The 108,782-nt window shown below is 38.2% G+C and overlaps 4 protein-coding genes across 4 annotated transcripts; 2 read left to right on the forward strand and 2 right to left on the reverse strand.

Annotated features, from left to right (window-relative positions):
- Positions 1-34,564: 34,564 nt before the first annotated feature.
- LOC140240214 (PRA1 family protein 2-like) lies at positions 34,565-44,800 on the reverse strand. The gene is made up of 3 exons (XM_072320010.1): positions 44,599-44,800; positions 38,021-38,238; positions 34,565-35,411 (listed from the first exon to the last, which is right to left on the reverse strand). Exons 1-3 carry the CDS (start codon positions 44,775-44,777, stop codon positions 35,272-35,274), a joined length of 537 nt encoding a protein of 178 aa, XP_072176111.1. The 5' UTR covers positions 44,778-44,800; the 3' UTR covers positions 34,565-35,271.
- A 137-nt stretch (positions 44,801-44,937) lies between these two features.
- Positions 44,938-65,138, forward strand: LOC140240224 (NEDD8-activating enzyme E1 catalytic subunit-like). The gene is made up of 15 exons (XM_072320020.1): positions 44,938-45,074; positions 46,391-46,505; positions 47,290-47,370; positions 47,874-47,956; positions 48,521-48,601; positions 48,785-48,828; positions 50,028-50,092; positions 51,554-51,712; positions 53,095-53,197; positions 55,073-55,186; positions 58,091-58,181; positions 58,704-58,785; positions 59,805-59,905; positions 62,555-62,673; positions 63,936-65,138. The coding sequence occupies exons 1-15, from the start codon at positions 45,061-45,063 to the stop codon at positions 64,025-64,027; spliced, it is 1,344 nt and encodes a 447-aa protein (XP_072176121.1). The 5' UTR covers positions 44,938-45,060; the 3' UTR covers positions 64,028-65,138.
- Positions 65,139-72,908: 7,770 nt separating this feature from the next.
- On the reverse strand, positions 72,909-79,200 carry LOC140240235 (pre-rRNA-processing protein TSR2 homolog). Its single transcript, XM_072320028.1, has 6 exons — positions 79,114-79,200; positions 76,492-76,582; positions 75,838-75,929; positions 75,250-75,384; positions 74,416-74,584; positions 72,909-73,249 (listed from the first exon to the last, which is right to left on the reverse strand). The coding sequence occupies exons 1-6, from the start codon at positions 79,198-79,200 to the stop codon at positions 73,185-73,187; spliced, it is 639 nt and encodes a 212-aa protein (XP_072176129.1). The 3' UTR covers positions 72,909-73,184.
- An 80-nt stretch (positions 79,201-79,280) lies between these two features.
- On the forward strand, positions 79,281-94,006 carry LOC140240246 (uncharacterized). Its single transcript, XM_072320038.1, has 9 exons — positions 79,281-79,326; positions 82,103-82,679; positions 83,367-83,606; positions 86,422-88,070; positions 88,685-88,773; positions 89,826-90,429; positions 91,217-91,501; positions 92,705-92,808; positions 93,824-94,006. Exons 2-9 carry the CDS (start codon positions 82,517-82,519, stop codon positions 93,924-93,926), a joined length of 3,237 nt encoding a protein of 1,078 aa, XP_072176139.1. The 5' UTR covers positions 79,281-79,326; positions 82,103-82,516; the 3' UTR covers positions 93,927-94,006.
- The last annotated feature ends 14,776 nt before the right edge of the window (positions 94,007-108,782 follow it).

The following is a 108,782-nucleotide window of genomic DNA, read 5'->3' on the forward strand; positions in this document are numbered from 1 at the left end:
TTGCCTCCTATGTCTTGCCAACATCCATTTCGACAGTGATTGAGGCCGCTCGTTCTCCTTAGTATACACGGACGGTGCTGTCCCGAAGCACGTTAACTCTGAATTCGAGAAATTGAAATGTATGCTCTCAACACAGCCCGAGGGAAATATTCCAAGGGTTTTGGACTGGCATACGAGAGTTTGGTCTTTTCTTGATGTCATTTTTCTGAGGCAAGGCTTTGTTAATGGTACAAATTACATCCGCAGGGAGAACGAACGTGCCTAAACACTGCGTTTATATTACAAACATAAGCATGAAAGTGAGTTGTCCACATTGTGACACTATCAATTTCAAACTGCCGATGTCTGCTTAAAGGGGTTGGTGTGTGTGTATTTACGCATTTACGCATAATGAATATGCGCTAACACGACAACCTATTAATGAAGATAAAAATGATCAAAAAACAAAACAAAACACACACACACACAACTCAGATCTATAAGCTGAGACGAGTTTCTTGAGAGTTTGTGTGTGTGTGTGTGTTTGTTTGTTTGTGAGTCTAACGTTCGAATTCTTATTTCCATGTAATGTTTGGTGTTAGCTGCTAGTAGCCAAGAAGTGTCAATACACTTTAGCACCACCTGCTGTACAATCAAATCACACCAAGTCTTATACAAGGAACTTGGAGAATTTCCTTTCCTCCAACAATTCTTGATGGATGTTCTTTGGAATGCATCAGCGACCCCTCCTGTTGATCCTAAAGAATCAAGTTCGACGCAAATGTCATTCAGGCGCGTGAGACCGAGGAACCGAGAGGAAGAAAGAGGAGGGAATGGGAGATGGGGAGAGGGAGGGGGGAGACGGACAGAGAAATGAGACGGAGTAAGAATCTTTCCGGGGGCGACTCGGCTCATTTGCGACGAGGTGATACACTCCGCTGACTCCCACAGGAGCGAGAGGCGAGAAGCGAGCAAGAGGCGGTGTATCGCCAGGCGTAGTATAGGCCGTCGCGGCGGATTGTTACCTTGGCAGGGAACGTGGTGGTATCGGCACGGCAGGCGGCCTGCCTAGCCCCCGCTAGTGAGAGGGGCGACATTTTTTGGCAACAGCGCGGCAGCCCTGCAGATGTTATGATACGCGGCAAGAAAGCCATCACTTTTGTGATGAACTTCTCATCTACTGCTAATGACAACGTGTAAAGGGCGAAGCAGGGCGAAGGAGGAGGAGGAGGAGAGGGAGGAGAAAAAGTGATCAAGGCAATAAAGCCTCCACTCACCATGATTGTACATACACTCACTTCAGGCGAAAAGAAATACGGAGAGAGAGTCTTCAAAAATGATCTAACGCAGTAATTGAATCAAGAAATGTCTGACAGACGTTCGATATGCATGCTTAGCACAGAATAAATATTTTCACTCCATCTTTTGGGGAAAGTACCCCTCGATTTTAGCAAACTCAGTGAAGCATATATACATGTATATACACCCTTCTCTTTTTTATCGCCATCTACCCGTAAGAATGTAGTACATCCTCATGTGGAATTTCTGCATTCTTTCCCTGCATGTCAAAGAAATCAAGACAAGTCGTGGCTTCTTCCTATAATGGACATTAATATCCGGCTACTACGGCTGAAGAACTATCACAGTTGATTACCCGCACATTCAAAACACACGCATCAATGAACGATACTCAAAATACACTAATGCATACACACATTCACATACTCACATACATTACTTATATAATATATCCATCAAATGATTTTGTAGCAATTTTCATAACACGTATGTTTAGTTATGTAAACACAAAAACATTTGCTCTGGTTAAATAATATACATTGCACGTATATCAGCTTACTTTATTTCTCCTTGTTTTCCCTTGTTTGTTCACAAAATTCGGCCTATATACTAGGGCCTACTATAATTTCATAGTACGTGTTAGAATTGATTAAAAAATCAATTCGCGATTCTAGAATCCATAGTTTCCGAATATTCACTCAAACAGAACTTCCAATGTTTTATGGTATGCTAAAAAGAGTTAGGTTTGAAATTTGTGTGAACTAAAAATACAAACAAACAAATAAACAAACAACTTAACTGCAGATATGTCGAGGCAGTCACCTCGAAATAAGAAACTCAGACACGTTTTTGTATCGTGAACTTTTGGGCATGAAAACAAAAAAGGGGGTTTCGGTATGTGTTTCCAACAATGATACCATAGTTACAGATGTTCCAGGAAACCAGGGCCCCGTTTCATAAACGATGTTAGGATGGCAACTCTTGCTGGAATGACAACTTCCAATAGCAACAGCCAATCAGGAAGCTGGATTCTTGTCGTTACTATGACAATTGCCATTCCAGCAAGAGTTACTATCATATCAACTTTTTATAAAATGGGGACCTGATGATTGTACACCAAACAAGGAAACTCCCAAACTCAAGTATCATCTCATCCTTTAATTCTGTGTCGACTCTATGACATGTAACACACATGGAGACACCTGCCTTTGTGTTATGCATTTTCTTCAAACTGTGATTCTGTCTCCTATCTATCTAATCTATTATCTTAGCCGGATATTGTGTGTCACTTTACTTTAAAATTCAAATTCCAATTTAATATGTTATATCAGATGTTTGTTTTTGTTTTTTCATTGAGAAATATGAAAATGAATTGAAATTGAAACTGAAATTGAATGCACACACACTTGTTTTCCGGGCTTAAAAATGAATGTAAATAATATCGCATTGTAAATGGAAATTAAAATAAAAACACAACTTAGCGTATTGCATATTTTATACCAGCTCAAGTCAATTCAAAATCTAATTGTATCAAACAAATAAATTGTTTACAAATTTGTCACAAAATAATTTGACTTCAAATTCATTGGTCTTTGATAGAGATTTTTAAGTTTATTTCGATCAGTTACACGTGCCGTGACTCCTAAAACTTCCCCTTTTCTGGGAATCCAAAAGTGGCCAGTTCATACCATTTAAGTTAAATAGAATAAAAAATGATATCAAGCTAACTTCTTTTGTTCGCTTTGTGAATAGATAACAAAAATTTCTGAATCCACATTCAAATTTGATCCAGTTATTTCTGTTCTTCCCTTATACAACTTACTTGTGTCTGTTATAACATGCGTTAGCCATTAAATACGTTGTTTAAATTCGTTTGTAATGCTAAGCCTGATGTTTCTGCACGCATGTTTGAGCTTTGTTTCTTTCGTTTCGTTTTGTTTTGTTTTTTGCAAAAGCCAAATTTGTGGGTTCGTCACTTTTACACTTTCATAATAGAAATGTTCCACATTGGATAAAATGCTTTGAATGGGATTCACTGCAATGAAAACATTGTTTCTCACGAATCATGAGAAATTATGAATTCGTCACATTTCACATTTGTAATAGACATGTTTTAGATCGATACATTGTTTTAAATGGTATTCACTCCAGTGAAAACATTGTTTCTCACGATACAGGGCAAATTTCTTTCGTTCTTGGCAGACCTTGAGATATATTTCCAGATACGATTATTTACTCACGATCACCGATGTTAAATCTGAAATTGATTTTTAAAAAGAGCTTCAGTCGTGTTCTCGCGGACAGAAATTAATCAGCGTGTGATTTTAAATAGACGGTTTATCTTCACTCATTTTCATCCACGGTTAGCGTCTTGTTCCCACTATAGGAAAAAAGAAAGCAGTGCCACGGTGCCATGATTCGTCCATTGACGGTTTCTCAACCCTTTGAAAGGAAAAATCAATGTTGGCTACAGAAGGGCCGATTAGTCGGAGATAAGATTATTCCTCCGCTCAAGGCTATAAGAAGATGGCTAATATGCGGTCGAGCCGTTATACAGTCATGATGTTTGACAAAAATAGTTGTTACGTACTATTGATTGTTTTCTGCGGTACATCAAACATTTCCAATGAGAATAGCAAACACACGAAAATGGAGGTTAAAAACCCGTGATGTTTCATTTGTCATATTTCCCGTGTTACGCAGCATAAAAAGTGAGCAGCATGGATCAATTTAATATCGCTAATATACAAAGAGGAGATTTGAAAGTAGAAATGACATATGATTTTTTATGATAGCTAACTTTTTTACGACAAAGGTCGGCATGGTGTTAAGTACACAAACACACACATATTCCCACCAACAACCACCAAGTTCCTGTAGGCAGTGTTTTAGGGAAACAAAAGTATAGAAACAGCTTTCGAAATCAACACGTTCCTATACCCATGCACATAAATCGTGTTTGGACACATTAAAAGCGAATCCCTGAAAAGTTCACTGCGCGTAATAGAATTACTATTCGGATGTCAAAATGAATATGGGATGGTTTTTTTCACTTATTTTTTTTTTTTATTCAGAAAGACAAAGTAGTATAATGTACACTTTTGTGGTTTGTACCTTGCTTTTTTTTTATCAAGCTTACAGTGTGTTTTACGCAATACGTGAAATCAAGACTGTCAAAAATGTACAGTGACGTCATAAAATGATAATTTCTAATTGAAAGTAGAAATGTCGTGAAGTAATTAATGATTTTTCTGCAAAGGTTTGGGCAACAAATTCTTACTGTGAAACAAGGAACTCTAGAGCACATAGGCCTACAACGTAGACATGCATGGATACGATTCAATTAGAAGTCGATTAAACTTTATCTAAAAATTCACAAAATTTGGAAACTTTCAAAATGCTGACTTACCTTCAAAAAGTGTTACCACGTTGAGATGTCTGATGTAATGTCTCCCGACAGGTAAGTAATTGCTTGTCCGTCTTGTTAAATTCAAGTCAAACACAATCTAAGTTTGTTTGTTTGTTTGTTTTCTAGAAAGGAAAATTAAAATTTGATGAATTGGCAAACTGCGGTGAATTATTGCGATTTCAGAGGATTCAAGTCGCTACAAGACAACTGTGATAAAAAATATTTGATATCTGTCGAATGAAACTGTAACGAATCTCAGATGAAGTGTGCCGATTGTGCCAAACTGATAAGAAAGACTGACCGCCTGGAATGAAGCTGTAGCGATGGTTACCGTAAACTAAGTGCCGTACAGATTTCCCCACGCTGCTTACGGAGTGTGCTGAGACTGGGCTTGGGGTAAGCAAAGTTGGGGGAGGGGCTCCTCAATTGATGCGGACGCTGTTAACCAAGAGGAACAATAAAGAGAGGGTGGGGGAGGGGAGTTGGCTAATCTTCTTTCGTGAAAACCATGTTCGACTGTAGACGATTGTCATCTGCCTGAATAAAACAGCCTCGACAAATTACCTGCTGCGTTTATTTAGATGATCTTAAAATCTTGTAAATCACCGGGTTCCATGCGATTCTAACGATGTTTGGATACGATTTTAATGGCTACAATAGCAATGCCTGAACAGCGAAGAGGGATTGACGCTCTCACGCAGCGTGTGTGAAATTTGTGTCGCTTCAGCTACGCGGGCTTTGGCATCGTCCGCACGCGGACGTCTGCTCTCCGGTTTGACGTGATAAGGGGAGTGGACGGGCGACTGCCTAAGCGACGAGGATTGCAATGATGAGGACGTATTGGACCCGCCGCTGTGCCTTTATCATGCAGTTATCCTCAGATCGGTGAATCGTTCCACTTAAGAAACCATAAGCCTCCATCATATATGATTTTTTTTATAAGGGATTTGTTTCCGAATTCGCGATGTCATGTGGTAGCGCCTTTGTAACAGTTGCATCATCGCTCCTAAAAAAAAAAAAAAAAAAAAAAAAAAAGATGTGAAGAGCATACGGGATTTCTTCTCGTATGCCAACTGTACTGTTTAAGAATGAAGAAACGCTCAGAAAGAAATGCAAATAGTAGCCCTTTAAAGATGACATATAGAGATATTACTTATAATTTTCTCATACCGCATAAGGAAAAATTCCTTCGAAACAATCAACACAATCATTCAATCGGCGGTGCCGGCATATTCCGTGCTCCGGCCAAACGAAAGCTATCACAAAGATGTATAAGTTACAGGTAGACCGTGAAGGGCCTAATTCATTCTTTATATGTAACTCAGCGCTCACGTTCTGCTCCAACATCGTACTTTAAATTTTGCAGCAGACTTACACAAAGGGTTAAGTCTCTGCAATCCGCTGACGTTGACGGCACAAAATTTGATTATTTCTCATCAAATGACCGAAACTGAGTTTATCTTTTGAATTATTAATTACATTTTTTACTATGGAAGAAGGAGCAATTATTCTCAAAAGTAACTAAGCTTTTTGCCTGGAGACATGCAAAATTTGTGCAAAATATTTCTTTAAATATAATGTGTTTGATGGCGCCATAGCATACTATCTCTCATGTATCCTTCCATTCTTCAATACCAGATGTCTCAATTTCAGTACCAGATGTTGCTATGATAAGGCCACACAACTGAAGACTATTCATTATTCCTTGTTTGTGTGTTTGTGTAAAGAGCTATCATGTTGAGGAAGCCCTTCGGTCAGCTTGTGGGAAGAGAAAAATGAATTCCCTTTGGACAATGATGAAACACTGCAAAAACATCGGTGTTAGATTTAACACAATCGGTGTTAAATCTAACATCGATCAAGTGTCAATATAGAGGAACACATCCACAGGTATAGAAAGTATGTTGTGACGGTGTTGAAAAGAGTTCACGTGGCACTTCGTGGTGTTAATTTGACAGTGTAGCTGTTGATATTTTTGACACTGGTATAAAATCAACAATGACACTACATGGTGTTGATTTGATATGGCTGGTGTTAACGTCAATGGTATAACACCCGTCCAGCTTCAATAGGAGACCACACCAACTAGTGTTACTGTGGTGTAAATGTGTTTACACCTTTTTTTTCCAAAAATCAAGAACTTTATCGGAAAATTCTTCAACAGTAACTAAGAAATTATTCAGAAAACAATTTTATATTTTGAAATGACACCCAGACGTGTTAATCTAACACCATAAATGAGCAACGGAAATTTAACACGGTGTTTCATATCTAACACCGGACTTTTTGCAGTGAAGAGGTAAGAAAAGATGTGCTACTTTGCTAAGAGAATTGATGTTTCATCATATATTGGACAGGCTCAAGTCGATACTTTTTGAGCATTTGGCAAACAAGGGAGCGCAACATTATCAAGGAATTGATTGAAATACGTTAATAATAGTAGACTACATATTGAACGTTTAATATAATTCTGGTGTAATTAATGCAAGCTGCGATTAGGACAAAGAATAATAGTAATAATTCAACATTTGCAGTAGAATTAAATCTAGTCAAAAGATAAGTTGCATCAGAAATATGCACGACATATCGTCACCCATCACCGTCACCCAGTGAAAGATATCGAGCAATTTGAGGTGTGAAACAAGATTTGACAAAGTTGCTTGAGGATGGAAAAGTCACAAAAGATCCAGAATTATGCAGAGTTATTCTGTAGTGACACCTCTCATGATATAAATGAGTGACGCCTCTTACGACATAAATAAATGAAACAAAACAAAACGAAACGAAATGAAACAAATAAATCTGCCTGGCGGAAAGCAGAAAGATGTCTTGTTCATGGACAGGGGGACGCTTCAAAATAGGATCGTGGTTTGTCAGATATTTAGTGTTCCAGACATGTGCCTAAAGACAATCATACCAAAAATAAAACAACGTCAATAAAGGTTGCAGTCCGTACTGATATCTCTGTATTACCACTTACCAGTTACTACTAAATGTAGGTATTTCAGGAACTACAGCAATATTTTACTTTGTGTTGTTGGTCGTCACATAACTCATATATTTTGTCAGATAAACATATACGGTCATCGACGATCGGCATTGCAGAGTTGTTAAGTGTGAAGGAAATCTCCAAAATTGTTTCACGAAGCAAACTTTCAGTGTTCATCGCCCGAGAGTCTTGTAACTTGAGAATAACAACACCTTCAAGTTAGCATATAATCAAAACGACTATGGGATAAAGACCCTTTAGGCTCAAACCAAGACTTTTCTTTCACGTCCTCCATTCTCTTTTTAACTTTATTTTTTTCTATTTTTCTCATTCTCTATTTTTCTCTCTCTATCTCTCTATTCCCCTCTATACATCTCTCACAAATTTATTCTCTGTCTCTCTCTTTGCCCTTTCCTCTTTGTTTTCTACAGAGTGGACTTTTTATTGGCATTGAGTCTTATCCGAATTGCCATCATTTCAGCCAGCATCCATCAGCACACCATCATAATTCCCACTTAAAGACAACAGAATTGACATCGAAAATCGTTAATTGCAAATCAAGATTTCTAGCCATTGGGCGCCCGTAAAACGAAAGCCAAAACCGTCCTCTTGTGGATGTGATCTAGATCTCTCTATCTGCAATGTCCCCCGTATTAATCACCATCACCTGAGTCCAGAATCTCTCTTTCGCTCCATCATTGCTCTCCATCATCATCTCAAACGTCTCCAGCACTCGTCACGTTGTTTTCGATGCCCCATTTTATTTTTTCCCCCTTATATCGCCACCACTAATGCCCGGACAGTCAATCGCGAACGAAAGAAGAAGTCAAAGACAGGAGAGAAGGAGGAGGGGAAAAAAAATAACAACGTTTCCATTTACTCGAAAGTCACAAACCTCTCGTGATGCGGAGTTTATTTTCTTCCACTGGTCTTGTTTCCTTCTTCCCACCGACTCTGCGGGCTTCTATCGTGGTAGGAAGCCGGGAGAAACCTCATCATGCTGATGCTGCGATGAGATAAGATAAAGGGCTAGGTTGGAGTGAGTGAGTGAGTAAGAGAGAGACTCACACACGAGTCCCACGCACGCCAAAACGCCTCAACCACTTACTGCACTCTAACCGTGGCGTCTTGACGGTGCTGCGGAGAAATGCGTCCCAATTCGAAAAATGTGTCCTTCGTTGCTGAGTCTCGTCAGTGATAACTGGACTATGTTTCAGACAGTTTTAATAGAGGTGTAGTCGATAATTGCGATCGGACGTTAAGAAGACTGTGTTTGGTTTATGAAAATCATTTATAGTCACGTTTCATGACAGATACGAAGTGCTTTTGCGGTTCCTTCATATTTCACATGAATTGAATGCTGCTTATTTACGAATACACAAACACCAAATACTGTTTTTGTTTGTGTATGTGTATGTGTATGTGTATGTGTATGTGTATGTGTATGTGTATGTGTGTACGTGTTTTGAATAATTTGTAAATGCCTTAAATACGCACGTGAATATTTGATTTTAGACAAGGGGTTATCAGTATATAAATCTGATTTAAGTCAAATCGAAACATATTGATTAAAGGTACCAAAATCATTGAAAGTCGATCATCGAGTGAAATATTGCTTTGGTCGTGAACCAAAACCAACTCGCAAGCAGCAAAACGTTTGACGTCTTCGTTTTCAAACCCACTTGAGTTGGAAGTCATTAAAAGACAAACATAGAAGAACTCCAGCGTCTCGTGTTTCTTACTGCATGAGCTTGACTGAAACAAAACGAAACCAGCAAAAACAGCTTCACCCATATAGATTGATGGGAACAATCATGATTCGGTGTAGTGGGACTAATGAAAGAAATAGCAGATATGACAACTTATTGGTATTCGTGTCAAACCGTGGGGGAGATAGAAGGACAGAAATAAAGAGAAAAGGGAGAAGGGGGTGGGGAGGGCGAGGGCGAGAGAGAAGAAAGACGAAGTGAAGACCATCATGGTATGAAGCGCAAACGAGAGTGACAAGAATATTAATAGAGAGTTGCGTGCCTAAGTCAAGGACAGTGTTTACTCTATGTGCAGGCAGCTTGCCATACTTAGAGATAAGCGTTTGAAAACGTCTTCAATTAAGGAAAGCAACAGCGCAAAGAATGTCTCTTTCAAATTAGCTGCCAGATACAAGTGAAGACGGAAAGTCATGATTTATGATTTCAGAGTCAACACAACGCCCCCTTTCGTTATCAAATGCCTAAGTGCGACTATGACAAGTTTGTCAAAAATTTTGTCCGATTCGGGTACATTATTATATTGGTAAATTAGCGTTTTCGTAAGCGTTTGGGACCTGTGAGATGTCGAGGCGATTTGTGTAAATATTGTCCTTGAAATCATTAAGGACCCGTGGCAGGGAGATAGCATCAGAACTCAATTGCGACCGGTGGGTTCTCAATAACTGAATATTAATAATATAGTGGGCCCGGAGTGGTCGCGGCTGCCCGCGGGCTATCATTCAAACGAGGCCAAACATAGCTTTGCTCGTCACCGAACTTTGGGGAGGAAGATTGATCACCAAACTCCTATCAACTTCGCCCGATACAAAATGATATATTTCACCGTGAAGATAAGACAATAGTCGAGGCACAGTCATGCGCAGAAAGGTTTGGGGCAGAAGCTTTTATTTCGTTGGGGGTTCGCAAAAGATAAGATTTGGGAGAATAGTTTAACATCTTCAGCTGATGTTCGCTGTATGGCAGTGCTCTCCGTTGTTCTACAACCTGAGGTGCTGAGCTAAATTTTTCTCGTGCCAGTGCCCCCTGCTAGTTTTGATGTGTCACCGCTAAGATTACGGCTATAATGGCATATCAATAGGTACAAAGAGTGCTACTATTCATCCCTACCCCCCCCCCCCTCTCCTCCTCCTCCTCTCTTTGTCTTCCTTTGTTTTCATGTCTGTCTTCCCTTCTCTCTTTTTAATTCTTGACCTCCATTTCTTCCTTTATTTTCTCTCTCGTTTTTCGATAGTTTATCCCCCTCTCTCTCTCTCTCTCTCTTTCAAACTAATCTCTCCCTCTCTGTTTCTATATATCTTATGCATCAAATTTCATCTTACTTTTTCGATCTGTTATCCAAGGGTGTGTACAGTTCTGGTTGAGGTGAGGATTTAGCTTTTAACGTTTTGCGAGATATTCAGAAACCACTCTATGAGATATCAAAGAGCATGCAATTCTAATGGGTATCAAAAGTTTATTTGATGAAAATCGGTTTTTAAATGGCTGAGATATCCAAAAACAAGGTGAAACAAAGAGATCCTAATAAAAGGCGTGGCCTGTCGCCTTTTATGATTATCACTTTTTTGGATATCTCAGCCATTTGAAAACCAATTTTCATCAAATAAACGTTGAATCCTTCTTAAAAATTACATGCTCTTTCATATTTCATAAGAGGTTTCTCATTATCTCGTTATAAACCTGAATTCCCACCTCAACCAGTACTGTACAGTCCCTTCAACATCGATTATTGTAAATAGTTCTAGGATTGTTTCTGCATGGTTCTATTCATATCGCTACATTCTAAATCATATTTTGAGTTTCTTTTTTTTTTCTTTGGGGGAGGTTATTTGAATTATTGCTTTCTATTTATTTCTTCAATATAATTTAGAAAATGATGATGACTTTTTCTTATTCTGACGGATTATCAGTTTTTTTATTGTTATCATGATAAGCATAATACTAAACATATCATTGTAATGACCATTGTTTTCTTCAGTATCACCATTATTCATTCATTCATTTATTCTGTCATTCGGCAAATTGTAATAAAAAGCACCTACCTAAAAATACACCTACCACGTTAAAGATATGTGGAAAAAAGTAAAAGCAATTGTCATCATATTAACATTTTGTGATCTTACCTTCACATCAGGTGCTTGAAAAATGAATGGTATATGCGGCATAGTCAACGATCAATAGTGGATACAAATTAGGTTAAGACGTATAGCATGTGCCCCGCCAACCTCCTATTCATATGCCTTGTTTTTTTCCCCACCCACAGGTCTGAAAATAACAGAGGAGGTACACAGAGTAATATTGAGGAGCAATTCTGATTTTACCTTCTGTTCCCGATTTGTACATTGCTTTTCACGTCGGTTAGGATAAAACCTCACCTCGTGTTGAACCCCGGTACTAAAACTTATTCCCCAGCAGTGCCTTGATGCTTACTGCCACACCCTGTCCAATTTGTTATTTGACTTTACAAATAATATGTGTTGTTGAAATTCTGTTATTCTCACAGAACATCATATAATACTTTCTGATCCTTTGAAAACGTAAAAGTTTCTGGTGAATTTTCAGCCCTAAAATTGCAGATCAAATAGATTTGAGATGATGTGAATTCGTGTACTCTTACAATGACAGTGTCATTTATGAGATGCAATATGTGTTTTATCAGCCCCATCAGATTGTTGTTGTGCCTTGGGGATATGACGCGGGAAAAGTTATTAACACAATACCGCCAGGTATCGGGTCTCTCTCCATTTCCACTCCAACGCCGGTTTAGTTTCATCACTTTTGTCTGTCATGTGAGCTTTATTCCATAATTTCAAAGTGACATATATGTTATGCAAAGTTTTATGATTTACTACACAATTCCAGACCGATTGTATCATACCGACCTATACGTCGATCTCATCAATACATTCCCTATTCTAATGCTAGTCATTGTGTCGTCGAAAAGGAGGAAATCTACCCCAAAAATAGATTAACTTCAACAGAAAGAGAAAAATATTCCCTACAGAACGATACAAAAATAACAAAAATCGGATAAGAAATAAGAAAGATATGACACTTTTGAAATTTCTCTTCTTTTTTTCGAAAACATTTCTTGACCTGTCCTTATGAATATTCAAATGAGCAAGTTGACGATGTCATGCTTTCACAATTTTTTTATTCATTTCATATATAGCGTCCGTAAACGCACACTGTGCTGGTCATATCCATTCTCGACAAAACGTAGAATAATGAATCTTGAGTAATCCTGTCAAGTGAAAAGCTAGAAATACACTTTTGGATTGCTTAAGACTGTCGGTTCATCAATAGCAACATGTTTCACAGAAGTTGGCCAATGGCTTCCCTGTGCCCTTGATTTAGTTTGAATTGAACTGAGTTATTTGATTTCAACATTTTAAAAAACTGAGACTTTTACACAAACTTTGATACACTGGTTAAATGAAATGAAAATACTCAAATATGCAGAATGGAATAAACACAAAATAAGACAAAAGTATTTCAGACGCATTGTGATTAAGTTTGAATCTTAAACTACAATATAGACTGAATTTGATCATAAGATATTAGGCAGTGATATTAGGTGTGTATGGTTTCATACAATGGTTTAATCTAAATACTGTAAGATATCGCCACAAAGCTATTGCTGGATATCTTCTGAAGATAAGTATCAGACGGGCATTTAAAACAAAACGAATATATAAAACCCCCAGTGAATAAACGGATTAAGAGAAATAACAAGGATGTCTTGACCACATAGGTTTAGTCTGTCGCTTGTCAATATGAGTCTTTATATCATATTTATGTGTAAGATGAGAAACAGCAATATATACATAATTGTGAATTTGTGCTAAATCTCGTGTATGTCTGCCGTCACAACCACTGTGATATTTATCTGAGAACAAGCAAAATGATACTGAAACCAGCGAGAAAGCGAGTGGGGAGATCTTCATCATGCTTATCTAAAAGAGATTAAAAAAAACGTATGAAAAGTTAAGATGATTTAATGATCGATGACGGACAGATACAAAGTATGATAAGAACAAGCCTTGGCGTTGAACTCTATGGAGTAGAAATGTTGCGCAGATCAAAACTCTTCTAGTGATCATTCTCTTATCTTATAGATCATCCGAGTTAACTCAGTTTGTTTTGAGAACCATATATTAATGTAAACTTCCGAGTAGCAGGTTTGGTATCCGATCATTTGTGATACCTCCTCTCTCTCTCTCTCTCTCTCTCTCTCTCTGTTTATCTGTCTGTCTGTTTGCTATCTAGTCCTTGTGTTTGACATCTGCATCAAGAATGAATAATAAAACAAGTTGTGTATGTATTACAAGATACAGTGGTACTTAATGACTTTTTTTTTAAAGAATTCAGTTGAAGCGCTTTTGGTTAATCTTTCTCTATAAAGCATACATAACCCACGTCTTTAGTATTATTTGGCATAACCTCCTTAATAATTATTTGAGAATGTATTACGGCTTCTAGTACTGAAGTATTGAAGAATGACAGTCTAACTGAATTTCAGATATTATATCACTTTATTTATCATCTCTTGAGTTTGCATTATTTTCTCCTATGTCGTGAGGTGGCAATAACAATTGACGAGAATAAAAGTTGCATTACAATTGTGCTCCAAGGAACTCGTAAATCAATCCTGCCTTTCACATGTAATTGTCACAGGGTCTGCAATCCAAAACTATTCATAGCTAAAAGGGAATTCAATTTTGACAGTTTCTGACAAGGAAGAGCTTCATTTACAGCAAATAACTGTCCATCTTGGGCGATTCGACTCCCCGGGGTTCGCAGCGCTGCTCGAGCGTGCTGGAGGCTATGTACTTACAAGCGAAGCGCACCCCGCACGCTCCGGGGCGATTCTCAACGACGGACGGTGATAGTGGTGCGGCTACGTTAATGCACCTCGGTTTGCATGGGGGCTTCTTATCACAGTCTCGCATCGTTGACTCTCCTTTCCGATTGAGGTAATGGAAAGAGAAAAAAAAACCGCAACAACAATAACAACGAGAGAAGGTAACCCGCCCTACGATAACGTTCCTAACCATTATCACTCTGGCGTACCAGAAGAGTGAGCAATTTTCCATCATTTGCACTAGCAGTGAAGGTACAGAATGTTTCAACAATAATGTAGCAAATGCCATTACAGATAACAGTGCATGGTTCTGACTTCGCAAAGGAATGAGACGTACATATACTGACGTATCTGGGTTTTCAAAAGCCTTTGCTATTGTAAATATAAAAGGTACATATATTATTGCATAAATCACATTAGCATGGTATTTGCGGGACCCCTTCAAAATGGCTTTCCAACTATTTAGCTAACCATCTTCAATACACAAGTTTGAGAAATTGTTCTTCATTTCTAACTCCAGTCAATCATAGTGTTTCTCAAGATTCTCTTTTAGGTTCTCTATTATTTGGGATACATATTAAAGATGTAACTAATTCTTCTAAAAATGTTGAATCTATATTACATGCCACTGATACCATGATACCACTTTAATGTACACCCACCCCGAAACTGTTAGTTTAAAGAATTATATTTGTTGGGTTTTAATTAGATAAAGTCAGCACATGTATGGTTCAAAAGTACTAAGTTGATTGTTAATTTTGATACAAACCAACTTTGTAACGTTTCACAACAAACCTAATAAGGTTATTGATTCATTAGAAGATATGAAAATTTCAAACGATTCACACCGTTTAGAAACAATAAGACAGTGTCGATTTTTCTTGGTGTTCATATTAGCAGACAATGGAGCACACGTTATTGACCATGTCATTATCATAGTGAAATCTGCGGGTGTGTCAATATATTTCACAAAGTGAAGAACTATCTACCATTACGTGCAGTTATCATTTTGTACAATTAACATAACGTGTTACTGTTCTGGGATATTGTAGTCAGTCTAAGGTTGATAAATAGTGAAATTGCAAGAAAAAAAAATAAGTAATTGCACTGGTAGTGATCATCATACTCATTCGACCTCTTTATTCAACAAGTTGAATATTCTGTATTTTCATTATCAAATGGGTTGTTTTCTAATTTTTCAGAATCTGTTACCTCAAGATATCTCTCAAATGTGTGACATGAATTCCAGCATCCATCATTATAATAGGCGTAATAGTATATAATATAATTCATAGGTTTTAAGTTGATACAACCTTTGCTCCAAAAAACAAACAAACAATAATCTGTCGATTTCAACCCTCCTGTTGGTTGAAATCCCATACCAAATAATATACAGTCCTTCAAGTATCTAAAGATGTTTAATGAATCTTTTAAAAAAATGTTTCGCTGACAATATTTGAAGATCATTGATTTTTCTTAATGTTATAACATTATTCTTATACTTTAATGTTTTCTTCTTTTTTTCTAGCTTTGCATTGTAAATGACACGTTTGATAAGAGATTTAACTCATTCCGGGAGTACTTAAAAAAGGGGGCAAAATCAAGTTGATTCGCAAGATAGGGTGGAGTCTGTCATAATCATATCATATCATATATTATATCATATTATATATATATATATATATATATATATATATATATATATATATATATATATATATATGTATGGATATTATGAATACATTATGTATGTATATTATTATATATAAGTTATACACATAACTCGTAATTGATATAGAATAATCATTAATACATAAATTGCTATAAAGTATCTGTATTGTGTGCATCATGCTCTGCTGGAGTTCTGTAAAAAAAAGGTAATAATATTACCTTTATAAGTCTATAATCAGTTTTTCAAATTGCTTGTCACCTTAATTCATGCACTCATTGGCTGAAAAGATGAAAGGTCTTGGCCTTAAAGGCATTATTTACCATTTGCAGATGAAACAAAAAAACAGCTTTTGTGCTTTAAAATAGTTATCAAAATGTGCGTTAGGGATAGAAACAACCAATGTAAAATGTTATTCCGTATAATCAATTTAAAGTGTCATTAAGTATACAAAATGTGAACAATAGTTGTAATAAAATTGTTTCTAGAATAATCCGTCTAGAGTTATGGCTTATTCAGACAAATAGTGATATCTCCTCGTAGTTTAGGCTTTATTGCGAAATTTTATATGGCAGGATGTATTGTGATACAACTGACTTACACATATTTATTCATCAAAATGTGACAACTCGAACATTTTTAAAATCACTTCTCGCAATGGTAAACAATACCTTTGAAAAAATTCACTTATCATGTGTGATTTCAAAGGCAATTTACTCATATCAAACACCAATTCACTACTGCGCATTTTTTATGTTTGACAAGGGATTTTCATCTGACTCAAACTACATGTGTATTAACAAATCAACTATAGAGTAACAATTGCTCTACGTTTATTCTTGCCGATTTGATATTCACTTCTAATACCGAAAGGATCACCTACGTTAATGTAACAAAGCTCGGTCTAAGTAATCAATACACTATTGCCTTTTCTTCGTAATAATGTAATACAACAGCCACAAAAAAAAAATAATATATATATATATATATATATATAATTTCACGGAATACAAATGAACTAGATTTGCTGATTTATGCAAAGAATATTTCACTCAAAATTTTGGGACCCTTGAGAGTCAATAAAAACTTGAGAACAAATTTCAACATTTCAAGATATTTCCGTGTGCAAACCCGTAAAATCGATATTCAAGCAATGCTTAAGCTGTAGCCCTTCTGCGTTATTTATTGCATCACTGATATGTTCTTTTGTACATTGTAAAGGCAATGAAGAAACTGTATTGCTGTACATTCTAAAGGTAATGAAGAAACTTACCTTGTTAGCAATTAATGTTTATGTATATCCATTTACATGTATGGTACCATCAATGTATATGATATATGTGTATGTATCTGCATGAGCAATGACATAATGCAGGAACCAATAAAATCAAATCAAATCAAATCAAATCAAATCAAATTTAATCAGGTTGAAGTTCAGAGCTCGAAGTCGATGATATTCATATGTGGTCTCCATAAGCAATTTTTATTGCTATTTATTGCAATTATTACTATAGTTTGGATAATACATCTGCACAACACGGTATTGTTCCGATAAAATAGAAAATTTATACGTCGTACCTATAACTATAAAGTGTTACAGTCTTTAGGAAAGTATGTAAATACCGTTATATTTCTGTAATGCCGGTATCATTAAATGTTTTAGAAAGAGTAGTCCAAAGACAAATCGCTAAATACTTGGCCGAAAATGTAATGATTTTATGTAAACAATCGAGCTTTCGTGAAAACCAATCAACCAGTACTGCTCTGTGGAACAAGTTTGAAAATCTATCAGATAGTATGGATAATGGTCTAATTACATGCCTTGCTTTCTGAAATCTTAAGAAGGCATTTGGTAAGGTAGATCTCGTTATTCTTCTTGAAAAGTTGAAGCATTATGGGTCTGATGAGTGAAGTGTCTTATAGTTCCAAAGCCATTTAATAGACTTCTGGGGTTGTTTAACGAAGAATTTATGTCGAACTTATCAACGTTTAAATCGACTTATAATTATGGTATGCCGTTGGTTTCTCTTTTCAGTCTTATTATACATAATGTTTTCAGTATCCACTGTAGATTGTTATCCAAATTTACAGAAAAATATCTTATATCCCTTACTTTATGTGTTAATTAATACCTTCATGAATAAGTCTCCAGAATGTTCATATGAAAGTTAAAATATTATTGAAGTCATGCACAACCTATCACTTAAGTTGATTTAATTTAAGATCGACTTAAATTCTTTGTGAAACACTCCTAGGTCACTGTGGTAAATAGATGTTGTTAATCCAACAGAAAAAAAAAATAGTTCGACATACCATCAAAGAGGGGTATGCTTGATCCGCTGTATGCTTTTCCTGGTTGTTTATTACTGATATAATGCTCTATACAACACAGTCATCTATCGCTGTACGCTGATGACACGTACTTGCCCTTACTTTTCATCTCGCGATCTTAACGCTATGTTTGTCTCTCTAAATGATGAAGATTAACATTATATTTCCTCATTATAAGCTTATAGATGAATTAATTCTGAATGTGACAAAGTTCGATGATGTGCTTATTGGTTCCAAAAGCAGGTATCCAAGTAAATTATTAATCAACCTGGCAGTAGGAGGGGAAAATTTACACCAAACACTTGTCAAAACGTAAATATCTAAAAGTATTCCTTGATTCTGTTTTTAATTGATTACATCAACAATCACATTCGTCAAGATAAATCTCCTTCGTTAAGTGAATTTGATTTGATTTGATTTGATTAATCTGATTGATTTCTGCATTTTCACAAAGTGAATGATTGAACGTTACAACAAAATCCAGAAGTATTGATAGACTTTACAAAATCAATCCTCTTCTAAATTCAAATCAGTTTTACATTAAAAAATTGCACAAATGTTAAATCACATAATGATTCAATCTCATTTTGACTATTGTTGTTATGTGAGGAGCGGCGCTTTGAAGTCCCATCTGTATGTGATTTTTGATTTACAGAGAAGAGTTTTGATGATTTTATTAAATAGTGATGTATTTACTAGCAGCGATGAATTTTACAATCGATCAGGACACGAATTTGTGCCATGCTGGTGGAAAAAAATGTAATTTTTATGTTCAATGTATTTATCGTATTGCGTCAAAATACCTTTCAACTCAAATACACATACAAAACTCACAACAATCTCTTCGAAAGATATTTTGCCAAAACCACAAGCACGTTTAAATCCCCCCCCCCCCCAGAAAAGCTTTTGACATTCTAATGCAATATTGTTCAATAATCTTCCATTATGACACTCAGTCCATTTGTAAAATCTGTACAGAACATTAGTATAAACAATTTGTTCTGTAGTGCTCTGAATCATGTCACTTCCCATTGTATTATCAATTCAACCATTATAATCGATAAATGTATCTTATACTGGCTTATAACGTCAAGACATTCACTCAATCCATACATGTATTGTGCTTTCTATTTTGTATTGTTTTGTTTATAGTTATATGCGTAATTTGCATTTCTTTTTATATTTCACATTGCACAACATTGTATTTAATACGTCGGTTCAATTGCAAATAATGTTTTTAACTTAAAGAGTATAGTTAACTGATAGGGCCATCGACACTGAGATGGAAATAAATAAATTGAAAAAAATCGGTGGTGATAGTGAGGTCAAACTTTGATTAAACTCTCTTGTTTCATTAGATCGTATCTTACATTTTAAAATTACTGTTATAATCATTTTGAGTTACATTATCACTGATTATAAACTGAATAGCAATTGTTTATCTGTATATGGATGTCAAGGGGATGTCGTGAACTCTTTTTCACTCATGAGACAGATATTGTCATAATATTCTATTAACGGCCAAATAAAGGAGGAGAAATAATAATTGCAACTTCTGTCCAATAGCCAGACGCCTTCTCGACACATCCACCGACTTCAGAGAGCACTCGGATCAATCATGTCAGAAGCGGGATCTTTCTTTTATCTGTAAATATCGACTGATGGTGGTTTTGCTTGCAGTCAACACCCTTGTCTAGACAAATTCTGGTGACAAAGAATGTCGTTACCCTGAAGAAAAAAAAAGACCCCTTTTTCTCAGTGCTTTGCCGCGCGCGGGTGATTTGAACTTGATGGTTCTAGCCACCATCCTTTCAGGCGCCGGAGTGTATATCAAGGAGTAAGCATAGTACCTGCCCGTTGGTTCGTGGCGTCGGGGTGTTGGGAGCACGCGTGTTGTGCTAACAGAGTCCGCTGGGTGTCGGTGGAGATTGGTTCGAGCAGACGACGAGCACATACCCATCCATTACAGGAATAATACACAGTTTTTTTGCCGCGTCAACAGCGATGTTCCCGCTCATCCATCAGATGGCTCAGCCAGCGCGGATTCAATAACGCGCCCGCCACCAACTACCCGCCGGCCTTTCGTTTTCAATGCTGCCCACTGTGTCTGGTTAAACTTGTTGTCCCATTACCAGCCAATACTCACAATTTCCCCAAACGTGTACACACTTTCCGGGGCTTATCAATTCTTTCCATTTCTTATCGTTTTATAATTGCACGACGCTATTTAGAGCCGGTATTCTATTGGTATTTTGCACCCTAATATATATCTCTTCATCGCTGTATACAAAGAGTCGTGATCCGCAGTAGTTGAATAATAAGGCTGCTTGTCCCCCCCCCCCCCCCGGATTAAGGGGGAGGAATACTCTATATTACATTAAATATACCTTGTTTTTTATCTGATTGTTGAGACTCCACATGAGAAGTTGATAACTGTATAGGCCTAGTATTTAGGAAAAAGCCGAGGCTTTTGTGCCACATACATTTAACTTGAACATATATTCTGATAAAAGCTGAATACGAAAGATTTTTTGAAACAACTTGTAATCTCCACGTTGCTATCAGCGCAATGATATTCATCAGATAAATGAAATGAAAACATTTTTGTATCAAGCACTTATTTTCTAAGGGTAGGCCTATAGTCCTTTGACACCTAGATCAAAACTCTCCCGTCCATGGCAAGACTGATTCATTGTATTGCTCTTTTATAATAGGAAAAACAAGTGTTCATGTTTTTGTAATTTCAAATTCTCGCATAACTGTGATATCACGTTAGCTTTGGACAGTACATGTGAGTAAATAGTCATGTGCAAAAACGCGCACAAACTTACACAAAGGCAAACACACATAAATTCACTTGCCACCATAACTAACCTATGCAGACATAATCAAGATATCACTTTCACCATAGCATCATTATCATGGTACCTAAATTGGCTGTAAATTAATTGGGAACGGGATATTAAAAAAAACACACACACACATATAAATCTTGGTTTGGTTTGCAGTTATTTCTGTATTCTTTTCCTGAGTGTTGTATAGTGACTTATGAATACAGCTATACGAAGAGATTTTTAAAAAAGAATAGCGTGGGAACGGTCAATTTCACATTTAGTAGTAATATTATTATTTCTAACATAAGATAAAGAAGGAGGTCGCAGTTTGATTACATGTAAATGAGAGAAAAAAAAAAACACAAGACAACAATACAGGACACCGTTACCATAGACAAGACCGTGACGTGGATGCATGCCAGTCCGAACAAACTACTAGTATACGCAAATATCTTTATATTATTTTATGCAATGTGTATTTTTCCGGTGCCAAAGTGTTAAGTTTTGAAAAGTCTCTCGAACCTATACCTACATCAGCACTGTCTCACGACTTAAGCAAACAAGAACAAAAGCATTGATATTATTCTCATGGAGTAAATTGTCTTGAAAGATACAAAATTCTAATAAAGACGTTCTAATTAAACGAGATATGCATTGTCCCTTATCCCTAGCATTTCTAATTTCCGTAGACAGTGGTAGACATGCCCCTCCCCCCCCCCCAAAAAAAGGAAGTCATTGCTGGTTACAAAAAGTATTATATAATCTACGTTGAGAGTATAGTAATTCATTTTCAAAGAGACATCTATAAGTAACCGCAAAGTGCATTTTAGCTTCACAATTTAAAGGAAATCATTTACAAGAAATTACAGTGCCTCAAGTTATTGTAACTGTAAATTTCCTCTACTTGTTATTTTCGTTATCTCCTTAAATAGCAAGTAGCTGTTTGTCGTGATGTGTAAACTATGTCATTGTACCTTAGGGAAGAGTCACACGTCAAAGATTATTTTAAAGGGAGCGTATAGCTTTGGTTGAGACCTAACTGCAGGTTTCTAATATTTTTTGGTGAGATAATGAGAAACCTCTCATGAAATATGAAAAAGAAAGTAATTCCAAGAGAGATCCACCATTTATTTCATGAAAATAGGTTTTAAAATGGCATAGATATCCAAAAAAGAGCATTCCTAATAAAAAGCGGGATCCACCTTTTATTAGGATCGCTTTGTTTTACTTTGTTTTTGGATGTCTCAGCGATTTCAGAATCGATTTTCATCTAATAAACTTTGAATTCTTCTTAAAGTGGTGTGCTCTGTACCTTTTCTTAAGTGGTTTCTTGGTATCGTACAAAAAGTTAAAAGTCCAATTCTCATCTATACCAATACTATCCCTTCCCTTTAAGAAATTGCTGTTAATTGAAGGTCACAGTGCTCCCATACTATAGTCTTCGCAAGGAAAACATAATTATGAATACACGAAAGAGAATGAATTCATGACAAACCTGTATAAATGTGACATGAAAATGTGTGCATGAATATTTAAATTATATATATATATATATATATATATATATATATATATATATATATATATATATATAAATAACTGTATAATATTGTATATGATTTTCGTAAACACTAAAGGGATGGTATAGTTTTGGTTAAAATGGGAATTCAGGTTTAAAGGGATCATATAGTTATAGTTGAGACCTAATTTCAGGTTTCTAACATTTTTTGGTGAAAAAAATTAGAAACCTCTTATGAAATATGAAAGAGTGTGTAATTCTATGAGGAATTCAACGTTTATTTGATGAAAATTGGTTTTGAAATGGCTGAGATATCCAAAAAAGAGCGATTCTAATAAAGTGTGGGACCCACACTTTATTACGATAGCTTTGTTTTACTTCATTTTTGGATGTTTCAGTCATTCCAAACCCAATTCTTATCAAATAAACTTTGAATTCCTCTTAAAATGGTATGCTATGTACTACATCATAAGTGTTTTCTTGGTATCTCGCAAAAAGTTAAAAGCCCAATTCTCATCTCCACCAATACTGTATCATCCCTTTAACTTTTTGCCCGATAATTAGAAACCACTTATATGAAATATTAAACAGCAAACAATATTCTACGAGGAATTACAGGTCTATTTTATCAAAGTGAAACAAAGCAATCTTAATAAAAGGTGGGTCCCATCTTTTATTAAGACCTCTTTGTTTTTGGATATCTCAGCTATTTCAAACCGATTTTCATCAATTAAACCTTAAATTCCTGTTAGAATTGTATGCTTTTGAATATTTTGTATAAGTTGTTTCTAATTATATCGCAAAAAATTAAAGACATCATGTTTTTTTTTGTGTGTGTGTGCCTAGTGACAGGAGACAAATTTTTATATACATGTATATATTGTCAATGATCTATGTAGGAAAAATCTGCTTGTATAAATATTTTTTATTATTATAGTATATAATATAAATGTGTGTGTGTGAGTGAGTGTGTGTGTGTGTATGTGTATATATGTGTGTGTGTGTGTCTGTGTGTGTGTCTGTGTGTATGCTTGTGTGCATAACGCGCATATTTTGTGATGAGTCCTTGCCCACTTGTCAAAAAGATATGAGACATGAATCATAAAGATGAGAGGGGAGATGAGAAAAGTAGGGAGGGTCGGAGTGTAGCGACTGAAGAGGGAGGGGTAGAGAGGATAAGAAGGCAGAAACGGGGAGAAAATAGAGTCATAAGAGCGGACACTAGCTGCTATCTCCGTTTTCATCAACACTTTCCCCGATACATGTGAGACCACATCTTCGCGCTGCATTTGATATACCGTCAGATAAGAGCAAATTAGCTTGTCGCGAAGCGGCTTAGCTTACCGGGGAGCTAGCCGGAGCGTCGGCTAGGTTCGCCGCGTTAGAACCTAAAAAGACTCTACATGAGATCCAAAGACACTAGGACGCATGTGAGTGTGTCTCTTCGATGCTCTGACATGACATTTCCATCAAATTATGCTTCAATAACCCAATATTCTCGCCAGAAATGGCGTTATTGAATTCAATAATGCCTGATGATTAGCATTTATCTAGGGAATTATTTAGACAATAAAAACTTTGTTACATAGAGGTTTTTTTTTTTTTTCAAAAGCAATCATTCGTGATCTCAGCTGCAAGCATGCATTTGAAATATGATGTTTAATAACACTATCAACAGATTTGCACACTCTTCTGATGTTATCTGTATTAGTAACTGGGATGCCCTCATAATAGTTTCTCGTGAGACAATGAAATTCCATTAACCGCAAATTCAAGACCACTTAAATCGGTGACTGTAGCCAGTGTATGCCTTGGGTGATGTAAGTAGGATGGAGAATGTTTTATCCTGGTGGATAATTATAACGTATGTTGGTTGACTACGAACACAGAATAGAACATACATGTCCCTTCAAAAATGTACCATTTATCAATCGTTATTGATTGTCGTTTGCTGTGCATGTTATAACAAATAAATCAATTTTACGTTTAACGATCAGTTTTCGAGATACACCAGTATGAAGCCAATAGAATTGGGGGAAAGACTAATGAAGAAGCAAATACGGGGCCATGTCTTGATAGTGTATACCATATAGGATTTTTTTTTTAACGGGGAACTTGAGATGCTGAAAAGAAAAAGATTGAGAGAGCGATTTCAGTTGTAAGGATCTGCTGTAATCGCAAAATAAAGGCTGTGTAATTAGCCCTACACTGATATCTGAGAAAATACTCAAAAGAGGCCGACGCCATGGGTACAAATTGTATCGTAATTGTTTCTTAGGCGATCAGTTCAAGGCGCGCGCGTGCTGTGCCCGAAATCTACCGACAAAATCAAACCACCCCGCAGCGAGCCGACCAATTTGCATAGCTTCAAGATACTTTGCAGACGATATATGCAAATTCGACAGGATGATAAGAGCCGTGACTTGAATATCTTTATTTGATTTTTCCTGAGACATGGGAAAAAAAATCTGTATTCAAAAGGAACCGTAACTAAAGAACAGCGTCATTGCAAAAACTATACAGAGGTGAAACAAGAAGATTGAAAGTATTGTGAAAATGTAGGACAAGCAAAATGCGGGGTTCTGATACTTATGATATTTTCAGAGACTTTAACACGGCGTCACATGCGTTCATTAACGTTATTGTCTTCGTCGAGTGACTTTTATATCACCTGCATAAATCTTTGCAAATTTGTGTACAAAGGCTCGAAATGCCACTTTCTCCTTTTCGAGCGGAGGGAAGACTCTTTGTTGTTGGAGAAAATAATAAGTGAGACGAAATTGCCTGGGAGCAGAGTCGTGAAGGACGCGGTTCCTTCCTATAAAATTCAAGTCAGTACTTAATTCCCTGAACTGGACAGACCAATTTTGCCTATACTATTCATGTGTTGGCACCGTTGCAGGGCTCCTGTAATCGTTTAGTTGCGCCCATGTCACGTTATGACACACAATTGATTGACAGTTTTGTAAAATACTAACACTCTTCAATGGTGAATGATCTCAATAGTTATTGTCATTTGGTGCTGATTACAAGTGTTTTTCATAGAAATAAGGTTTATGATAAATGATGTTAGTTACAATGATCATAGATACCATATAGGGACAACTGACAACACCTGCAAAAGGCAAATTGTAACCTTTTTGTTGTAAACCCCTTTACGGAAATGGGCCCCGGTTATTCTCACATCATTGATGTTATTGTCAGTGACGGTTTCCTTTGAGTAAATCCGCAAGGTGATGTTATCGCAACTTAGACATTCATTCTACCTGCTTTACGAAATTGGCCGCAATGTAGATTTCATTTTTTTCTTTTGATGGAATTTAAATGTTTCAATATCTTATTGCATCTTTTATTCCGTTCATTTTCACCATGTGATAAAACACGTCAATCCTTACTACTCTTCGCGACTTCTATCATGTGGACACAGGTGTTGAGTAAGTCAGTTTGTCAGTTTAATAGTCAGGAAGCCGTACAGAAACAGAGCTTATGGCTATTCTCTTCTCGCCACAAGGCGATATACGGTTACTTGAGTTAAGTCATTGCTGCGTCATTGCTGTATTGATCTATAGTTAGATTTGTTAGATTTAAATGCTATCATTTCACTTATTTGTATCCATGAAAATGTTTAGAATTTGATTTGATGCGAAGTTTATATAAACATTATTATATTATACACATTCAACACGATAAAAGCATGTATAAGATACATATCAGGCCTATGCTGATAGGGAGTTCGAACGAATCCCCTCCGCTAGTGAGCAGGGTAACAGGTTTCGCTTGAAAATATAAATACATATATGTCCATGTTTAAAAATAAATCCATCCCCGATGCCTTATACGCAGGGGGCAGTTTGCCTCCCCTTATCCTTTACACTTCTACCCGTATTATAGGGTTTCGAATAATTTCATCAGTAAATGAGCAAATCACATAACAATCGAGAAATTAAATTTGTTTTTTATTTTCATTTTAATCAAAATTGTCAAAATGTTCCATCCGATTGAAGTGAGCGCCAGAAAAATGAATTTTAATTCAAATAATGAAAAAGCTCTCTTTTCGTGGGAGGGAGATATCCACCTCCAACACCCTCCCCTATGATATTGGATTGTCAAATAATTTGATCAATAAAGCACACAGCATTTAAAGAATTAAGTTTATCTTTTGGTGTGTTTTTGTTTTCTATTGCAATACAAATGAATAACCAACGAATCATCTCACCTTCTGATTGAATTTTTCCCAATTTCACCCAAAGTGTGCACAACATTCAGTTCCTTAAAGTTAAATTCTTTAAAAGAAAAAGAAAAAATAAAGAAAGAGTTCCCTCGTCTGCGAGGGGGGAATGGATACCGACCTCCCACACCCTCCCCTCCAAAATTAATCCAAACACAAAATCTAAGTGTTCAATGGATGTGATAACTGTAATCCACCTTCTCGTAATCATTTTTTTTTTTTTTTTTTTTTTAAGCGGAGAGTTGCTGTCAGGAATCTGTTTCTCTTTGTCAATACAGCCCTGATAAAGGTCGATGAAACGGTCGGACCGAAAGCTTAGACAATATGTTTGTTGAAATCTAGCTAAGCATACCGCTCCTCTCTCCTTCTCAGTATGTAGGGCCTATAAGCAAACCAGCGTTTGTACACGATTCATGCCTTTCCTCACACTTCTTAGTATATATATATATATAATATATATATATATATATATATATAGAGAGAGAGAGAGAGAGAGAGAGAGAGAGAATGTGTGTGTGTGTATTTTTTCTCTTCGCACTCTTTCATGTTACGCTCCGAGCTTATTATATATATTATATATTATATCATGCTATATCATATATTTTATAAATAATATTTTATATATTCGTTCAATTCGTTAAAACTACGTCTTTCACGGATTTTTATCTTGTGAACCAATATATATATATATATATATATATATATATATATATATACGATATGTGTGTGTGTGTGTGTATATATATATATATATATATATATATATATATATACGATATGTGTGTGTGTGTGTGTGTGTGTATATATATATATACACCATAGGTGTGATAAGTTGATATTTTCAGGTGCATCTCTTTATTCATTGATTGTCGTCGATCTTATATTCATCATTAATACTACACGATATACCTTTGCGCACATTAATGCATCGAAATTAGATTCCATATAATACTCAACAGCCACGCACTTTTACCAAGCCGTGCACACACATTTGATAATAATCCAGTTATTGGTACCGATAATCACAACATAGATATCATGAAGATTATTTTTGAACACTCTCACGTAATGATACTTGACATAGACACAAATATACACGCTGTTAATCAGTTGATAATGAAGACTTATAATGACCTAGAGTGTTTGATTTATTTTCTGTAGAATAAATTTCATCTTGGTACTGAAAGTCAATTTTTGCTATATTTCCCAGAATTCAGTATACACTGGTATAGCCACCTATTTCTTTAAGGCGCGCGCACACACACCACCACCCGCCACCACCACACTCATGTTGAATAAGTAAGTACTAGTAAATGTAAATGAAAGATTTGCTGCATTACAACGTACTACGCGGCGATGAAAACCTTTCAAGTTGACTATATTTCACGAGGTTCATTTTTGCCCGGTATTGCCTTATCCTTGGCTTAGGGTCAACAATTTAAGAAGTATTTGGCTTCAATCTGTTTTCTCTCTTATTCTGTATCTTATATAGCTCTCTGTTATTCCAATATACAACACCATGAGTAAATCTTAAGGCATGTTATCAGCCGCAGTCACACAATCCAGGTAAAACTAACACGACGGGTCGTCAAGTACAAGGTCATTACAAGTCGTGCGGATGGCCCATAGTGGCCATATCAAGCACCGCTTCTATTTTTTTTTTCAAAGGCCGCAGTCGACTTGAAGGCACTGTTTAAAGGGATGGTATAGTTTTGTTTGAGATGGGAATACATGTTTTAACTTTTTGCGAGATATTCAGAAACCTCTTATATGAAATATAAATGAACATCCAATTCTAAAGAGAAATTAAAAGTTAATTTGATGCAATTTGGTATTGAAACAGTTGAATAAAAAAAAAAACAGGTCCTAATGAAAAAAAAAAATGAGACCAACCTTTTACTAGGACCATTTTTATTCTTGGCTTAGTTTTACTATATATATATATATATATATATATATATATATATATATATATATATATATATACATATATATGTATATATATAAAACCAAGCTATAGTGGCTCATATATATATATATATATATATCAGCCATTTCAAAACTCATTTTCATCAAATGAACTTTTAATTCCTTTTGGAATTGGATGCTCTTTAAATATTTTATATAAGTAGTTTCTAATTATCTTGCAAAAGGTTAAAACTGAATCACCATCTCAATAAAAACTATACATACCATCTCTTTAACCATTTTTTAAAGTTTGAAAAGCTTAGCTGCATGATCTTATGCATCTATATCAGAATACCTGATATTGTGTAAATATATAAAGCAGTAAAAACACTTATACGGTTGACAATAAACGCTGAATCCCCGAAAACAGTTATCTCAGAATAAATAATGTAGTGAACGGATTGTCTGCGTGGTGTAATTAATTTTGTTCATTATAGATCTCTAGATGAGAGCAGCCTATCTCTCAAAACGTTTGTGTGCTGGACGCCTATTCATACACTTGCACAACATTAGTAGGCTAAGATGAACCACAAATATTTTTTTTTTCAAGTAGTGCTCTTGAAATACAGAAAGAGGAAAAAATAAGAAATAATAAAAAATAATTTTCCACATGGCTTTATAAGAGCACCATTTTGGTTCTTTCTCAGTAACTCCAGTTGGTGTGGTCTCCTATTGAAGCTGGACGAGTGTTATACAATTGACATTAACACCAGTAATATCAAATCAACACCATGCGGTATCATTATTGAATTAACACCATCGCAGTGTCAAAAATATCACCAGCTACAGTGTCAAATTAATACCACGAAGTGCCAGGTGAACACTTTTCAACACCATCACAATATACTTTCTACACCTGTGGGTGTAGTCCTCTATTGACGCTTGATCTGTGTTGGGTTTGACACCCATGGTGTCACATCTAACAACGATGTTTTTGAAGTGAAATGAGGGGACATTGTATATTGTGATACGGATGAAAATTGAAATTCATGTTTGAGTGGCGTTGGTGATACAGTAGTTCTAGCGGTAGTACTATCCTACACGCTCCCCCCCCCCCCCCGCCTTCCCTCTCGAGAAAAAAAAAGAATATAGAAAAAAAAAAAAAACCCAAAGAAGTAAGGTGAACAAAAAAGGGGGCTGGCAAGAGCGGATAGAGAGATATGAAATTGATACTATAGATACCGTATGTAAGTTTACTATTTTCGTCCGTAGTCACTTATGGTCAGAAGAGTAATGTTTTCGTACAATTTTACAATTAATCTTCTTTAGACCCTAATCCTCCCACTTTAAAGTCTAAAAACAGATGTTTTCTAACACTGGTAGCTAGTGAAATTGTTTTACGTTATCATAATTGTTTACGCCCTATCCACACGACAAAAAACAATGTCATTCGGGGTTTGGCGGTTTGCAATTACGGCACAAGCAGACACTCGACTGTAATAATTATGATGAGATCCATGTTTATATCGGTATTTTGCAGGATTCCTTGGCAACAACTGTCAAAATTATCTCTACCAACGTCGTTTCGCCCTCTTGATAGTCTAAAAAAGCGCATTTCAAACCACTGCATTACTAGAAAGTGGAGTTTTATGAATACATCTATGACAACCGTTGTGATGAATTATAGTTATTCGCCAAGAATGGAATTACCTATATTGTAATAGAGAATATAAGGTCGCTGAGAAACGGCACAAAGCAAAGGTCAGAATGTACAAAACACTGCCGGAGGATGGCATACATGACTTCACGGAGGGAGTTTCCAGTCGATCCTGATATAATTCCTGTTCACATTACACATATGCATTCGCACTGACACACAAACGCACGAGCCGCACAGCTGGATTAATTTGGGCGTATTTCCTTGCAAAAGAACGCAAAATGTTTTCTTTCTGAGACTTACTGTTGATATGCATGTGGTTAGGCCTAATTATTTCATAAAAATGCACAACATGAAGAGTTTCATCCCAGCGCTAAGCGCCATTTTTAAACATTTTAAAGTAAGTCTACTATCAGATACAGCAAAATAATACCTTGCCAGTGATAACTCTCGTGTAACATGACTATGAATATTCTTGAAGTTATGATTTTAAATATCCCATATTTTCTTATCATTTTCTTTGTTTTTAGCAGATACCTGTCAAACTACACTAGAATGGAGTTAATTTGTTTTGAATTAAACTCTTCATAAATCACGTCTCAGAGCATAGGGCCTACAATGTTATTTCCATCTTGTTAGTTTGATAGGTAATCAATGCACTGGCATCTTGTGAGACATCAGTGTAGTGGGCGCACTACCGAAGAGTTTCCAGCGAAAAACAAGTGCACAAAACCTGTTAAGATATTTCAACTTAGGCTCTCTCGAACCAGGCACAAAAAACATGGTCACGCGCTCTGAACAAGATGCGTCCATTCCGTAAAGATATTATCCAGTATATTTATACCCTGTATCTCCTCGATCCATTTTGTGAAGTTGAGATTGCTGCGAGATGGGTGAACACAAGAGGGCGACATTCCACTCTCTGGAAAGTATCTGGTTGGGACAGCGGGCTAACACGAAGGAGGCTATAAAATATGACCCATATAACTTATACGACAGAGTGATTCAGCCAGGGCACTTCCACCAGTTAATAAACATGTTTATTTCCAATGTATTACTTGCATGTATGTGTACATGTCTGTATAATTTTGTGCATACATATTATACCTGCATGTTTCACTGTGTAGTTTTGCTTCTCTGGGTACATATTATAGAGTACTGTAGTAGTAGTCTCCAATGTACATTATGAATGTGCATGTGTGTATTCCCAGATCTTCCATATACACCACGTACTGTATTGAAGAATATACATGAATAGTTTTTATCATATCCATCATATGATCACGATAATGAAATATTTTCACAAAAAAAAAAATAAATAAAAATCTGTAAATTGGACAATCAAAGAGTAAACAATAGACTACAAAGAGCCACACTTCAACAATACAAGGGCACACATGCAAGTTCTATAGCATTTAATTGTTATTACGCATACAAATTCCTATTAAATGTAACAATATCCGCTATACTCCACTTTTTATCTGTGTACAAGATTATGTAAATGCACCCCATACAAAAAATTCACCACACTGATATCTGGATCAGTAAATACCTTTTGGCTCACTCCTAAAAATAAAAATGAATAAAAAAATAAAAAAATAAAATAGCAATGATCATAAAAATGATACTAGTAATCTGGTTTATGTGACACAATAACATGTAGAGTTTACTTACAACTGTTCCTTAAAATGCATAATCACTTAGTAGACAGTCACACCCAATGCTATTCAAACCTGATGTTATACTATATATTGCAAACTACAGCGTATACATAAAACACAATTAACTGTTTGACATCATACAAAGGTGCACTATTAAAAAGAGTATACGAAAGAGCTGTTAGCTAAAACACTAGTACAAAATTGAAATGCATTTACTGTATAAATATTCCATTCCCTAAAATTTGTCTTTCAGAAAATCCTGGCTTGAGCTTGTACCGGTAACATGATAGCTATAAACAGGTGTTCAGACAGAAGTTCTTGCATGAGTCAGCAGATTAAAGGAACAAAATGGAGCGACTGGATTTTGGGTGAAATAACAATACATGTACATGGGAAAACAGTAGACAAAATACATGTTCATTTTAATTTTCTTTTTTATACTTCTTTTTTTTTTTCAAACTGACAAGATAACTAGTGGGACAGCTGGAAGCTACTACACTATATTTGCAGAAAATGAAAAGTGGAATCATGTGAGAGTGATTTGTTTTGATAGGTCACACTGTAATACCATATTTTTGCAATTTGCAATTTTTTTATCATAATTCATAAAATATGCTGCTACATCCCCCCTTTTTGTGCATACACTTCATATGCAAAATTGCAAGCAAAGATATATAATTCCTACTTCAGCAAACCAATCATCGATTGTACTGCTGCTCAGGGAATTAGAAATATATTGCGAGAAAAAAAATGAAAAACCAAATAATTGTGATCAACATGGTACATAATGTTTACCTTTAACAACAAGAGCCATAAACAATGAATATGTATCATGGGTTGCTCATTGCAGACATGAAATGGAGCTCATATATCAAAATTTTGACGATCAACATCTTACAGCCTTTCTACAAATACGTACAGTAATATACAACTCAGTCAGAAACTGATGATTACACCTTGGCCTTTTTTTTTTCTTTTCTGTTCTTTGTTTGTTGTTTTTGTTTTTATTTTTTGTTCTTTTTTTGATCATACACAGTGAAACCAATTGACACCTGTATTACTTATCATGCATAAGGACCAATATTTCACATACTGAAAACAAACACACTGTACATGTACTTTCAGTGAGCTAATGTAGCTGTATAAGAGAATGGTGTCATTGACAGTAAGTTTGAAATCAAATGCACTAAAGTTCATTTCTGTTTTCTTAAACAGAAAAACAAGAAGAGTTGTGTGGTTTAGAAAAAACAAGAAGTACAATTTTTGATTTGTAGAACGGCTTACTGTTCTTTCACTGTTGTTCATCCACTAGAATGTTGAATACATGGTACAATGCACAATTATGTGGTTCCCCAAGGGGAGATAAACAATTCTGTAGCTTAAGTAAAAACAAAGCTGTGAACACAGTCACTCCATACTGCTCTCCAATACACAAGGATCTACAAGTGTCTCCATTTCACATCAAATTGTTAGAAATGTGCACAGGTGAAAATTATAGGTTGAAATAAACACTGGATAAATGAATTTATTTTGAGTGCAGCATAATGTATCAAAATCTGGCATAGTAAAATCTTCTGATTGTAACTTACATGTGATCAGCTAATTCTTTGGGTTTTTTGAAATTCTTAGATGTCAAGTTCAAGAATGCAAACTTAAGGGAATTCGATAACAAGAACCACAGAACTATTTTTGTCAGAAAAGGATCCTCCACTACTTTTATGTAACAATATTTCAGTCAGTGTGAAATCTGTATCATCATGTCAAACACATCTAGAAACAGAAAGGTCTCAAGACCTGCGCTATGCTACACATTCATTACACCTTTATATACAGCTGATCTTTTATCAGAGGAAAGAAATGAACCAAGTCATGTTTCATGTCATATTATGGTCTGGCAAGTGCTCGGAAGATTTATCTATTTCCCATTACCTAAATGTATGTTTACCTGATAGAAATTTCTGCACATATGTATTTCAACTAGCATTTCTTCATCTATCATCATTAACATTTTATTATGAATGTTCACTTACTAAGCCATCTGAAATCTAATTTAATTGATCATCTTTACATGATATCTAAAAAATACATCAAAAATTAATCTTACACCAATAGCTGATTCAGAAATTTCGCAGATATTACAATTTGTCTCACAGGTAGGGTTGGTCTAAAGAGTTCAAATTTGCATGTATCAGGAGATATTCCTATGGAAACTGGAGGATATTCAGTTTACATATAATGGTAAACACAACATAAAATTGCACAAATTTTTATGTATTCAACTTCAAAGGACAAATGTTGGCAATTTACATTAATATAAAGCATGGAATCAAAATAGGTAAGATAGTACTTGATGATACAAAGATGACACCACACATACCATCAGGATGCTGGCTCAGTGATTATATTTCTAAGATCACTAAAACATATTAATTTGACTGGTATACGTGTAACTACAAACATGCTTACAAACATATGTTTGAATGATTTACCATAAATACCAAGACATATCACCATGTTGTTGTTTTTTAAGAATATCATGATTTCACAACCATTTGTATTATAACATAAATATTCATCTCAAAATGGCAGTTCTATGTTACAATCAAACTCATTTACAGTGAACTGTAATATTACATTAGCTTTTGAGTAGTTTCACGAGATAAAAGAATCAGAAAGTCCAAGGATGGGTTCAGTCCTATGATAGCATCTAGTTATATAAAAACATGTGATGTGTTTGAAAGCATAAATTAATTCCTACACTTACATGACAACATACCAAAGTAATGAAAGCAAATATTTCTAACTTAAGCTGGGTTTTAGTCTTTCTTCTGTTTAAAATGGACACTTTTGGGTTGAGAAGTTATGACATCATCATCTTCTGTGGCTTCTTTGGCAAGCTCAATAACATCTTCGGAATTCCTCGAACTAACAAGTCGCCTATCGGAAGAAAAGAATCTTGAAAAACACCTACCCGGCCAAGTGTGCGCCTGGTTGCACACACTTGGTTTCAGTCCAACAGAGGTTGTCAGACTGTGCCCTTCCCTCTTCACCTGGCCTGGGACGCCATCTGCCCCTCCGAAGCCAGGGCCCACGCTGCCTCCTGCAGCGCCCTCCTTGTTGCCCTGGCAACCAGACAGTCTGACCATGAGACCAGCTAGTCACGACCTCGCCTGCTCCTCCAGTCCGATGTTGAAGAGGATGATGCCCATCGGTGTGCGCTTCAGGCCAAGCGACTCCAGCTTCTTGCTCATCTTGTTCTTCATGTTGCGCATACGCAGTGAGGCGTGGATTACGATCACTGGATAGACATAGGGGGAAAACAGTAAAATGCTGCGTTGCTGTTTTGTTTGTTGCCGTTTCCATAACAAGTTGTTTTTTTTTTTTTTTTTTACAGGGCAGTGTTGTTAGCCCTGTGCCTAACCCCCAAACTGAAGGACAAGTAAAATGCTGTACAGGGTACAAGAATTTGTGCTTACAGCTGTAAGCCTCACTCACAGGGGTTACACAATATATGATACAAGTGATATTACATACTGTCTGCGATTCACAAAAGAAAACTTCCTGTGTAACATTCACATGGATGACTTGAGGTTTTGACAAGCAGTAACCCATATCATATTGGCTAGGAATGTGTGTGGGTGTATGTTTGTGTCAGGTACATATTTTCATGAATGTGGGTGTCAATGTATGCCATTACGTGTCTGGAGTATTTTTTTTTTTTTTTTTAAGGTAGAATGAATTTCTTTTTTTCAGAGTATGCCCCACAGTGGCAACCACTACTGCATTTTTGAGTCTTTGAAATATTTGTTATTACTTCCGCCAAGGGAGGAGGATATGTTTTCTTTACCATTGGTTTGTGTGTTCGTTTGTCCGTGTGCAAAATAACTCAAAAAGTAGTTAGCGGATTGGGAGGAAACTTGCAGGAAAGGTTGACAATGACATAACTACCAAACGATTAACTTCTGGTAGTGATCCGACAATTTCTGGGGAATTTATGAAGGATTTTTTATATTTTGGCAGGTAGGGTCAATGAACTTGGGAGTTCAGGCTGCGCGTATTTGAGGTTTGCATGCGCGCACTAAAGTGCGTGCTCCACTTTCTGCTAGGGCGAGGCACGCCACGCAGCTAAGGATTTATGACGTAACAAAGGCTTCTACAATGTATATTGGGAAATCGGGCAATTTTTCAGCATGTATACATATGGGTGGAAATCACTGATGTCTGTGGAAGAGCCCAAAGAGCTTTCCCCCAGTGGTGGAGAGGAGAAAAAAATCTCTTTGGGAAGAGCAAGATCATCGGTGGAAAGTAACTGCTTGGCAGAGGTCTGCACTCTAAGAGTGCTTTTCTAGTTGTTTGGTTTTTTTTCTTTTTCTTTTTTGTGTTGTTGTTGTTGTTTGTTTGTTTGTTTGTTTGTTTGTGGTGTTTTTTTTTTTTTTTTGGGGGGGGGGGGGGATGTTTCCTGCCGGGGAACAAAGCCAACCTTCCCTACAATGATACTTGGGAATGTAGGTACATTGCCTTTAACGAGATGAATTTGAGACCCTTTTACACCAACATGACTAAATGGAAGTGTTCTGGATAGTGCTGTTGAGATCCCCAATTTTGACCTTGTGAGAGAAGACAGAACAAAAATGTCTGGAGAATCAAAGTAATGGGACTTTTCTTGTATATCAAGGGGAAATGGTGCAGAAACTGGTCTGTAATATAGATATGATGTGTACATTTGGTCTTGTATTAATAACAGTGGGGCTTCAATCATTCTACTACCCCTAAAAAATTCCGCAGATATTCACCACAGTATTCTGCAGTCAGCCATGAGCAGATGTAACCGTGACATGGCAAGCGAAAACTGCCCAGAGAACATTTTACCTACTCCCCTAAGCCCCCATACTTATAACAGGACACTTCAACCAGCGCTGCCTGTGCTGCCTACATATCATCAGTATATTTACAATTCCACCAGGGAAAACACTACACTTGATTAATGCATATACTGCAAACCCAAGTAAGCAGCTTGGAAAATCAGACCACTGGAATGTTCAATTGTTAACTATGCAGAAGCAGAATGCAGCCCCCCCCCCCCCCCAGTAAAAAGGAGACACTACATTATACATTACTACTGATATACGCTGACATTTTACCAATACAGATTAATTGTATGTTTGTATTTCACATAATACCTTTGTAAAATTATCTCATAATTTCTGCTACAAATTTAACATCAAAACTTTATACAAATTTGTTTTATATTCAAATTCATGAAATTCTTCCGTCGAGATGATTTCATTGCAACTGATTGACAAATTGCCCTACATCGACGTAAATAAGCACTGAATTGATCATTGATCAATGTAGGGCAATTTGTCAATCAGTTGCAATGAAAACATCTCGACGGAAGAATTTCATGAATTTGAATAATTATGCAGTACCCGCTGCATGCTATAAGGATTAGAACCAGCACTCGCTGTCGGGCGAAAGCTCGGTGGTCTAGTTGAGATGGCGCCTTGTCCAGTGATCGGGAGGTTGTAGGTTCAAATCCTGCTCAAGTATGTACACCCATGATTTTTATCATGGCTACTACTAAAACACTGATCAATTCAGTGCTTATTTACGATGATGTAGGGTAATTTGTCAATCAGTTACAATGAAATTTGTTTTAATTATCCATGCTCATTGTTGCTCAAAATGCTCCTAGAGCTGTCCCTATGTATCATATCATCATGTGTAGTTGATTGTTTGTATCAAAGCACTAATGTGTGTCGACAGGAGGAACTGTGCACTGTACAAGTAACCAGTGTCATTATCAATATCATTATCATTATCATTATTGCCATTATTATCACTATCATTGTTATCATTATTATCATTACTATCAAAACACACAAACACAAATTTCTTCAGACTTACGAGTCATTGGTACAGCTATGCCCCAGAAGAATACCAAGATGCTGCCCAACAGGTAGATTAGCAGCCAGATGAAAGATGCTAGGCCAATGAAACAAATGACTGGATGCTCCTTTTTGAAGTTATTCACATCTCTCTTGTTGCTCGTCCAATAACAGAAGCCGAGAAAGGATCCAACAACAATGATAATCCCCCAAGTCATCTGAACTGGATTGATGTAGCTGCACAAACAATAGAAATCGAGAAGATAGGTGTGTTACTAAGTAATTACTGTCATTTTATAATTATCATACCTGTCAATTAAACAATGTCTTGTGAGTTGGGAAGAAAAAGACAAAAATCACATTTCCTGAACAAGGCCTGGGACTCGAAACACTGTAGTTTCAGTATGGAATGCTTGCTACACCATCTTTCTGCTGTTTGGTACATGTTGAGTATGTAGAAAAGTGCAGTGGTTGTCATACAGGCAAAGTGAGTGATTGGATGATTTAATGAATCATTGATTAATGGTTGGATGTAAACTAGGAAGAAGAAAATTTAATCTGTATCAAGTACAACCATGTAATACATGTAGCATCTGTACACATGTAATCATGATATATTTGCAGTGCATACTGTAGGAATTGTGCTACAAATGTGTCATTTGATAAGATAATCAAATTTCAATGTTAAGCATAAATGTGTGAAAATCTTGCTTATGTCTGCAATTTGCATGTGCTTGATAATTGTTAGGACATGTATTTTTATGGAATTCAAAGGAACATCCTCCATTATTGATCACTAAGTTATATCCACAATCCATGATAAATCCACTATTGGTGAATAAATGATAACCATCATCCAGATAATGGCCCCATTGTATATTGATCGTGTATTGCATATGTAGAGTAATGAGCCCATGATTCACAAATGGTACAGCCTGGTATTCTTTGACACATTGAAGCTCATAAATAATTCATAGCCTTGTATGTATATCATGTTTGAAAGATGCACCCTGTTACCTCTTTAAATTCACAGTAGACAAGGCAGCAAAGACCAGTAAAGCTTCACAAAAAGTTTGTGCTCTTCATGAACTCTTGCCAAACTAGATTTCAAGCTGGAAATTAGCAGACAAGTTAAGACGCAGCCCTCATTTTGGACCGCTATTTACCAGTTGTCGGGCACTGAATGGTGAATAGTTGTCTTTTGTGAAAGTGAAGTTGGTCATGATGTTCAGTCAACAGCAGCGAATGCAACAAATGACCAGTGAGCTCACAAAGATGTTAATGTAATAATGTCAGCCTTGCCTCCAGACAGCGCTGTGTTATGATTGGTACAGCTACATGACTCTTATGGGTGATAATGTTGAAGCGTGTAAATGAATGAAGTTGTATTACAGTGCATACAAATCACGAGTGTGTACCAATCAAGGACGCGCTGTACCAATCATGGCAACAAAGAAAACAAAAACCATTTTTTTGGACAAATTTCTTTCATAATTTTTATATCTTAAATATGCATTTCCAAAGAATGTCATTATATCGACACAAAGTGTTCCGAAAGATACACTCAAGACTTCATCTATTTTGGAACTATAGCACGAAAACCCTTAAGTGTACCTAACCTGGACATATGTTACTCTATATTGTATGTAGCCACTTTAAATCAGAAAAATAAGGTTTAGAAATATACCAAATACTAATAATATGGACCTCCCGCAATCACTTCTCTCCGAAAATCCAGAGGAGAAACTACTTGTACTTTCTTTTTTAATTGCACTTATGCAGGACCCAAGAGACTAATTCCTATTACTAGATTCTACTCATCGCCACTTGCTACCAGAGTAACGCCAACGGTTCACAACACTATAAAGTACTAACCTAGGGCCTACAACAAGTAAAATAGCATAAATTTGAATATCTATTAAAATTTTATAGCAATCTGATTAGCCTGCAATGTTAATGGTTTTCTGTCTAGATCCATATGGACTAGAATCTAGGCTATATCTACTGAAAAAAAAAAAAATGTGTCGTCAAGTGTCAACCTGAACGAAACACGTAATTTTATTTAGTAGTAGGGCGTCGGTAGCGCAATGCGCTTTGTCATCCCCTTCAAAATTCACGCACAAGTCGTGGGTTCACAAGTCATCTTTAACCTAGGTCTATATGCATTTACAGAGCATAAAATTACTTCAAAACATTTTTTTTTACAATAAAAGAAATCTATCATATTATCTTCAAAACAAGTTCAATACAAATGATATCACAGAAGTCACATTTTGGTTGCAAAAGCGCTAGCATTTTCAAATAAACTTACGACTACCAGATGCGTTCAGTGCGTGTTGGGCAATGGGCAAATGTAGGGCGCGCGTTCGGTCAAAAAGTGGACCCACAATTTCGGCTTAAAATCACCTTTCAGGCATTTTTGCGGGTTTATTCCGGGAACAAATCCCCATAAATTTGGTATCATATGAAAGCTTGTGGTGGTCTCATTCTTCTTGTCCTACGCCGATTTCAGATATCAAGACGTATTGCTACCTAAATTCAGATTTAAGCCTAAACATCGCTATAACTCGGCTGTTTCGTCCGACTGTGAAACTGGCCATGCTGGTGTAGGAGGATTCAATGGTGCTGAATCCAAAAATAGCATTGGTTTTTCGCTTATTCCACAGGATAAACCCGCGAAATAGCGATTAAGATACCCTTGTCAGCATAGTAACAGCATCAGCGAACTAAGCGAGGCGGGGCCTACAAGTCTTAGACACGTAGTTACACGCCATGACTCGTGGTTACGGCGCGCACTTACGCGAAGCTCCAGAACAGCCGAGTTGGTTTTGCATGCATAGGTACGATGTTCAGCCTCCGCACAGCATAGCGCACCGCCGGTACGTAATGTGAGTACATGTGCGCGTGATCTCCATGTCTGTAGACCAAAAGCTATAGCGACGCACATGCACCACTACTATGTGCGCTTTTACTCCGCCGCGCTAGAGACCGACATGGGTAATCGGTCTCGTAAACCCGTGTACCAATCGGTCTGTGGCCGGGAATATGTTCCGTGGAGACGTACACTGTACGACTAGCTTCACGGAATCCTTTCTCATGGAAGAGAACCGTGAATGTAAAAAATGAGTAAAAATTCACCCGGACCAAGAAATTTCTCTGTATACGACCTCGGTTGCTCACTTTCCGTGTTGTATTTTCCCAGCTAACCGTAAGTGCAGTACGGTAAAATTTGTAGTTAGCGCGATAAGGCGGCGGTACCATGCATAGACTAATTATGTACCGAGTATTGCTGGCATGCACGTATACTGTATACTGTTGTATGACATCACAGAGATAACCAGTGCATGCGAGTCGAGTGCAAGTTCAAGTGCGTGCCGCGGGATGCGGGATCGAAGCGGGCCTCGCACAGCTAGCTGGGTAGGTGTGTGCTAGCTGACGAGGATGCGCGCTTAGCCTTAGAAACACGCGCGCTTTGAATGTGATACATGCAGTGAATAGCACCGCCCACTGGAGTGCGCTTGACAGTGAAGTTTCATTACGCTCGCGACCCACTTTTTCGCCAAGGTTTTAACAGCGTGAGGATGAAAAATACCCTGTTTTTATTTGCTCAGTCATAACTTCACCATTATTTATGATTATGGTGAAAAATTTTGCACATGTATTATGCACTTGTCAATGTAATGACTCACCCCACTACCCCCGGACATGGGTGCGTCATTTCCTCGTTTGGTCCGTCAAATTTGTGACCCAGGTGTTCGTCATTTTACCAGCTTTGTCCGTCAAATTTTTGACCGAGGGGTGCGTCAAAATCCCATCATTGTCGGTCACATTTTTGACCGAGGGGTGTGTCATGGTACGTCACTTGGCTATGGAAAATAACACGCATTATTCTGAACCGAGGGGTGCGTCACTTACTATGGAAAACTGCACGCATTTTTGCACGCTACCAGTACCGTATACACATACCGCGAGTGAAATTACATGACCGTTTTCCCGCGGCAAGTGAAAATCAAAGTCGGGAAGCGTTTTGGAATAAGAGGGGAAAATGCTTGCCAGAATCTGGCAAGCAAATAATTTAAAAGCCACCCTTTCTCCTCACATTTTCTTAATAATGTTCTGTGGTGACAAAGGCGAATTTTTAACAGTAAAAGAAGCGGCAGCAGACGAAACTGCCTGCCGCATGCCATTTTCTGCTCGCAGGATTAGCCCGACGAGACGCGCGACGCTGTTAGTATGTAGTGCGAATCTCTACGTACAGCGACGACTGGGCTGTGAGTACTCGCTGGAATGCCGTGGCGTGGTGTGTACCTGCGCTGCAGTAGCAATGGCTGCGCACACACAGCGCATCTGCACACATTATTGTCATGTATGGATTGCATGCACAGAATACACACTATAAATGTACGGAATACTTAGTATCGTAGCATGCAGCAGCGTGATGTACGGTGAATGACGGTATGGTGCTTACAGGGCCAGGGTAAGGGAAACTTGCCGAAACTTTTACAAATTATGTTCAAGAACCAAAAGAAAATGAAATTGCTTGAATAAAACGTATGCAAAAATCGTTTCAGTATTTTCGGGGGTGCGTCAAATGTACCGAGGATGTCCGTCAAAAAAGTGACCGAGGTGTGCGTCACTTTCAACGTGTTGTCCGTCAAAAAAGTGACTGTGGTGTTCGTCACTTGCAGCGTTTTGTCCGTCAAAAAAGTGACTGTGGTGTCCGTCAAAAACCCCGTGTTGTCAGTCAAAAAATGACCATGACGCACCCATGTCCGGGGGTAGTGGGGTGCGTCATTACATTGACAAGTGCATTATGTTAACTATGGACATTATGGATATGTATGTTTTTGTGTGAAATGACTTGTATTTCTCCAGTTCCAAAAATCTACCAGACACCCTATTAGTAGGTTCTACTTCTAGCACCATTGCGCTACTCTTCGATCTTCTAGACATTAAATTTCAGTGAGTGTAGATGCGTTAGACTGGCAAAGCAAACTGTACTTTCTGAACTACAAAAGCCTATGCTTACAGTCATACAGAATACTAAGTATGGTTGAGGGTTCTAGATATCGCGCACGAAAATTTGAAATGCTCTTATAATAGAAGTTATTCCATAATCGTACCTGAATTTCTCAATGAATATCACGAAAATGCAGAAAAATCACCTCCCAGAATCTCCTGATGATACGATGACGGAGTAGTGCGCTGTCGCCGTTTGTATGTCGGACTTTTTTTTATGCGTTCAATTTCTCGGGGTATGTAAAGATCGCGCAGCTGCCCTCTGTAGTTTCATGCGTGAAAGTGTCTGCCCCTCTGCGGCTGTAACGTGCTCCGGCTTTCGTAGAATATTTTTTCACTTGATATTAAATTTGTCCCTGTTAGGCAACAGCAGTTTTACATAACTTGTGTATATTATTGTCATTATCATTATATGTGTTATTATTATTATTATTGTTTTTATTATTATTATCATTATTACTATTATCACCACCATCATCATCGATCATCATAATCATCATCATTATCATTTTCATTATTATTATCACTTCCACCACGATCATCATTTTATCATTCTTATTATCTTATTATTATTTTTATCATTGATATTTTCATAATCGTTAATGATTTTCATTTATAAAGTTTATTTTCATAATCATTAATGATTTTCATTTATAAAGTTTTCTTACAATATTTCTAATCACTTTAACCAATAATATACACGTAATATAAAATGAAAAAAGTAAAATATGAACAGGGAGGTCTCACACCTCCCTGATATGAACATATATTTGTGTGTGTGTGTGTGTGTGTGTGTGTGTGTGTTTGTGTGTGTGCTTACCCATTCGTCACCCTCTCATTTTCGTCACCCATTTGTCACACTCTCATCTAATTTGTTTTCTTCAGTATCATTATGGCCCTCCCCTGTCACAAATATATCACAAGTTAGCGCAAGAAATCACAAGCAAATTCAAATTGAAATCACACTTCAACTTCGATAGACTTAAATATTTATTCCTTTGTAATATTATAATCGTTGTGTTAAAATTTGACTTAAAACAACACTTATTAACAGTATTTCAGCGTAGCTGGCAGCATACATTGTTCTTGTGTATGATGACGTCACGTGGTAAACGATCGATCGAACAAATTACGAATTCTATCGACTACGAACGAGACAAGCGAGACGACACGTCTAGGCTACAACATCCTTAGAACAGATTTTAAGGTAAGGTAGGTAAATTACAAGGTAAAAAATTGGAAATTTAGTGGAAAATTTGTTGGAAATCAAAATTTCTTACCTGCTTCCTTCTCATGTTGAGCGGTAAGTCAGGTATGTTTATTCCAGGGGCGTATCGGCAAATTTTGCGCTTAGTCCTACGCGTAATATCGCTTGCTATACGCAGTTACGCTATGCGCGATCATTGGGTCCCTGCGCGAGACCTAGTACCCTTACTATACACTGTATGTCAGAACAGCCACATTCACTCTACAGTCACGCCCATCGACATCGTCATAATCGTGCACATCTACACACAGTCTACACTGCACAAACATCACAAACTATGAGTGGGACTGTTGTAAACCATTTTTACTCACCCAACAATAAGAAATAGGATCACCAGAGCCAGGAAATAATTTGTTTGATAGTAGAGAAGGTTATCAATGACTCTATTAGCCCATCTTGTTGGGTTTCCTACTGCTGGAGCTGAGAAGCGAGCTGATTCCAGAACGAAATCGTTCATAGATCGCAGAGGGGGAATTTCAAGGTCATCCATTTTCACGAAGACGTTGACGTCGACGACTTGATGCTGCTCTTTTTGTTGTTGTTTTCTTACAAGTTGAAATGAGCCCAGCTAGCTCGTATCGGCGAATTACGAAAAGCGCCATCTGTGTTTGATACCATACAGTTTTGTTTCCTATTTTCCTTCTCTGACCCACTGGCACACAGTCGATGAAGTTGCAGATAGCGAATAGTTCCGTAGAAACAACTTAAGTGACAGAAAAAGCTGAGCTAGCAAAATCAGTGACTGGAGGCCTTTAGAAGAAAGTTTAAGAAATATGGCGGAAGAACCGTGAGTTGATAATATAACTTATATTATCCCTGCATTGCATTGATGTGAAGTAGGATCTAGATCTAGCCATTATTTAACAGTCCCATCTGTTGTCATGTATGTTGGTGTGTGAGTGCACGTACAATTGTATATGGGCTTCTCTCAAGAACTGAGTGAGTAGAGTAAATGTCCCGGTTTGCGGCCGCATAAGGGTTTTTCCACTCTGAAATGCAAACTTGCAAATTGCTTTAACCCAGGTTATATCATAGAGGTTGACCACTTAACAATTCACATTATGTCACCATCGCAAGACCAATGTCCATCGCGATAGTAAAAAAAGATCACAGCCGCGATCCGGTAGTGGTACAGCGTCCGCCGGTTCGTGAACGTGGTAGTCCAGTTCGCGGCCTGATGTGCAATCCCTGTGCGATACGTGCGTGCTCCAAGATCTTCTGCTGAATGCCTTCATTTGGCTCGCGAACTTTGCGTAAGCGCCAGGTCCCATGCATTGCGAAAGCACGTGAAAAGGACCGGCGCACATGCACTGAGCACGAACAGTGATTGCAGTTGTGGTGGTGTAATACTGTTGTCTTTTTCATGTTTTTGTATTTTCTCAATCGTAACATCCACTTCCAGAAAAAAATGGCAGCCCACATTGGCTTGCGAAAGTTCTTTTTCTATGTTCAACCAATATGTTTGATTATTGTGTTTTACCCCAAATATGTGAAACGTCTCTTTAAAAACTAGATTTAGATTCTAGATAGAGTAGTAGATCTAGTAACCAAACCAAAATGTAAATCTTTTTTTATTGTTGATATTGTAATGTTAGATCCTTGCCATGTTTTACCTTTCATTAATCAACCATCTAATCAATCAATTTACAAGGTCTGCAAGAATCTTCAGGATAGAAGATTCAAGGAGGCAGAATAAACAGAAGAAGAAGAGACCTAGGCATAGATTCTGGATCTGATTCTTATTCTGAATGAATGTGAATGTACTAATACATCAGCCAGAGCTGATATTCTAGAGTATGTTAGGTGGTATATTGAATATCAAGGAAGTTTTAGAAGCTCACAATAGCAAGTCATTCTCAAGTACCCATCAACCTCCTGAACAATGTATTGCACACTCACAGCTGTAATAACTAATGTTCAACATAACTGTCAAACTATGAAATAACTGAGTCTGAATGTCATCATGTATGTCACAGGGAGCAATATATTTCTGTCCTCTTCCTGTGTTTTTATAAAGAAATTGGCCCAAACATTAAAGTACAGGTAATAAATGGGCCCCAGTAACTATATTGGCTAATATATTATGTTTACTTGTTTTTACAGAATGACAGTAGATGATAATGATGCAGCGGAGTGGCCAGGACGTTGGGACCACATCAAGAAACTTCTTGAACGATCAGGTCCATTTGCTACTCCAGAGTTTGAACCTAGCCCAGAGGTGAGATGGGCTACCTTCAGGCACTTATCAAATGTCAGTGAGCTGGTAGATACTCCTTTCAGGCAATTGATCAGAAAGGGAATTAGAAATGGAATACAGGGATGATTTCTGGCAACTAATATATCCAACAGAAAGCCATTGTTATCTGTCCTTTGACCGGCTGATTAAAGATGAGATGACAGTGAATACTTATACCCGTATGTAAAATTGTGCTTATTTCAAACAAGAAAATCCCTTTCTTTCTTAAACACTACACAGTTTTTACAGATTTAAAATTCTAGAGATCTATGTCCCATACCTTAAAAAGAAACATCACTGCATCATTAGACGTTATTAGCTTAGGTCGTACATCTCACCTTTGTCAAATCAAGAAGAGGAGAGTCTGTTAGTCTTTACAGAAAATATTGTTGGAATTTCTGCACTTCATATAGATTATTCAGTTTTCAGTGTCATATTCATAGGATACAAAATACATCACTGTTCTAGTTTGCATCAAAACAATTTATAATCTTAAAAAAAAAAGGACTACAATGTCACAAGGGTATGGAAGTAGGTAGACAAGACTACCTGCCTGAATGCTGAGCATGGTCTGTGAATGATATCTTATTAGTTTTATTTTCATAAAATAATGACAGACACAATGCATCTGCAGAGAAGAAATATATAGCACAGTACCATTAATCATCATGCATTCATTGTAAAGGGCATTGCTACCATGGTATCTAATTTGATACTTGATTTATTATCTGATCTCCACATCATCTTTCCTCCATGCTCTTTGCAGCTTCTTGGCATCATGCTGGAACATCTGAGAGTACTGGTAATAGGAGCTGGAGGACTTGGCTGTGAAATCCTCAAAGATCTGGTGAGTGAATGAGTTCAAAAGTACAAACACAAACAGGCTCACTCTCATCCTGAAATATTCTCTGTTTCTCATGTTTTTCATCCTTGAGAAATCTGCCAAAAATAATACCTCATTGATAATGTAACTGATGAAGACTAAATTGCAATATCTTGCACAACCACAGCATGATAGCAGTATTATATTTAATTTGCCAATGTACAATTACTTTTTTGTTTTTTCAATAATCTTTCAATATTACTAAACACATACACATACACACACACGCGCATACACACAAACACACTCCAAATGTATGGGGTTTTTTTTCTCACTCTCAAAGTAGTGTTAGACTAGCTAACCAATAGAGTGAACAAATGAGTAGATCACAATTCGATGCAGGGGAATGTTTTGCAAATGAATTCTACTGTCTAAGACACGTCAAGCATAAGGCTTGACTATTTCATCTAGGAAAACACAAAGGACCAATCAAATTCATAGATCTCTGCTTTTCTCATGCTTTGCAGGCCCTCAGTGGATTCCGCCAGATTGATGTCATTGATATGGACACAATAGATTTGTCAAATCTTAATCGACAGTTTCTCTTCAGGTGAGTTGGTAAAACATCTTTGGAACAGTTGTTTAATGCATTATGTATGTTTATCTAAGGCTTGAGTTGTTCTGTTTTTCTTTATTTTGTCATTGTGAAAATAGTGCGAAGATAGGAGACAAAAACTACCAGGTAAATAGTTTGATGTCTTGGTGCTAGGTTGATTTCAATCACTGTCAAGTCAGTTTCTTTGATTACCTCTGGTACAGATATTTTATCATATGAGTAAACATATAAGCCAAGGTATATATTAATGCACACCAAGGCCGAATATCTACCTGAACTTACTTCTTACCGCTGAACTTTTCTTGTGCAATTCTAACCGCTGTCTAGCAGACATGGATCATCAAAAGCATATGAAAAAGATTTCTTGTTGTGCTTCGTGACATAAATCTTGTAAAATGTAAGTTGCTCAATGCTCCAGTGTGGATAACAAGCAGCCGACACTGTAACAGTAAGATAAGTACACAAACATAGGCTTACAGGGAGATTTGCATGTTTGCATTCCCATCAAAAATATGGAATTATCTTATCATTCTCATTTGACTTTTCACTTGGCATCAGGACCAAAGATGTGGGGAAAGCTAAGGCCACCTGTGCAGCAGACTTCATCAACAACAGAGTCGCTGGATGCAATGTCACTCCGTATCCTTTTACACTCTTGGTGTAGAGAAGCAGAGTGTATTGTGCCAAAAACTTTTCCAACTTATTGTCTGCAATGACGTAGAAATTACAATGCAATTTAAAAGAAATGCTGCTAACATTTCATCAATACACAGGTCATTTTTGTTGAAAATCTGACACACCCTTAACTCGTCTTGTCATCAGTCATTTCAAAAGGATAGAGGACTTTGATGAAACATTTTATAGCCGTAAGTATACTTGATCAAATCAAAATAAACCAGAATCTTTGATTTGGAAAATGGACTGGCACACCGTGCTCACATTGACTTTGATAAATTTAGAGTCAAATCAAACAAAAGGAATCAGTGTACTTAAAGTAAGATCAGACATAGAATGAGAGCGTTAAAGAATCTGTCAAGTCGCATTTTTGTCTCACCTCCCTGCATGTTTCGAGGAAACAGTAATATCAGATGACACCATGCAAATCAGATTTGGTGTTCATATCATCATTTTGCAACCGCCTCACTGTTTCCTTTTTGATTTTTTTTTTAAAGAAAAATTATTATGAAAATCCTTTTCTCCTTGATTATGTAGCAGCTGTGACCTCCTCCACATGCAGATCACCATTTGCTAAGTTACTACTGCTGTACACTGCTTTGATATAAAGGCTCTGATTTTACCCCCCACCCCCACCCAAAAAAGAACAAAAAATGAAAAAAAAAAAAACAACCCAGAAGTGGTGCACTTTTTTTCTTGCCTATGAAAGAGACATCAGTGAGATAGTGCACCAGTGCATCTTATTTGCATATGTGATCATGACCAATATCACTGTTTCTTTTTATTTTCTTTGTCTGCTTTGAATGAAAGTGCTACAACCCTGTGTGCCGTCATAAAGTCAACTTCAGCATGAAGTCGCGGTTTTATACTCCCTCTACCTTATTCATGTGATTCTTTGTTTCAAACAGATGAATAAGAACAAAGCAAAAAGCCAAATCAGGTGAAATTTAAAGTTAACAGTTATTAAATGGAAACTTCTGTGATCCGTAGCATTTATCCCCATATCCCAAGTTGATTTATATCCTTTGGGCTTATGTCGGGTTTACATAAGATTCTGACCCTACAAGCATTGAGAATTAAGGGGTTTGGGGGACAAACACCACATTGGAGCCTTCCCTAGCTCAAAAGGTAGAGCCCTGGTCTAGCAATCCTGAGGTATTGGGTTCAAGTCCTGATGGAACCGCATTTTCTTTGCTGAATTTTCATTAAAAAAAAAAGAAGATAATTTTATAAAGAATGCTAGAGTGCTAAGAGTTATTGATAACAAGTAGACATTTAACAAGAGCCTACTAGTATCTCTTACTGTGCTTCAGCAACCTATCTGTATTTCATCTCTCTCTTGTCATTCAAACAAACTCACAAATGCTTTTTTTTCTCTCTCTCATTGCAGAATTTCATCTCATCATTTGTGGTTTGGATTCTATTGTAGCAAGGCGCTGGATGAATGGCATGCTGGTAAGTTTGATTATGCCTGAAAAAAAGAAAAAGTCTGCCTTACGTTGTATATGATTTCTTCTATAATTAAACCACCATAAAATTGCTTCTTTATGGTGGAAAAAATGCTCCACATTGAAGTTTCTGTGGAATGAAGGCATTGAGATGGCAACCGCTCACTGGAAATGTAAATTGATGACTGATAAATAGTAAGATGATTGCAGTCCTTATAGTGTCACTAAATCACTCGAGATTAATGCTACCCTATAGAAGGGTCACGAGTGTCCATCTTGGTCATTTGACAATGATAGAGCTGTGCGAGACATCTGAAATTGTCCTTTAAGTAAAGAACCTAAAATTAAGGCCTGAGTTAATGTCAGAGAATGAATAGAAGTAGATAGTACAGTGCGTGTAGATATCACAATGTGGATAGTGTACTACAGTGTGAGTAGAAAGTATAATATAGCCAGATAGTGCAGTGTGGATAGAAAGTGTAGTGTGGGACCTTAAAGGGACTGTACAGTACTGGTTGAGGTAAGGGATTCATGTTTTGAACATTTCTAAGTGAGATAATGAGAAACTTCTTATGAAATATGAAAGAGCATGTAATTCTAAGAAGGATTCGACGTTTATTTGATGAAAATCGGTTTTGAAATGGCTGAGATATCCAAAAAAGTGATAATAATAAAAGGCGACAGGCCACAACTTTAGGATCTCTTTGTTTCACCTTGTTTTTGGATATCTCGGCCATTTCAAAACCAATTTTCATCAAATAAACTTTTGATACCCTTTAGAATTGCATGCTCTTTGACATCTCATAGAGTGGTTTCTGAATACCTCGCAAAATATTAAAAGCTAAATCCTCACCTCGACCAGAACTGTACACACCCTTTAATTCTTTGTTTTAAGTCAATCCTTTGTTAGTTTTTTTTAGGACAACATGCTTTTTTCTTCTTCTTTTTTTAAATGAATTATTTCCTCTTTTATATACCCTACCCATTCAGTAATAGCCCATACCTGTCATTAAAAAAAAAGCTCACTATAGCTGTTGATTTTAAATGCATTGCAACTCAAGCATTCTTTGTCTTTCCATCTGTCTGTCTGGCTCCAGTGAATTTCAGTTGTATTGATATGTGATTTTGAGATGACCATTACTGTAATTCAATTTCATATGAGATACCCAAAGAGTTGTCAGTTGGCATCATATTACAAATATTTATGCTGGCTTGAATCAGTGCATTCCTGTCAGATAGATGTCAGATTCATGAAGCATGAGTAATTGTAAAATTGTAGGATATGTTGCACACAGTCATCTCGTATAATATTATACCTGCCAGTCAATCAATTTGTGTTCTTTTTCCCCAATCTTATTTCAAGTTTCATAGTCTCGATGTCTAAATCTGTGCACACCTAGGACCCTAAATATATCTGATGGTCTTTATCTGATCATTGCGGTCTGTTTCCCACCCCCCCCCCCCCCAGCTAAGCATGATAAGTTACGACGAAGACGGGAACATGGATCCCAACACAGTGAAGCCGATGATTGATGGGGGCACGGAGGGGTTCAAGGGAAACGCCAGGGTCATTATACCGGGGACCACACCTTGCATTGAATGCACGCTGGACCTCTACCCTCCACAGGTAGGTTCATGGGTCACTGCAGCCAAATCTACCAATCCTCTCCAATGATGGCTCCCAGCTAAATGAGATCAATGATTTTTGATATGTAGGCTTTATGTGGCTGACTCCCTGAAGGACTTGTACTAAGGCAATTGTGTTTTGATTTTTGTAAATGTTATGTTTTGTTATGGAAATGATTGAATGAATGAATGAATGAATTAGTTAATGAATGAATGAATGAATGAATGAATGAATGAATGAATGAATGAATGAATGAATGAATGAATGAGTGAGTGAGTGAGTGAGTGAGTGAGTGAATGAATGAATGAATGAATGAATGAATGAATGAATGAATGAATGAATGAATGAATGAATGAATGAATGAAAGAAAGGACTTCACAACTTGCAAAGCAATAGCTGGGAATGCATGTAACAGACTGCATCTCATCTGGCAGTCAAACATTTCAAATATTACAAACTTGCCTTTTTTAGAGCTTGTGTTGAAAGTGTACTCTTATGTGGAACTGAGACATGGACCATGAAAAAGACCCTGCAGGACTTGCTGGATGGAACATCCAACCCGGCTTCTAATGAGAGTGCAGAATATCAGTTGGAGCGAACACAGAATGAAAGAGGAGATCTATGGAGATATTCAAATCAATTCAATTCAATTCAGTTCATTTCAATTCAAATTTATTTTCATTTGTCAACAAAAACATAGCATATTCCACCCATTTCTTATATTGTAGCTAGTCACAGAACACAATTTGCTGGTCACCATTTCTGTGCCAGGGAACAAATCATATCTGATGTAATTTCCTTGAAACTACACTGCCCATACAGAGGAAGAAGACTGTGAACTATATTAATTGCTTTGCACGACATATTGGGCATGAAATAGCCAACATGCAAACACTCTTGATGGACAGAGATACTTGGCCTGGCATAGCTTACTAGATCTCCGATCAGTCTGTGTATTAGTTGTAGCAGTAGCAACAAAATAAAAGTGGACCTCGATGAGCAGCAAACCAAGCAGCATGATATATCCATACAGTACACGCCAGAAAGCAAATGAATGATAATGACCCCTTTGCAATTCACTCCAGGAAAGTAGCAGTAATGAGCAAAAGCATTGTATGAACTTCGCATATTGTGCCAAATGCAAGAATTTGAATTCATGCGTGCACATGAGAACATCATGTACTGAAACGTTCATTGGTAAAAGAGAGGTATGTGGCACTGTGTTTTTCATCAAGATGCCAGAGTTTAATTCATATGACAAATGCAAAAATGATGATAAATGGCTTTTCTCGATGATGATGCATTGTAATCGTGCAAATCCTAATTGTGGTATCATACCAGAAGTAAAATTTCCAGTAATAACTCTTTCCATTCATCGTCAGGTCAATTTCCCCATGTGCACCATCGCCCACACACCCCGTCTCCCAGAGCACTGCATCGAGTACGCCAAGGTGCTGCTATGGCCCCAGGAGGAGCCCTTTGGAGGTGAGAGAGATGGTGACAGGACATTCGCTCCTCGGACAGTTGCTCCGGTCTTTTCTTCAACGATTTAGGGTTAGGGTTAGGGTTGCGATAGGGTTTTAGGTTTAGTTTCATGCGATGATTAGAATTAGGGTCAGGGTTATGTGTGAGGGTATGATTTATGTTTGGCTTAGCGTGCAGATATTTCATGGGGACTATTGTCGCAGGAGCAAATGTTGTGGAACCGAGAGAGACACAGATCATATCCACAGACTCCCAGGTCAATTATCATGGCGTGACTGGAAGCTGTTTGGTTGTAGTTTGCAAAACTATGCAACAACTGGGTCAGCATTGCATATTGAGTAATCCAGAGATGTCAACATACACCCTTTTCTCCATAAGCTTATTTCTTTGTGTACAAGATGGAACAAACAGATATCTGGCCCCATTTCATAGAAGATGTTAGGATAGCAACTCTTGCTGGAATGGCAACTACCCAGAGCAAGAGCCAGTCAGGAAGCTGGATTCTTGTCATTGCCATGGCAATTGCCATTCCAGCAAGAGTTGCTATCATATCAACTTTTTAGCTCACCTGAGCCAAAGGCTCAAGTGAGCTATTGCGATCGCCCTTCGTCCGGCGTCCGTCGTGCGTCGTCCGTCGTCCGTCGTCCGTCGTGCGTCGTCCGTCGTGCGTAAACTTTTACATTTTTATCTTCTTCTTGAAAACCCCAAGACCGATTTTCATCAAACTTGGCAGGTAGCATCCCTAGGGGGTTAGGAACTCAATTTGTTAAAATGGGCACCATGCCCCACCCAGGGGGCCCCCAGGGGGGGCCCAAACCCCCCAAAATTAAGGAATCTGTAAAAATCTTCTTCTCTAGAACCAGAAGTGATAGAGCTAAGTTAATACTATGAGTTAGTACATTGATGACTGTAGTTTCAAGTTTGTTCATGGCAGAATCAGGGGTGCCCCCCTTGGGACCCAGGGGAGGGGGGTGGGGAGGGGTCCTAATGGGGCCTAAATTATACATTTTCATCTTCTTCTTGAGAACCCCGTGACCAATTTTCACCAAACTTGGCAGGTAGTATCCCTAGGGGGTTAGGATCTCAATTTGTTAAAATGGGCACATGCCCCACCCAGGGGCCCCAGCGGGGCCAAACCCCCCAAAATGAAGGAATCTTTAAAAATCTTCTCTAGAATCAGAAGTTATAGAGCTAAGATAATACTATGAGTGAGTACATTAATGACTGTAGTTTCAAGTTTGTTCATAGCAAATCCAGGGGTGCCCCTCTTGGGGGCGGGGGGGGGGGGGGGGGGGGGGGGGGGTTGGGAAGGTCCAAATGGGGGCCTGAATTGTACATTTTCATCTTCTTCCTGAAAACCTCATGATGGATTTTCGTCAAACTTGGCAGGTAGCATCCCTAGGGGGTCAGGATCTCAATTTATCAAAATGGGCACCATGCCCCACCCAGAGGGCCCCAGGGGGCCCCCAATCCCCCCAAATGAAGGAATCTTTAAAAATTTCGGCCCTTATTGTACATTTTCATCTTCTACTTGAGAAGCCTGGTCAAATTTTAGTAGAGCTGTGAATAATTTAGATTAGTGACTGCGTGAAAGGTGAACTTGCGATACTCAGGTGAGCGCTAGACCCGCGGGTCTCTTGTTATGAAATTGTGCCCTGGACATAGTCGAAAACAACTTCCCATGTTTCAAATGTCCATCGGCTGTGAAGTGTCTATGGAAATTTATTTTTTAATTTCTCACAATTGTTTCATTTTTAAGTTAACTCACCTTACATCTGACTTTCCTTTGATGTTTGTAGACTTTGTCTGTCGTTTTATTGTTCCCTTGATGAGTCAACATTATCTTTTCCTTTCTCTCTTTCTTGCTCCATCTAGCTGGTGTTGGTATTGATGGTGATGACCCCTCCCACATTCAGTGGATCTTTGAGAAAGCTCAGGAGAGGGCGGATCAATTCAACATTTCAGGGGTAACCTACAGGTTAACACAAGGTCAGTCACAATCTTTTTCCGCAGATGATGTTTCCATAGCAACCACAATGTGTGATATGGAGACATATCTCTTATGTACTATCCACACAAATCTTTTAAAGCACGTGCCAATTTTGTTTTTTGATTCAAGCAAAACCTTCCAGGCAATTACCAAAGTATATAATAAAAGTAAAAGAAAATATTTGGGTGCCTTGAGAGCCATCAGATTTATTTTATGATGATTTCACCGAAGAAAATTGACAGAGAACAATAACTCATTGATTTAAAGTTCAATAAAATGTACACATATGGTAGGAGGTGAATCTTTTTCATATGGCAAACTCAAACTGTTTTGCTATTGTTTCCTCCTTTTTTCCTCTGCCATCTACTTCCTAGGAACTATAGCATTCTCTGATGTAATTGGCAGCAACATACTGGCAAACAACATGAAAATATATATCTCCACATGAAAATATAATTATGTCACCTAGCCTGTTTTGAGGCATCATCATGTTGTGGACTGTTCACCTGCACATCACCATTCATATCATTGTCCTTTGAGAGTAGTGAAATCATAAGGCAGCAGAAGTTGATTTAAGACTACTGGTAGTACAAGTGTCTAGTTACAGTGTGTGTGTCTGTGTCTGTGTCTGTGTCGGTGTGTCTGTATGGCCGCGCGCGGGGAGGGGTAAGTTTTTGTTGGCATAAAGGTTATATGATTTTATTTATAGCAGCTAGGAGTTTGATGTGTTTTGTTTGACGGATTTGTATTTGAATTTGGAGCGGTGCTTGCGTGCGGGCGGATGCTGCTTTTATGCATATACGGTCCATTATGTTTTACGTATCAACATTTTGGAAGTCGTTTCATCAGGAAGGAAGGTGGTATCGTTTCGGGTGAGTGTGTGTGTGTGGGGGTGTATGTGTGTGTGTATGTGGGTTGGTGGTTGTGGGTGTGGGTGTGGTTTAGGTTTTGGTGAATCGGGGGTTGGGGGATGGGGATTTGATTTGAAGAGGGATAGTTATAATTGTATGAAAGTTATTGGTAGAATTTAATATTTAGGGTAGATGTAGATTTGTTTTGGTTGGTAGGGGAAGGGTTAGTTGGGGTTTTTTTATGAATGATTTCATTCTATATTTGTATAACATTTTTTTTTTAATTTTTGGGTTGCTTTTTATGCATATGCCCTTGTGAGTGTGAGTTACACAATTCAGTATATGCAAAGGATGTCGGTTTGGTACATGTCAATACTTTCTTGTGAAGAAATTGTCAGTGGGTTGATTTATAATCGAGTTGTTTATGTTGAAGAGAGATGATTTGCAGTATAAGTTGACAAATGGATTTGTTTGTGTTTTGAATTGCATTTGTACCGTTTATGTTCATGTTACACCCAGAATGGGTTGATTTATGAATGATTTGAATGAAATCAATAAAATATCAAGGGAAAAAAAATGTGCATAGATAACAGGGAGGAAGTGTGAGAGAGAAACATGGAAATGAATATATAAATGAACAAACAAACAGAAATAATGAAGTGAGAGAGAGATATAGACAGACAGACAGACTAACAGAAAGGGCAAGGGGGATAAGTGACAGAGACAGGCAGACAGATAGATAGACAGACAGAAACAGAAAGGGAGAATTATGTGCATGTGAGACAGACAGACAGGAAAAGAAAGAGTGAGAGATCAAGCGACAGACAGAGAGAGAGAAAGAGGTGGACAGACAGACATAAAGATAGATGTGTGTGTGTGTGTGTGTGTGTGTGTGTTAGAGGGAGGGATAGATGGACACAACAACACAGACAGACAGAGACCCATAGATAGATGTGTGTTTGTGTGTGTGAGCATGAGCACAACAGAGAGACATAGATATAGAAATAGAGAGGGCGAGAGATCAATGGACAGACAGACAGACACACAGACAGAAACCTAAGGATAAATATATGTGTGTGTGTGTGTGTGTGTGTGTGTGACAGAGACGGCAGAAAGAGAGAAAAGTGAGGAACAATCATACATTTTCTTTCATCTCGCTGTAAAAGGATTAGGCAGGGGGAGAGAATTGGAACCATTACTCTAGCGTTCCTGCCATCAATGAGAGAATAACTGAATTGAGCTGTTCTCACTGTGGGGCAGTCAGAATAATAGCCGTATTCATGCATGCGAGGCAGCAAAGTCATCATTGGCAGGTGGTGTGATGTTTGCTTTGTGCCCCTTTGTGCAACAAGTGGCCATTTATCCACTAAATTGCCATCAATCCACCAATAACTCCTTTTCTTTTCCCCCTCCCGCTCACTTCTGCAGTGAATGAAAAACTGGAAGTGTTTAAATTCAGTCAATGTATTATGCACTCATGCAAACTGAATGAAGGCAAATACTAGAAGTATTGTATATGAATGCTTGAGAGTTTATGTTTAATCCATTCATGTATATATTGCACACTGTCTTTATGTGCATGTGTTTTTGCACACGTATAAGAAAAATTTATCCCGGTATTAACAAACATACCTCATACCTACCTACTTACCTACCTACATACATCCGTATATTGTGTACATTCATACATGTCAGTACATGCGTACAAAAATGTATTTACACACTACATATACATACATACATACACACACACATGCATACAAACTTTCATACATACATTCATACATACATACATGCATGCATGCATGCATAAAAGATATTCTTCAACCATTCATTATCAATACAAAAAAACAAATCATACATAAAACAAACTATCTAAAGAAAATGGAGTGCAGGGCAAAATGCAAACTTGAGTCCTTTTATTTACCCACAAAGATGCATGGGTATAAAAGAGAAAGGGTTTGTCCAAAGTGATATTAACATTATTCAAAGAAATAGGAGTGACAGGCTTATTTTTGTCTATTCTCATTTCATTTATCGATATATTTTCAGGAGTGGTGAAGAGAATAATCCCAGCTGTAGCCTCTACCAATGCAGTCATTGCAGCCCAATGTGTCACAGAGGCCTTCAAGATTGCCACAAGGTATGCAATTGGTGTGGTTACTATGGAATCTTCATAAAGCAGTCAGTCTTTTTTTTTTAAGTAATGGATATTGTCAAAATTTACGATAACTAAATGTCACGTTGGTCTCCCAAATGCCCATTAACTTTAGCTAAAAATGTGCCATTTCTGCCATATTCTTTACAAGTAACTTCTTTGCAGTTATGGAGTTAGATGATGTGACATATTATGAAATGATTGATATGTGTTCAATAGAGACAGGAAGGGAAAAGTTTAGAGGGACTAATATCAAACTGATGATAATATTATGTCATGTAGAAGGTGACGGGCACATTCAGCCATACAGTTTTAGGTGATAGATGATGAAGGTAGATTCAAGAATTCTGTTCAGCCTTTACACTGTAGTTCTTCTGGAGCATGCTATGGGTTGTAGGAGTCCATTATGTATCTAAACTCTCTGATGATGAAATACTTATATGAGATAACTATGAATATTCAGTTGGGTTTGAAATTGTATGATTTGTATGTTTGTTCTTATTTCAGCTGCTGTTTTCCTTTGAAGAACTACATGGTATTCAATGACACAGATGGCTTATACACTTACACATATGAGGCTGAGAGGAAGGTAAGATGCAGATGCAGAGAAAGATATAGATGTATATATATATATAATCTACATGTAAGGGAAGGGATGATTCAACATCTACATCTATGAAAGGATATCCGTTGTCATGGCAACGTTGTGGCTGGGATGCAGTCACTGAACACTCTTTAGGTTAGGGCTTTTGTATTTGAAAGTATGCTGACCCATTCTGTAATTGTGTCAGCCCTCCAACATTTGAAATACCTCTGGCTCTCTACTCTGCCCAAAGTGAAGGTAGATACATTAACTGACAGTCTGTACCTACTTACCAGCAGTAGAATGCTTCTGGTCGTACACTCTGCCTTCTCGTCAGATGCTCTTCTAAGTATTGATTTTACCATGTTCATTATCATACCTGTCTTACACTCAACCAGAAACTACCTATAGTTTGATATAAGTATGTTCTTTTGTTTTGCTAATAAAGACATTACACCAACAAACATTTTGATAAGTATACACATGATGAATGTACATCAACTTAAACCAAAGTTTGAGAGTAATGAGCGCAAATATTTTTACTGTCCCTTATCTGTCATTATGTAAACGTTACATGATACTTTGCCACTTTCGAAGCTCTCTAAATACACGGAGCAATCAGTCATCTATTAAATCATACAAAATCAAGCACAAAGGAATTTAAGAATCAAGGAAGAAATTACAATACACACTTGTGAAACAGTAAACTGTAAAATACTGCAATAATCAAATCCCTATTAGAGACTCTGGAGCAGTTTTTACTACTTTCAAGTTGACCCCAATATTAACATGCTTACAATGTGAACTTGGCTGTCACAAGTGATTGGAGTATTTGAGTTACTGAACAATAAATCATGTAGCATAAGTGTAAATGGGTTACGACATTGCAGATTGTGTTTTGTCCGGTACTGAGTAAGCCACCAACTAGATTGTAAAACAATTCTGGCATAAATGCATAGAGAGAAAGAGAGAGGAACAGAACAGCAGTGTAATGATGTTGATTACATGACTTGTTCATCCCCCAGGAGGACTGTTTAGCCTGTAGCCAAGCCCCACAGATGCTGGAATTTCCTGAGGATGCCACACTTCAAACTTTGGTAGACCACCTGACAGAAAACACCACATTGTGAGTCATCTAGGGTGAAATCCTGGACTGTCTATGTACCTATTTGTGTATATGTTCATTCCAGCTTTTATTTCATTTTATTTTCTGTCTTATACTAAAGACAAAATATTTGAATGTGGAAGTTATTACCAAATAATAGTCTTGATATATACTGTAGATTCTTGTCCTTGTTCTGTCAGTATGACAGATGAGGTAGACTGGTCATTTGCCAAGATGACCAAATTACCAAATGATCAAAGACCAACTTGTGATACACAAGACCAACAACAGATGTGCCAGGAAAAGAATCCACACAAGATATCCTCTGTCGTCTTCTCTCCTTCAGCATCTGAATGACAGCAGCTCTGTTTGATAACTTCAAAGGCCTTTGTGCCTTGTGTACTCTGGTGCTTGTTCCAAAGAACACTAAAATAACAATCGTGTGTTACAGCAAAGCAATTTTTCCTGCTCCAAATGGAAATTCTTTGTTTGTTGTTCTTGTTGTTTTTCAAAGCTAAAATAGCAAAAAGAGCACTATCACTAACAAAGGATACTTATACAACAAACGTTTGTTTTAGCAAAATCTTTTTTCCTAAATGGAATTTTTGATTTGGCACATCATCAATTAATACTGTCATTGCTGGTAGCTGATTGTCAAAGGGTTTCTCGGAAGACGACCGCAATAATAAACTGAACACAGCAAATTATCGTTTCAAATCAATTGTGTCACCCGACTCTTTTATTTAAACAAAGTCGGCGCAATGTGGGATGTTGTCTCCCGAATGTCAATACAAAGTCACCGAAAGAAAAATGTTTTTCGGGAAGAAAAAGGCAAGACAAAAATACCTGTGTAAAAACAAATTGTTTTCGGTTTTCTAATATCCTAATTTCTGATGAGCCCCTATATGAGCTCGTGCAGTTCTACGAATGAAACCCCCCTATGAATACAGCCCCTATACATATCCAAGGCACTTTCCCGTTGTCGACAGCCGCGCGATGACTGTACAGTATTGCTCAGGCGAAGCCGGATCCTGGCGTCGGATACGCGGTTCACGCGAGGTGGCTGACGCCTGTTCCTGCAGTCCGTCGCGGGGTGAAGTGTATACGGGTGTGGCAGCACGGCGTGGCCGGATACACACGGTCGATTGGCGTGGGTATTGTCCGGTTCGCGTGTGTCTGCCGGGTTCTGTCCACAGCTGGGCGTGGGATTACTCGCAGACTCAAAGGCTGGGCGGTATCCGACTCCGGATACGTCCTCGGACAAGTCCGGATACTCAGTGCCTGGATACGGACGGCTACAAATATAACCACAAATCCCTGACCAAAATCCATTTCTACCCAACTATTAATCCTCAACTTCTATAATTCGACATTTGTGCTCACCATTGCAGTGATGTGTTAAGGTACAAATATATCTGAACATTCTCAGCTTATTATCACATCAACTTTCTCCTTTCATGTTCATTTTAACCTCTCTTTGCGAAAGACTACAAAAAATTGTGTCACATTTCGGTTCTGTTGCAATAAATTGCCATACAATGAAATACATAAGCATAGCAATGCTTACACTTTGCGAAACCTGCGGCCAATTAAAAAAAAAATCACCTAATTAATGGGACAGTTATCAAAATTCAGCGATAGAATTGATCTACAAACAATGCAAATCTCTCCCGTAAAAGCTCACTCTTTTCTACCTTCTTTTACTAACTTTACATATATGCTCCTTACACTGTATCTCTTGTGGTTCTAACATTCACATCCGAATTCCACGGAAAACATACTTTCTCTTAACATTAATTTCTGAATCGATCCACAGCTAGACTTTATCGATCTTCATACATATCGCCCTCAACGTGGATCTGTGTTGATACACATATCAATAATATTACTAATGTCATAATTATTACAATTATTGGAAAAGAATATCATAGCAATTACACCAGCAACAAAACTCATCGTTTAGGATTAGAATCTAATTGCTATTTCCTTTACTCAAACAATCTCACTTTTGGCGTAATACAACCTAACCCTCTAACTACCAGACCAGTTCTCTCTCTGGCTTAAATATTTTAGCTCATTACGTACACAAAAACAAGCATCATTTCAAGCTATATTTCAAAAACCTCACGTGGTGTATTTGCTTTATACTCTTTAACATTAACATTTCCTTACTACTATTCTAATCGATTCAAAAAAAAAAAAAAAACTTCTTTCCTACCGGGTGCTAAATTGAGTAATGATACCAAATTCTGCAAAACTTACAGCTTCTCGGTCCCTTTTCCTTTTTGAGTGACGGCCAGCGGTGTCTACGGGGAATGCACCAAGCGACGCAGCTGAATTAAATGCAATAATGCTCAGGCCCTGTTCTTTGCTTGTAAACCCGTCTGCGCACCTTCTCGCCAGCAAGCCTCAAATGCAACTGTTCACTCTCGCTGCTCACTCACTTCACACCCACACCCTAACCATACATTCCTGTCACATACTATTCAAATCGTATTTAAATTATTATTCCAAAATATTTGTCTCCATATCACCAGCTCCCTCTATCAACACCTAAACAAAATATACTCTATTACCAATGTCTGATTCATTTTGACACTGATCTTGTAGTGAAGATATTTTTCATGCTGTAAATGTTATGTTTGTCATACTATTTCATCCCTTATGCAGACAAATGAAGGCACCAAGTATTACGACCACAATGAATGGCAGGAATAAAACTTTGTACATGCAGAGTGTGGAGGCTATCAGGAAGAAAACCAAGGAGAATTTACCCAAGAGACTCACAGGTAATGTAGGAATATGTAATCCAAAGATAATCCATACAGTTGCCAGTGGTTTAACACCAAGGCATGTCTTCACCTGATGTGGAATTAGTGAAAACTAAGACTTGTACCCAAGTCAAGGAATGAGAGGGTGGTAATTGTATGAAGTATATGGAGCCAACGCTTTTGCACATTAGCCACCAGAAGGTGTGTAAGATGCATTCTACTGTATAAGCCTTTATTTTCTCGAGGGTTTAATTTTTTACTGATGAACCGTGAATTTAAAAACATGCAAAAATGTCGCCATGCACTAGTGTAATGGAGCACTTACAATAGCCGTGGCATCAATTCGCGAAAGCAACACCTGGCGAAAATGTCCGTTACCTGATTCGCAAAAATATCTGTATGCGAAAATAAGAGCTTATACAATATATGAAAGGGTACCCATAATTGTAAAGATATGGTACATGAACTACTATGTAAGAGTGCACCCCTTGCATATATCACATTGCACTTACTATGTATTTACTAAGTTTTTCCATACTGGAATATATGTACTTTGTTAGTTTTGGTTAGGAAAATCTTATGAGTAGAAGTACTGTAAAACAAGGAATGTCCGCATGCATTATAATTTTGCAAATTTCACAACAGCCAACATTTCCAAAATTAAATTGCATGCAAAAGTTCTTGTCTACACTATGTGCATTGAATGCCAGTGGAAATTTGCAAAAATTTCATGCTGCGTAAAAGGCCGGCTGTTCCGATTTGTGAAAATTTTACAGTATATCTTTTACCTTGTTTATGAAGTGCAGGGTCAAATGCATCACAAAATGGGCCTGTTGGGATTGATTGATTTAATCATTTTCAGTCATGATTCTGTTTTCATTCTTCTCGTAACACAGGTCATATAATGTATTTGCGCATTCATGGAATTGGCTTTATTACTCCTTTATTTTGTTAAAAATTGACAAAATTGATTCCATTGTGGCTCATGGACTAAGATCGAAAGACGTAATGGTAATGTGTATGACAAAGGAAGTAGAATGCACCAGTAGATATAGACATGGAATGGTGGGTATTCTGCACAAGTTCACAGGTGTGGATTAAATTCATCAGATGGGTCAAAGCACTTGTGATCACTGATGTACTTGAAACTATTATCCAGTTTGAATGATTACATTTTGTATTAGCACCATTTATTTGTAGAGAGATTGAATTGTCCGATGTGTAGAAAGGTTGCCCATTCAATCTATTTCCCTCTGTACCTTTTGCTACCTGTTCAACAGATCTAGGGTTATCAACTGGCCAGGAGCTGGTCATCGCCGATGCCACAACCCCCAACTCACTTGTCTTCAGTCTCAAACTGGTACCCAAGTGAGGCGCTGAAGAATCCCTTCCACATATAAATAGGAGCATCGAGTTGTACTCCCAAGTAAGCACAAAATGGTGCAGTACTGCTGGATCCCACTTGGACTTATTTCCCGTAAACTGGGCTCTAGTCTACAAGTCGGACCTTGATATGTGTGTGTTTCAAATGACTGCAAATAGCATGGAAGCATGGAGCGCATGGAAGTGTAAAGTGATGGATGACACTTGCAAAATACATGGCATTATCAATTTATGTGTTTGTAACTTATCACGAATGACTTCAAGGTCCTCCATTAGGTACATCTGTGTAGCCTGTAACCCATCGAAGAGGGCAAATTTATTAATCATCTAGATTGGTACAACGTTCGTAGAATTTTTTTTTTTCCTTGGGCAGGACATAATATCTTTTTGCACACCAGCTGTTTTGGGGTTTTTTATGCCTCCTCCACGAAGTGGTGCCAGAAGCATTATGTTTTCGGGTTGTCCATCCGTCCGTCCGTCCGTCCGTCCGTCCTTTCGTCCGTCTGTCCGTCCTTCTGTCCGTCCGTGATGAATTTTGTGGACTGCATAACTAAAAAACCTTTTGAGGTATCCTAATGAAACTTGGCATGTATGTGTATTAGGGGGTGAAGTTGTGCCTATCAACTTTTGAGTGCACATGCTCAAGGTCAAAGGTCAAAAGGTCAAGGTCAAATGCTTAAAATTTCACTATTTCCCCCATATCTATGCAGTGCCTGAAGATGTTTTCTTGAAACTTAGTGTATACATGTATTACCCAATTAAGATTCTCAGGTGAAAGTTTGGGTCATGAGGTCAAAGGTCAAAATGTCAAGTAAAAATGTTAAATTTTCACTTTTTTCTCCGTATCTTGGAAATTGTTCAAGGTCTCTTCATGGAATATAGAATATATGCATGTACTGATGGGCAGTGGTTATCTAGGGACTTTGTGGTTCATGGGGTCAAAGGTCAAGGGCAATACTTCAAAATTTTACTATTTCCCTTATATTTATGCAATGCCAGCAGGATCATTTTTTTAAACTTGGTGTATGCATGAATAACCCCATAGAGATTCTCTGGGATTTTTTTTTTGCCAAGAAGGTCAAAGGTCAAAAGGTCAAAGATCAAGTGACTGTGCTGAACTTACTTCTTTCTCCATATCTCGGAAGTGGCTCAAGTTACAATTGTATCTTGAAACTTAGTACATATTTATGTATGTTTTGACTGACAGTGATTCTCTTACAAATCTTAGGGTCAAAGGCCAGATGAAAATGATAACAATTTACTGTTCAATACAGAAATTGCACTTTTTCTCCATACCTTGAAAATTACTCAATGCATAAACTTATGAAATATCAAAGTCAAGTTAAAGTTCTTAAATCCCCAAATACATGCACTCCTATTCATCCAATTAAACATCTTAGGTCAAGGAAGGTGAATATTCAACACATTTGTGACAAACATGTCATTTCAATATTTTGCCAATTTTGTGAAAATGTAATCACACATTGTCCACATGTACTATAGACCTATTAGGAGAATCATGCATTATGGCGGAGGCATACCAGTTGCCATAGCGACATTTCTAGTTTGTTGTTGTTTTAAGAACAGTTTCGCGTGTTTTTAATTCTGCGGTATCAAGACATCAACTACATGAACATATGGCAAGCAAAAATATTTGCATGCTTTTATTTTTGCACTAGTTTCCGATAGCGCGAAATGCGCGAAAATTTCAACACTGCGAAAATTTCCACTTTTACAGTATGAATCTATGTTTACATTGAGGGTACTACCTGTCTCTTCCTGGAAGAGTCACCTCTAAAAGGAGAGACTTGTACCAGGTGTGTGGTAGCTAGCAGACACACACTATTACAACGATGTGATAAATTGTATTGAGTTGTGGACCAAAGAACAAGGAAGCAAATGTTGGGGGTGAGCTATTGTGCTATTCATAGAAACAGAATATGCATCTGTGCCAGTAATTTCCTGGCAGTTTAGAAAAGTTGAGAAACAGAGATGGCATGAAGAGCTATGCAGAATCTGAATTAACAATGTAATAAATGAGAGAATGTAGTGTAATGTCTCTTTACTCTTAAAGGGGAAGGCTAGTAACTGATCAGTGGGAATCAGTGGAAATGCTGGGAGATGATTGTTTCAATCCTTATGGGATTCATTCAAGAGTTCATTGCATATCTATTGTTGTGTGAAAATGATTTGCTTCAGAATGGTCTCATATTCAAGTAATGTGCAGTTTAATGCTTCCAGGTTAGCGTCCCTGGTCAGTGACGGAGCATTAATCTGCACATTACTTGAATATGAGACCGTTCTGAAGCAAATCATTTTCACACAACAATAGATATACAATGAACTCTTGAATGAATCCCATAAGGATTGGAACAATCATCTCCCAGCATTTCCACAGATTCCCACTGATCAGTTTCTAGCCTTCCCCTTTAACCTATTGGCAGCCAGAGGTTTCTTGCAATATCAACCTCTCCAGTCACTTTAAACAGAAGCAGATTTCAAATTTCTTGCATTGGTTTAAATAGATTGATTATTTGTTTGTTTGTTTTTTGCTCTTTTTGTTCTTTTGTTACGTTAATATTAACTTCCACAGTCGGGTGATATAAATATGAACAGGGATGGTATAAACCAGGTATTAAAAGAACAACACATATTTCCATAGGTGTGCACTCCATCCCAGTGCCCATACACACGCATACAGAAAGGGCGACTGCGGGCAGTTCAGTGAGTTTCAACCCGTTGAGGACGGTTTGATTTTGTTACAACACACATTTCCCATAGGCGCTAGCCAAAGTCGGGATTCTGGACTCGTCCTCAACGGGTTAAGAGGCAGGTGTATTTTAAGGGCTGAAGGGTTAATATAGCCAGACATGTCCAGTGTAACTGCTTGTGCTCTTGGTAAAGAAAGAATGCCATGATTTTAGTAACAATTTAAAACTTGAGTCTGCTTCAAAAAGTTTGATAAAGATCAAGAAAGGAGCTGAAAACTTACTAATTTAGGTGTAAACTCGCAACTAATACAGATATGTGTAACATATTCAGTGCAATGGCCATCAGTGTATAACAAGCATTAATATGAAATGTTAATCACCCAATATCAGTCCGCATCAGTTACAATGTATACTACATCTCCTTCTCTTGAGCCATGCTGTCGTATTTCACTAATGTGAGGTACCATGCAGTGCTTAATGAGCCAGAATCTATGTATCAACTTTGTAAGCACTCAATACCTATCACTTTTCATCACCCCTTGCCACAATAATTTTGGTGTCTCGTTTTCATCTAAAACATCTGTTTTATTTCTGAAGTGCCCTCTTACTCCAAACCATATCTTTCATTGCATATGGTATGGGGATGACTTAGATGCCATGTGCAAAAATTCTCTAGGAGTAAGGGACCATCAACACACAAATACTTGAATGGCATAGGGTGGTAGAGACTTAACTTTTTTTTGTTGGTGCCTTCAGTTATTTGTTATGCAAAAACGTTGATACAGTTGTATATGTAGATTCAGTTTTGAATGATGTACATGCAGCAGCTTACAGTGGGTAATGTGCACGAAAGAGAAAGGAGATACCTACAAGAATAATGTGTTGAATTCGGCAATAGTGCATTGGATCATTATGCCAAACGCCATACTGTCTCATATGCTGGTCACAAGACCATTTGAAAAACAACTGTCATGTGACTATATTAATCATGATAATCAATAAATCACAAGAAATTATTGAAATGAAAGATTGTGAATAGCGAGTATGTTTCCTTCTGGAATTGTATTTGTTTAATTCAAACTCTTACAAAGTGATTTTATGTGTCTCTTTTGAGCAAGTGCAGTACGCAGCATATAGCCATTTTGCCCCCCCCCCCCCCCCCCCGAATATTGTCCAACAGTGAAATGTGCAGGACTGTGAGGTAAAGAGGTACACACGTATCTTGTCCGTTTCTCATTTGCAAATGTATTCCTTAATTGTCCGGCGAGAACCGTCCCAGACAAATATGTCCTTTGGTGGTAGGGTTGTTGAAGGCTGGATGTGCATTTTGCTAAAAACTTGTACGTTGCCTTGTACTTGTCACTTCGCATCCGTTTGTATCCTTGAGACTTGAATCGAGGCTAGAACATGACATGCCTTGCTACGGGTAAACCGAACAGCTGCTCCCTACTTTATTCATGAGAGCATCAACCAGGAACAGAGACAGCTTTTACCACTGGATAATTCTCTTTCGCAAAGTTTTATCCGTCGGACATCCATCATTTAACACTGTCTAGCAAAAAAGTGTCTGCTGCCTTAGAGTGTATTTGAGTATGTCTGTAAGTCTGGATGTCTGTATCTGTTATTGAGTGTTTGTATGCCTTTTTATGGTAACTCAAATTCAACTCAAGAGGCTGAAAGCACAAATGGAGATGATGATAGATATGCCTCCCAGAGTTTATTATCACATCCATGTCCAATGAATCAAGCTGCACACAGGTAAATTAATCACTCCAGTACATGATAGCTACTTTCTGGTTTCAACTTGTGAAATGAACTTCTTGCCTCAGACAATGAGAGCTCTCAATATGCATCATATTTCTTTGTGCAGTGGTAACAGTGAGGTCCAGTGCCTCACACAAGAACTGTTCATTGGGTCTACAATATACGCTGTCTTTTCTTCCAGATTCAAGTCCAAATATAGGTCCAATCCTGGGAAAGCCCAGAGTCACTGTACAGTATAATATTGTGGTGGTTGAAGATCAGAGCTCGTCAAACTTTACTGAATGAGCAGCATGATGGTGTCCAAATGCATTATTAAAACACACTCACACATAAACACACGCTATGCATGCAGAAGTTGCGAGTATTATGCAGTTACCAGTAAGAGATTAATGAACAAATGCAACTGTGCTATTCACTATCTATTAAATGGTCTCTTTAATGATTTTTTTTTCTTTCCAACACTACAAATCCGTCCTTGGAAATAAGAGTACATGTATTTTTAATTCTGTCATTAACAGAGTTTCTCTTTTTTGAAGCAATTAGCATTTATATTTGACCCCAATTGTTACACAGCTTTATTTTATCAACATTATATCAGAAGATTCAGGTGGCATGCAGCTAAGTTTCTTCGATACTGGAAACACTATTAATCAGCACCTCACTGGCACGTAAAAGAGTTTGTGCTGAGAATGACATACGCCCTGATAGATGATGTATGTGCCAGGTATGGTACATTGCAATGCAACTATGATGGCTCCACTGTATTAAAATCACCTGCACTTCCAAACATTTGCCAAGCATTTACTCCCCTTCAATATATCACGGTATCACTGATATACAATAAATGCACCATGTCACAACCTCCCATTGAGTTTTTTCCACAAATGGACCATTAGTTCTGTCATTGTACAAGATTTGTACAAAAGGCTCTCAAAACCAGAAATTTGCTAATATAGGTATACATCAATTTCTTTAAAGGGATGGTACAGTATTGGTGGAGATGAGAATTGGGCTTTTAACTTTTTGCGAGATACCAAGAAAACACTTATGATATAGTACAGAGCATATCATTTTAAGAGCAATTCAAAGTTTATTTGATGAAAATCAGGTTTGGAATGACTGAAACATCCAAAAACAGAGTAAAACAGCGATTGTAATAAAGTGTGGGTCCCACACTTTATTAGAATCGGTCTTTCTTGGATATCTCAGCCATTTCAAAACCAATTTTCATCAAATAAACATTGAATTCCTCATAGAATTACATGCTCTTTCATATTTCATAAGAGGTTTCTCATTATCTCACAAAAAAATGTTAGAAACCTGAAATTAGGTCTCAACCAAAAGCAAACAATCCCTTTAAATCCAATACACTGGTGACATAGACAAACGCTTCATTCAAACCCACTTAGCTACCTAAAGTATAAATATGAGTGTCATCTCTTACATAGGATGGCACGAGATCTGCTGATTTGTCAAATCTGTGGTTATTACTACAGCCACTTGGTAGTATCATGGTGACTCCAATAGCAAAGTTTAGACGAATGCTGTATTTCATAATTTTGATGATACAATTTCTACATAAAACTGTGTCTGCATCCTTCATAAAATACAAATATAAAATGATCACTGTGTTAGTCCCTTTTCCCACATTCATGTGGAAAAAAAGGCCAAAGAAATTTTACACAAATTAAAATTTAAATGAGAGAGCATTTTAATGAAAATCATCCTTGTTAGAAAACTTTCCTTCAATACTTCATGGAATTTCAAGTTAAATGGCATGTACATACTACATGTACGAACAATTTTCAATGTCTTAAAATAACTTTTAAATAAACTGTTATTTGATATCATTTGATATATTGCACATCATCTGTGCTCCATTTCCTACTTCAAATATACTAGAGGCACTTCCTAAACAACTTATTCCATTAAATTGAGGAGTGTTATTGAAAATTGAAAACAAAATATATTTGATTTTCACAGGAAATGGCTAAGACAAAAAATGTACTTATAATGGGAGAAATAGGAGACTGCAGCCATTTCCATACTGAGTAACCACGGACTAAAAATGGCTCTTCCTAAAAGTCTCTCCATACAATATGAATTCAGAAAGTGCCATCTTGGTCAGGAAATACATGTACAGCATTCAGCCCATGACGGCCACCACCTTTTTATTGGGACTTTGATAAACAGCAACACACCTTTAATGGAGACCAAATTGTATCACAGCGCCATGCTCAAGGCATGAGCAATGATATCTTTTACTGCTTCAATGGGGCAAAACATCAGTCATACAAGATCCTGTGCATTTTCATTACACTATTTGTGCAAAATAGAAACCTTGTATGCATCCATCTTACTTACGGAAGAAAATTCTGTAAATGTGCAACAACTTCTGCCAGTCATGGATGACATATTGGACAATACCTACATGTATATATTTGTGGCTGGACAATGCATCACATAGCCTAGCAGCACCATGAGCCCAGCCTAATCCCAACGTCAGCCAAGCACATACATTTGTAGCATGCAACATTTTGACATCTATCATATGGACAGCTGCCTGATTGGGACACAGGTCTTACTCCCGAGTCGTCTTAATTCAGCAGTGTCGACTGTATACTCAGAAACTACAACCCTGATCATTGAACATGGCGGTAAAGGGGGCAGAAATGCAAATACATGTATTCTTATTTGTGTTTACACCAGAACTTCTGGAAGTCATTAGACAGTGACAGAAATAGTGTTGCAGATGCATAATCCACCATGTGTCTTAGATAGCTACTCAACAAGCAATATCACAACAGGCAGGACTCCTTCAATTGGCTGTGAGAATCATATTCATAGTTTCCTTTTTAAGAATGGACAACAGGATTCAGTAATCACATATACCATACACTGCTATGCTCCAGTTGACATTGTGAACTTTCTCAGAGGTCTGGATACTGATAGTACTATACTGCCTTTTCAAAGGTTCAGTGAAAGGTACATTAAAGTTCATTCCTCATAAGAAAAAAAAATGGTAAAATTACAGTATCTCCTAGTCTCCACGTAAACCTTGCTCTCAGTAAAGAGCATTGTGTAACTGTAACATCATCATTTATGATAGTAACCATCACAGACACTTGAATCTATGGTAGTTACTATCATGGATTATGATGTCATATCATGTCTATCACACGGGGCACCTTGGACAATCCCTTCTTAGGAATCTGTCAGTGAGGGATAAAGCCAGTCTTGAATCACAGACCATTGTACTTCCACTGGAACTCCCATTGTACAAAATTGCCACTCTGAGCTGACCAATCAGAGTCTCTGTTGGTGCTCAATCACTGTTTGGATCAGGCTCACCTGTCCAAATGAGGGCGTTACTCCAACTTTTGTCTGGAGACTAAAACCGACACCAGACCTACCTACCAATCTAGCCTCTAATCAGGACAAAATTGCCATGCAAAATACTTACTAGGTGCTATAAAATCACATACAACATTCAAAGGAGTCCCAGGCAGCCCATGATTAATAAGAAAAAGTGAATAATTACAGGCCAAAGAAGCCTTGATTAAAGGCTAACACCAAGAAAGCATTTGTGGTGGTGTGAATTCAGCCCAGTGATCTAGGCTTGACTCGAGCGTGAGTTCTGGTGGTACCATAGTCAACTTAAATATTCTCAGGACATACAATTCCATTGGGATCTCAATTCTTCATCTAATGATTATACAATATACTGTATATCACAAAATCTATAATTGCTATACAAGCATTAATACACCTCCTGGTGTATTACTGTAATGAAAATAAAAGACATACATTTAAAATGCAGTGTGTCCACTGTAATCATATCACATAAGAATAGTACGATTTCAAATTGTCAAAAATATGCAAGAAATGATCACCCTGATTACTCTTAAAAATATATGGTCTTGAACATCTTGCCGTAAGTATAGAACGGCTGCACACCTTTCAATGCCTCAACAATGGCTGGGGTGTGTGTTGTACCTAGAGGTCACCAACCTTTGCAACACAGCCGACAGAATCTGTGTGGCCTAGCAATGATCGTTAGCCTTAGATCAAGTCAAATGTATTACAAGCTTGCTCCAATGCTCGAGACGGAGGTTAAACAGAGCCAAGACTTTACCCAATCAAAAATGACAATAATATACTGGGTATAGTGTCATAGAGGTAGTACACATCATTTGCCCTTGCCATCATTTTTCCTTGCTTGAAGCAAATGCAATTGATTTCAATACCTAATGCCCAACACAAAATTTGACAGAAATTAGGAAGGCTGGAAAATATGGGCTACTCTCTGTCCTGCGACAATTGCTCCGGTCTTATCTTCCCCAAGGACTTAGGGTTAAGGTTGTGCTAGGGTTTTAGGTTTAGTTTGATGTGAGGATTAGGATTAGGGTTAGGGTCATATTTGTGGGTAAAATTTATGTTTGGCTTAGCACATATTTCATGGGAGCAATTGTCGCAGGAGCAAATATCATGGAACCCTCTAGAAGACATATTAGCCACACTCATGCACAGCTTAAGATGAGAGGGGGAAATATATATATGGAGAGGCTTTTATATGGTAGAACAAAGCCCCTCCATAAGGCATAGCTGACATAAAATTTGATGACTGTACATAAACACTTTTTACAATGTATTGTTCACAGTCCCAAAGCGTCATTTTCTTTTATTTTTCCCAACCACTGTCCATCCATCATCGTCTTCATCAGGGTTTTGCTTACCTGTCAAAGTAAAGAGAAAATTAAAAAATCAGAAGTTTAAAGGTAGGGAATCCCATTTGCATGACTTAAATGAAGAGTTGTATAAATACAGTGGTATGTTGAAGAGAGTATCATTTTAGAAACTCCCATAAAGTATTGAAAGTGGAAGGTAACATTTAGTACATTTTTATTGACCGTTAGATTTTGAATTGAATTTTTTTCGGGGCTCACCGTAAATTCCAGTACATTACTAGGCTACCTTTGCAGACCCATGCACTGCATGTGTGTCCATCATGTATATTTTGTGAGGAAAGTTCATCAAAACTTAACAAACATTTCTATATACATTCTTGCCACACACTCTATATGTTATAACATCAGCTCTTATACTTTTAGATTTGTGTTTATAGATAAAAGATACAGAAGACTGCAACAAAAAGGCTTAAGTGTGGCTGACACACAGAACTACTGAGTAGTTGAGTTTTGTGCATTATTCAAATTGTAGATAACTGTTGACTTCCAAATTTCTCAGCAGTGGCCTAAACAAGTCCCCTGAGGTTCATATTTAATGTTTTGCTGCATTTTGGGAGGTCTGTAAAAGGTATCCCTTACCTTTAAGATCTATTCTCGACTAAAAAGATTCTGATGATGCAGTGAACTGTACAGTGAAACAGTCTATAATAGAACAAGAAAAAAAAAAGCACTCCCAGGATTAAAACCCTTATTTGTTCCACAAGTGATTGTTGTATCACAGCCATTTTGTCTAATAGGTAAACCATGTTGTGATATCTGTGGAATTTCTTTCAAGTAAGCACCCTAGTCTTACACACTTTTTGATTATACACCGTAATACCCTTCCATCGACACTGGCTGCATGTCCTCCTGCACAAAGACTACAACACTTCAATATATTCTGCTAAGATTCTGACCTTATTCTTCACTACCAAAGAATCACCTGAAACAAAAGCACTGTTTCTGTACGTTGAAATGTAAACAAACTATTTTAGTACCTCCAGTTAGAAAGGAATTGGCATATCATGAAAAATAAATAGAACAGAACCCTTTCTTATTTTATAGAAAAGACTTGTGAATTATCGTGCACTGACATACAACTGAACTGAACTGAACTGAACTGAATTTGAGTGTGTATGAATGTGTTCAACTCTTGCATCTTCATCGGTACTCACTTGACGTCGAGGCCCTGCTGTCTCCTGAAGATGATGATGCATCTGGTGCATCATGGTTGACCTCACTTGACTCTGCATTCTGCCTATCATGTGACTGCCCAAGCCCCATGCCGCCAAGCATGGCCCTGACGTTAGCATCCTGCACTGCCCCGCCCTCCTCAGCATCATCCTTCACAGTGAGAAGCAAATGGAGATTGGCAACAGAAAATAAGCTACAAAAATATGCTCTACCCATTAAACCGAGTGTGATTGAGTAGACAGAGATAATTGCCAAGATTTAAAAGTTCCTTCACTTCTTTCATCACAAAAAACAGCAAATTGTGTACGATGTACTCACAGTGCCTATACTGTTTTCTCCATTACAGGGATTCTCAAATATTTCTGAGCTGGGCTAGCCTTCCCACTCCATGGCATCCCCATACTGTTGGGTTTAGGAGTAAAAAAAAATTAAAGGCACCACAATGAGACCAGGTGTTCATATTCCCTACTCCCTTTGTTAATCTTTGCCACACAGTGATTCTGTCAAGACATTTCAGGTAACTTTGACCTCGCACCCTTTTAAGACACAACATATTACAAGAAAGCTTCGCTACCAAGCAGGCCCACAAAACTTCAAAACTGAATACAGTATATGCCATATATTAGGTGACTTTTTGATTGTCTTGTCTGCTATTGTTTCTCGGGAGGGGGGGGGGGGTTCTTATGTTAGCTATGTAACTGGAATCATTTGCTCATCTAGCTGATGTGACACAGGGCTCACATCAGACTAAACGGAAACAGACTGACGTCAATTCAATCTGCATGTGTCTCTCAGCGGGTACTCATTTTACATACGTCGTCCATGTTTTCTGCAGCATCTGCGACACAGTCACCTATCCTGGCCATGGGGGCGCTCTGAATGCTGTCGAGTACAGACTGGGCGCGGCCAGATTGACAAAGCTGGAAATTGGTGCATATGCTCTCTGAAACCTAGAGTTGGAAAAATAAAAATTCACATTGCAAATGGAGAGAGCACTCATTAGCAAGGACATGACAAAGTCATTCTACACAACCATAATCAAAATATCAACAAAGAAAAAACTAAGTAAAAAATTATGTAAAATTTACATGCTACTTATAAAGGAGCAAAATTAAGCTGGAATAAGGACATTCTGGAGTCTTCTTAAAAAAGGAAAGTGTTTCCTTGCCAGGTACAAAGAAACCTGTCGTTCTCGTTAATTCTGTAACTTTTATCATACCTGCAGGTTATTTCTACCAGTCTCTGTCTTTTGACATAATAACACGAAATTTGAAAGTATATGCAATTCATTTCGTCCTAATGGTTTAAAAAAAAATACAGCAAATTCAAAAACTGAACAGAATGTGAAGAAAAAAAAGTTGAAAGCAACAGCTTGAAAGCAATAGCTTCACATTATTTCTCACCGCTGCTAAGCTGTCATCTTCAGCAATCGTGTCAAATTCATGATCCAAGATATCAGCTAAAAAGTCCTCCAATTCAAATGATTCTATTCCCTCTGAAAAAGTAAAAAGCAACATGAATCGAACAGAATTTACAAAGTAAACTTGGCAAAGTCTTATACATGAAGCTTATTGAAACATTAAGTTCTATGATAATAATTACATCATCTATTTACACACTGTTGGACATATGTGATGTACATTTGTAACTGATCACTTGATTACTTTGCAGTCATAATGAAGCCGGATTTCATAATTTTAGCATGCCAATTATTAATACTGGTGTGTTATTTGGGCAGACACTTTTCTAATGGCCCTTCCTTTCAAAGAGTACTGTTACTGGATTTATCCTAACAAGTAAAAGTGTATTATAGCAGTAATTCACTAATGGCACTGTATATGAATGTGTTTCTATGCAAAAAAAATGTTAAATAATGAAGTATGTCATATTTCAGAATGCACAGCGCATACAGTATGTACTGCAAACTCTGACAACAAATATCCATAATTTCTATACCAAAAATTGTAATCAAGAGTAATGAGCAATAACTTTCATCAATTTTGAGTTTAAAATTTTAAACTTTTCACATAACTACAAATCTAATGTATGCCATGTACCATTCTCCTGGAACCAATTGTAGACTGCATCAACCATCCATCTTGCCTTTTCTTGACTGTGTGGTCCACCAAATCCTTGCCGCACTGCAATCTAAAAGAGGAACAAAAATGAGCATTTTAAAATAGTGAGATTCTACTCTTGTATTGCTGATCATATCGCCAAGAATTTTTCTATTTTCTAACGGCACTGGAGAGTCCCAATTATTTAATTACTTTAAATAGCTCTCATACAAGTTTTTCTGATAGGATAGTTTACAGTGATATTACATCTTGTCTCATGGTGGTGTCACCATAAACAGCAAGAATTACTCTACAGTGTACATTAAGTCACTTAACAAGTTAGGAAAACAACACATCACACAGAGTCTTTTGAAGAAGTGGCCTATTTGAAGACTCCTTCAAAGCAGCAATCCTACGGTACATCCAGGAGCATAGCAACTAGATTCCCCACTTCTCTCTCCGCGCAATAAAACACCAGCACACCCCCTGTCCGGTTGGCCCCTACTAAGGGGTGTTGGACAGTAAACAAGAAGAAGAAGTCTACATTATCTATAGGCATTTGAACAACTATTTCATGTCTGTAAGTGTCATGTCTACTGTCCATATCATTTGACAATTTTTACGGACTCTTCTTTTATTTTATGGGGTCTATAAGGTGCCTCAGTGATTGATACAACAGACAAATTACACTGTGTGTCAATGCCATAATGGTAAATTCAAGACCAAATAGGATATGCAACAAAGTTTGTACAACATCAAACAAAGTGACATTCTGTCCACCACACTACCGTCTTTCCTTTGTTTAAAAAAATAAATAAATCTAGACTAGACCTAGAGGTCTAGACTATCGGCTACGAATCTTGCCCTAGAGGGCAAAATCATGACATCAGCCCAACCGCTGTGTGCATGAGGAACAAGGGAAAAAAGGAAAGAGGGAAGGACGGAAGATGCTATTTTGTGGAAATCAGCCCCACCACTGTGTCAATCACACATAAACACCATTTGGTGGGGCTCCATTCATGAGTATTATACTGTGGAAGAAAACCCCACTGCTGTGCGTATGTACCATCGAACGCCACGCATCACATGCACAACAGTGGGGCTGAATTCACAAGTAAACTTTCACTAAATTTAGCCTAAATTAAGTATAACACAACAGGAAAGTCGCCGTAAAAAGTACAGATAGAGATACACAGAGCAGTGTAGTGGTCATGGTGGTCAGTGGTGGTGGGGCCTATTTCACGAGTATGCTAACTAGAGGTGTCTATGTGTCTTCCACTGAGGAGCCAATCAGCAGAAACCATTGAAACATTTAAAATTATGAAAAAGCATCGATCAGGATCAGACTGTATGTTCACCATGTTCACATCTTGTTTTGGACCTTTGCTTGGTTGCATAGAGTAACTACGGCAGTAAGCGGCCTTGCAGCCGTTCACGGCAGGTACAACATACACGGTAATATACTGCTAAACACAGCACTGCACTGAGTATGCACGCTACACATATACTATAACACACTAGCAATCAACAAAAACCAACCATTAAAATGGGCACGATCTCTGACGAAAGTGAAATTTTCTCACCTAAATGACAACATATCGGATCCAAAACGAAATTTTCGGTACTTCTTAACATAACAGTTAAGAAACAATGGTCCAAGAAACTGGATTTTTTGTCGTTTTCTCGATGTTCATGGATTTTGAAAACATATCCTCACGTAAAATAGAACTTTCGCGAGCCGACGTGGGCCGCCATTTTTTTCGGAAAGTGGATGTTACCATCGAAAAAAATGAGAAAAACACGAGAAAGACATCAACAACACCGCCAGATTTGCGATCTTGTTTGCGGCCAATGCATGTGCGCCCGCTATTTTCACGTGCTTTCGCAATGGGAATTGGCGCTTACGCAATGTTCGCGAGACATGTGAAGGCGTTCAGCTACAGATCGCGGAGCACGCGCGTATTGCATAGGGATTGTACGTCGTGCCGCAAGCAGAAATACTACGTCGCATATCGCCCTTATCGGCGAAAATTGTGCCGGGTTTTGCCCTGGTAAATCATGAAAACTGCGTCGGTCAATGGTAAATTTCTTTTATGAAAACAGTTGCGTTAATTAATAATCTTGTCTATGATATATGAAATGGTTGAAAATAATTTGCCTGATTTGTTTACAAGTTGGAAAAACCCTTAACAATGCTTAAACTGCCGCAAACGGGATATTTTACTCTATGTTGAATTGCTTACGCACGCACACCGGGCGGGTAAATCTATATTATATATTCCTATACTTAGTTATAATATGCCATTCTTTCTCTTTGTTGTTCAACTTTCATATGTACAATCATGCAATGTATGTAATTCTCTTTAAATGTCCCTCTGCGCCTCAGAAATAGGCCACTAAAATACATCTGCAATGCAATGGCGCTGTATGCGTATGTATTTGCCATTTAGGCATTACGGATACATAAAAATGCAATTAGTGGGACTAAAGGAACAGCTGCCGGCACGGAGGAGACATAATACATCATCACGTTCGCTCATATTTGACGTCCTATCAAGCATGAGAATACGTTTTACTTTCAAAACAAACTCGTCAACAATTACGATATCAATATTTCAAAACCTGAAGTCCTGTCCATCCATCAAAAGTAGACTGAATACTCTTGTGAAAAACAGCAGAACTGTCCATGCTGTCACTTGCACCAGCCATGTTGAGCGTGTTGTGCTCTGCTGCCCTCTACGATGCCACGTAAGATTATTGTAATCTATTCTGCCACTGCTTGGATGGCCCAAAGTACCAACAAAACATCGCAAACTAGACGTAGATGGCCACGATGTAAGTGTTCGAAACTATTCGAAATTTGTCTACTGTGTCTTTCTCAATATGAAAGCTGTTCAAGCTGTAGCTTATGACCTTTTCCATATCAAGTAATTGGACTGTGTGGTGTGGAGTGCAACTGTTGTGTATTGCTTGGCGCTTACATGGTAAGGGTAGCACTACGCGAGGCCGAAGTGCTCCTCGCTCCTTCCCTGCGCGCTGGGCGTTTGCTCCATCCAGCTTCCACTCCAGTTCAGCAGGCAGAGGGCAGGCAGACCAGCTTGCAGTGTGAAGAGAAATTCTATAGAACTACTGTAAGAGTGGAAATTTTCGCGGTGTTGAAATTTTCGCGCAACCAGAAACAAGCGCGAAAATAATAGCACATGAATATTTTTGCTTGCCATATGTAGCGCTACCAATACCATATATTCCTGTGCGTGATGTCTTATTCTGCGGAATTAAAGACACGCGAAACTCTTCTTACCCGGCCAATGTGAAAAATTAGTCGCGCGAAAATACCACTTTTACAGTAGTACTAGTACTGTACTATTTAGTTAGTGTTACGATCAAGCCACGTCACCACCAAGGCAAGGGTTCAACTAACTCTGTTATGGCTGCCCCTGTCACACTTTGCTGCCACCGTTATAGAAACAGGTGATAATTTACTCATCTGTTGTTCAAATCGTCATTCCAGCAGTGGACAAAAAGTGTAAAGTTTAAGTTTCAGAGGACCATGAAAGGTCCAGATTCTAGTTAATGTTAATAACTCTAGTCTAGGGGCCTGAACAGAATGAACAAACAAAACACCTGGGCTGGGGCGGTGCAACACTGCAACAGGACAATTATAAAACGTGCTCCAACGCATGAGAACAAAATGAACCTCATGCCCAAGGGACGAAAAGCGCAAAGGTGACGCATGTTATGAGACGTACTTGGAACATCAGATAATCTAACTATACACAGCCCAGTCGCTGTACATGGTACGTCGCGACAGGGCTGTACGCGCGCGACCACCAACCACTAGGAGAGCGACGTAATCGTATCACGATAGCTTTGAATTTTGATACTTAACATCATTTTTGTCACCTCAAACTCATCGAGTATACTCTTCAATATTTACTCTACATCTGATGCTATCAGTATTCAAATGTACGCAATGAAACTTACCGAAATTGATCATCATATCCAGCATGTCCACACGGTACACAATCTTTCACGCCAGGCCTATGTTTGAACACAGCACAGTCGCTGTACATGGTACGTCGACGTACCATGGAATTGCGCCAGAAAGTGTCATTTTATTTGTTCCACGGACTTATCGCAAGTGGTCTCCATGGACCCAGTGTGGCGAACTATTCTTCTGTAATAGAAACATGCATTTAACGTGAGTAAAGTATTCTGTTTAAAGGAGAAAAGTATACCATACATTTTCCTAAGTTTTGTAGTTGTGTTGAGGTTCCTCACTTTGAGGCTGCATGCCGCGCTCGTCAGACGCTGTTTTCGCATAGCGTAACAGCGTCTGGTCGGGCTACAGATAATCGTACTTACGTGTTTGATGTGTTGGTACATAGCAATTTCATTCGTTCCATCTCTTGCAGCAACAGACTCTACATGAGGCCTACTGTAGCAGATGAAAATGCGTGGAAAATGACAAGTTACAGAACAGATACAGGAGAAAAAACTGCATGTACAAGTATCAGACAAGGGGCAGATCGCGCTATCCAGTCTTGGCAAGAAAAACTTGGTGCTTACGGACAAGTCCAAGATAACGCACATGTCACGTATTGGACATTTCAGACACTTTTGGCCTGAAAAATAGTGTAAATGGCCTTTGATTATGATATTGAACTTCATCATGGTGATTGATATCTAGGAGAAAATTAATCTTGTAAAAATGGAGAATAATGACCTTGACAATCATATTTGGAAGAGAAAATAATGTGCCGTTACATATGGGACAGGGAAGAAAAATTGTTTTTTCGAACATTTTTTTTTTAACCTGAAAACTCTCTGAAAGTATATTATTTCACAACTTGTAACTCAGTGTGTTTAAAGTCACAGAACTCAAGATTATCAGAGGTACATGTAAGTTTCATGTCATGAGGCAAAAAGCTCTTATTACAGGTTCTAATTAAAAACAGACATGATATGTTACGTATGGGACACTTTGTCCCGCATTCGTTTAGTGTGTGGAGAACCATGTTTATGGGTATTTTGCATAATTATTGAAGTAAAATCAGTTGTAATTACTCAAATATTGATCTAGATTGTCAAGGAAACAATATTCCCCAAATATTTACCGTCATAATCATATTTAACTATATTTTATATTTTTATAGTATGTACGTATTATCCAACCTGAGCATTGCGTACCCTGGATTTTTATCAGGATAGTTACTACTAAAACATTGAATAATAAAGTGTTTACTTCCATTGATGAAGTGCAGTTTGCCATTCAGTTTCAACAAAAAACAACTTGGCGCAAGAAAAATTTTAATGGAAATATGCAATACCTGCTGCATGGGACCCCAGTAGTCAAGTTGAGAAGCTATCTGTCTAGCAATCAGGAGGTTGTTGATTAGAGTCACACCTCAGTATGTATGCCCATGATTTTTTTCATGGCTGCTACTAAAACACTTTGTTTATCATTTGCAATTTAAAAAAAAAAAAAAAAAAATCATGCAAGAAACGCTAATTTCAAGAATCAATACCCACCAGCCAAAATGTACGCCGTTCACACCATTTATATGCATATATTTGATAAGTCAATGATACTGTTTGTTTGTTCTTTCAGGGTAAGACATTTGCCTTCTGGACACCGCTGCCATTAGCATCATGTGCCTTGACATTCTGCTGCATGACAATCAGGGACAAAGAACAGCTTGAAGACAAGACTATCACCATAAGTTCATGAATGGATGGAATGCCATAAAGAATAGGTCATTTCCTTTGCTCAGCGTATTCCAATAGGTGGAATCATCTTGTCCTATGTTTTCATGTTACAAACAAAAACATGGGCCAATGAAGAATATGCAATCAAGAACTCTTTCGCTAAGACCATTCACTAAGACCATTCATGATGTAGCAGCATGGATCCACAAATCAGATAAATTTGTGGAAGATCGCCGAGTTTGAAATTGACCATGACAAGTTTACTTATGGCAACGTACTTGGAGAGAAGTCATTGACTGAGAGTATATAACTCATCATGGAGGGATTCTGCAGCAGCCTGCTGCGTATCTCCATGGCTCAGATTTGCCAGGAGCTCGGCTGGCACGCCATACAGTCCACCCCGTGTGAGCTCCTGACTGACATCCTGCAGCGCTACATCCAGCAGCTTGCCACGGTCTCTCATCAGTATGCTGAGCAATGTAAGCTTTCCACTGAATGATGTTTGCTTTTGTTTTGTTTTGTTGTTGTTTGTTGTTTTTGTTTATTTACTTTGGTTGTTTTTCAAATTTTGAGGTGATTTGAGTTCGCTTCAGCATATTTTGGCCATGTATGATTTTTATTCTGATGGTATATTTTGCACGAATAAAAGGTTCGTTTATGTGTAATCATGTGTAAATTGAACATTTGAATCAAATTAATCTGTGCTCAGAACCATACTATGAGAATAAGTCTACTTCAGACTGTTCTTTTCAAGGGGAAAAAAATGAATAAAAAAAACACCAGATATGATTGGTCATGTATCATGAGACTTTTGCAATTGTGTTCTAATACTATAGGTACATGTTGTATATGATACATGGGCCATGCTTTTGAGAACCATTGAGATGATTGAACAAGAAAGCAAGAATCTCTAAAAGACTGGATCAAAGTTGTTCAAGCAAGTAGACCAAGAAGCATGAAAAGATTAGTGGAACTTAACAAAAATAAAGTAATGAAGTATTATAAACAAGCAAATTATACATGCATATGACAAATTATTAAAAAAAAAGAATTAAGAAAAAAAAATCATTGAGATGTACAAAGGTTGTAGGTAACATATATGTACAAGTTAAAGTGTAAACCTCTTTCTTCTTCCTTCACTCCTAAAAATATTTTAATTTGCACAGATGGGAGGACTGAGCCCAACATGGATGACCTTGGTCTGGCCTTCAGACAGATGAATGTCAGCCTCTATGAGCTGGAGAACTATGTCAGGGATGTGGACCCCATCCCGTTCAAGCATGACATCCCCAAGTTCCCCCTGGCCAGGGACAATGACCTTCAGCATCCGAAACCTGGGAGCAGGGATGACCGGGAGAGGTTGCAGTACATACCCTCCTACTTGCCACCAATCATTGGGTCTGATGGTAAGTCAGTCTAACTTGGATTCCATTTACTTCCCTTCAACATGTACAAGCCATCATAGCAAAACACAGTAGGGCCTTGAATTCCCAAGAGGTTTGCTGTTCATTAAGAAGAAAATTAATGCAACAGTTTTCTAATCCAGTGGGTCATGAGACCAGTTGAGGACTTGCTGATCTTGCAATTTAAAAAGAACATTTTCTACAGATATCAGCCAGAGTATTTTCAGGTCCAGTTTTGAATACAGAGTAGGTTGAAAAATTGTTGGAAACACACATATTTTGCATTTAGACTGTTGATGCTGTGGTCTGTAATCTGTAAACATGGCAATGTAGTTGTATTATGATTTATTTTGACATTTTTAGATATGTACACTGTAAGTAGAAACATAAATTCTTTTGTCACAAAGCATTTGTTCCATATTTAATCACATACATGTTTCAAATGCAAGTGGGAAGAAATCCTCAGCTTTTGAAAGATAGAGGAATATTCAGTACACACCCTCATATTGTTAATCAGGTGGGGAGTTTTAGATGAATTTGACACATGTTGTTCTAATACATACTTTTCTCCCCTGTCAGATTTTTGGAGGGTATACATCATTTTAAGTGCCTACTTGCAATCAGCTGTGGCATATAAATTGTCGTTTTATTTTCCTGAACCTTTCTCAGAAGTTGAAAACAGTAATGTATAATCCAATTGATAATTGATAGTACTTTTAGTATCCACTTCCAATGAGAAAAAAAAACAACAAAATAAAACAAAACAAAACAAAAGCAAAATGATTGCATCATCAATAGGCAAAAAGCAAACAAACAAAAAACTAGTTGATAAATCTTCTTCATCAGAGTACATTTGTTACGTTACATCCAATATACCGTGGTAGTTGTACATCTAAAAGAGTGATCTCTGAAAATCATTCTGGCAATAATGGATGTCTTCAGGCATTAATGCATTAAGATATCGTAAGAGGTTAGAATGAATTCCATTCATAACATAGAGTAGTCTGGGCAACTTCCTCAATTTTTTGTTTTTATTTAAACAGGACCATAGTTGTTGTTTTTTAGCTCACCTGAGCCGAAGGCCCAAGTGAGCTATCGCTCTTCGTCCGGCGTCCGGCGTCCGTCGTCTGTCGTGCGTCGTCCGTCGTGCATAAACTTTTTACATTTTCGTCTTCTTCTTGAGAACCCCTTGACCGATTTTCACCAAACTTGGCAGGTAGCATCCCTAGGGGGATAGGATCTCAATTTGTTCAAGTGGGCACCATGCCCCACCTGGGGGGCCCCAGAGGGGCCCAAACCCCCCAAAATTAAGGAATCTTAAAAAATCTTCTTCTCTAGAACCAGAAGTGATAGAGCTAAGTTAATATTATGAATTAGTACATTGATGACTGTAGTTTCACGTTTGTTCACGGTGGAATCAGGGGTGCCCCCCTTGGGACCCAGGGGAGGGGGATGGGGAGGGGTCCTAATGGGGCCCAAATTGTACATTTTCATCTTTTTCTTGAAAATGCCATTATGAATTTTCACCAAAGTTGGCAGTTAGCATCCCTAGGGGGAAAGAATCTCATTGCCATCAAATGGGCACCATGCCCCACCTGGGGGGTCCCAGGGAGCCTAAATTTGGACCGAAATTGTAAATTTTAATATTTTTCTTGAAAACCCTATCACAGATTTTCACCAAACTTGGCAGGTAGCATCCCTAGGGGGATAGAATCTCAATTCCATCGAATGGGCACCACGCCCCACCTTGGGGCCCCAGGGGTCCCATCCCCCCCCCCCCCCCCCCCTCCTGTAAGGAATCTTTACAGATTTTCTCTGGAACCAGAAGTGATTGAGCTAAGTTGACACAATGAGTCAGTGTATTGATGACTATTGTTTCAAGTTTGTTCATGGGAAAATTGGGGGTGCCCTCCCCCCTTGGGACCCAAGGAAGTGGGATGGGATGGGGGGGAGGGTGTCCAAATGCGGGCCTAAATTTTCATCTTCTTGCTGAAACAACATAATGGATTTTCACCAAACTTGGCAAGTAGCATTCCCATGGGGATAAGATTTCAAAGTGTTTGAATGGGCACCATGCTTTCCTTGGGGGCCCCAGGGGGTCCAAACCTCCTAGATTAATTAATATTCAATAATATTTTTCTCTAGTTCTAATCAAAAGTGATAGGGCTTTAAGTCTTTTTCCCAAAGCTGCATAATCCAACATTCTATAAAGTACAGTGTACTTGGTAGGTATTTTACCAGTGTGATGGAATATGTAATTGAACCCAAATGCCCCCACTCTCAAAGCTACCCCCACCATAAGTTTCCAGTGTTCTCAGGTGAGAGTCTGCAAGAATGCATGGAAGGTGAACATGCGATACTCAGGTGAGCGCGTGACTCCCGGGTCTCTTGTTCTTTAGCCTTTTTGAAATCTCTTCCCCATTTTAACATCTAGGCAGGACATTTCACCTAGTAATCTTTTGTATTGTCTTCTGTTTCTTGAATGTATATCCTAGAAGGAATTGAGAGGGAAAGGAACATTTATATGTTTATTCTTCAGATGGCAAATTCACTCTCCAAGTTCCGTCTTCATTTAGCAGCTTCGTACATCTATAAAGAATTAAAAGCACTTAGGGTCTCTATCACACATTCACAGAAATACAGTGCTCCAGCAAAGTTTCTGAAATTAAAGGTCAACTGCTTGTTGAATTATGATTTCTTATACATTATGTGTGCAAATTTTGACTCTTGAGGTGTAGTGTTTTAATGGAATTATGGGAAATAAGAATATTATGTTCATCTCCCTCATAAGAAGTCATTGTGTCCACTTCTATGACAGACTTTGGGGAGCCAATTGGTCACCATCGAGACAGTGTTCTGTCAGCCTCAGGTGCAGCCATGGACACAGACAGCCCCGAGTCCAAGCTTTCTTCCTCAACAGGAGCCAGCCACAACTCACCCAGGGGGGAGAAGAGGGATGCATCCGGCCCACTATTCAGCGACCAGGCCATGAAGAGACTCCGCCTGGATGGTGATGGCACCCCGCAGGAACTGACAGCAGTCTCCATCAACTTCAGAGGGGAGCTGACCCCCAAAAGGGAAGGCAAGCTACCCATTGCAACCACTCCACCTCAGCGCCTTCAGAAGCTGACCTTACCCGGCTCAGACATTTCGGCCAGCAAGGCTTCAAAGGCCATCACAGAAAAACTCCTGATCAAGTCTGAAGAGACCATAGTAGACAGACTGCAACCAAAGTCCCCCAAGGGTGGCCTTCGGACACCAGCTCCAGACAACAAATCCCCCAAATCCAAAATGCCGGTGACACCCAAACAAAAAGCACAGACAAAGTCCCCCAAACACATGATGTTTTCTCCAACAGGACCTTCAAAGTACCCTGTGATCAGGCCCAAATCTGCTGGCACACCATCAGCTGGAGACAAACCGGGAGAGTTCTCCTTCCCTCCGCCTCCAAAGAGCCCCAAGGCTTTGTCAAGTTCCTTGAGCAAGAAGCAGGCAGAGAAGCAGCAGGAGTCGGCTGTAAAACAGGAGAAGTCCATCTACGACTTTGAAGAAGACGAGTTTGACAGCAAGCCCTCCAAGGATCCGCAGTCATCGCCCACACTGACAGGACCCTACAAGGAACCCTCTGCATTCCTCATACAGGACGAGCCATCCAAGCTGCAAACAGCCACTTCTGAGAGCATCAATGCTTCCATCGATGCAGTGCTATCAAGGTCTCGGGAAGAACACAATCAGCCGTCACCATCCAGAGAAAAGCCTGCCAAGGTGAAGAAGACTGACAAAGAAAAACGCAAATCAATCAGTAAAGACAAAGCAAAGATAAAGCAAAAATTGAAGACCAAAAAGAGCAAGGAAGATATCCCGAGCTATTACGACACAGTGGGATCCGTGGACAAGAAGCATTCAACTCCCAAAATTGTGAAGAGGAAAGACTCTGAAAGCGGCGTCAGAAAGACACCCAAGCTGGTCATAAAAACGAGCCAGAAGGGTTCCAGTGAAGGGGAGCTGAAGGTGATCAAGAAAAAATACAAGAAGATCAGCGAGAAGGACATACAGAAGCAACTGAAGGTGAAGAAGCTGAAGAAGAAGAGCATTGACTACAAGAACAAGTCCAAAGCCACCAAGCAGGGAGTGGGCCCCAGCGCCACAAAGCCAGAAGACGACTCGAGTCCGGAGAAGCGGAAACCCATCGGCAAGCTGAGCCTCATCAAGAGCTCGGGCTCCAAGCTCCAGTTCAAGATCGCCAGGCCGGCCCCGGAGGGGAAGAAGCCGGAGAAGGAGAAGGGGAAGAAGCCAGACAAGCCGAAGAAGGTGGTGAGCAAGGATAAGGGAAAGCTGAAGATCAAAAAGATCAAGACCAGCTCGAGTGAGATGGAGTCTTCTGACAAGGAGAAGAAACACAGTGGTAAAGACAAGAAGAAAAGCACAGTGAAAAAGGAGGGGAAGAGCGAAAGCTCAGAGAAAAAGGTGAGTTGTGAGAAAATATTCCCCCATAAGCTGTGTATTTCACAAGCATAACATTTTGTGAATTAGGACTTGTGTCATAAATTCATGAAAGGTTAAGTTTGTAAGAAGGAACCATCGCAGTTTAATGAAAATGAATACTTATCCTTTTTGAGAAGCAAATCCTTGGGGATGATTTACATTGTATTGTGTCTTGGGGGCAATATTTCCGCCCATTGTTCAGTTTGGTATTGTCAGTAAACATGCCAAATTTGCACAAAGTAACCACTGTCAATGTATATTACAGTGTATGTGATACTTTAGGTTACCACAGTTGACTCTCAATTTTCTTTATCAATTGGCCATAATAATTGGTTGTATAATTGGTTGTGCAATCTTGTGAGAATTGCAATTTGAATTATCAGGTGGTCAGAATGGAATGTACGGACAATTTGACAAATTATTGATAAGAATATTTACAGGATTCTACTGTAAAGACTGTCTGAATATGATTGCAATGTTGTGTTGCTTACATTACAGTTGACATTCTTCCTCCTGTCAAAAGTTGAAAGCATAGTTCGTGAAATTATGCAGGCTTCTTTTACACTGCTTCTACATTTTGTTTGATCTGTGTGCAGAGCGTGGAAAAGACTGTTTCAACACCAACGGTCCCAAAGATTACATTCAAGTTGGGGTCTGCACCAGCTGGGGGAGATTCTCCACAAATGTGAGTATCAAGATGTGATAATTTTCAGGGCTTTACAGCAGGTAGGTTTTGTTCAACAAGGGCAGACATTCAAAGAAAGGGAATGCAAATGGCTTTCAAGCTAATAGGAAACTCATGTGGTTCTTCAATTTTCTGTGAGAGAATGGCTCAATTCTGTTTTGTTGGTTTCATATTTAGTAGAAGAAATGATCTTTTCAAGCTTAGTTTTGCTCAAGCTGTCACACTCAGTTGTACAATGATTGAACACAGTTAGAGGCACTTGGACAAAGAAAACAAAAATGAAGTTTACTGAAGGTTAGACAGTATAGCGTACAGACCAATATCTGCAGAAATGAAGGAAAATTGGGGGCAATCATATAGATGAAGTGTGCCCCACTTAGAAGAGGATTATACATATTCCGTGAACTTCATCTCAACCTACTAAACCCAGGTGGAAAAGAAATGTGTCAGATTACAAGAATGAGGAAAATGGTTTCAAAAGACTGAGGGACTATGGCAGCACATACTTTCAGGACAGTTTTCATTTACAGCTTTCTTTCTTTCTTTTTTTGGTTGCAATTATGGGTTCAAATGTTAAGAAACTGTAGAGTCATACATATGTTCAATGAAGGTGTAGCAAAGATGGGTTCTACTTTGCATGCCTTGCAAGCATAGTCGTTTGCCAGATCCCGTAAAACGAGGAATAATTGCATGCATTTTAATTCAGCAAATAATGTGATAGCAAAGATTCGCAAAATTAAAGTGCATGTGAAAGTTCTTGTCTACACTCTATGTGTTGAATGCCAGTGACAATTCACGAAAATTTCATGCCGCGAAAATATCTTGCTTTTACAGTATATTGTATTACGTGAAGATCAGAGTCAGCATGAATTGTGAGTTATTGTCATCTCCTGTATTGAATTACTGAAACCATGTAGACCATCAGTATTTGAGGACAGTAAATGCTGGCCAAGTTTTACAAATATTACTATGAATGGAGAGGCAGAGCAACATTTGCAAAGAGATAAGTTAAGATTGTTTGTATTTGATTTTACCCCTTTCTATGCTACTAGTGTCATAAAGAAGCCACCTGCCTCACCACCACCACCACCCACTGTTCCCAAAATCTCCATTGCTGTGCCAACCAAGAAGAGTAAGGACTCCTCCAAGTCATCCAAGTCTCCCGCATCTCAAAAGACTGTGGCCAAGCCAAAGGGAGAGGGCAAGTCAAAGGCCGAGCCCAAGTCCAAGTCCGATTCCCGCAAGAGCGAGCCCAAACCCAAGGCAGAGGCTAAGCCAAAGGCATCCAAGAAGAAAGAAAAGGATTCAGATCGGGAGAAGGAGAGTGACAAAGAGAAGGAGAAACCAAAGGAAAAGGGGAAGGAGAAAGCTAGAGAGAAGGAGAAGCCAAGCAAAGCAAAGGAGGAGCCCACGTCGAAGGTGGAGGTGTCACCGTATGACTTTGATGCCCCATCCCCACCTCCTACCACTCCCAAAGGCAAGAAGGAGTCAATGCACACCAAGAAGGAGCCGCCGCCTGGAGTGTTTGCGCCTTCCAAGCCTCCTCCCACGTCGCCTGCTACCTCCAAACCCAGCACCACTGGATCAAAGTCTTCGTCCAAGTCGGCTGCTACCCCCAAATCCAGCTCTCCAGCTCCTCAGAAGTCTAAGCAAAAGGTAAGAATATATCGTGTTACATGCCTGAAAAGCTGTCTCATTTTTTTGTGTAGAAATGTGAACTATTCGATTATTGGTACAGTGCACTCCCGTTATAATGAACATGGTTATATCGAAATTCTGGTTACAACAAAGTTAAATTTCAGGCAGCAACAATATCCAATTTATGTATTTTTACTGTTTATTTGTTCAAGTATTACGAAATGTCGATATAACGAAAGAAAACTGCCGGTCTAGAGGACTTTGTTATAACGGGAGTCCACTGTACTTTGTTCGAATTTACAGTATCAATGCGATGTTGCAGCCACAGAAGTCGAAATCTTCAGTTCGTGGGCAAAGTTTGCTTTTCAACTGAAGTGTGCTAAATTCTTGTCTCCATGCAGATACTCGTGGTGACTTTGCCAAGACTAGGCTGCTTTTCTCACATTGACATTTATTTGCCCTTTCTGCTACAAAATGCTGGTATAAGAATAAATTGTTACATTGTCACAGTGACTAATTTGGTAATGTTCACTTAAGTTTGATAGGTCAAAAGTGAAGTTGGTAGGCAGTTGGTTCTACAAATCAGTTAAAGTTGCCAAGTTGTGTGTACTGGCACACAGAGCTGCGGCCAACTGCCCTAGCAACAAGACAGGGTTTAAAGAAATGACTCTAGTGGTAGATTATGTGTATCTGATGATGCATATAAACTTCGGTATCTCTGGAGCAGTGTCAGACAACCACATTCACATATTGCAGAGGTCCATCATAACCAGTAGTTTTGCCCTACTTCATTCTGTCAATACAGACAAGTGTTCCAACTCCACCTCCGACGAAGGCTGCCCTCAAGGCTCTGCCTCCTTCCGCCAGCAAGGGGAGCAGGGCAAATAAGCAGAAGGAGAAGGAGAAGGAAAAGGAGAAGGAGAGAGAGAAGGAAAGAGAGAGGGAGCGGGAGAGGGAAAGAGAAAGGGAGAAGGAGAAAGAGCGAGAGAAGGAGAAGGAAAAAGAGAAGGCAGCACTCTCAGCCAAGGCTTCAAAGGCCCAGCCAGAAGGACCATGTACACTTATCATGGAGACTGCTGGGACTGTGGTTGTGAGTATCAGTGAAATGTATGTAATTAAGTACTGCCCATCGAAATCCACTTTAGAGCCTACATCTTCTGTATAAGCTGTTATTTTTGTGAGGGTTTAATTTTTGGGAATTTTGCAAATCGCTTTTTGACCACAAATTCAACACACACGCAATAATGTCGCCATGCACTAGGGTAATTGTGCACTAAAAATAGCAACAGCGCGTCAATTCGCGAACACAATGTCTCGCAAAAATGTCTGTGACCTCTTCATTTGAGAAAATATCTGTATGCAAAAATAACAGCTCATACAGTAGGCTTTTGTGTTTGTTACAAAATCTTCAGTCATGTTAAAGAAGGTGGCACTTTGAAATTTCAGTTTTCTTGGTAAAAGGTAGCCATGAGTGTCTCTTGATGGCATGTCTAGATATCATGTGCATTAGTGTGGCTCTCTACCTGATTCTGTATAGGGCTTTTTACACTTGTGTTTTTAACCCCGTACTTTCTCTGACCCAGGACTATCGTTAGTCCCGTACCAATTTTTTCAGCTTTTTACACTCGCCAATTAGTCCCGTACTAAGCTGTTGTCCGGGGCTAAGGAGAAAATTGACCTTTTTACACTCGTATTTCTTAGTCCGGTACTTTCCAAACCACATGAATATTCATGATTACGCTGTGTACTGTACACGTACACGCATGCACCGGCAGCACTTGATTACCTTGTTTCTGATTGGTCAGTGAGGGTCGGACTTCGTCTCCGTCGCTTAGCCGAGGATTATTTTTTCGTTCTGTTTACACTCACTTGCTTGGCACCGCAATTGCGGTGCTAACCCTGCTATTTTGCAGGGCCAGATAGTCCGGGATTATCGGTGGGGCTAGCCCACTTTGGCAAAAAAGAGTGTAAACAGAAAGTGGGCTAAGGATAGTCCCGTACCAACGGTGGGGCTAAGGCCCCCCCCTCCCGCCCCTTAGCCCCAACGTTGGTACGGGACTAAGCAAAAATTTACAAGTGTAAAAAGCCCTTGTGTTTGGTTTTTAAGCATACTGGTTGTTAGCAAAAAGTGTCATTATACTTTATGTTGTCATCCTGTTTATTTTTTGGATGATTTAGTATTCAGAATAGATGCTGGACAGTTTTGTTTTTTGTTTTTGTTTTTGTTTTTGTTTTTAATTGTCAAGTGTCATAGCATCTCTAAAATGCTCACTTTGGCTCTGATCTTCTCTAGAATGAACATGGTGAGAAGATCTGGTACTGTCCGGCCTGCCGTAACCCTGACGACGGAATCCTAGCCATGGTGGGCTGTGATATGTGTGATGACTGGTATCACTGGTGAGTAACCTCCCTGAGAAGGGCTGGGGAATACAAACTCTCCCACATAGCAGCACATTTGCCCTAAAAGGGTAATGAAACCCAAATATGCAGGAAAACCAGACAATATGTTTGAAAGTGATGAATTATAAAGTTGTGATGCAGCCATCGCTGGATGAGAAGACAGCAACACTTTTGTGATGTCAGGTATGGAAAACAATATACAGAAAATACAAAGAATTCCTCAAAATTTTACTTTTCAAGCATAATGAAAGAGCACTTGACTTGTACCTCTTTCAGACATCGGGGGGGGGGGGGGGAATATCACCCTTAACATATGTCAGGAACAAGTTGAAGGAGTATACTCTTTTCATTAAAATACGAAATTTTATCGAGTTCTCTGTATATTTTCTTTTGGCATTTTGTTTCCATTGAAACGTGATGAATTTTGAAGTTATGGTGCAGCCATCGCTGGATGAGAAGACTACAATACTTTGTGACATCACATGTTCTTCTTGTCATTCTTTATTTCTCCTCCCATTTTGCATTTATGTGCTGTTTAATGTGTCCATGATGCACTTCAGGGAATATATGTTCCTCATAGTTTGCTCCATTGAACATACTGCATGTTTAGATACTTTTTTTACCCCCGTCTAGATTTAGATGAGTAGTCGTGCATCCCAGCCATTGAGTAATTTATTTACTGTATGCGCCGCATATTTAGCAAAGTCTAATTTTTTGCGAAAGGTTAAATTTGCCACCTTGGAGTACAGTAACAAACAGAGAAATGCACGCGTGCACGTCACATTCATATTGAGATCACAGTTGATATTTATGCACGTTTAGACATTCGTGAATAGCACCGCGAAAATAAAAACCTTTGCCAAATTAATGGCATATAAAGTATTAGTTTTCTGGGCTTTGATATCAATTTCACCTTATTTTTTAAGGTGATAATTTTACCTTTATACTTCTAATTATGTTATGAATGTATCAAGCCACTTGAAGCTGAATTATCTTTCTGATTTACACACAGGAAATGCATTGGACTGGAGAGTGAGCCAACTGAAGATGAGTGGTTCTGCCCCAGATGTTTGCTGAAATCAAAAAACAAGAAGAAAAGAGGGAGGAAGCGGTGACAGTCCCCATGTATACTTTACTGCATCTTTAAAACGTCTTAGGGTGTGTTCAAGTGCTCTCCTAAAGTGACTCGAACCATAACGTACCCCCTCCAGAGGAGCGCTCGAAGGCTTCTAACGTGTGCCGTACCCAGCCGAAGAGAGCCAAAAGTGGACCATCTCCTGATGTGCTCCAAGAACGTACCAAAAGTTCGCATAAGAAGAATGTGCATACACACACATACATCATAATGCAAAGAGTTCATTCTCTTCAAGACATCTCTCGTTAGTAGCTTTAAGCACACCAGGGCCTTGTTTCATAAATGATGTTAGGATGGCAACTCTTGCTGGAATGACAACTTCCAATAGCAACAGCCAATCAGGAAGCTGGATTCTTGTTGTTACAATGACAATTGTCATTCCAGCAAGAGTTGCTATCATATCAACTTTTTATGAAATGGGGCCCAAGGTGAATGACCCTGTTGCTACAAAATCTGCGACCCCACTAAAAGTAACTCACTGAGGTATGCTTTCTTCACAGAGCGCTAGAACACTCTACATCTGGCACAGTTCAATACGGTTTGCTTAGGTTCACTTTTTAAGCACTCAAATGCACCGTTAGAGTCTGTGCTTATGGAGTCTCAGCATAAGAAATCAGTTACAATACAATAGGAAAGACAGGAATTGGTAACAGCTAGAGCACATATTGACAAATGTTTGTGTGTTACAAAACGGAGATCCATAGTGTCACCACAAAATGGCAATGCTTTCATGTGACTGTAATATTGCTTTTCTTTATATGCTATACAGTCTGACTTCTCTTATCCGGCCTCTCTTTATCTGGATCTCTCTATTATCCGGGCGGGATCTCGCCATGATTTTTTTTTTTTCAATCTTATAATTACGAGGGAAAGGGGAATTTCAAACTCAAGCATACTCACGTGAATTACATATTATTCCCAATATGATTAACATACATTCTCATCATATTTTCATCTAAATAACATGCATCCAGACATTCACTACGCCCAAATCACTGTAAGAACATGGACAGAAAACTTTTCATTAAATCAGGGCACAGGTAACAGGTGTTCGTTCATTGAGCAAATTACCAGAGAATTCTGAATGCAGACTAGCTGACTAGGATGTGACATGTTGATGCAAAATTAATATGTGCTTTTCTCATTCTCATTGCCACATGTAGGTCACATGCACAGTCAACGATATGACTAGCCTAGCATTGCTTCGAGCAAAGAAAGTGCAATACGTGACATGTAGCTACCATTAGGTAGGCAGCTGCGTGTATTAAACATTGAGTCTCTCATATCCGGCCAAATCCCTCATCCGGATGAGCACCAGTCCTGACATGTTTGGATAAGAGAGGCCAGACTGTATACGTAAATGGACTGAAAACACCAATTTTACTGAATTTATTTGGATGAATTTTTAATTTGATATTGTTAGGGTCACGTCATATGACAAAGAGTGAATTTTCTTATCAGTCTTGATCACACTATCTCTAAGTGCTGCTTTTTAAAGATCTTGTTCAAACTCACATGTGCATGAAGGAAACATTCCCTTGAACATGTGATCTCATCAACCGTAGACAGTGTGTATGATGCAACATGTACAGGGAAATCCTGATTTGACATGCTCGGGGTACTGCCTCTAACAAGGCAATGTTCCCAGTCCAGTCTTGATTTATGTGATTTATGTGTTAATAGAAAGGAGTACTGTAACGTATGGTGATGCATGGTATTGCAAAAGTTTCAAGCAAGATATTTTCCCCTCCCCATTGATAAAAGTAACATAAAGAATTTCCCTGTTGGAAAGAGCAAATAGAAGTTGCATTGTATGCCAACCGAATTCCAAATCTTGCAAGGCATACTAGAGTTACAGCTTTCCAGTAGGTTTCTCACAAGTTCTCAAGATCTAGTGCAATACAGTGCTTATTGCGTGCAGACACAACCATTGAAGTGTATCATAGCATAATGAATGGTAACATTTCCCATGTGGCAGACAAACATTGTACCAGTCTTCTATTCATCTATACCAGATAATGCAGCCACACAATATAAAGTCACAGTCTGACGATCTGAAACTTGGCCTTTTCTTAATTCTGCTCAACTCTTGGCATGTAGATCATAACACAGACTACTTTACTTCGTATAATGTCTGCATGTGATGTGCACAGTCCACAGTGAATCCTACATCCAATCGTCTCACATAAAAAAAAAATCCCAACTGCTGATGTGGAGAACTACAAAGCACGCGCTGTGAGTGATGATAGTTCTATATTTTTCTCTGTTTTATTTTTTTTTTCATGATTACTTTGGACAAGTACATAAACACAAATAGTACACTTTTCTTTCATGATATTGATGCAGAACAAGTTGAAGAAGCAGCATGTGAAACTGGTGCTGATTCATGCATAGTCCCATACATGTGTGCATATATAATGATGTACTGGTTCCATGGGAGTAAAATCAGCAGTCCCGAACACCTTGTTATGATATGATTTCCATGTGATTAGATGTCAGAATCAGTGAAGACTTTATCTCACAAACCTCATTTCCAGCAAAGTTGAATACAAATATTGATGGCATTACTTACTTCAATTCTTTCAAGCGGTAAATATATCTAGACGAGCCTTGATGATCCATGAAAGTCACAGTTTTGCTACCTGTTGCTCTCGTGAATGGTTCATTCGAGTAGAGAAGCACTGGTACTTTTGATGCCAGATGATAAACTGTGTCCTGTATAGGTCAATTCAGGCCTATTTCTTCCCTACTTGTATGGTCAGAGAGAAAGGTCACAAAAATGCTTGAGCCCTGTGCTAAATCTCTTTGGTGACCTCTGTGGAATAGAGTCACCGCCACCTAATTGGCACAATTTGATCATGAGATAGACCTTGCTCTCAGTGAAACAACTGTCTTGATGAAGTTAGAAATTGAGTTGTCCATGTGTACATGTACATGTATAATGTATATACATATATTTTATGCCATAACTTGCACACACAGTAATATCATTAGCAAACGCCCACTGCTAAAGTACCTGTATGCATTCATCAAAGACAAGTGTTCACAACATGTTTGCTGTCCAGTTTGGTCTTGGTAAACTTTTAACAAGAATTGATATGCACAAATGCGAGTGAAAACACATTTCATAAAGGAGCTCGGCTGGGCTCAATCTGAAACTAGTGTGAAATACTCCTGTGACTGCTTAAGAGTAATTCAGTATCCACAGCTGGCTACGATTTTGATGTAAATCTGTGGAAGTGTCCTCCTTCAGTATTATAAGATAGATTTTTATATGTATTTTCTATCATGTACAAATATCAGATGAAAACTGTGTCCCATTTTACCAATCTCTTGTCGAGTTTCAGGGGTAAACATGATGTCCTGTGGAAGTGTCATTGTGGTCATGTCCCATCAAGACAGTGTTCCTATTTATCCAAGTCCTCAGTGAAAGATAGTGACTGTAGACATTACCTGGTATTATGATGTCACACCAACTCCAGTCTGTCTGCTGTCTATACACACATACACACACTCACACACTACAGATCCATTACATAGATGTGTGCATCCCACAACTTTGTTTATTACAGAGTGGTAACATGCTCCATCTCCGTTGATTCTCCAAGACATTATTTCCAAACGAGGTTTCTGTCTGGTTTTGGTTTTGATTTCTTTCCTTTTTTAGAAGCCATTTTGTTGGATCCAAAGGTTAAGTTGCAGCAGTTTATGTGGGGGGAAAAAAAGTGGGAGGTGGTTTTTTTCCTCATATGTCCAACTACACTATAGTTTGGTTTTTAGAAATTCAAGAAATAAGAGGTTCAAGCCAGCTAGTCTTTGGGAAAGTCTGCTGCAGAAGTTATGTTATCATCATTAAATTGGTGCTTCTGAATTTAACCGTATTTCCTATATTTGTAGAAATATATTTTGCAGGATTTGTCTTTTTAAGAGTGAGACAAGAGATTCTTAGATATGTTACCAATTCAAGAATCGAGTATTCCTTTTTTAATCAAGAGACTTCTAAAAATTATGTAACCAAAATGAACACTTGTATATGAAAACACCAGTTCTATGACATTTACTCCTGCGGCAATTGCTACCATGAAATATCTGCATGCTGAGCCAAATATAAATTCTACCCACAAACGTAACCCTAGCCCGAATCCTAATCCTTGTATCAAACTAAACCTAAAACCCTATCACAACCCTAACCCTAAGTCATTGAAGAAAATAAGACTGGAGCAATTGATGCAGGAGCAAATGTTGTGTCACCAAAAGCACCAAGGGGGCTTTTTACTCTTCTTAAAGGACAAGTTCACCTTCATAAACATAAGGATTGAGAGAATGCAGCAATATTAGTAGAACACATTAGTGAAAATTTTAGGAAAATTGGACAATCGATGCAAAAGTTATGAATTTTTTAAATTTTTGTGTTGGGACCGCTGGATGAGGAGACTACTAAGGCTCGTGATGTCATATGAGTACAACAGTATAGAGAAAATGTAAAGAAAATTCAACATATTTTCACTTTTTTCGCATAATAAAAAAGCACTTGATTTGCCTCTTTCTAAAGGCAATGGGAATAATATTGCCCATAACGTATGTTGGTAACGAGTCAAGGGAATGTGTACTTTTTTTCAAAAGATGAAATTTTGTGAAATTCTCTTTATATTTTCCTTATATTGTTGTACACATGTGACATCATACACTGTAGTCGTCTTCTCATCCAGCGGTGACTGCAGAAAAACTTCAAAAATTCATAACTTTTGAATGGATCGTCCGATTTTCCTCAAACTTTCAAAGATATGTTCTACAAATATTGCTACATTCTCTCAATCCTTATGTTAATGAAGGTGAACTTGTCCTTTAAAGACATGAAAAACAGTAAATATATATTTTTAAAAAGTGATAAAAAGACTGTGCACCCAACTACAAAAATGTGGTTATGTGAACTTAATGCATTAAAGTCAGCAGATCTAAAAGCTGAGCCCTGGATTGTGCTGTTCCATCATCAAGGAAAGAATGTTGGATTCTCACAGCTCAATACTGGTAGTGGGTGGAGTGCCGTAGATATGGCCCTGCCCTGAAACACAAGTATTTCAAAGATGTGAGGAGTGTAGAAAATATGGGGTATATTTTCTTCCTGTCTAGCTTATCATTAACTTCTTTGCCATCTTCATGTTATGGTATTTCTTGGAGATTGTCCACGAAGTAGCCAGTGGTAATTCTTCATGGAGCCGGTTGGTGTTGGATGGATTATCATTTTTTTTATTTTGACTTTCACCACAATTGTACATTTTTGTTTTGATGGCAGAATTCGACACAAAATTTGTAGGTTGTAATTAGATAACATGAAAATCACTCAAGAAATATTATCGCTAGATGTATGCAGCTGATAAGTTGATAAGCATTATTGTTGAGTACACACAAAAAAAGTACATTTCAGTCTAAAGTTTCAATCTATCAGTAAACCTTGCAAGAAATCTGTCCCAAGTATCTGGTCAAAAAGTGTTGTTGGTTATTTGTGTATGCGATACCAGTAAATAGAAAAGAGCAAGGGATACTTGAAAAGTGAGTATAAGAAACGGCTAACGCATACCATTCCCACACATTTTATATGACTTAAATAGTTGGGGGAGGTTTTTTAATTGTCCTTGAACACCCATATGTCGTGACGATGTTTTGTGATTTTTTTTTCTCCATCCTCCTGTGTTATTTGTACCGAGGTACCTGTTTTATTTTCATTCGTTTGTCATCAATGACAGCATCTTTTACCAAGAGTTACAGCTCCTTGGTCCTATGCTTTCCACACAAAAAAAAAGAAGAAGAAAAAAATGTATATACACTGTATATCCCTTGATCAAAAATAGTATAACATGAAATCATGGCTTTCAATTTTAAATTCCTGTCACCATCCTCAATCGTTGACAGAGTATACCAATCCACCTCCAACAACAGCAGCAACAACAAAAACCCAACAACAAGAAAGGTGTGTCTTGCACTGCATTCATTATCATGACCTGATGCAGGGCTCCACACTAACTTTTATTTTTGGTGGCCCAAAGGCAAACATCCGACCTTTTTTGGTGGCCCGATCAGGCCACCAAAGTCTTCATTTCTGAAATTTTGGTGGCCCGAAGTGCATTTTTGGTGGCCCCGGGCCACAGGGCCACCATTAGTGTCGAGCCCTGCCTGATGGTTGTTGGTTTTTAGCCACTCGTAGTCATTGCTTGGAGCAACAGTCAGTCTGTTTCTATGGAAACCACAATGCATGTTTTGAAGTGAGAGCTAATGCTGTCACATCAAAATAGAATAATGAGAATAGCATGAAGGGGGGGGGGGGAGGAGGACAAAAAGAGAAAATTGCAGCAGAGTCATTGAACTCGTCATGTCCATTTCAAAGGGGATCTTTGAAACATTGCTCAACTTGTTAGCTCGACTGGAATCAAGATGGGTGACAGCTGTGCGTTATATGTTAACTCCTGGAGTTTGTTGTCAAAGTCATTAGCATGTTGATGAAATGTGATAGAATCTATTTGCGCATGTACTATTATGTAGAGAATGAAAATAAATTGTGAATAGCGTGGAAACTGTGAGAATTATTTGTTGTTCTCTGTACTGTGGCATTATCCCATAAATTAATTCTTTTACGCACAGGATCCATGCATGTACTGTATGATGGTGTCTACCTGTATTAAACTGTGCAAGGAGTCGAGTGCGATATGCTTCCCCACATCTAAAGATCCTCTTGATTGTATAAATGTATCCAAGACAGAAATAGCCATTTGATTGAGAAACGGGTGATTCTAGTAAAGATTGCGATTCATGATCAGTGTCCAGTGGAACATTATTATTATTATCATTATTATTATTATTATTATTGTTATTATTATTATTATTATTATTATTATTATTATTATTACTTCGTTTTATTTATACAGGGTGGCCCTGTCAGTAATCAAGTACTTTTTTCCAATGGGCCCAGGCCTTTAAACAAATACATACGAGATAACAATCACAACAAATGACATAAACATAACTCAGCTGTACATCAAACAGAATAGAACAGTATTTGATGAAAATAAGAAAATGAGGAATGAGACTAAAAGTAACAGTTTGCAACCAGGATTGAAAAAAAAAAATGACTGAGTTATAAAAAATGGGATGAAAAAGAGGTTGGATACAACAATACCTCCTGGGGAGGGGGGATTTTTCAGATCCCAATTCCTTTCATTTCTTTACCTGACATATAACACGATAACTGTCATAGTTTCTAGGTTTTTGTTAATTCACGGTTCCCCTGTGGTTGTAGAAATCTGAAACAGTGATTTAACACTGATTGAGCCAAGGTTTGATTGAAGGATTTTTGCACTAACATTGTATCTGAAATTAAGAATGACATTGTTTGAAGAATGATGAGGCGGGGGAGAAATGCACAATACATGAGATCAGTTTAAGAGACAGAGCCAGTAGTAAAGTGACACTCAAACAAAGCAGAAGTAATTGAAAATCGAGAGACTTCACAGCCATACTTCCGGGGGCATTGCAATACTTGTATAAATCCAACATGAGAAACCAAAGTGGACGGTTTCTGAATTGCTCAATTAAAGTCAGTCAGAGAGAATGTTAATGAGGTCATTAAGGTTTGCTTTCATTCAACTAAACTTACATAATCTTACCAAGCCTTGAATGGAGCCTATGACAGTCATGACGAGTATACCCAACTACATGTATAATGTAAGGAAATTTAGCGTCTCGTAAGTTTCATTTCTGTCTTAATTTATTTGTAAATATATACATGTACTACTCTTTTATGTGGCCAGGAACTCGGCTTAACTTGTCAAGCTTTTTAATCAGCATTCAGTAATCAGACTCAGTTGTATAGCCTTGCCCGCTCAGGCATAGCAACGTGCCAGCAGGAATAGGGATTAGCAGGATTAGGTAATCTGTATCCATTAACAGTTAGTTGCCAGACATCTGAATCAACTGTGAAGAAAGCGTTCCAATGCGTGCCGATTGGCGAATGAAGGACAATAAGGGTTAAAGCTTTGTAACAAGGTCATTCTAAATCCATATTCAAAAGTTAGTGGTATACATATTTTGCATAGACAATAAAAATATCATTTAGGTATTTATATGCATCTTGGTCTGTCTTTAACACATTAAATTCCACTTATTTTGCTGTATATGATGAAAATGAAATTTTCATTTCATTGATGGTAGTACATGTACTGACATTTCACCCACTGTTTACCCAGACATAAAGTTGTATTAAGATATCAGTAACAGTTGATTTGCAAACTTTCATATTTTCATAACCTAATTTTTCAAGCTTTGTTTCTTGACATTCTTTGCAAGTTGAGAAGGATTTGATAAGATTTGATTAGATTTGATTTGATCTGATCTGATCTGATCTGATCTGACTCTATTTCCATGTCGTGTTCACAAAAATGAGGAAGCTAACATAACTGAATTTAGGCTTTGCAATACAAGGTGTTCTCCACTCCACCCCCCCCCCCCCATACATGTACTTTTAAAACGGCTCCTGAAGCAAAATATGAACAAATTCTTGGGAAATGTTTAGACATAATATGATTAGCTGAAGGTCTCTTCTAACATAAAACACCGAAAGTCTGGTGACCACTGCCCACTTTTTGTAAAGCTTGGACATGAAAAGTAGGCTGTTCAGGACTGGAGTTCACTCTCCAAGTAGTTGGCTGGTGGGCTGGCATAGACCTGTGACTTCGGGTACCCCCAGAAGAAAATGGTAAAGTTTTTAGCAAAGAAATGTGGAATGAATGGTGTGAAGTGGAGAAAAATGCCTGAGGATGGACCTGTGACAATGAAAATGTAAATTATGGTGCATCACACACACACACACACACACACACACACACACACACACACACACACACACACACACACACACATACTTTCACTTGTGACACCCAAAGTAGATGGCAAATTCCATTTTCACGTCCTTTATAAAAGTGGGCGATGTTCACTCAAGCATTAATATTTTTTACTATTTGGTGTCATAATCATATCAGAACTTAGAAGAGACTTTCAGCTATCCGTATCTATTTTTTAGGCCAAAATTCAATTGAATTTTTATTGTGAGGTCCTTTTCAAAGTGCATCTTTTTTTTTTGGGGGGGGGGTTACACTGTACAATGAAATTTTGTTTTTCATAACCTAAAAGATAGTAAAAGCTATATTTTAGCAACAAATGGTAATACAAAATAGAAATTGGAACAAAAGTGGGGATTAACAGCACAGCTTGAATTACTTAGGCCTCTGAAAATTTGATGCATGACAACACAAGTCCTAACAAATTGGTTGAAATTAAAAACTGACGCTCCGCTTATGAGAAATGAATAGAGTTAGAAAGAAAGGGATGAGACGAGACAAGCCAAGATGTGAGGGGAAAGAAGAGATGGTGAGAAGAGGAGATCGAGCAGGATTTCAAACAGAATATCCTGTGTAGTGAGGTCATCCCACGAGCCCGACACCCACGAGTCATACGCCCCACGAGGTTGACATTGAAAAGGGGTCCACGAGTCATATACAGCCCACGAGTCAAATAGGCAAATAAGGACCATGAGTCTGACACTAGGCAAACAAGGCACATGAGACTGACACTGCTTAACATAATAAGCCCCGTAATGTAATGTCGATCTCGTGGGCCTTTTTTCCCCCCTACAGTGTCGGACTCATGGGCCTTTTGCCCAGTGTCGAGCTGGTAGAGCGTATAGTTCGCGGGCTGTTCCGTGGAGGGCTGAATGACTCGTGGCCGTCATGGGTATCGGACTCGTGACGTTCACTATTCGTTCTCACCAATTTACCAAAGTTCTCACATCATCCTATGCGCAATTCCAAGAAAGACACTGTTGGCAACAATGTCACAATTTTGTCATTCAACCATAATGAGGATTATTATCATTTGTATTATCGTAATATGTCAATGTTCATATAAACATTGATATGAACATTCATATCAACATCGATCAATGCCATTATTAATGGTGTTGCTATCAGTGGGGTACATGAATCTATTAAAAGATTCAGGAATGATGTCATCATCCGAATGCCACTGTGATACAACCATACAGTAAGTGATAGGGGAGAATTGTACATGATGACTCAAATGTCGGCAAGTGTGATTGAGTTAATAATTCATTATGCTTTGCAAGTGACAAAACCTCATCGCTTTGATGCATATTGTATGATGCATTAAATTAGATTACAGTGTATACCAAAGCTATTTTCATTAACGAGACATGACTGTCCATTCCTTTCGACAGTTTTTTAACCCTTAAATGACATTCCTCGATAAACTGTTCGCTTGTTTGTTTTGTTTTCTGTTAATATGAGGGCATGATATATACCGAAATTCCGTGAAATTATTAGCTATTATTGTTCTTTTGAAATTACGTATAGATCAACACATTGGTTCATCGTGAGTGGAATTCCATGCGTGTTGCCTTTAGACGGGGTGGTTTTACTACAACATCGATTGAAGAAATGTCAACACCAATGCACCATTACATACACGAATAATTCAAGAAGAACCGAGTGAGACCAAGGAGGTTTAAAAGAATTGAGACACAACCGTCTCTTATCCTTTGCTAGTCCATGGACCTATACTACAAATTATGGACTGTGAACGGAGGTCTTTCTTTGATCCAATGTTCACCACCGCCACCTGATTATGTGCATCTTAATGAGTACATTCAGACGTTTGGAAAATGACGATTGTGTAATCGTGCATCATCACTGACAAAAGAACCGTCCGAAGATTTTCCCTCATTTCGGTCATATTTGGCTGAGGTGCCTTTTCAGATTTAACTGCCTTTGAATAAACACCAATGATGGGGAGCAGCAAACCTCAAACAAAGACAAATTTGCGTCACACAATAAGCCAGTTCGGAGATAGCTCACGTGCACATGGGTACAAATGACCTTTCATTTTTCTCAGTTGGTTAGGCACTTTACTCAATTCAAAGCGACATAATGCAGCAGCTTGTCCAACATAGCAATTTATGGAACTCGTATTCTAACAAAGAATGAACCTGTGCAGATGAAGTGACCGGAATGGTTCGTCAATCAACACTTTGGGAAGCATCTATTTCATTGTGCTGTTTTGAATACATTAACAAATTTTTTCTGTTAACAATGCCAAATACCAGGCTTGCTGTCAGGTGGATGTGCTGGCAGGCACCATTTATAAGGATTCCATGAATAATCAAAGCATTACAGATGCTTATCTCAGTGAAATTAAAATCCAACCTGTCTCTCGGTACAAATGACCTTTTTCTCCTCATGCTCAAACTGGAAACCCGAACTGGCTTATTGATAATGACTAAAGCAGCCACTTGCGGCCACGCATGTAACGTCCCTGAATGGCAAGACAAGCACGTCGTTTACTGTTGTTGTTCATGTTTACTTGAAACAATGTGCGACAAATGGGGAAAATAGATTACAAATTGCAGTCAACCTGCCTAATTATTTGCTTTTTCTTGTAAAGTACTTGTATTTCGCAAATGAAGTTGCTTTAGCGATGATTTCGCAATATAGGCCTACACTACAACTGCAATGCATTTTTCTTGATTTACGAGAGTTATTATCTTCTGCGCATGTAGTTTTTAGATTTCTCATAGCGCCGTCTTGTTTTTATCCAGGCTGGCTGTCGGTGGAAAACACTGGATCAAAGCAGGAAAGCATGTTCAAAATGCTTTTGTGACGCTTTTAACAGAAACTGGTGCACGTATTAATTAGGAAGGCAATTGACTCGTGTCTCATCGCATAATCACCAGCCACTTTCTGAGGAAGATATGTTTGTGATGATACTACATTTTGCTATGCCTTCTTACAAAAATAGGTGACATATAATGGTAAAGACATGGGGGTGCGCAAACAGAAATTGGAAAAAAATGATGAAATAAAAACGAAAATTAGGCCTACTTCACTGGGGATGACAGGGCACTAATCTGATATATCTATCAATAAAGAATTATACTTGAAGATTATTCCATATCACTTTTATTTGTGGGAATTGAGTGAAAAAGTGATAAAACTGGCTTTCCAGGATGGAACAGTTTTAAACACTTTCACATGATACAGCTCTGATTTACACTTACGCACAAATTTCTGGACGGAGTGACTTTTGTTTTATATACTTTATCATTAAGCGAGATTTCATTTCATTTAATAAATAAACTAGCAAAATATAACGTTCAAAATGAATCTTCAGATTGCTCAGCAAGACGGCGGTATCGAACATCCATCATCAAAGGCACAAATGCACCTGTGGAAAAAAAAAACTGACAACTGTTTGAATAATTACAGCCATCAGTTGGATCTCCAACTCATGGTGAGACTAATAAGTAGGCTAACTCTTTCAAACACTCGGTTTACATGCGGATGAATAAGCGCATTATAGGCCTACTGAGTACAATTGATTGTAAAATCAGGGCGGGCCCAGATTGATCCGCACGCTGCAATTATAGATCCGCATATTACCAAACTTGAAAAGTCTGCGACGCTGTCTTACGACGCGGCAATATTGTTGTTCTGCACAAACGCGCGAGATGCACATGCGCACGAGACAGACGTTTCCCATTGTCCAGCCCGGGAGGAGGCGCGTCATAATACTCATTAGCGTCGCGTTGTCTGAAACTCGCTGATATCCGCATCGCGACCAGACTTGGAGTTTGTGAACGCAATTACAAAACAATAAACAAATATTATTTGCATTTATAGTTTCTGGTTAAAACTAAGGGCAGACGAGGCGACTCCAAAATAGTACTATTCAACAAGGGGCGCGCAATTTCGAAGTGAATAGTAGGCCTATTTTTGGAGGCACCGAGGCCCATAGTTTTAACCAGAAACTCGGAATTGCAGGGTGTAGTTGTTAATTGTTTGGAATCAAAAACTTAAACAAAAGAAGGAGGAAATATGAGGCAAGAATTAAGTCGTGTGCTGGATGCAATGTTGTGGGGGATCATACAGTGACCGTCACGAAGCAGCGCGCGATGCCATAATGTATAATACCAAAGATGTCAGAATTGCTTTGTGATGTCATAATTGTTTCGTTCCATTTCACATGGTGGCCATACAAAACAGCGCGCGGTGTCAGAATTGCTTTGTGATGTCATAATTGCTTCGGTACATATCACATGGTGGTCGTATATACGAAGCAGCGCGCGATGTCAGAATTGCTTTGTGATGTCACAGTTGCTTTGTGATATCATTTCACAAATTGTGCATCATTTTGGAAAATACTCCGTTGTGAGCTTTAGATCTGCGACGCGAACGCTATAAGACGACGCTAATTAAGCAAAAATTGTGTTCTTCACAAGCGCGAGACAGCTGTTTTCATTGTTTAACCCGGGAGGCTGTGTCGTCATAGCGTTCGCGTCGCAGATCTATAGCTCGCTAATGTTGTCCTAAACAGTGATTTCCTTATCCAAATATTATACCATGGAGTCCGGCATGGAGTGTCAATAAACATAAAAAAGATACATAAAATCATATCAACTGCTCTTTCTACCAATCATAATAGGATTTTTTTAATTCAAAATATACCAAAATATATATTGCGGATTATTTCTAGGGAGCGGCTAAAAGGTAATCCTTTTCCGGGTCCCGGCTGCATTAGGTCCCTTTATCGTGGGATGGGCGTGTGCAGCTACCATGACGATTAACGATCTTTTCCAGCCTATAATTTTTCCTAAGTATAAAGTGATGGTTTTGTTTTGGTTGAGATGGAGCTCCACATTTTTAGTTTTTTTTTTCTATGAGATAGAAAGGGAAACTACTTCATGAAATATGAAAGAGCATACAATTCTAAAAGGAAATCAAAGCTTATTTGATGAAAATCGGTTTTGAAATTGCTGATATACCAAAAAAAAAAATCAACCAAAAAAAAAACACCAAACAAAGTGGTCCTAATGAAAGGTGTGTCCCACTTTGTTTTGCTTTTTTCTTAGAATTGTATGCTCTTTATTTTTCATATAAGTGATTTCTAATTTTCTCGCAAAAAGTTAAAAACTGAATCCACATCTCAACCAAAACTATACCATCCCCTTAAAGCGGTATTTTCAACAGTTTGTGAACGCAATTTTAATTGAATTGCCCTCATTATTCTTATGCAGATGATTTGAGGATGCGTTTGTGCAATAAATTAACCTGATGTGAGTGGCACGGGATCTTACCCGCAACCTTCCCCGGCCTTTAGTCTTTAGCGCCCCCTCCTCATGCACGCTCCTCATGCGCACCGAGCTTTCCATCCTTGAATTTTTTTTTTTTTTTTTTCACATGGTAGCAACCAAAGAGAATCTATATCCCATAGAACCTCTTTGATATAGGAACTCACACTCGCATACCAACTTGGTTTCCTTCTGTGAGACAACCCAGTCGTGAACCTTAAGGCCCGGTCCCACTGGCCGACGGACACAAAGCGTATGCAGAAAGGACACAGCGGACGAGCAAAATTTCGGGGATGGCTTCATCCGCTTTCATCCGCTCCAGAAATTGACAAAATTGGCGAAAATTGGCGGTAACAGAACGGAAATAGAACGGACGTGGGTAGTATGTAGCGGGGATGTCAAACGGATGTTCATCGGAAGCCTAGCGGATGAAAGCGGATGGAAGGGGATGACAGCTCCGAAGGGGTTACCGGAGATAATTGCGAAACGGACGCATAGCAGAAAAAGCGGACGCAGAGTGGATGCAGAGCGGATGCAGAGCGGATGCAGAGGGGATGCTTTCGAAATGCTTTAGATACGAGATGCATACGCTTACATCCTTTCTATTAACGTGCTATTAACGATGTAAAGACGTTCCACGTACCATAT

This window comes from Diadema setosum, chromosome 2 (assembly GCF_964275005.1).
Source record: "Diadema setosum chromosome 2, eeDiaSeto1, whole genome shotgun sequence".
NCBI lineage: Eukaryota > Metazoa > Echinodermata > Echinoidea > Diadematoida > Diadematidae > Diadema > Diadema setosum.

Bases quoted from the DNA above. Each gene is read 5' to 3' on its own strand.
- LOC140240214 (XM_072320010.1), bottom strand. From the start codon at position 44,777: ATGGATGACCTTGAAATTCCCCCTCTGCGATCTATGAACGATTTCGTT. The intron at 38,239-44,598 runs GTGAGTAAAAAT...TTGTTTGTGCAG, and splicing joins ATCCTATTTCTTATTGTTGG to CTACATCAATCCAGTTCAGA. The intron at 35,412-38,020 runs GTAAGTCTGAAG...ATGTCTATCCAG, and splicing joins CATAGCTGTACCAATGACTC to TGATCGTAATCCACGCCTCA.
- LOC140240224 (XM_072320020.1), top strand. The intron at 46,506-47,289 runs GTGAGATGGGCT...TGCTCTTTGCAG, and splicing joins AGTTTGAACCTAGCCCAGAG to CTTCTTGGCATCATGCTGGA. The intron at 58,786-59,804 runs GTAAGATGCAGA...TTCATCCCCCAG, and splicing joins CATATGAGGCTGAGAGGAAG to GAGGACTGTTTAGCCTGTAG.
- LOC140240235 (XM_072320028.1), bottom strand. From the start codon at position 79,200: ATGGCTGGTGCAAGTGACAGCATGGACAGTTCTGCTGTTTTTCACAAG. The intron at 76,583-79,113 runs GTTTTGAAATAT...TTCCTCTTTTAG, and splicing joins ATGGATGGACAGGACTTCAG to ATTGCAGTGCGGCAAGGATT. The intron at 74,585-75,249 runs GTATGTAAAATG...CTCACTGTGAAG, and splicing joins CTGCAGAAAACATGGACGAC to GATGATGCTGAGGAGGGCGG.
- LOC140240246 (XM_072320038.1), top strand. From the start codon at position 82,517: ATGGAGGGATTCTGCAGCAGCCTGCTGCGTATCTCCATGGCTCAGATT. The intron at 83,607-86,421 runs GTAAGTCAGTCT...CTTCTATGACAG, and splicing joins ACCAATCATTGGGTCTGATG to ACTTTGGGGAGCCAATTGGT. The intron at 88,071-88,684 runs GTGAGTTGTGAG...ATCTGTGTGCAG, and splicing joins GCGAAAGCTCAGAGAAAAAG to AGCGTGGAAAAGACTGTTTC.